Source organism: Eublepharis macularius, chromosome 12 (assembly GCF_028583425.1).
Source record: "Eublepharis macularius isolate TG4126 chromosome 12, MPM_Emac_v1.0, whole genome shotgun sequence".
Lineage (NCBI taxonomy): Eukaryota > Metazoa > Chordata > Lepidosauria > Squamata > Eublepharidae > Eublepharis > Eublepharis macularius.
In genome coordinates, this window is record NC_072801.1 from 31,576,028 (window position 1) to 31,709,228 (window position 133,201).

The window sequence follows — 133,201 nt, forward strand, 5'->3', positions numbered from 1 at the left end:
GGCAACTCTGCCACGTCCCACTCCTGAGGTCCTTGTACTTGCTAGAACAAGACTGGAAGCAAGGGATGTTTTGCCTCACTTCACCCAAAAAAACCCGTTTTGCAAGAGGAAAGATTTAGGAAAGCAACCATGCCTGTTAGCATGGTATATTTCAGTTACAAACATTTAAGGTTCCTTACCTGGGGGAATACAGTACTTGACTAAGGAGTAAAGCATTATTCTTCCCTGCCCTCCTTTGCAGAAGAAGTGGACTGAAGTGTAAACAATGCTTACATGCACCAGCGAGGTTAGCACAGAAAGGTGGGTACGGTGTTTGTCACCTCTAGACAGAGATACGGAGAGCAGGTGAGAAGGGGTTTGATTTTTAAAAGGGACGGTAGTGTGACTATTTCTCCAGCAACTCTTAATAAAAGGACCAAGCAGAAAAGACATGAAAACCAGCTTCTGGACTGCAGGAAAAGTGGCAGAGAGAGGAAGCGATATTATGGAAACACCTTTAAAAATACCACCATCCGTTCCCTGCAAGTGAGCAAGCAGAGAGCGGTTAGCAGCTGCGCTCCAGCTGTGACCTAGAGTAATGCAGCCATCACACCCATGGCATGCCTGCTGACCCCTCTCAAAAGTCCCTTGCTACTACTGTGCTACTACTGGAGGAATACGCCAACTCAGTTCCCATCCACTAGAATAGAAGTTTTTCAGCAAATGCAAATAGATTGTGTCACGCTGGCAGTGTCTGTCTGTACAGTTGTCTTTATTTTTATTCTCTTGTAAAAAAAATCTGGTTGAGAAGATTTTGGATCAAACAGGAGGTTAAGCACAGTTTTGTCTTCTCAAAGTTAGTAAATCTTACTAAAAGCCTCTGTCTGTGATGGATATACAAAGGCCGCATCCAAGCTTAGACCCTCCCCCCTCCTGCTGGCATTCTTCCCACTTTCTCCGAAATCACAGCCATTTGATAGCATTGCCAGTGGGCTGCTCTAAACCAAGAGACCAGTCTGGATATGGGGAAAGAAAAATGCCAGAGGTCCCAGCAAAGATCACAAGAGGAAAAGCAGGCATCCCTTCTCCGTGATCTCGTTGGGCAATATGGAAGCTGGAATTCTTTTAGGACCTAACCAGGGAGGTCCAAAGTCACACAGCAACACCTGCTGCTCATCAGACATTGTGGAAATGGAGGTACAGAACATTACTTTCCAAAGCAGAAGTATCTCTTAATCACCCATGATGGCAAAAGAGAGGGGGGCTAGTCTTTGTGAGCTGCTTTTCTTCACCTCCCTGCGTCCTTGGTCATTCCAACTGTAAACTGATGCTGGCTGGCTGGCTGGGTTAGCTTGGAACTCAGCTGCATGACCTCAGGATCTGCAACCATTCTTGGCACGCCAGGAAGAGGACTCATCGGCGTCTGAATGCCCGTGATATCCTCCAGGCATTGGGCTCCTCGTAGCGGTTGTACAGTGGCTCGAGGCGCTGCTGCTTCTTCTGCTTGCTCAGTTTTGTGGGGTCAGAAACCTTGAAGAATGCTGGGGCAAACTCCACCAGCCACCGGGGATCGATGGTGGTGACCTCCCGCATATATTCTTTGGTAGTGAGCACCAGCTCGTGGTATACAACCCTGGGGGAATGGAGAAGGAAATGGGCTGGTTAGGACAGTGTTCTTTCCTCAGTCTCACTTAACCCTCTCATTCTCTCAGGAATACACACACTCTGAAGCGTCAGAGTAGACAGATACGGTCCATGAATATGCCTTAATGGCCAAATTAACTACTTATGTACGTTATAGATCAATAGCTGAATTTTGGGGGAAATGGAGGGATTTCTTTGATAACTTAGGCCAGAACTAATATTAATTAAGGCAATTTTGCATAAAGATATAAGGATGAAACACAGGGAATAATTCGTAAAATGGTTGGTATTAAAATGGTTGATTACCAGACCCCTTCCCTTCCCACATCTCTAGCCTTAATAATTTGTTCTCCTCTTAGGGTTCTCTACAAACTTAGTGTCAAAGCGAAAGCCTCAGTGCTTTATAGGTGACCCTGTATTCTCTAGTCTCACCCCACCCCTTACCATTCAGGCTGGCGATTGAAGAGGGCACTCGAAGGGTGGATGTAGACCACCTGCTGGTCAATCAAGGTCCGATAGCCTTCCTGGGGATCTTTCTTGGCAGCATTCCGGAAGAAACCACTGCAGATTGCCTTCTGGACTCTCACAGTCGCTTTTCCGCAGGATACAACATCCAACTTGTGCCTGCCAAACAAGATGGGGAGAATTCAGAACACAAAGAAGCAGGTCTCTCAGCCTAGGTTTTAACACCCCCATAAATGCTCCCCCACTGATAGGTTGCATGGACCCTACGACTGCACAGTTCTGCCCAATGCGAAAATTTACTTTTATGTTCTGAACATTAGTAGGCCCAATGAAGACTTCTGCTCCTATAATAGTCAATGAAAAAGGACAAGAGGTCCAGTCTGAGTGGTAGCATATTACTAACCAGCCAAGATTCTGGAAAACTGGGCCGAACTTCACAGCACAGATACAAGCAAAAGGGTTTTTCTTTTCCAGAAAAGTTTCTAGTTCATTCAAGCAGACCAAAGGTACAGATGGGCTGGCTAATATTTATTTAAAACACCTGTATGTTATCTTTCCACCCAACTTTGGGCTCTAAAGTGGCCATCAAAGTATTGATATATATAAGATATTTAAAACAATTAACTGAAACACAGACACAACAGAGAGGAAGAAGTTCATAAAGGAATGCCAAACAAAACGGAAAAGTCTTCACCCACTGGCAGAAGACCATGAAAGATGGAAACAGACACATTTCCCTGAGAGAGTTAGAGAGTTTTGGCACCACAACCAGAAGGTACTTTCTCAGGCAGCCACCCATCTAGCCTCAGATGGTGGCTGTGATGAGAAGAAGAGTCACAGTAAATAAACACAAGAGGTAGATCAAAGCAAAAGCACCATGACGGACTAACTAAGAAAAAATCTATTGCACAGGGCCTCCAAAGATGACCAGAGTGGATGTGTAGGTTGACATACTGCATGTACTTCCAGCTGGTGGCTACAGCATGGCTCATTTAGGACTCAACTTGGCTCAACCAAGCAAAGCAAACTAATGGTGATGAAAAACCAAAATACAGTCAAATACTTTGGTCTTACATAATAATCGACATGGCTGAATCAAATTAAGTTTGCCTCAATTCATCACCAGCCCCTTTTTGTTATTTTTGGAAATACTTTAAGCCAGCAACCCCCTGTTTGTGCTTGCTGGTGTGTTTTGTGATTTCTTGAGTCCTAGGGATAAAATCAAAGTGTTGAATGAGAAAACAAAAAACAGGGAACTTTGGGTCACTGCCTCCCAGCTGGCCAAGCAGCTAGCCCTGAGCTCATCCCAGGCTGGTTGCATCCCCTCAACTTGACCACAGACACAACTCTCATGTCTCTGGACGCAGAAACCACAGATGCAGAGAACTTGGCAAAAACTATATCAATATTCACAAGTAAATTTTTTCAAAATGCTTATTTCCCCCACATTGAACCAAATTTCAGTTGCCTCAAAGATTTATTTACAGGTGAATACTGCAAGCAGTTCTGCATCTGCGCAGTGGCAGCATTTGGCATGGCAACCAGGTAGATAATGATGCTGCATGCTTGATTACTAGACCTCAGGTCCTCGTTGGACGTCTCTTTTAAAAGCAGCTAAGCCAGGCTGTATGTGTAGCTGCTGCTCCTGCGCGCTTCATCCCTGCCCCTTCTCTTCCCTCGCTCTTCACAGCCAGGACCTGTTCCGTTTTTGCTTTATATAAACCTGAAGGCATTGGGTCAATTTCATTTCAGGTTCAAAGGCTTGGCAGTCATCCTGCGCACTGAAGTTGAAACTGACCAAGCCTCAATTCCCCAGTAAACCTTTGTTCATTTCATCCGCTATACACTGAACGTTTTTAGTGCACTAGTTTGGAGGAGCGTAACTGGGAACCTCAAATAAAAGCGATTGCGTCTTGGAGCTGTACACCTTCAGGGAACAGGCTTCCAGCCCTAATCAACCTATCCCTCATAGAGAGGGATTTTTTCCCCCTTTTCAGCAAGGGGACAACCATGGCCAAGCACTGCAAGAAAGCCCATGACTAAATCATTCCTGATCTGGCTACGCTGCCTGCCTTTCCTTGCACTTCCAAAAGGTATTCAATTGCTTTTCAGACTTCAAAACTGAATTCCAAATGCTTTGCACCCAAGTATTGTCATGCCAATTTTCCTTTCCCTTGTCATTATTGCATTAAAATAAATTGTAAAGGTTTCAGTGCTATGGAAGTGGGGAAGGAAGCAGCGTGGCTTGTCTCTTTACTGTAGCCCTGTCCATTATGAGTGCTTCACTCAGTATTTGAGTCTAGATCACAAATCCTCTGCATGTGTGTGTTCTCATACAACTTCGCCATGGCTGTCCTCTCCCCTCAACCATTTGCTCAACGGACCAGACCAAAAAATTTAACTTAAAAACAAGGTGATTCCTTGGCTGTCTTGAGCCTTCTACAGTGGAAGAATGGGGGAAGTTGCTTGGTTTGTACCTGTTAACTTTCCAACCTTGCCCATTTCACCTCCCCCTCTGACTCCCAGAGCCAAGGGGTTTGCACATTCTTGGCGCTGTTGCCTAGGAACTATTACTCTGATCTAGCAAATTCTGATCATGAGCCAGCACAACAAATCAATGTCACCAGCTGTGCTCATACAAAGGCAGTCTAACATACGTGCTTTCACAGTTCTGCCCTGTATGTTTGAAACATGAGCTAGCATGATGACTGCTGCTGGCTACAGGTCACGCATCATTTGAAACAAATTGCACTACTAATTTTGCTCTTTTTGTACAAGAGAGCAAACTTTCTAGCACAGTTTGTTTCAAATGATACATGACCTGCCAGTGACAATCCTAGGACACACACAATCCAAGCAAGCGAATTAACTGTGAACACGTACCAACAGTGGTTGTGTGTGCCACACTGAATGCTGACTTAGCCCAAATGTAAAAGTTACTCAAACTGCTGTTCGTTTTGAACAGAGAACAAGTTCCTCAACTCAGTGTGCACAAGCATTGCAAGAAAGTAAATTCAGTTTTGGAATACCTGACCCTAAACCTCACAAAGCCTCTTTCACCGTTCTCTAGCCATGACCTCACCTGTCCATGATGCCCAGCATTTGTTTGCGAATATCCTGTGCCCGGCGCAGTGAGCGGGCTTGGATGAAGTTCTCGTAGCACCAGGGGTTGGAGAACTTGTTGTTCTTCCAGGAGTTATAGACAGCCAGAAGTGTGAGATGGTCCCCTTCAGTCTGGTGGAACTTGGCTTTCTTCTGGTCAGCAAGAGCTTGCTTGTCCTACACATGACAGGAAGACAACATTCACTGTCCACCATCTTTTCAGGCCTCCTGATGCCTGAGTGCAAGGCAGAGCAACAAAGACTTATAAATGATGACCTCAAAATCTGCCAATATGCTTTGCAAGGTTTAATAAGTATGCTGGTGATCTGTAGAAAGATGAGGCCACAAACAGCTATTTTTTAAAAAATAGAAAATGTGTAGCCTTCTTGGCAGCAGAGTTAAAAACTGAGAACAAGACAGTGGCTCAGTAAAAAAAAAATGCAAATAATAGCAATCCATAACATTCTTTTGCACTTAATTTCTGAGTCAACTTCATCATTTAAATGCTTTGGCATTACTAAGAGGCCTGAGCGAGAGATCTGGAGGGAAAAGAGGGAAAGCTCAGCTTTTACTAACTAAATATCTATGATATGCTAATAAACAGGACATACAAGCCATTCGTACACATGTCCAGCAACCTTTACTGGTTTTCCTATCAAGCTTATCAAATTACCCATGACCCACTGGCTCATGAAACCAAACAGTTACCCATTTTGAAAATTATCCAGTTTTGTATTGCCACTTCATCACCGTGGAAAGGGAAATGCATTCACCAGCTCTCAAGGCACTCTATTTTACAGATACTTTTTAGGGTGGGGCATTTGACTCTCTGAAATGCTTAATTCATTATTCCATCAGCTCCTGATCTAGTATTGAAAGCAATCACAAAGCCTGCCCGCAGCAGCCTTTGACTTATTCGTGTTTTAAATGTGGAGAAATGGGTGGGGAAAGATCCCAGAGCTGCAAAAGGGGCATCTAACCAGGTCCAATCCACTGCCCATGAGCCAGCTTATCCCAGCTCAAAGGGTGCTCCCCTCCTCTCCCCCATTCACCTTAGGCCGGTAGAAGACGTTCTGCACGGAGAGCATGGAAACGATGGTGAGCATCTCCTCGCTGCACCCCAGGTGCACAGACATGATGAGCATCTTGCACAGCATGGGCTCCAGGGGGAACTCGGCCATCTGTTGAAAGAAAGGGAGGCAGCATGTTGGCTGGGCTGAGCTTGGCCTTGATCCACACAGACCCACCCAGGAAACAGAGCTGCAGTAACTGTTGTCCTAACTGAAGCACTGTGCTGGAAGCACATCTGGTGGTCTCTGGATTATCTTCCACAGGGGCAGAGGCCTCCTTCAAGGAGGACTGTCAGGTTTATGTCCAGGCATGGCTGCACCTGATGTACTAGCGCCTGCTGTGGGTCTCTGGGCAGCGCCTTTGACCTCCTTAGGCTGAAGCCTCTCAGCTCCTGCCTTCTCACCATTTGTCAAAGGCTTATGGGCAGCGGCCTGCAGGCCCCAATTGGGCGTTGGGTTTATGGCCGGAGGGGGGGGTATAGATCACCCTCGCTCCCTCTTGTCCGTTCCTCCGCTCTGCCTGCCTCTGGCCGACCCTCCAACTCCCTTCCTGGTCTGTCATACTCCCTCTCCTCCTCCTCTCCTTCACACGCTTATACCAACTCCTTCTCCGTCTCTCCCTCATGCCTAACTCTCCACCCCTGCTTGTGTGTGTGCTTCCCTATATCCCTTCACCCATTCCCGGCTCCACCTGCCAGCCACACCCCCAACACTCTAGCCAGGGCCCAGGCAGCCGCACCTGGGGTTGCTGTGTTGGCTACTCTGGGCAGCCCCACCTATGCCTTCTTTGCTGGATGCAGTGCTTCCTTTGCTGGTTGCCTCAGGCAATTCCACCTGTAGTTGCTTTGCTCCCAGCCTCTCCTAGTCTCTGCTAACCCCTTCTACCCCGCCTGCCAGTTGGGGCATGGCCCGGTGCTGTCTTGGCTGCCTTTCCTCCCCTGCTGGTAAGGTTGCTGGCTGGCTTGCTGCTGGCTGGCTGTCCCTGCCTCTTGAGCCTTCTCCCTCCGGTTGGGCCCCCTCTTGGCTACCCTCTCTCTCTCTGCCTGGGCTCCCAGCCTCCCACTGGAGGGTGGGGCTGGCTGGCCTCCACATGCCCCGTTTGACTCTCTGAGGCTTGGGTGTCTCTTTACCTCCCTCTGTTGCTGACAAATTTGGGACCTGGTCTGTCGGTGTGGCTGAGTAGCTGCATCCCGGCTGTCCCCCGCCTGTACCTCCTGGCAAGTCCAGGGGCTGAGCCTCAGACACTGGACACGGACCAAGCTCAAGATGCTTGCTAATCTCAAAAGACAGATGCAGAGTCACGTACTTCTGTCCATGCCTCAACTGACAATGCCCTGGGCAGTTTGCCGCCAGCTTCAAACAGGGCATGCTATGTTGTACACACCCAGAGCAGTAGGATTCTAGCGTTCATCACAAAATTTGGCATTCTGGGAATCCAAGTTTGCCTTTTTCCTATTTTTTTAAAGCAAGTTTCTAGTGCTTACAGGTGAGGGGATAAGAAAAAACAAATATACTTTATTCTTCCTTCTTCAAGGACCTCAAGGCAGCCATTAAGATTGTCAGTTTTCCACATAGTATCCAATCCAGGGATTGGATCAATCAGAAGAGTGAGGCAATTTCTGCTGACTCCTCCTCCTACTGAAGACACCCCCCCCCCAGTAATAGCATTTCAGGGAGCTATTTAGCTGGGGGAAAGGAGGGTCGGGAGGCTAGAAAGTTGCACTGTGCAGAGAACAATCCTTTCTGCCAATGGTAGATCCAAGCCCCTGTCTCTCCTACTCTGCACTGGTACTGCCTCCTCCCCGCCGCCCAATGCCAACCCAGCCCCAACATCTCTAACCTGACCAATGTTTCTCGAGAGCAGAATTAACTGCACAAAATAACTACATTCATGCAAACACATTGCTTGCTTGTTCCAGCCGCAGAACCTGCTTTTTATCCCCAGCCTTTCCTCAAGGCTCCCCTGCCTGGGCTGCCCTTCAACTACCTAGTCAGAGTAATGAGCATGCAGCAGACTTACCCTGCGCCCCAGGCGGGTGAGCAGTCCCTCATCATCCAGGGCCCCCAGGGTGTACAGCTGCTCCATGGCGGTGATCAGAGTTTCCATTGGGGGGGCATCCATGAAATCGAAAGAGAGCAGGTCATTTATTCCCATCGCCTGTGTGTGAGTGGGAAGCATGGAAGAAAGGTGAGGAGTGCTTCAAACAAAGCTCGGTAACTCAACACTCACGCCCTGCAAACACAAAGCTTACAGCCACTCTTAAAGGACAAAAAAGGATAGGTCTGTCATTCCTTATACTGATCATTTTTTTAAAAAATAAATATACTGCATAAGATGCAAGAAAAGAACTCTGGTTCCTTTACCTTGAGTGACAGAACAGTACTAGCCAAGTTGGTCCTCTGGATCTCTGGTACGTTGGTGGTCAGCATCTCATCGCGGTAGGCACGCTCCGTGTAGAGGCGGTAGCACTTGCCGGGACCCGTTCTTCCAGCTCTTCCTGCTCGCTGCTTGGCCTGGGCCTGTGAGAATTGCGAATATGCAGCAAAAGGGAAGAAGTGAACTATTTCTGCTGCTTCCATGCCATGTCTGATCTACCCCCAGGGACCAAGATACAGTCTGGAGGATGACACAGCCAGAGGTCTTGTAGTCCCAGGTAGACAAGGCAACAAGCGCATCAGGGAGAGGGCATGGGAACAGAGAAGTCAGGATGTGATGGAGGAACGAGACCCTGTCAAGCCTACGAGACCAGGCTAATGCAAGGCCAACCAGGATTCTATGGCCACACTGCCAAAGTCAGCATGTTGGGAACCTCAAGTGTCATTTTATTAAATAAAGGCATTTTTTCTAGTTTTTAAATGAAGACAGATTTGAAAACGTGTGGACACTGCAGAGTGAAACAGGGGTGAAGGGATGCTCAGCAGGAGGAAAATTTTATTTGTTTTGATTTAAATATTGTTGTGGTGAAATGCCTTCCACCCCAGGAGTTTAGTACCAAAGTTTACAGCCCCACAGGGTAATGGTTGAGTGTGTACCCTGTGCAAGCACAGAGGCTATAAGATGCTCCCTGCTCGTTAGTAAGAGGAAAGTTGTATAACAAGTCACCTCTCTAGTGCAGGGCCAATTCAGTGCCATAGGATAATGGTCAGGGTCAGGGCAGCTGACCATGGCCAGAGGAGGACAACAAGCAGCACTGAGTCACACCTAAGACTGACTTCATCACATAGAAGGCGATGCCCAAGTTGATCTGAAGCGCTAAGCGGACCAAAACTTGGGTAGGATTTCTTGGAAAATAACGTGAAAGACTACTTGTTGGAGGAATGGTCTCTGGGGGATCTTCCTTGGCATTCCTGTATACCTTTGAATCCCCAACCAACTGGGTGACACATAGAATCCCTGAAGTAGTAACTGGTGCTTTCCTTAGCTAGTCAATAAGCAACCAGAAGCTTGAGGATCTCTTTGGCAGGCAAGTCTCTAACTAGTCCTGTTCTGAAGACTCCTCTGCCATGATGTATCATGTATGAGGGTGCAAGCTGACCTTTGCCATGACAATGAAAAAAAACAGGGGCCTGCTTCTACACAGTTCACTCTCAAGCCAAAAGCTCAGGAGCAGAGATGAAACCCTGAAGGTGTGAGGGTCTCCTTCCTAACTAGAGAAATTAATCCTTTTGCCTTTCAATCTTGTGCTCTCCTGCCCTGTGATTGAGAAAAGGTAACATACACCCTCCACACACCAGCCCTACTGCTAGCTGCAGCCAAGTGCTCAGTGCAGCCGTGGGCATCCTAGCCAGATGTAACCAGCAGCGCACAGCTCTTCAAAAACTCCAGATGTCTAAAGCCAGCCTTCCACCACTCAAAGGGAAAGGGACACTGTCGAAAGCCAGACCCTGGTATGAGCACTCCCACCCCCCATAATGACTCCCATGTGAAGCAGAAGAGGGCAACACAGGGAAGGAAAGGGGGGAGGGAGAGCACCTAACTCCAGGGGAGGATGGAGGAGCACGCCTGGGCCTGAGCACAAACAGGAACAGACTGGCACTTAAATGGCCAAGAAGCATGCTGAATCTTGCGGCCCTCCCCGCAGCTCTTGCTGGCCCCATCCCCAGCCTTGCAAGGTACAGTTCAGGTCACTCCTGACTGTCAACAGCTCTTCTGGGTAACCAGAACCCTGGGAGCTTTCCTGGTAAGCTAATCTGTGAAGGCCTACTTGTGGAGTCAAGTCTTAAAGCACCACTTACTCCTCACCACATTATGTTGGGGGAGAGGGGTTGGACTAGATGGTCTCTAAGTACACTTCTGACTCTATGATTCTAGAGAGGGGGAGAGAGAGAACTCAAGCAAGGAGGCCCATTCGGGTCTGGGCTATGGATGTAAATACAACTCTCATGGCATCCTCCTTGCCCACAGGGATCCTCTAAGCAGAGCCAAGATTCTAAAGCCTCTTTTCAAAAAGAGCCTGCTTCCACATGGAAGGAGAGGAGATTACCCCACAGCCTGGACCACCACAGGGTGACAAAAATGAAGGCAGGGGACCATGGTTTTTAAAGACGTTTGCTTGGGGCAAAACATGGGAAATGGACGTCTATAGAAGACGAGTGGGGTAAAGAGCTAAACAGACCCGGCCGTTACATCTGCAGGTTTATTATTAGCATCCAGAGCAGAACAGACAGGATAAGGAGTTGCTGCTGACAGTGCTAGGAAAGGACATCCCATGGGGACAGTCTAGTCACAATAGCTGAAAATAGCACAGCAACTGGAAAACTGTTTTCTTGTTCACACTTCACAGGACTGAGCAGGATAAATCCATCTTGCCAACCAAGTTCTGCCGCTTCCTGCCCACTCGGTTGCAGACTTCAAGCAGTGGGACGCCTGGCACAGAGTATCTATTGGACCCATTTATTACATTTTTATCCCATCCTACTCCCAAGGAGCTTAGGCGGGTGTATTTTGGTTTCCCCTCCTGCATTTCTTCTTGCAACAGCCACCTGGTGAGATATGTTTAGGTTGAGAGTTCGTACCTGGGAAATGGGCGTCACTACCAGCTGGTCAATTCCAGTCTTGGAGTTGTACACTTTCTGCTTCACAAATCCAGGGTCCACGACGTAGTAGATGCCATCAATGGTAAGTGAAGTTTCAGCAATGTTTGTGGCAATAACCACCTAAGCAGAAAGGAGGGACGGGGCACAGCACAGGTCAGCAGAGCACACAAAAGCAGGAGAATCCAGGCAGCGTCCGCTAGATTATCATTCAGTCAGAAATAACACACACACAGGTTGTCATGGAAGAGAATGCTGGGCTGAAACCTACATCTGAACATTTTTTGTTCTGGGAAAGCATCTGAAGTACTAAGTCAAATGGAGGTAACAAGTGATCAAGTTCTAGGGCTAATTAACAATTATCAATGTGCCAGGTTCAGATAGCACCAGAGTATCTTTTAGGAGCTCAAATGTTAAATTGGTGATTTAACGAGATGTAACATCGCTAAAATAGGTTTCCTTACTGTAGAATCAAAAGGTACCTAATTAAATCTCTTTTTAAAAAAGCATCCAACTAGAAGCCAGAAAATTACAGACTTGTTATCCTAACATCTGGCCAGTGCTCAGAGCGAGCCGAGCTTTTGCATCAATTTGCTTCTGCCACGAAACTGGTAGAAGACAATGTTAAAAGCGACAATTAAATACATGAAAAGACAAGCCGTGCTGAAATAGAGCCTCCCAAGGGAAACCCCTATCAATTATTTTGTGTACATTGAAAGTCAACAAGAATGCAGATACTGGTGTTCTGGTAAGACATTATATACTTCCCCAAAGCCTTCACTCCGAGTGAATCCAAGTGTCCTGGGCAAGCCACGGGATAAGAGGATGGGCCTTCATGGATTGGTCTGAGCTGAGCAATGAAGTAGCCCAGTTTGCATCCATTAGAACAATGTTCTTATATGCCCAAAAGAAAGGTGTGCATGGGATGGGGGGAGGGTATGTTAAAGACTGAAGGAGGAGTCCAGCGAGGCCAACTCCACCTACCTTAGTTAAAAAAAAAAGAAAAAAATCCTCCCTTCTGCTTAGCACTAATCTACTCCAATTAGGGAACAGAGAGAAGCAGCCTCCTGGCATAACCACCCTGCTACCTCACTGGGAGCAGGACAGAAGCTGGGAACATTTCTCTTCTCTGGAGAGGTTTAAAAAACCCATGCAAGTCCTTCCCCCTGAAGCAGCCAGGACAAGTCACTTAAACAATGTCCCTGCCCCATGCCTCAATCAAGTATAATTAACTTACAGAAGCCACTGCAGCCAGATGCATGAAGATACTGGCTTATACGGCTTTAGAAGAGGATCAGTCAAACTTCTAAGATACTCAGCTATGAGTGCTAATTGAATTTATATTTAATTTATCAATATATTTACTTTATTTACACTCTGTCTTTTTCACCAATAGGGACCCATAACAGCTCACATCACTCTCCTCTCCGCTATTTTGTCCCCCCAACAACCCTGTAAGGTAGGTTCGGCTGAGAGGATGCAACAGGCCCAAGATCACCCAGTGAACTGCCATGGCAAAGCAGGGATTTGAGCCTCGGTCTCCCAAATCCTAGTCCAGTACTCTAACCACTACGCAATGCTGTCTCTCTTAAACTTCCATACTCACAGAGAAGGGCTGATGGAAACAAGACAGACCCTCTTATCAGATTCAGAAGGGCAATTCTTACTTACAAAGTAGGAGGGAGGGGAAAGCATCACCCTTCCAGGAAGCGAGAGGAAAGTTACCTTTCGACTGCCTGGGGGAGCTGGATCAAAAATCCGTGTCTGCATCTCGCTGGGCAGCGCTGAGTAGACAGGCAGGATAATCAGCTCAGGCACATCTGGGCCCAGCGACTTCATCCGTTCATAGAGAATTTCACAGGCAGTGTCAATCTCTTCCTGGCCAGTTAAAAACACCAGGATGTCTCCTACACAAAGGAAAACCAGCACTCACGGTCAGAGTTCTCCACCAGCAGGTCAGCACACAAGCCATGCGCTGCCCCATAACGCGTACACGGCCAGGAACAGACACACAAGCATGAGATCACAGTTACATGTTCCTGTTGTGCTGATAAACTAAAGCTATTGCCATTATGCCGTCACTTTTGAAGCTGAAACAGAACACCCTCTTCATTGTAAAATTAAGCTTGAAATCATGCAGGTAGACTGAGGCAACTTTGACAGATTTACATAATTTATTTTGCTTACAGGTACGGAATTGGGATGGCAAGAGCAGAAAAACCCAGTAACAAAATGGGTTTGAGAATTTTTTAAACCAAAAGGAAAAAGACTTCTGGGCAAAACCCCCAATTGAATTGCCACGGCTTCACATTCAAAAAACCCTGGGAATTGCTGCTTTCTAAGCATACTGGGAATTGTGCAATCTATTGCTGTCTCATAATTATTCTTCCAAGGCTTACAAAGGGGAGGGGGGGGGACATACCAGGGAAAGAGGGAGCCTACACAGTTGAAACAGGGATAGGAAAATTCATTATAGAGGCTTGTCCAATATTTTGGCTTTATATGTTTAGAGGCTGGTATTCAATGATGTCAGGTCATATCCCACAAGAATGAGATCAGCAAGTCTGGCAGATGGATATTCAAGTATTGCAAACAAAATAAAAGTGCTCAGGTGCAGGTAGGATCAAAAACATTCCCTCTGCAAAAAAAAAGGAAAAATAATTTGGCAAAGGGTGAGGGGCTGGGAAGCAGCAGGCGCACAGTTCCACCCAGCAGCTCACCTGGGGGCTCCGTCAAATGAATCTGCATGACAGTGATCAGGCTAGCATCCAGGTAATCCGTTTCTGGCTCCTTGGTGTAGAGAATCTCCACTGGGTACGTCCTGCCTGGGATGGTGAAGATGGGAGCCTCGTAGAAATACTGAGAGAACTTGACTGCATCCAGAGTGGCCGATGTCACGATCAGCTTCATGTCCTGCCTCTTCTGTACAGTCTGCAGCAAAAAAGGGGGGCGGGGAGGGGGCATGTCAAGGTACACAAGCACAGGAAGAAATGCAAGCAGGAAGAACCAGAAGCCACAGCTGTCAGCCAGACTAGCTCACAGACCAGTCCAAAGCTACAGTTGTGAAGGTCGAGGCTTTTAAATGCCATTTCAGCAGAGTTAGCGTGCTGTTTAGTCCGACAAAGGTGGTCTCTTCCCCAACCTTCCACTGACAGACTGAGCCCTAGAGGCCTTCTAAGTGCAGTTTTACATATAAGACATCAGCTTTTATTCACTAACAGGGATAGGAGAAATCAGGAGGTTCAGAAATGCGTCTTAAAACTGTTTGCAATAACACAGCTTTTGCTGGGCTCGACGAGTTATAACGTTTTAGTGTCAATTCCGGGGTGCACAGAACAGTTAACAGCCAAGCTTTTATCCTCGAGGTGAAGACTGTCCTTTCCTCAGCCTCTGGATTCTCACAGTGTAACTCCTCTCAGAAACCACAAAGCCCGTTGCCCACAGAAAATGGGCTCTGAGACAGCTAGTCTCTTCCTAATGCATTCACCCTGCTAATCTGCTTTATTATAAAAGACAATACTGAGACTTCCAATGTTTCCTGATAAAGGATTATCAGCCTCCCCCAAACCCTAACTCCAAACATTCACTGGTTTAGCCTGTTTGCACACAAGGTAGACTCTGAGCTTTATATAGTCTCCTGAGACAGGTTCTCTCCCCCTTAACATTCTGAAGACGCAAACCCTCTCTTGACACATCCACTGGTTTAGCCACTTATGCTCAAGACAAATTCCTGAGACGGGATCCCTCCAGTCGCTCTTTCTACAAAGACTCAGACCCTATCTGAGCTGAGCTGACAGAATGGCAGCTTTTTCCTCTCTCAGTGCCCCCTCCCATCTGGCTTCCTCAGCCATGGGCCTGAAATTGGTTGTTAACAGCTCTGCGCACACACTAAAAAGGCACCCAGGGGATTGGCAACAGATAGAAAGAAGGACTATCCAGCACACCAACTGCTATTTGCTATACATTTTAGAGGTGGCACAGCAGGGACTGAGAAGAGTTATGACCTTTTTTAGGAGACCAAAGAGCACATCAGTATGTATGGTACGCTCATGGGCTTCGTCCAACATGATGATTGCGTACTGTGTCAGGTCCGGGTCGATGAGGCACTCCCGTAGCAACATCCCATCTGTCATGTACTTGATCACTGTCTCGGGGCTTGTGCAGTCCTCAAATCGGATGGTGTAGCCAACCTGCCAGCCGAGGGGGGGGGGGGGGGAACGGGAACAAAAAGCAGCATTGAATGGAGAATTGCTTCTACACCTGCTGCTCTTGCTTTGGACCAACTAGCACAAGCAATAGCTACATAGAAATGTTGACTCTCTGGCCTGTACACCAAACCTACCACCTTCTACCTAGCCCACTTCCCACCTGGTCTCAGGTAATGTCCCCAATCCCCCCCCAGCCTATCCACATTGCTGCCATGTGTGTCAAGCAAAGGACACAAGCTGGACAGCGTGGATTTCATGCAACTGACTGCAGAAAATGGCAGGGATGCATTAAATCAGAAACCTGCATCTCTCCACCAACAATACAAGACTGCAGGTTTCTCGCTTTGCCTCTAAAAGGCTGTGAAGATAGTTGTAAAATGGACAACCTGCAAATGCAGAGGTCAGACTGGTTCAGGTGCCCCTGCCTTGTAGAACTAACAGTACTAAGATACGCTACATATAACCAACCGATAGGCGAATATAATTTACCCAAGATGCAACATTTGTATTACCCTGATGCAAAGCGCTGTTAAAACTATAGTTCCTTGGACACAAGTAATCCTCTGGGCAGAGAACAGATTTGAGGGAAACAGTGGGGTAGAAAGATCAGAGTTCCCCCCCTGCTCCCTACCCAGGATCAGTTAAAGCAGCACAGGCACCAAACTTCAGCCGCCATCAGCGACTCACTGAAGATTGTGACCCTTTCTCACATGCAGATGCTGATGGGAAAGGCAACCTGTTCAAGTGTGAATGAGATTAGCCTAAGAGCATGAGAGGACACCTGGGCATGGCTGGCCTCAGCAAGGAGGATGCATGCTGTTAATTTCTTTGGGTCTGACCACGCCCCCCACCCCCCAGCAGCCTCTCTCAGGTCAGCAACATGCCCACCCACCTTCACAAAGTTCTCTACTCCTTTGGGTTGGGGAAAGCAGTGAGCACAGCTACTGTCTTGGGCTCACGATGCCTGATATTCTCCTTTCTGAGATCTGAGGCCAGTGGCACCTTAGGGACCAAGCTTTCACAAGTCAACATACCTGAAGAAGTGAACTTTGACTATCGAAAGCTCATACCTTGAAAATCTTGTGGGTCTCTAAGGTGCCACTGGACTCAAATCCCTGCTATTCTACTGCAGACCAACTCAGCTAGCTGAAATTACCAACTGAAAAGGTTTACTCCACATGCCCCAGAGACATCTCTTACCTCCTGCCCCAGACAGCACCCAAATTCCTCAGAAACCCTCTTGGCTACAGACATGGCAGCCACTCGGCGTGGCTGGGTGCATCCAATTTTCCCGCGGGAGGTGTAGCCAGCCTCAGCCAGGTACTGGGTGATCTGGGTGGTTTTCCCAGAGCCAGTCTCTCCAATGACTATCAGGATCTGGTTATCATGGACTGCCTGGAAATGGGAAAGGCACTGAAACAGACTGATGCAGGCAAAGATACAGTTCACCTCCCAGTTAATCAGTTATTACACCCAAATGTATTTCTTTCCAACTACTATTTGGTTTATTTTCTTCCATGCACACTATGTCAAAGAAGAAAATGACCTAACAAATGAAACTGTTATGTGCTAGTTTTCGTGCAGCAGAACCGGGTTTGAGATTTTTTTTAAAATCAAGTTGCTAGCACCCCTCACCCACCTTCACTATTTTGCTGTGATGCTCCAATTGCCTTCCTGTCATGGATAAATCATTGTTTCACAACTGTCTCAGATGTTCCTTCAATGAAAGTTTTTAAAACAAATACAATGTACCAGTGTGCATGCAAGCCTACACATGCACACACACAAGAAGCTACCATCTAGCAGGCAACCAGGGTATTCCAACTGCCCTACAAGCAAGCTGATCAGGCTGCCAAGCCTCATTGCAGTTTTATTTTTAGAAGGTATTAATTGCTTCTCTCCTAGAACAGGACTCAGTTGTTACAGTATGCAAGTATAGTCACTGGCTCAGGTGCTATTAAAAGGGCATTAGACAAATTTACAAAGGACAGACCCTTTAACCTAATAGAGCCTGTATGTACAAGAGCAGTATCCTACAAATCAGGGCGGGGGGGGGGATGCTAATGTCATGCACCTAGCATGCTGCTTTTGGGAGCGCAATGCTGGAGTATATGGACTTTTGGCAGACTACATGGATCAAGCAAGGCACCTGGCAGCCCCAAATTTTATGGGTCCTGAAAGGTAATAAAGGCATTTTAGAGAGATGATTAGTTCTACACAATTTGCTGCTGTGTAAGAGCAGATGCTAATACTTGTATTAGATAAGGCTTTTTTCTCTTGACTATGGACTCCTTGCAAATCAGAAAAAAGCTAGGTTGCTCTAGGTAAAGAATGCATGTTGAACTAGGGATTCTTAAGCACAACCTACAGTATTTGATAATCATGAGTTTCACAACCTCATTTAGCCCCAATTTTACAGAACATGCAACACAGAATAGTGTTTGCAGTTAAGCGCAACTGTCTTTGGCAAATCATTTCTCTGGTCCTTAGCATTCTCTCAGGACAAAAAAAATCTGTGTACATTTGCACCCTGTGGCCACTGTGTATGTCTTTGGTCTGTGAAATGGAGCAAGAGAGAGCTGTGTGAAGAGGCTGTTGCTACTGAAGAATTCTCCAACATCAATTCAGTTAGTAGCCTTGGAAGAATCACCTACTGCTATGCTTCAGGGTTCCTGAATTGGGACACAGGCTAATGCTCAGTTCCTTAGTGCAGAGTTTGTATATATGTATGTATGCAACAGATATTAGTATTTAACTTGCCCTGTACGTATTCGATCGCTTGCCATACATATTTTTGTAACTTGGAGATGGACTCTGCATGCATTTTATTAGCACCCACTTTTTATTTAGCACATTTTTAGACTGGGCTGCATTGGCTCCAAACCCTAACCAATGATCCCATGCCAAGCTATACTCCAGGGCTGTTCACTTCTGTCCTTGACTCCAGCTGGGTGGTTTTACAAAGGAATGCTCCTGAGTTGGACAGAATGTGCTAATCCACAAGTCTCTGCACAAGTCTGGGCCTACAAGCCTGTGCACATATAAGGGTATAGGCAGACCACAACATCTGGCCTCTAATTCTTACAACTCCCTCAGAATACAAGCTTAAGTTTTTAATTATGTTTCTAAAAGATTTTATTGTCACTGAGAGAAAAATAACTGAAAGCTCATTAACAAAAACATTCGAACAGTAAGAACCCTGGCTGGAACTTCCCATTATCAGACAGTGGACCAGCTGCTTCAAGCCCAAATGCCTCCTCTGTCTTCCTGCCTCTGTACATCTAACTCTACCCAGGGCGGTTCTTCAAGCTTTTACAAAAGCAAACTGATGATAGGTTGGATCCCATGACTCCCTTTTGCCAAGTCTTCCTCCTACAGAAGAAGCCTTGGAAAGGAGCCCAAGGATTCAACCCATTAAGGCAATCGATTCTTCCAGTTCAAGATGTGGAAACTGCAGGGGACAGAAGTTAAAGCTGGAAATCAGAGGAGCCACGTCTCTCCTGGATTTTGGTCTTCTGCACCAACCAGGCCACCGTAATGAGTAAGATGGGATGCTGGGCTGGACGGCCCCTTGGTCCAGCTGCAAATGGCTGATCTTTTTTGGCCTCACCTGAATGAGCTGATCTTTTAGCCGGAAAATTGGGAGGCTTTCCCGCTGTTCAATGATTGACAGCTGAGTCTTTTTGCCATAAGAGGCTTTGTTGCCTCCAAAAGCATGCTTCTTCCATTCTGGGATGTCATTTGGCATCATTCCAATACCCCGCATATTGGCGGCAATTTGCCTTCCGTCCACTGGGAAAAAAACAGAGAGAGAAAACTAGTATACCCTGCGTCACCACAACCCAATCCATTTGGCAATATAAAGGTTAAAAAAGGAGGATGAGCTAGAAAGAGCACCTAAAGCTCAAGGAGAACAAGAAAAAAAATTCAAATGACTTTACTTCGCCAGATCAGACCCTAAGGTCTGGGGAAGGGCTCTGGTCAGTGGAAGGCCCTTTCCTTTGTATGCAGAAGGTCCAAGGTTCAATCCCTGGCATCTCTAGCTAAAAAGGACCGGGCAGTAAGTGATGAGACTATGGAGAGCTGCTGCAAGACTGAGTAGACAATACGGACCTTGACAGACCAATGGTCTGATTCAGTGTAAGCCAGTTTCATGTGTGTTCATGTTCGTATTCCGGCATTCTGCCTCCCATACTGGCCAATGAATACTGGGATTCCATAAGCAGGAAGTGACAGGCATCTAGTAAGGGGAGGTATATGCACTCTCTGTATGGAAGCCGCATTGTAACAGCTAAGTTAGTGGCCATCGTGTCAACTAGTACCCATGAATTTTACCCAAAGAACAAACCAATTGGGCAATGAATCACATCAGGATAATTCTGCCTTGCCCCAACTCAAACACCTGCACTGCTTGCCACACACTGGCAACTCAGTCAGCAGCTTCTCAGAGTCTGATATGCAGGGGAGGAAGATACTCCAGATCATAATCCCAACTTTGACAAGATGGATTAAGGATAAATAACTGTCTGCAACATTTCATAATCTGACTTATAGGAAAGAAGGTTAGAAATTTTGTTGAGCGCTAAGTAAGAACAATAAATGTTCAAAAAGATTTCTTGTACCATCGGGGAGGGGGTCCACCCAGTGTTTGTTGAGTCCCATGGGGATGGAATCCATCTCCGCTTCCCGCTGGGCCTGCTTCAGTTCTCGCCTTTCTTTCGCAAGTGCACTTTGCATCATGGCTGCTTGAGAGAGGGAGCCATCAGGGTTCTGCAGAAGAAGAAAGGGCACACATCTCCTCTAGCTGCAGAATTGCATTTGCTGCCTGGGCAATCTTTTCCTCACCCTCAATGTTCCAAACGACAGCCCTTAAGGTCATACGCATCTCAAATCATAAGGAGGGCAAAGAGCATTCAACCAGCAGTCAGATCTAGTCACTTTACAGAGAAGACGACCACAAACAGGTTTACCTGAGCACTCAACATGCTTTAGCATGCAAGGTAAAAGGTAAAGGTAGTCCCCTGTGCAAGCACCGAGTCATTACTGACCCATGGGGGGACATCGCATCACGACATTTTCTTGGCAGACTTTTTATGGGGTGGTTTGCCATTGCCTTCCCCAGCATGCAAGAGCAGAGTATAAATTACAGATTAATTTACCCCCAAAATAAACATTCCAGTTACTCCTGCATCACATCGGTCGGAATTACAGATCCCTGGTAACTTTCCCTAGAGAAAGAGGGGCTGATGCTTGAAGCATTTGCCACTTTCCCCCTTCCTCAATGAACACAGACCCTGCCCCTTAGATTGAAAGAGCACAGCACTCGTTTTCCATTCCTCCCCAGGTGAAGCCATTATCGAGGTTCCTTCCTGATTGAGACTCCATCACCTTCACAATCTTGATGGGGCTCATGTCCATGCTTTGCTTCGTGTGTCCTCGCAAGAATGGCGGCTCCTCCTCCACAAGTTCAATTTCTAGGTCCTCATCTAGCAAAGGGAATCAAGCTCTGTTCAGACACATCAGGATTTACAGCCAAAGCTCCTCTCACAACCCTCTCTCTATACCAAACGCTTGAGGTGGGTTATTTATTTATTTTATTTGTTACATTTATATCCCGCTGTCCCTGAGAACCAGGCTCAGAGCAGATCACAGTAAAAAATATAAAACAGGCAGCATAATAACTAAAACGCTTCAGTAAAACATGGCAGCATTCTTATTGTACAATCCCTCCATATACAAGAAACCTACGGGGGTGGGGATCGCAAGCTGTTTGATGTTCAGCAGAACAGGATTGGCCTCTTACAGCCTCCAGGCCAAATCTAGCCCACCCTCCTTGTCCCACTGCCAACCAGTAACCCTCTATCTTCCTTCCCTCGGATAAACACCAGTCCCTGCCTCAGAATTGCTAGAAGAGACAAAAGTACAGTGTGTGAGAGTCTTCCTTCATTAGCACACTGCAGCTGTTTTAGGCAGTGCAGAGAAGAGTGGGGCTCTTTAACGACTGGACTTGCGAGGCAGCTGCTCAGGAGAGTAACAAACTCTTGACCCAGCAGCACTATGGTGCAAGAAGTCTGGAACATCAAAGAACCAAAGCATCCCTTACCTTCCTCATCATCAACTTTCGGCAGGATCCCCGTTTCTTCATCAAAGTCAGGGAACTCCTCCTTGGAGAGGACATTGGCAGCAATCATCTGGAAAGGAAAAGAGGAGGCCACCGGTTAGCATTTGTTCATAAGCACAGGTACCTCGTTTTGAACAAAGGCTTCTGTCATGTCGCCCTTTTTAAAAAAGAGATGAGAACTGTAGTAGAATGAACAGCCCAGAAGGGCACCTTCATAATGGAACAGTCCACTGTAATGATTATTGTAGGTATTACTGGCTCTTACTGCATTGTCCTAGAAACCTTGTACACCATTTTTTATATTTATACCTTCGCCTTGGAATTTGTTGTTCACATTATTCTCTAATTCTGTCATCTAAGCCCTATTACATTGTTCACTGATTGTCTTATATGGTCTGACTGCATTGTTTAAAATATTTTGTAATTTGCCTTACTTCCCAGGAAGAAAGACAATCTATAAAAGCAAAGACAGACAGACAGAACTGGCCAGTGACCTCTTTGCACTCATGGAAAGTTTGCCTCGTACAGACCTAATAAGTGATCTGCAGCTGTGGCCAACTACGGCAAACTTTCCAGAGTTGAGTTCAGTGCAAATCTCTAGATTGTGTGTGAATTAGGTAGTTCATCACACCTGGTACCCCATAAAAACAGGAAATGAATGTCCCAGACCAGAGGAAGTAGGAAGTCCGTCTGCCTCACCCTCCTCCACCTGCCCCACCCCCAGCAAAGTTCCAGAGCCCAGGCTCCTGGATCCTGCTTCTCACCTACACATTTTTACTAGCCCTTAACACTGCTACAGGGAGAATGCCATCTGAACTGGGGTCACTTTGCCTGTTTTTACCCTGGAGGGGTTCCTGAAGCAGACCCTGAATGTCACCACAACCTCATGTTTGCCAGCAATTTCCAAACAGAGGAAGGCTCAGCTGTCAGCTCCTCATTGTCCCTGGTTATAGCAGCCGTTGCCCAGGGGCTTGTCACCTCCCCAGGGGGCACTCTAAGTTAGGATGATGGGTGGAGCTCAGGGTTGGCCCTCCCTGGGAGAACCTTTAAATGGCAATTCTAGTGAAGCTGGGCAGGAACAACCTGGCCACACCCTCACATGCGGAGAGTGGTTAAAAGGCTGGAGAGAGAGAAGGAGCAGAGTGACAGCAGAATCCACCTCCTCTCCCTTTTCTGAGTCCCATCTGCCACCAAGCTGGAAAAGGTGTCCCCGCAGAGGATGGCAGCCCTGGACTCTGAATCAGACCAGGGGGAGTCTGACACTGTCCTTGGCTAGTGACCCTGGCCAGTACCAATAAAAGAGAGGCTCAGCTGTCATGGTGAGCAAAGATGCAGGCTGGCTGTAGTCTCCTGCCTGCTGCCAGCTCAGAGCGAGCAAGCAGAATGGCTTCCAGGCTCTTCTCCATTTGCTAAAGGAACTGCCAACACCTTGGATGGAGTCAAGACAGAAAGGACTGGGAGGGTTTGGACCCGCAGTCGCAGCTCCCAGGTTTTGAAGGAGTATCAACAGTGAGTTATCATAAAAGAAGACATGGTTACCTGCTTGATTTCCCATTTCTCTGGGTCTGAAATGCGGGTGAGGCGCTTCCGCTCCAGCGCATCGTCCTCCACCTCAGGGGCACTGACCAAGGACAGATGAGTGGGCCGGTCCGGGTTCCTCATGGCCGTCTCCTCATTGGCCTCTCCTGCCAGGTTCCGGCGCCTGTTGGGGTTCAAGTCTTCCCCCGTGTCTTGATCCACATCCTAAAGCAAATCACAGATCTGACATCTTCCACACATAAAATATGGATTTTACAAAAAGGAAAACTCAGCTAGCCAAAACTTCAAATTAGCCAGCCACCTACAGCAAGTAGCACTTGCCTAAGTAGGACATGCATCAGGGGGCATGAACCACTTCAGATCTCTCAAGCCCTCAATATTGCTGAAGAAAGTCAGAGGGAAGGGTTCCAAAAGTCAAACAAGCTGCAGAGAAAGGGGCAGCCAAGCATCTACATATATTTTACACATGTATGAACAAAATAAGGCACACTTGTATTGTTACCAATCTCCCTAAGCAAAAGGCTAGAGGAAGGACTTTGAGGAGGGGGAAGGAAGTTCTTCTTGGCGACCTGAAGATCCATGACCTATAACCACAGAGAGAGATAAATGTATCAACAGGAGAAAGGACTGCTCGGAATTAAGATATGCCCTACCTTCATGCTGAGGCTGGTTTTGGAGCCAGTGAACGAGAGCACTTTGACCTTTACCCTCTGGCCTTTGCTGACCACGTCAGCCACATTGGCCACACGCCCTTCACGGCGCAGCTCTGAGATATGGACAAGCCCTTCCCAGCGCTTTCTAAAGGGGATATAGAGGAAGAGAGCAGTGGAGACAGTGAGTAGGTGTTTTAAGTTGCAGCACCCCCCACCCCCCAAGATGATCAAGATAACTGGAAGTGATAATCCCAGCAACAAATGTCTCTAATATCTGAACCTGCAGATTTACAGCTCAAGCAAACCCATGCTTATGGCTAAAATGACAGCCACTGACAGACCTACACACCCTGTCATCACCAAGCTGAAGGCCAGATGGCTTCATTTTGTTCCTACTCAGAACTGCAAGAACAGGAAGGCTTGGCAGCTGCCTGGTCATATGTAGCTTTTCTAAAATAATGAGCCTATATTTAGTTCCTTTAAGGAATTAGGCATGGGATTTTACACCCACACATGGGCTAACCTGTTGAAATCCAAAGCAAACAATATTCAAAATTAACACAACACGGGCCTTCAAAATGGAGAATTTCCTTACTTGTGAATTGTCCTAGTTGTTTGCCTGACAGAGATCCAGACCATGGGGCAAACCCCCCTCTGTCCAGTAGAAGGCAGGTTCCTTTGCACATGTTCTTTTGTAAACGCTCCAGGACTGTCTTACAGCCAACTGAGTGACTTCAAGTGGACAGAAAGGAGCCTGGATCACTGAAGGGCAGCAAGAAGGGAGAACTCTTCTTCAGATATGAATCAATGAAAACAAAAAAACTAGAATACATAATGAAAGGAACTCCAGTCTGGTGCTGACCACAAATTTAGCTGACTCTTTCCACAGGGATGGGTAAATGGCCACTTTCTGGACCTCAGGATGACCCAAGCCTAAAACATGGTTCTTCACATGGAGATTAGGAAAGTTTAAACAGGAATTCTGTGAATTGTCCTGAACCTATCTGGCTTTGCTTGAAGCAGTCCAATCTAATCCAAAAGCTGTCTTTCTTCAGTTTCAACAAAATGTCATATAACAAAAGGTATTGCCTCTCTTTTTGGAACTGCAAAACTAGGCCCCACCTGGGAACAGGTGGCAGCATGTGAACCTGGCACTGGATACCTGAGCCCTTCAAGCTGGACAAAACAACCGAACTGCATGATGCTGGTGACTTTGCCATTGTAGATGTCGCCGATGGAAGGCTCTTCCGGAGGAGGTCGGTCCACATGTTTATCTCTCCATCGCTCACCGCTCTTCTCCACGGGTTTCTCCCGCTCCTTGCGGTCCCTGCTCAGACTTCTGCTTCGGGAACGATGCCTGGATTTACCCTTATTCCGATCTTGTGTCTGGGAGCGAGAGGAGGACTTTCTGTGTCCCTTTCGATCCCGGTCTCTACTGCGGCTACGACTCCGACGCTTTTTCTTGCTCCTAAAAAACAACGATGGGTAATGGTTGGCACAAAGAATTTAGCTTTAAAACCCCAATAGGCAACTGCTTTCCGACACAGGAACAGTAACTGACCACCTCTCTGGAGCTGAGGAGGACCCCAGACTAAAACTTGATAACAAGCTACATGATCAAGACTAACAAACAACATGTGCTCAAGCAGGTATGTTGAGTTATTTCCTTAATGGTCAGCAAGCACAGAAGCCAGTGGCCTTTAAGTGCAGCTTGTTGTGAAGATTAAAATAAGGAGAAGAGAACAAGGCAGGCTGCTTTGGGTCCCCACTGGGGAGAAAGGAAGGGTATAAGTGAAGTAAATACAATAAATAAAATAAAATCAATTGTGGATCTGAAGCATTTTGGAACAGCTATTCTTTTTATCTGGTTTCAGGTAGGTCGCTGTGTTGGTCTGCAGTAGAACAGCATGATTTGAGTCCATGGCGCCTTAGAGACCAACAAGATTTTCAAGGTATAAGCTTTTGGGAGTCAAAGCTCCCTTCTTCAGATACCACAGTGGCAGAGAGGGGGGGACCTCATGGGGCTGGGAACATTATAAAGGCAACCAACAAACAGTAACAAGAGAAAAGTAAGCTTAGGTGACATGTAAAGAATTTGTATGCCACTGAGGGCAGTTGTGGCTTTTCCTTCCTTTCTGAACATTTAGAAGAGGCTGGGCAGTGTTGCCTTTAGTATAGGATGCCCTTCCTGAGGCTGAAGAAGAAGGTCCCAGAGTGTGGGGTGCTTGAATCTTGGTAACTTTCTTTTGAGGGTAGGAAGCCTAAGAGAACCTACTGGTGCTCACTACTCCGATGTTTCTCCTGTCTGCTGGCATTTGGCATTAAAGCTTCGAGCTCCTTCAGAGCATCTGCAGCCACCTTCACATCATCTTCATCCAGCATTGTCTGTGTGGCAAGAACAGAAGTCCCTCAGTAGACAGCAGGAAGATGATTGCCGTATTTCTCCCTTTCCCTCCCTTATGGCCACAGAGCTTCTCCTGCTTGGAGACCAGCCATGGCCAAGAAGTCCTGTCTTGGGAGTGAGTTCCACAACTGGCTCCCAATCCTCCACACCCCTCCCGAGCCTCATTTCCTAGTCCTCACCACTGTTCCTTCCAGTCAACCAACAGTCCTGCACAGCACTGCTGCCTTGCTCCTGACCAGCCAACCCTGCCCACCCAGATTCCTCTGACCTTCACCCGTGGCCTCAGCCTTCTTGTTCTCATGCCACCTGCCTTGGCATAAGCCCCATACCCACTGTCCTCAGCCATGCCCTGCCTTGGTCCAACAATACAGCTGGAAGACACCTGATACAGCAGCCTTGCTGAAGACAAGCAGAGCTGTTTACGATCAGTACCCAAATGGAAGATCCCTGGAGAACTTCACCTGCCTCAGATAAACACCTCTGAGCTCCATGAAAGAAGGGGGATATGTAAAGAAATACATGTTCAAAACTGAGAGCAGGCAGCATGGAAGTACACACCTACCCTGACCGTGGGATTGTCTGGCCTACAGAGGGCTGGAAACAACTCCTTCAGCTTCTCCTTCTCTGTTTTTGGCTTGAGAGCACCTGATCAGATAAAGAAACAAAAGTGCATAAGACAAAGAATAGAGTTTCATGCCATGGCTAGAAACCTCTGATACTATTTGACTCTTAAAGTCATTTCATTATTTAAAAAGTATATTCTTATCCCTCCCTTTCAAAATGCTCAGGTTGGCTCACAATTTTAAAACATCAGTATATCTAATAGTCAACATGGCCCCATCTGCAGATACTTAAATCTGCAGATTGAGGCCACGTAGGGAGAAAGGAGATCTTTTGACAAACCTGAAGGAAGCCACCAGGTTTGCAGAAAAATCTGATAAATTTAAAAACATGACGGGGAGAGGGTTACAATTTTCCAAAACAGAGAAAAGAGTTCTCTGCCTAAGCACAGACAACATAATTTACTGGCTACGGAAGGAGGAGTCAGGTGACCCTGCATGCTCTGATGCAGCCCACCCCCACCTCTCCTCTGCAGAAACTAAGCCAGAAGGAGGAGTGACCCCCCAATTCCCACAAAGCTGGGTGCTGCAGGCAGACAGGAAGGAGCAGGAGCCACGCCTACCAACCCCCTTCAGCTAGGCAGGGATGTTAAGGAGAGAGACCAGGAGCTGCCCCTGCCCACACAAAGAGTTGGGAAGAAGGACACAGGGCACTGCTACCTCTGCCCCCCCCCCCCCCGCCTCCATGTAAGCTGACTGGCAGCCTGACTCACTCACCCTCTCACCAACTCATGGAGGTAAGGGGGCACAATGCAGAAAGGTGAGGAAGCAGCCACTGCTGCCATCACCCCCTCCCCACTTTTCAGGCAGGCTGACAGGTTTGTAGGGGGAACAGGAGCCATAGTTGTCCCTCTCCTCTATTGAGGCAACAAAGTAGCAGTCAGCCAAGTGAGGGAGAGCAGGAGCCAGTGCCATGAATGGACAAGCAGGCAGGGAGAGGACCAGCAGCCACCATGTCTCACCCCCCCCCCCCCCCGCAACATATTGTGTAAGCTGCAGGGTAATGTGGTAATGCACATTAGGAGGGAGAAGCAGCTAACGTTCCACCTCCCCGATCCTTGAGAGCCAGTGAGTGGGTGGGCAGCTAAGGGAGGGGAAGAGGGAGCAGCAGTGGTATCATTGCTGGCAGACAGACTACCTAGCAAATGGCTTGTGCCCAGCAAGCATTTCTCCTCCATGAGGCTCACAGAGCCCCACTTATAAGAATCTAAAAACCCTTTCCTACACAAAGGATGGATGCCAGCCCAAATCAAAAATCTTTCACTTCATCCGATTTCAACGTAAAATATTAACTACATTTTAACTACATATTATTCCACATTTACATTTCTTGTCTGTTTGTGCCTCTGCTGAAATTTTAGGAGAGGTATAATATGCACAGAGCTATCAAGAGAATCACGCAGCTGAATGCAGTGTTGAAAAAGCCACTGAATGCAGTGATCCAAGACAAGGAAAGTATGGCTTTATGGAAACCTGTAGTATGGGCCCCCAAAGCAACACACCCTGCTCACACGGGACTCAGTCACATGACTTTGAATTATCAGCATACCCATGAGGTTTTAATGACAAACACTCACTTTTGCTAGTGGAAGGTCTGGCAGGAGGCCGCATTGTCTGTATGAGACGAAGCAGGTTGCTGACGAGGGAATCCTAAAATATGAGGAGGGCAGAAAGAAACAGAATTTCTCAATACAGCAATTCATTTTTCAGGCAGTTCCCCAGCTAACTCAACCATCCTCGCAGCACCCAGAGCCCACAAACTGACAATTAGTGTTCAGGACTCACTTACCGTGAACTCAGCACCATTCTTCACCAAGGCAGACTTGAACGCATCAAAAGTTGTGTTTCTTTCTGCGAGATTTATCACAAACTCAGCTATGAATAGGGAAGGTTAATGGGAGTATGGTGGGGGAGAGAAAAGGTAAAAGTATTTAGACCCAAAGGGTTTCATCCTCCCTTTATTTTGGAAAAGACAAGAGCCCTGGAACCCAACCAAAGCCATGTTAGGTAGGTAGGAGACAAAGACTGATCTATACACAATCCAGATCAATTTGCTTCTCTGAGAGGATGGCAGGACCAACACAGGAAAGCTGTTTGCACAGCAAATGACACAAGTCATCCAACCCAGGCACATGTCGCAGTGGAAATAAATTTAGATTAACTTAAATCAAGCTTTATTAGGCATCTCTGTGTCCTACATTCTGCCCCTGTTTTGGCAGTTCCTTTCTGCATGCTCAGGATCACTTTACTTAAATGCAGTAATTCTAGGATCTCACACACTTCTATTTCAAGTTAAGCAGCTTACAAATTCACCTATGCACCATAAAGTATGGAAACTGCTTACATGGCATGAAAGGTTTAGCACATTTTACAGTCTTGCATATTAAACATTGCTGTGAATTATCTGAAAGGCAGGTAGTGGATAAAACAGCTATTATCTGCCAATACTTGAATGCTGTAGCAGTAGCTGGCCATTGCCAAGATCTTAATGGAGCTGAGTTTAAGCCCAATCATTTTGGCTTCTTACCCCTAACCAAGGGGGATTGCCCACCTTGGGAGTACAGGGGATGGCAATGGCTTCCTTAAGAAAAAGGGCATCTGCAGCTCCTTTGGAGGAGGCAGACATAAGGTCCCTGAGACCAGAGATGTGGGGTAGAAAATTCAAAATGAATTTTTTTCCAATTCTGTATTTTTGTATGGAAAAATTTCTACCCCACATATGTAAATATATATTTATCTATAGTTGTCAGAGCTGTTGTTCTGCAAAACAGGGCTAAATGATGGATCTGAAGCAAGGACAAACTTTATACATAGTCCAGGCTGTTGTGCGTAGTGTACATGCCTCCTCTTGCTAACACTATTTAAATTTTGTGAACATTATTTAAATATTTCTAATATTTAAATATTTCCAATTCAAATTTTCCTAGAAAACCCACGTTACTGCCTGGGATGCAGACTATTGGAATAACTACCAGCCAGTTGGGGCAAGGTGTGTTGAATGTTCACGTGGCATGGACTGTGTGGGTCTTGTTATTTTTCTCTGTTATAATTATAGGTGGGAGTGCAACCATGGGATTAGGCTCTCTCTATTTTGGCAAGAAGAGGCTACACTTAATAAAACACCACTGTCCTGTACTGGGTAACATGTTAGACTGTGAATCTTAGAGTATTAACACTCACTGCAGTGGCACTCTCTGCCCCATTACCCGGCACACTTAAACAACAGACAGGCCAAAGAATTGATTATGGACTGGCCTGTTTGATCTTTGTAATTCACTGGACATGAGCCACGAGGGAGGGTGACGCAGATTCCACCTTCCTTTGGCGTGCTGAGGGGACCCTCTTTCCTTCTCCCTTGCCCTGGCATTTAACTGATTGTAATCTTGTCTGCTCATATATACCAAGGAAGAGTCCAGAGCTAAACAAAAACAGAACTTTATTTATTCCCCATAGGGAGTAAAGAATGATTTAGGTGTTTACAAATAAATTGTGTATGGCTGTAGCTGTCAATCTATGAGGGTAAAATTTTCCAGCATAGTCAAAGATTTCTGGAGCTTTTACCAAGCAGACTTCAATCTATCCCATTAGCTTCCCTCGTATGTTTGAATGCTTACAGTCACTGTGCGCCCCTCCAGGCCACCCACTCCCCAGCCCATCTGCTTCTTCCTGAAGACATAATACAAGACAGAGTTACTCATAACCTGCCTGTCAGAAAGTCTAGTACGTCCCTGAGGAGAATGACCCTTTAATTGCTCCCTTTCCCCCATCAATTTCCATCCTCTCTCTCTCTGTGGGGTCCAAGAGGCCTGATGAGTTACTTCTCGCTCCTCTGCTGCACCCACAGGGTGAAATGGGAATGGGATGATAAAAGAAAAAATGACTTAGCCCCGTCCTTCACAGCATCCAAGGTGTTGGCTGTGCACCTCCAGGCTCTCTTGGATGAAGCAAATTGTCTCAAGCCATTTTGATCCACACTCTAGCTCAGTTTTAGGACCGAATGGCCTTCCTCCCCTGCCCCATGGATGATCTTCACTAAGAGAGGGTCAAGAGCCTGCACCGCTGCTGCTGCTTCTAGACTCCTGAGTGGCTTTCAATGCCATCAGCCAAGGTATCCTTTGAAAAGCCTGGAAAGGCATCTCCAAATTAGGGTAAGCCTTCCTGTTGAATTCTGGAAGCAGAGCTTCACAGTTTTTATCCAAAAAAAGTTCACTCAGTATTTGTCTATTCACTGTTAAACAGAAGATAGACATGCCCATGCTCCCAAACACAAAAATGAGCAATAGCTTATATGAGAAGAACAGGATGCCCATTAGGTAACACCAAGAAAGAACAGTTTTGTTCCCATAAAAAAGCAGAACCAGTATATCTCCCTTATGTCCAAAAAGAAAAGAAACACAGAAAGTTCAGTGATTCATTCTCTTTGCCGATAGACTATATCCCAAGGCAAGGGTCTCCCACTTGCCGTGGCAGACAGAAAAGTCAGTACTTTGATACAGGTATCCAGGTTTCAAAAGGTGAGACTTAGGGATAATTGGTTGGAGCCGCAGCACTTATGTTTTGGGTCCATCCCATCTACTACACTACTTAAACATGAAACCACTGTGGGAGAACTCAATATTTGGAGTAAAGCATTGTCAGCATGCAGTCTACTTCTCCTTGTCATCAGAATCTGGTGAGTCACTGGATGTTCTCACAGAGTGCTCAGAAATACTAACAGGCTGAATGGGGATCAACAAACTGAAATTCAAACCAGATAAAAGTGAGTTGTGGGGGACCAATCATATTGCTGACCAACATTTAAGGAGTCGGCCTGTTCTTGAAGGGACTGCACTCCCCTCTGAAGGAGCATATTAAGAGCTTGAAGTTACTATTAGATTTGTGACTCTTGGTACAACACAGTACCTTTGGCCAGCTTCTGCTGGTGTACCACTTGCAGACATTCTGCAGAATTTGGACATGGCTACCTGTCTTCTGACCATACTACCATCACCCTGCCAGTCCTTCCTTTACTTTTGCACACCCCCACTCCTTCCCACCCACACGTTAGGTCACTTTCCAATCAAACCTCCCTATCAGCTTCTACTGCTACTGTGTGCTTACTCCACAAGTGGCTATTTTACCTTTTGGAAAACACTTTTGGCTTTATTTGGCCAGAGACATACATATTGCACAACTTGTCTCTATTTCACTTCTCATTGACCAAAATGGGAATTTCAAAACACCACTGGTTTAGAAATACACAATTCCACAAGATCACCAAAAGGCAAGACACCTGGAACACGATTTTTAGGAACAAATATAAGTAGTGGTTTGAAAACAGACCCCGCCCACCTCCAAAGGTAGGAAACAGAGACTCACAAAGCAACAGTGCTCAATGTCATTCTCCATCAGATTCACATGAAACATCACCATACTGCAACATTTACTGAGTACTTAGCATCAAAATCATCTTCACATTAACAGAAAAAAACCCCATGCTGTTATGCTTTATTCAATAAAGGCTCCATTCAAAATCTAAGAATCCATTTATTGAAATCTCCCACAAGAGAACAGCTTAACACCAGATTCCTACATCTTATGCACACTGTCACTTCCTAAATCCTAGCTTACATACACCTCCTCCCACAATTCGCTGAAAGCAACATACCTCACCACAGACACCTTAGCCTTTCTATCAGTTATTTGCTCTTATATAAAGTATTACTTAAACTCTTTTAAAGGATCATGTTGAATTCTCAATCAGAGTAATGAAGAAATTGATTGCTGCCCCTTTTTCACATGAAGCAAGGAAATATGGAACGATGTAATGGTTGCTACCAACACAGAGCATGTATGCGATCTTGTTTGCGGGGCACTTAATGCTCCCGGTGCAACTAAGGAGGACTCAGAACCGAGCAGAGCTTGGCATCTGTAGCGGTAAAGGTCTCCGCCTCCGCTCACGTCCTCCAGGTACCTGCTGGCCGCTTGACAACTTCTCTGGCTCTCACGCAGCCAGGGAAGGGCCTCAGACTGGGCACCAAAGAGGCCAGTGCTCCGGCGTTTGGAGACCCGCAGGACTTCTGTCGGAGCTGGCCGGCAGGAGACTCCCACACAGACCGCACTGAGGGGCTCAGCAGACCGAGCTGCCCCCTCCTCTGCCGCCCTCCTCTGGGAGATCCAGGCGTCCGGGCCGCCCCGGCCTGCCACTCACCAAGGTCTTTGTCGTTGATGCCCAGGTGGTTGTCGAGCTCGGTACAGACTTTCGAAACCAGCGACAAATATTCGAGCTTGGCGAGCTCCTCGGCTGGCTCCGCCATGGCTCCCGCAGTCAGTCCTCTGCCGCTCTAGGAAAAGACACTGCCAGGTCTCTACTGCCTCTTCACCAAGGTGCGTCATTTCCTGACGACTGTCCTCTTCCTAAGGAGGGAACGCAGGCTGGAAAGGGGGCGGGTCCTCGGGGGCGCTTCCGGTTGTGGATAGGGTGGGAGGAGACTGGCCGTCCGCCTCATTTCTCTGTGCCTGGGCTTGGCTGCGAACCGATATTGTCTCTGGCTGGCTCCAAGCCCTCCTTGGAGAACAGCATGAAAAATCGTTCGTTTCCCGCCGCACGTAGCCTTCCTTGGACGCTCTTTCCTGGGACAACAGCGTCTTCCAGACCAGCAGCTGAGCGCCGTCGAGACTAGGGCCTGAGGCCAGTCTGCCTGCTGCTCGTGTTCCGTCCACTAATAGTGCAATCCAAGCTCTTTAACTTCAAGGGACTTGGAAAAGGAGAACTAGTTAGGATCTCACTGCTCACACATATGCAAGCGTAGCAAGCACCACACAGAGGTGGCCTCGGTGCTGGGGTCGGAAAGCACCAGCCGGGGAGGAGCGGGAATTAATCAGCAGCCTAAGCGCTCCCCGACGCGCCCATATCTTGCTCCTCGGGTAATGCTGTATCAGCAAAAATACTGCTTGAATATAAATACTCGCGCTGAACTCTATGGGAATGAAAAGCAAAGTCTACCAGTTTCACTGTTAAACATTATATAAATCCCAGCCAGGATACCCCTATGGCAGGCTATCGGGTATGTAACAGAAGTGTATTTAATCTGGTTGCCTGGGCACATGCAGAACACAAACGGGGGCAGTAGTTCACCACAGTGTTGATGTAATAACATTATTTATAGCACGAATTTCTTGTTAAGCCCCAAGGTGGATTACAGAATTTGAGGACAATGTAATAAAAACTGTGTAATTGTAGTGGCCTAAATTATTGTAGACTACTATAACCCCGCAATACAATTCAGAAGCGCTTAGCAGGGCAACCCTAAGCAGAGTTATGCTTTTCTAAGCTCATTAGCTTCAGTGGGCTTAGAAAGAAGTAACTCTGTTTAGGATTTACTGCCAGGCAATGAAGCCACTAGGTTGATGGCATCAGTGGAAGAAATTGCAGGCGGAGCATGGGGGTTGCTGCTCTTTTTACAGCATACCTGCGGCAGGGATGGAAGTGAAGAAAAGTTACTTCTTTGTTCTCCACTGCCTCCAGAGGAAGTGCTTTGGAATGGTGAAAACCCAAGTCTTGTTGACAATTTGACAACTGCTGTCGTGGCATGTCTGCAAGGAACTTTTCAGGAACTTCTCAGATATTTGACAAAGCGAGCTTTGATTCTCGAAAACTCATACCTTGGAAATCTAGTTGGTCTTTAAGGTGCTGCTACTGCTGTAGGACCCAGATCTTCCTCTTAAGATGCAACCTGACACCAACGGCACAGATGTATATTTGTTCGCCTACCAGCAAGAATGCTGGCAAAAGCAGGCCTTAAAATCAACGTCCTGAAACATTTTCCCGCCCCCGCATCCAAACTCTTTGTTTTTTATTTAATAATACCCAGACCAATGGAAGAGTTTTGACGATCGCGACAGCTGCTAGCGCGCTGTTTTGGCTGGTCCTGAAAAGGTGATACTTGGACTTGACTATATTTCCCAGCGTCCCTCCAAACCGAGGAGCTGGCTCTTCCCGGAAGTGTCCGCCCACAAGGCTGGTTGGCTAGCGCCAGGGTACACGTGATCCCGAAAAGATGGTGGATCCGCCGAACGTCCCTCCGGAGGACCCCTGGGGGGGGAAAGTGAGTGCTCGAACCCGTGGCCCGCTTTGTCGTGCGGGGTGCCCCAGCTTAGGAGCCCGGGGGGCGGGCGGTGGAGGCTGGCCGGAGCCCCGGGCTCGCCAGAAGAGCCCCCCGGCGAATGCAGTGGGTTCTTAGGACCACAGCCTAAGGAAGGGCCAACATTCAATGACCGCCTCATGCTAGCGACGCCTTTGCTGAAAGTTAGTTCAGCGCTGTGGAGATGCTGGGCAGAGCAGAGAAGAACCTTAGACTGCTCACGAAGTAGACAGTGCAAGGGAGAGGCTGATCCGACGAACAGGGAATTGCCCTGGGCCTTGCAGGCAGGGTGGGGGGCGGGGAGCGGAGGAAAAAGATTTGCTGGGGTCGGTGGTGAGTAAAGTAGCCAACCTCCAGGCGGGTCCTGGAGAGCTTTCCGAATTACAGTTGCTCTCTGGTTGACAGATCAGTTTTACTTGAGAAAATAGCTGCTTTGGAGGGTGGACCTATGGCATTATACCCAACTGAGGTCCTTCCCCTCCTCAGGTTCCACCCTCAGATCTCCAGGAATTTCCCAACCTAGAGGTGGTAACCCTAGCGGGCTTGGAGGAAGAGAGCCCCCCCCCACTAATCTAAAAGCTAAAATAGGCCCCCACCACACATGCTTCCAGACACAACAGCCCGATAGAATTCTCTCCCCCAGAGCATTTTGGCAGCCACATTACAACCAACAGAGTGAATGCAGGAAGCTGCTTTATAGCAGCTCAGACCATTTTGTCCTTCTAGCCCAATATGGACTGCTCTGATTGGCAGTGGTTATATGAACCATGGAGGTGAAGGGAAAGGATTATCATCTCACATGCAGAGCTTGCATTTTATGACTGTGAGTGTTGTGACACTTTATTGCTTCCTCTTTTATTCCTTTAGCATAGTACGTGTACAGAGTAGCATAGTGGTTAAGCACTTGGGCTGCATGTCAGCACTCTGTTGGTTCAAATCCCGTTACTGCCATGAGTTCAGCAGGTGGCCTTGGGTAAGCCACTACTCTTAGCTCCAGTTCCCCAGCTTTAATGTGAGGATAATGACGATACTGACTTTATTCACTGCTCTGCATACGTCTAGAAGAGTGGCATATAGTGCAGTTAGTATTAAGTTATATAAGGACTGCAGAGAAAGCTATTCAGGAGCTTCCTCCTTGCTGGGACCTTTATAGAGTGGTTGTTTTTTAATTAGGGAAAGCCAAGGGATGTTGAGTTTCTTTGTGGTGCAAGTCATTTAATCAAAACATTGAAGTGGCCAGCAACTTATACTGAAAATAGTTTATTGTTTAAATGGGAAACAACAGGTTTCTGATTTCCTTATTCAAAATATGTCATGTGAGATCATAGCATACTTGTTGAACATAACTCTTTGTGCACTCAAAAGAGGTATTCCAGTCTTCTTGTAGAAAAGCTTTGAATATTCTGGCCTGTCAGACCCTGACTAAGCCCATTTAGAACTAACCATAGTTCAGGAACCATCGTCACATCCTAAAATCCATTGAAGGGGGAAACTGACTTATTTTCCTATTTTGTGGCATCACAAATCAGGTTGACTCATCCTTTGGTGACAACGGACTGGATCCTGGTAAGTACCTAGTACTAGATGGCTTTCTCTATTCTGTACATGTTTAGCCTTCCCTTCCCTCCAGGAACTCAGAGCAGCAGACAGCATTCCTCACAACAAAGTTGTGACGTGGCCAAGAGTGTACGAGTGGCCCAGGATCACCTAGAGAGTGGGTTTCATGGCACTTTTGAACTCATCTTCCAGGTAGTCCCTTCACCAGTTGCCTCTCCTGGCTTGATTATTTGCACTCAAGTTAAATATTTCCAGCTGTTTTCCTCCTTGTGCTTCAGTAGATGCTAGTTCTCTGCCTGTCAGGTGCGTGAGCAGTCTCCATACCCAGCCAGTATTTGTGGGTGCCACTATTGCTGCCTCTCCCTAGAGTACTCTTGCGTATGTAGAGTGTAGGGTCATTCTTCTGATTCTGTTGAGCTTGGTGGAACTCAGAACCTATTTCAAGTCAGTGATACCCCGTCTCTCCCACCTCCCTCAATTCTGGCAGTGGGAATGGAACAAGGTCTCATCACAGGTTGTCAGTGCCTCCGAAGAGTCACATAAAGCCAGATACCAAAAGGGATGATTATAGAGGGTGGGGTTGTTTGCTGACCAAATTTATGACTCCTTTGTGCTATGTACTCCTGTACATAACAGCAATAACCACATACGCAAAACTGAACACACTCTTGCCCTCTCTGTTGATTTGGTTAGATTGGCTGCGGTCACCTGACTCCATAATTACAATCAGTAAAACCTGAAAGGATTGGGGGTGGGATTGATCTGTTTAGTCACCCTGAATGCCAATACAAAAGACTGGCTGAAGGGCATGAAGAGGTAGCCAATGCATTGATCTGGAGCCAGCACACTTATTCAGATGTTCTCTGGTGTTTCCAGCTCTCTTCGTGGAAAGCAGAAGAAAAGGGAGTATTGTGTCACGAGCTAATAGCATTGGCTCCACCAGTGCCTCTTCTGTACCAAATACAGGTAGGAACCACTGACTCTCTTGCTTTTCCAAATGTGCAGTAGACAAGCGCGCCCATCTTATCTCCTGTCATTTTCTTTTGGGGTAGATGTAAGGAAAGGGGGCATTACTATTAGTATTCCCAGAAAGAAAAATAGCATGGAATAAAAGCAATAGGGGAAGAATATCCTGTGGAAAAACAGGCTTAACATCACACTTGTTTCTGGTAACTAAATGGTAGTCACTCTGGTAAGCTGCACTCTGAGTCAGCTGGTCACTTAATTTACAAGGGGCCAACAGGCTTGAGGCTTGCACCTTTTCCTGTTCATCCTTCCCTCAGAGCCATGGCAACAGTGAGAAAAGGGGGCTCATCCACAGGTGAATCTGTTTTTCCACCTTGGAAAGGAGTCCCAAAGCTGACTGGTGCTCTAACCCTTTGAATGTTGGTCTTTACCAATGCCAAGTGTTTAAGTAACTAGAGCCTCCAGAAATCTTTTTGAGTTGGGAGCAGCTGGAGCCCCCACAAAGATTTCCCTCAGGTCCCTTCCCTCTGCCTTATCCCTTTAGTTGACAAGGACTGTTCTCCTGCTACAGATGATGAAGACTCTGACTACCAGCAGGAGACCTATAAAGAAACATATAAGGACCGCCGCCGTCGTGCTCACACCCAGGCTGAGCAGAAGAGGAGGGATGCTATTAAGGTGAGAATTTGGAATGAGCCCCCCCTCCCTCTGTCCTGCATTCTTTATATGGCAAGTGTGCTTAGAACTTGTGCTGCTCCCATTTTGGAAGAACAAAAGGAAAAAACATACACTGTTGCTGTGATGGGACTGCTTCTGTTCAATCCCTTTACCTGGCCTTGACTTTTAATGATGCTCTGCCTCTCCTCCAGAAAGGTTATGACGACTTGCAAGCGATTGTGCCCACATGCCAGCAGCAGGATTTCTCAATAGGCTCTCAGAAGCTAAGCAAGGCAATTGTGCTACAGAAGAGTGAGTGAAGGAGGGTGGGCTGGAGGGAACGAATGCCCCCTTCCCCAACCCTACCCCACCTCACTTTCTATGTTCCATTAATCTGATTGTTGCCGTGCCCCACCCCCGTGACTGTCTGGAAATTCTCCTTGTCCTTTGCTCCCTGAGGGAGTGAATCTACTGATGATCAGGGCTGGTTGCAGCATGGCATGCTTGTTTGCCTCCTGAGGACAGAGGTGGCAGGGTCAGCATGTTTTGGCTGAGTACCCCATCCCCAGAACTACGTAAGGGCAGCTGGATCTTAAGAGTCTCTAATCTGTTGCCCTGTTGCTCCCCTAGCAATTGACTACATTCAGTTCTTGCACAAGGAAAAGAAGAAGCAGGAAGAAGAGGTCTCCACACTCCGGAAAGACGTGATGGCCTTGAAAATCATGAAAGTGTAAGACGTGTCGTTATTTATGTTTTTATACACCGAGAGACAGACTGCTTCAATACCAACCTTTTCTCAAATATCGGAGAGGTGAACATTAGGCCCCTTCACTTCATTTCTGTCTTAAGAGAGTGAGCCTTTTCTTTTGCAACATGACTCTGATAGGCTATCTCCAGGAACAAGAAGTCTTTCTTTCCCAGTCCAAGTTAGGTCTCACATTTTTCCTCAAGCTGACAACAAACCTTTATGCATTTCAGAAACTATGAACAGATTGTCAAAGCTCACCAAGACAACCCTAATGAGGGGAAGAACCAGGTCTCTGACCAGGTGAAATTCAACGTTTTCCAGGGCATCATGGACTCCCTCTTCCAGTCTTTCAATGCCTCTATCTCAGTGACCAGCTTTCAGGAACTGTCAGCTTGTGTCTTCAGCTGGATCGAGGAGCACTGCAAGCCACAGGTAATGCTACGGTCTGGGAATTCTAGTTGCTTTGGACATCAGGGCCTTCCTACATTCCCCCGCCTGGTGCTCTGTTAGCCCTCTGTTCCCAGCCCCCATCCGCTGGGTGCCCCAGACAAATGCCTGCAAGCCACCACTGCTGGGCACTCGCTGACAGCCGCCGCAGACAGGGCCAGAGACTTCCCCGGCCCCCATCTGCGGCAGATGACAGCGGCGGCAGGAACGCAGGCAAATGCCTGTGAGCCCCCGCCAGGCACTCTGACAGCCACCACAGATGGGGCCGGAGACTTCCCCGGCCCCGTCTGTGGTGGATGACCGTGGTGGCGGGAACACAGGCGAATGCCTGCACCTCAGAGCAAAGGGGGGCTGGGTTTTTAAAGGGCCCTGCCGCTTGGCAGGACAGGGCCCTTTAAACGGGGGGGGGGGGATTCCCCCCTGCTGCCTGCCAGCTGATAGGGAGGGGGGCTAAGTGGGGTGGGGTAGGGTTGCTGGGAGAAATCCCAGCCCCCTGAATCACTTTGGAATGCTCCGAATATTTACAGTGCATTCCTAAGTGATTAAAATACCCTTATCGCCACTTCAGATTTTGGGTATTTCCAAATGTTTTTCCTGCTTTGGGTAAGGAAATCCGAATATTTTCGGCGTGCACACCCCTACTCCCCACCCCACCCATCTCTGCCCAACTAGAAGTGGCCCATTTGTATTTTCATCAAACATTTTACTCTAGAGAGCCTGAGTTTAGCAGATTACATGAACCAGGGCACATAGACAAAGGTTAACTACACACTGCAAGATTTAGGCATTTAGAAGAAATGTGTTTTTAGTGGTGTGAAGGAGAAATACCTCCTAATCACTTGGAAGAACACAGCTCTGTTTATTCAGGAAATCTGTTTAACTTTCTCAAGCATTTCTTTGCCATCATGTATTCTAGAAGATTAAGAACTCGTAAGATTCTCAGGATACTGCCAAATCAGTCTGAGACAAAATTATTCATCACAGCTTAGGGGAACATCATAATAACAACGGTGTTCTTATATACCACCTCTCTAGAGATTAGTGCCTTACTCAGAGCGGGCAACAGTCAGTGTTATTATCCCTACAATACAGCTGGGGATTTGGGCATGATAGGAGTGGCTTACTCAAGGCCAACTACTGAGCTCATGGCAGTAGTGGGATTCGAACCAACAGAGTGTTGATTCGCAACCCAGCCACCTAACCACTATGCTACAGGAGCAGGCCTCCAGCACTTTGACTCTTCCTCCTCCTGTGGTATTAGAAGGGGCATGTTCCCTTCCTGGAGGCTGACTGCTGTCACAGCACAGGAGCCTGCAGGTTTTAATCCCAGCCAGGCCCTCTTACCCTACCACTTCTCTTTGACCCTTCTTGCTCTGGGTTCTCTCTTCCCAGACACTGCGGGATATAGTCATCAGCGTCCTGCAACAACTGAAGAGCCAGCTCTACTAAACACCACGTGCTCTCAGCCTAAGAGGCGGATAGCTCCAAAGTATAATATGAGGACAAGAAGCCCACTGCTGCTTCCTCTTCAAGCTTTTCTTGGGACTACTGACTGCGTTTTACCTCTGAAACATTCTTCACTCTGCACTATCAAACCCCTTCAAGTAAGCTGCAACAATCCACTGAACATTTACAAGAGTCGACATCTGCAGCAGCTCGCTTCTGAGCCTTGTCTGAGAAGTTCATCAAAAGCACACCAGCCCTGGGATTCCACAAAGAGTAGCTCCTTTTTCAAGGGGACGGAAGCACCGGGGCGTGAATTTCTTTGGTCTCCCTCAACTCAATCTGTAGCAGTGCTCTTAAGCTGTTATGAATGAACCTTGGCTTAAGTGGCATTAAATAGGAATGATCAACTTAAAATAAGTTTTTTTTCTACTCTGTGCTACACGCAGAACTTTCAAGCTTGGCAAAAACCAAGTTATGTAACATACTGATTTTGCATAATTTATCCTGATTTTGTTAGTCCTAGCAATACTCAGTAAACTAACGCCCAGTTCTCTGAAAAAGCTTTCCTGTGCAGTTAGTTCTAAGGGCTACTTTTTTCCTTAATTGATTATTTTGCCTATTATCAAATTCTCTATACATATGGTCCTGTTGTAAATTTTAGTGGCCTGTATTTAATACAGCCGCAAGGGCTAATGTGGGGAGAAGCCTTTTCAGCCCCTCTGAGCCCCACCATTTTCTGTAATAAAGCAAGTGAGACCAAGCCAACCCTGCTGCTTTATGTTCTTACATTATGAAGATAAGCCCCTCAAATCATTTATAAGTACCCCTTTCTAGATCAGATGAATGAAGGACTCTGACTTGAGCAGACCTCACTCGTGAAAATTTAAAAATATTTTTATAGTACAACAAGCAGTTCTAATAAACATTGGTAAATGTTTTGAATTATTTGAGTGTCTATGCCTGATGTGTTTTGAATAACCAGAAGGTTGATGCATCCCACCCTTAAATAATCAGAGGCCTGTTCTTACGCAGAACTACTCAACAGGAAATCCTTCCCAAGGCTTCATCGCTGTCTTGTGTAGGCTAGGCAAAGTTGTCATGCTAAACAAACTCCTTCAAGAGATAAATGGGGTACCAGGGCAAAGGAACTGATTGTTCAAGGAGTTTCTCCCATTCTGGGGAATTTCCTAGTTCTGTTGATCTTTTCTGCATTGCCTCCAAAAATCAAAAAGCCATGCAGCTCTGGGCTGAGTTTTGCTGCCATCCATAGTGCACATTTTTAAAAAAACGTGGATGTGGAGCCAAGGGAACAGGATTTGTTTAAGGGCCCTAACAAGTTCCCCACATAATACACAGGTTTGTTACACAAAGAAATAATGATGCAACAGTCAGAGCAATTTAAATATTTATTTTTCTCTCTCACACCCCCTCCCCCAGTTTTCTCCAGTGCTTACCAGAAATCCAGCCCAGTGGGACAAACCGTTTGAAGAACAAAATAGCCCCCAGCCCCACATGCCTGGGGAGGAGGACTGGAACTAGTAGTGCGGTCAGCATGGGTCTATTTTCCTCCATGCCCTGCTCCACTGAATTTTTTTTTTAAATATACAGAAATGGAAGAAGTAGGACTGAAACGAATGCTAAATAGGTGGATGTTGTTTCGTATACCAGAAGAGCCCTTAATTCAGATGGCAGGTAAAGTAACATGGAAATCTTCATCAGTCTCAATGCCAACTTCCTCCTTAACAAAAGACAACATGCATCCCTTCAGATGCAAGGCAGACAAATAGGAGCATCCCATCCCACTCACCCTGCGTTCCTGTTGCTGCTCTGAAGCTTTATAACTCATAACCTAGAACAGCTCATTACTCCACCTTGTGGGGCCATGTCAGGTGAAATAGATGTGTACTCACGAAAAACTGCTTCTTGCTTTTAGGGTAGCCTTCCAAGATTGCATCAAGTAGCTCCGTTGCCTACAAAGATAAGGCATGCATTTTGGTGTCTCCCCGCTACAGCTAAGGCAAGATGCAGCACTGGTCCTTGGGTCTCTTAACAAAATTGTCTTTTTAGTGTACAATACATAAATATATTTAGCCATAAAAGATTCTTTGATTGTTCCAAGGGTGGGTTTAGAAATTGTGGTAGCAAGTCACTCTTCTCCCCCCACCCCAACTTTGACCTCTGGAATAATAAATAACTCATGATATAAATAAAAGGGAAGGCCAGTAAATGGCATTACATAAATAAACATATAATGCAGACAGCAACTGGTAACCCATACTATACGCAATGGTAAAGTTCATAGATCAGTTCTGTTGATCAAAAAATGTTCCTTAACCATTCTGTCATAATATATCCCTATCACATTTATAAAAAATGCCCTCCTGAACAATTCTGTTTTTGCAGTTTGTGGAAGCCAGAAGCATGGGAGAGTTCCTGACCTCCTCAGGCAGGCCATTCCAAATCCTATTCCTTACCCAGACTTAAGATAACAGGAAATTCTCCTTAAAAAAAATACTCTCAAGTTTGTTTTGCAGACAATGACTGTGATCAAGAGGTACAAAATCTAACTCACAATATGAAGGAGAGTAAAGCCAAATGGCTGTGTAAAGCACCGTGTTTGAGGCTGAGCCTCACAGGAACTAATCAATAAGGGGAAAAGCCAGCTAGGCAAGTGATTATTTACAAAAGCCTACAGAGAAAAAGATGGGACACATAAGACACGCAAAACACAGGTGTCTTTCCCCGATGGCACCCACGGTAAAGAAGACTTAATATAATCCCAGGCTTAACAACACAATGCATACCAGAATCTTGAAGGAACTACAGTTTAAAATTTTAAATGGGAGGTGAAAATTCTACTTCTGAATTAAGAGATGATTAGTCCTGGGATGCTGGTAATAAATGTACCTTGCAGCAAAAGCCAGCTGGCAACTTGAGATGAGACAGAATGCCACACACAAGTTGCTATTAGTCCTGTGTGGATGACTTGCTCTCTAACTGGTTTCACAGAAAGCAAAGGAACCAAGATGCATGCAAACCAGATCTCCATTTGCACATTGTAAGCCATTGCCAATGCACTGTTTTTCCCCTTTAACTTGTACAACATCAAGCACAATATTAGGATCCCAATCATGGTATGAAAAGATCACTGTTAGAGACTATGTACATAGTTCCTCCTTCCCATTCCTGTACAGATAAAAAGCTTGCTCACCATTCTCTTCCGGCGTCGCCATTCTTTGCAATACAGTTTCTTCTCATTATACACCTGCAACCAGCAAGAGAGAAGGACCCTTTTATTCCCAACGTAATGGCTTGCAAAGGTAGCTAATGAAGCTGAGAACCAGAGGTGCAATAACACGGGGAACTGAGCCTTCACAGTACATGGAAGGACAGAGAGAAATGCAAAATAGCCATGCCTTTGTAAAGCAGAGACAGTTCAGCAGGTGAACAGGTAGGCAGTGAAATTACTGTGACATGAGCTTAAGCGAGCTGTTTAAGAGGGACCAGGGAATACTGGTCGCCTTGAATTGCCTGATGTAGGCATCTTTCTGCATTTCAAGAATACCTTTATTCTGTGTTTGGATGAAGTTGAGTTGAATTTCAAGGTTGGACACACCCTGAATGCTCTGGATGCTGGTGCTGTTGGTATTAACCAGATGCCATGAAGACACCAAAGCATGTTCTGTCTTTTTCACAAGTTTCAACTCTCACCAAGTCCTTGGTGCATGTGTTAACTTTGAAACATGTGGCTCCACTGGTGTTCCCTAGATGGCAAGCAAGCAACAGAAGGGCACCCAGAAATCATACAGGTCTCTGCTACTGTCCTCTCCCACTGCGGCTGTTACCTTTTCTTTCTCCTCAGGAGTCACATGATTGGTAGCAGATTTAATCCGTTCCAGTTTCTCTGTATAATTAGCACAATCTTTTTTTAATTCTTCAATCTCTTTCACCATCTCGGGGGTTGTCATAGAGCCCTTCAGTTCTTTCAGTTCTAAAATGGAATTACCAGTTAGGTGTGGCACCTGTCAGTGGGAAAGGCTGCAGATATGTTGTACATTTCAGCCCAGATTCACACCCACCAAAAGGCTACATTCCATTTGAGAGTTCAACTGTGCACACCTGCATTCTATAAAAGGCCAGCTTAGCGACTGACAACTTGACCAAACGCACCTGACTCCATAAGGCGGCAGTTCTGTTGGAGGGTCTGCACTTTGCAAGACAGATCTGAAATTTCATTATCCAGGACCTTGAGCTCTGACTCACTTGCACTCCCGAAGTGATCCTGGATAACAAACATGATGGGGAAGGTGTGATGGTTAGCACCTGGCTGTCACCACTTTTGTTCTATATTGTGACCACACAGCTTGTATTACCACTAAACTGATTTGGGCATAGCCCTGATGTGATGGGGAAGGAGAAGAAGGGAGATCTGAGGGGGACAGCTCTGAGGTAAAAGCTCCCTCGACTGAAAGATGTCCTATCACCCCTGCACTCTGGCCCCTCCTGTTTAAACCCAAGCTTTTATTAATTGGATGATAGTGTGTAGCTTTCTGTACCCTAAAGATCCAAAGGAGTTAGCCGTGTTAGTCTGTAGTTGCAAAATAGTAAAGAGTCCAGTAGCACCTTTAAGACTAACCAACTTATTTGTAGCATAAGCTTTCGAGAACCACAGCTCTCTTCGTCAGATGCATGGAAGGTATGAAGAAACTGGCCAGAGATACATAGGTGGTGAGGGGATGGAGGATAGGGTGCACCTATGTATCTCTGGCTAGTTTCTTCATATCCTCCATGCATCTGACGAAGAGAGCTGCGGTTCTCGAAAGCTTATGCTACAAATAATTTGGTTAGTCTTAAAGGTGCTACTAGACTCTTCACCATTTTGTACCTTAAAGGGCTTTTCTTTATGGCCATAACAATGTGGTGCTTGATAGTGAGGAAATTAGAAACCCCCTTTTCCACAGGAGTTTTGACTAGACAGACAGAACATATATGGAATAGAACAACAACCAAAGATTTATTTATAGAAAACAAGTTATAGAAACAGTTAAAAATTTTGGGTGGCATAAATAATAAGAACAAAGATACAACTGGCTTATGCTTTTTCCCCACTGGGAATTAACTTGTTGAACCTGAGCCTCTGAGATGAAAAAATAGATAGTAAGGGAGAAATTACTGTCTTTTCCCTAGATAGGGCCCCTCAGCGTTTAAGGTTCATTTGTAACCTCTTTAAACATGACTGACAGGCTTCTACTCAAGTACTAGGCTGCTTTTTAAAACTTTCAGATAAATTGTCCTCAGTACCAGAAATGGTAGATTTTGGATGGGCCTTTCATAGGGTGCTTGTTTCCTTCCTTGAAACAAGATTCCTACCCTACCCTACCCTGTCCACCAAAATCCCCAAAAGCCCCAAAGAAAAAGCTTAACTTGGCTTATGTGCTTCTCAAAGGCTGCAATATCCCTGTCCAAAGGAAAATATATCACTTCTCCCTCATTAAACTGAGGTGGCTCACTCCTCCCTTCCAGTGGAGCTCCAGGAGCTCTGATTGACTAATCAGTCTCTGGGGCTTGCTTATGGGCAGAATCCCCAGGACTGGTTCAGAACCCTGGAAATAGCCTTCTATGTCAATCAGCCCCAAAATTGTGACAAAGCAGGGCGCAGGAGCTGCTGCTACATCACAGACTGTATTCCACTGGCCAGCAACCTGCTTTGCCAGGAAATGGTGGCTAACCTAGTAAGTAATACTGAGAAGTGTTTCACTGTATTACTAAACAATCTATGTTATGAAGAGGGGGAAGTGTCATCTCTGGTGATTGTTTAGGAAACAAAAACAGTTGAATTATCTCAAAGGGCCATTGGAAGCTGACTTGTAGATGTGCTGATTGCCCAATATGAAAACCAACAAAGACAAATTTATGGTGTTGGGTTTTTATAAGGAAACTTTGAGTTTAAGGCATAAACATGACAGAAATATATTTATTAAATAAATAAATAGTGTATTTTCCTATTAATGCTAATTCATTCCAATCACAACATAGGTTTGATTGTGAAATTTCATGTTAATAAAGAACTTCAAGCAGAAAACAAACCATTGTCTTTAAAAAATTGGAAATATTGTCTTAAAACTATTTCTCATAGATAGTTCACATCAGTAGCTGAAATAAATGTTTCTTACAGAAATTCAAGATCTTTCTTACCTGATCTGGAAAGTAAATTTTTTGCTTCCCGTAAACCTTCTCTTTGATCTTTCCTTGTTGAGCAAGCTGCTCTAGAGCCTTCACTACAGCCTAAAGCAGACAGAAAGTAAAGGAAAAGACTGAAATAAATGAATATTCCTGAGAAATCTGTGCAATGCAAGACAGAGCATCAGTACACACATGTAAGTATCTAGGTCAAAACTGGGAATCAACATTTTGCACACACACACCAGATACTTGTGTGTCAAAGGAGACCTATCAATATGAAGTTTGAGCACAATGGCTTAATATCCACCACTAGTCTGGAAAAATGAGCTCCCTGTGAGGATGGAGAGACCTGTGGAGTCCTGTACCAGAAGCAACACATTTTGCTACTATTGTACCTGCTATGAAGACAGCATTTGCTGAATTTTGAAACATGATCAGAAGTTGCTGCTGTAGAAGGGTTACCAACCTCCAGATGGTGGCCTGAGATCTCCTGGAATTACAACTGATCTCCAGGCTACAGAGATCAGTTCTCCTGGAGAATATGGCTGCTTTGGAGGATGGACTTTATGGCATTATACACCGCTGAGGTCCCTCCCCAGCTCCATTTCCAAATCTCCAGGAATTTCCCAACCCAGAGCTGGCAACCCTAGTAAGAAGTCAGGACTAAATAGAATAATTTCCAGAGAGAAATGACCACCTATCTCAGCTAGCATCCCACACCACTGCAATGCTTATCATTCGGTAAATGCTCCTCACCGCTTAAAAACATCCAGTGGGTGTTGCTGCTGGGGGAGCCTCTCTCATGGGAAATTCTTGGAGATTTGGGGGTGAAGCCTAGGGAGGGAGGAACCTTAGTGGGGTAAAATGGCATCGCTGCCACGCTCCAAAGCAGCCATTTTCTCTAGAGGAACTGATCCCTGTGGCCTGAAGATCAGTTATAATTCCGGGAGATCCCAGCCTACTTGGAGGCTGGTAACCCTAGACCACCTGTCAGGCGTGATTGTCCAACATGCCGTATCTGTGTATCCCTCTCAATGTGCCACATCTTTTAAAGCAGGACCACGGCAAACCAAAAAACACCTCACGCGACGCAGAACCTTTGAAAGGCCCGTCGAACACGCCCCTGCTGTGAAAGGCGGAGGGAGGGCCGCCCGCGTCCAGGGCCCCCGGGGACTACGACGAGCCGTCGGCCTCTCACCGTCTTGCCCAGGCCGTGCTCTCGCTGCAGATTCCCAAAAGCGTCCTGAGCACTGTGGGGGCGGTTCTGCTCCTGAAGATACCGAAGCAGGATTGCGGCTGCGCCTCCTGAGCGAGAGAAGGGGAGAGAAGATCAGGCACGATACCCAAGAGCCAAGCCCACCCTGGGGGGCTTTTTTTTTTTTTTTTGCCGCCCGCGCTTCCAGGCGGGCGCTTGCATGCAGCCGACGGGGAAAGGCCTCACCCGCCGTCCCTTCGCGGGCTTTTCCTGCCCCGCTCATCCCGACAGGACAGAGACGGAGCCCGGAGGCCACCCTTCGGCTGTCAGGCCCCTGCGGAGAGAAGGCGCGCCGGCCCAAAGGAGGAGGTGGCGTCGGTGTGGCTCCCCTACGATGGGTCTGGCAGGTGTCAGTCAGGCAGTCAGTCGTCTGTGGGCAGCCCAAGACGCGGAACCTGCGTAGGGGAGAGGCGGTTGCAGGGACGACTTCGCCCTGAGGGGCCGCTGGCGGGCAATCGGCCAATGGGCTTCAGCGGAAGGGGCGTGGCTCTTCGGAGAACCACTTCCGGCGGGTCTGTTGCGTGCACGTTAAATTGCGTAACCGCCGTGTGAGGGGAGAGGCGAACGGAGGTGGTTTGCATTTGCCCGTAGAGAGAACAGGAGGAACCACAATGGGACCCCACAGATGATGGGGGGGGGGGACGACTAAGCAAAACCATGGATCAAAATCCCAATCCTACCAAGCTCCTTTGAGCACAAGGGGGGTGGGGATAGAAAGCTACTATTATTTTACCCAACTTAAGCCCTGGCACAGAAGCTGGGGAAGAACAAGTATCTGGGTTTACTGGACTATACCTGAGAGACAACAGTGCTGAGTCTCCACAAAATGATTACCAAGATAGCTCAGCCAGATCTAGTCTAGACAACTGGTTTAGGTTGAAGCCAGTAACCAAAGAAAGACCACATAGTTATGAAGAATATTTTATTAGAGTTGTCCATAAAAGATGATATTTGGAATGTGTGTAAGAACAGATAAAGATATAACTAGATGTAAAATACTGTACATATCCTGGCAGTCTTTGCCATTCTTAGCCATGATGGTACTTTGCAGGTGTAACACAGCATTTTTAGAAACAAGTTTCAGAGGCCAACACACAAGCTGTAATTCCAACTAGAGTGCTTCAGAGAGGAACCTCAGAACAAGGCATGGCTAAAGGCAGATGCTTTGAGAAGAAAATCCAAAACTAACTTTTCTGCTATAATGCCAAAGGCCTAGCAACCAGAACTTGGTGACCTATCAATGCTTGGCAGTGACATGTGAGGTAACATGCTGCAGCTTTGTCACCTCATGTTGCCTTGTGATGGGCATGTTTTACTCAGCTCCTGGGAACCGCAGATGGGGTTAGATAAGCTTAATTAGCTGGGTCCGTTAGTCCTTGCCTCCCAAGCCTTGAAAAGACCTTGCTAACAGTGCCTAGGTTGCAAAGCAGGGTCTTGGGAGATGCTCCCGGCATGTGATATCATTTACTCACAATTCTTACAGATTTTTGTCAAGGCAGGCCTACTTTTTTTGACCGAAGGGGTCAGTTTCTTTACATTGCCTGTATTTAAGTAGTGACCTTGGACTTCCTTGGTGGTCTGCCATCTTAAGTGCTAATCAGGGCTAGGCCTGTTTCCAGGATCTGATGAGACTAGGCTAGCCTGGGCCATCTAGGTCAGGGATATAGCATGCTGGGGCATTCCAGGCAAAAGAGGAGCAGAAGTGGTATGCCATTGCCTTCCTCCTTTTTGTAACCCGTCTTCCTTGGTGGTCTTCCCATCCCTGCTTAGCTTCCCAAGCTCCAACAAGCTTGGGTTAAGCTCAACTATCCAGGCTGCTAAAAGGTCGATTATGTCATCAAGTGGCAACAGACTCATGGTGACCCCATGAAGTTCCACCTCATGGGGTTTTCAAGGCAAGAGATGAACAGAGATGATTTTGTGTTTGCCTTCAGTATAGCAGCCCATGTCTTCCTTGGTGGTCTCCTGTCTCACTTAGCTTCTGAGCTCTGATGCTGTTACAAGAAATAAATGACCAACTGAAAAATATTTTGTGTAAATTTAAAAGTTACTGATACATAAATAATAAACCAAAGGAAATTACCATACAGCATTGTATTTTATTTCTCTTTTTATTTACGTTATTTATATTGAGGTTTAATCCTGACAAGACAAAAGTGCCACTGGTGTGCAGAAAGTCTGGGCCAGCATTTAAAGCGTTACCTATGCTGGATGGAGTTGCACTCCCCATAGCAATATTTGCATCCAGTGGCACCGAGACCAACAAGATTTTCTATCAAGAGTCCAAGCTCCCTTCTTCAGACGCATAATAAGCAATGTAATCGGACTAGGATTTCAGAAATCTAAAATAAGGCAGAAACCTGAACAAAGCATGAGCATGTTATGTCAAAAAGGCAGAAAATGGTATTATATGAGTAGAAATACCGTGCAGTGAGAGCAAAATAATACATACAGCAACAGATAATATATACTGCAGTGGTAAAGTCCACAGACCCATTACCTTTGCTGAAACATCTTTCTGAACCATTCTGTTATAATATAGCCCTAGCACCTTTATAAAAATGCCTACTTGAACGATTCTGTTTCACCTATTTTGTGGAATGACAGGAGCATGGGAGGGAGCCTTCCTGACCTCAGACAGGGCATTCCACAAGGTGGTGGCCACTACAAGAGAATGTGTGTGTCTAGGCAGTTGTTGAACTTCCCCTTTTGATGAGTGCCCCTATTCAAATGAGCAAAGTTTTCATGGTGGGGCATAGGAAGAGAAAGATAAGGGGGGGCAGGCCATGAAGGACTCTGTGTGTGATGGCGAACACCTTAAATTGAGTCCAGTAACTGATGGTCAGCCACGGAATGACTGCAAAAGGGAGTCATGTTCATGCTCTGCCTAACTCCTGATGCTAACCAAGCTGTGGTATTCTGAACCAACTGGAGTCTCTAAGTTAACTTTGAGGGAAGACCTATGTAGAGAACATTACAGTAGTCTATTTCTAGATGTTACCATGACATGGAAGTAGGTGGCCAGCTTGGCTGAGTCAAGATATGATCCATCTTCTGGGCTAAACTGAGTTGGAAGAAGGCATTTAACTTCCCTGGAAAACTCACATCACTGGTGTTTAATGATGACCCAGAAAACTGCATACTTGAGATCTTGAAATGAATGTTTTTTCCTCTTATGCAGAGCAATCCTACAATCCAATTTAAAATGGCTGCTGCTCAGCCTGAACTTAATACTGGTGCAATGTCTCAGGCTCCTCTGCCTGCCCAACATCAAAGCCAAAAGACTAATCATAGTAGTAGAAACAAGAACTCACACAGAAATGACATTAACCTTGCCCACAGAGTTCCTAGCTCTTCCTTCTTCCCCCATTAACTCCAACATTGTTCCTGATGCCACCCACACACTGCTGTTCATTAATGGAAAAGATGTAACAAACAGCCATGCCCTGTTATCGTAAAGCAGTGCATTCTTCAATGCCACCACCCCGCGCCATACTACGAATTTTCTGCCTGAAATGTAACACAGAAGCTTGGCTCGTAGAGGTGATAGCTTATACCTGCAATTGTGGGTTCAGCCCCCTAGTAGTCCAAAACAAAGAAAACAGCCTTTTGACATGGAAACAGAAGGATGGGAGTAATGACATATTCCTACTCTACTTCACCAAGCGCCACTCACTCCTTGGAAGATGTTACAGCACCTGTTCGCACGGCAAGATACTGCAGCTCACTGAGTTGAATAGCAAGGCGCTGGCACCTACAGGCAGGAGTTTGAATCCCCATTTAAAAACGACTCTTTGCCCAAGGGAGGAAAACAGATGAAAAGAATTTCAATCACAGAGGAAGAGGTGTGTTAGGCTGTTGCAGCAAAAATAGTCTTGTGGCACCTGAAGGCTAGCATGTTTTTTATTCTACCATAAGTTTTTTGTTCATTTCCTTTAATGAAGTGACCTCTGTTCCACAAAAGCTTGTAGCAGAATAAAAATGTATGTAAGGCACTTCAAGTTTTCTGTATATTATTATCCCATTCACATCAGTGGGGCATGTAGGGGGTAATATCTATGCCCTCCCCACCCCGAACAGGAGAAGAGACCAAATCCCAGTGTGGGCACAATGTCATATGAGGCAAACAAGCTTTCTGTAAAGGGAGGGGAGTGCTGCTCAGACATGCAAGAACAGAAGCTGAAACTGATTCACAACGATGTGAAGAGACAAAGTGTGAGAGGGAACAGGCTAATTTCTCCTGCCTCCCCCCTTTTTCGCCTTAACTGCTTTCAGCAATCTGTCCTCCTGGTCCTTGGGCTGATTTGGGCTTTTTTTTCTTGTGGTTACATAGTCATGCTTTTTTGTATATCTAGGGAATCAGCTGAGTTTGTAAAAACCCTACCTTGTCTGTGGGAGGCCCATCTTTGCTGATTTTGCAATAGGCATTGGGGACAATAACATTATTATTAGAGTAACTGCTTGGCCAGTGGGTGCCCTCCAGAAGTCATGGATTATTGAGGACAGCTTAGTATTACTGAAAGGGGCAAAAGGAAAAAGGTCTGCTCAAACCTCCGAGTTTGAGAAAAGTATATGGGGGATACTAAGGCATACATTCCCCTCCTTCTTTCAGGATGCTATAGATTTCTGGAATAGATTAAACTAGAACTGAAGGAAAGTGCTTGTTCCAATTTATTCATTAATTACATATGCAAACTCTTTAAATTGCAAAGGTAGCAAAGCCCTTAGTAGTTTATCCTGGTAGTGAAAGAATAGGTATTTATGCTATGAGGTGCACATTCCCCAATCTCAATTTTCCACCACCCAAAGGCAGCACTGGAAGGGAGAGGATACAATACCCACTTCTGCATTGGACCACACAGGTTCAGGGCTATGCAAGCAGCTTCCTAATTCCTTAACTCCAAGTCACAGCAATCAGGGTCATAATAGTTGGCTGCTGAAGTTCCAGTATATGAAAGCTACTCAGCAGTGTTGTGCTATTGCACTAGGGGGTCTGAGTGAAAAGAAAAGAAAAAAGGCTTCAGCAGCTACTCCACGTATCAGGAATACTCTCCCAAGCAAGGACGGCTATTCCCCCCTTTCAAGAAAATCTCTTTCTACTTAGCAGCTTTTCTCCATCTGCGGGCAGCTGCTATCTCTGCCTTCCATTCTAACTCCTGTTCAAGCCCTCTTCTTCATAGCAGAGTACAAACATTCAGAGTGCAGCGGTGCCAATTCTTCATTCTGTACAGCAACCAATATACTGTGGTCACTACCTAAATGTTAGTACTGCAGCTTGAGATCAGGACTCCAAAACACCAGTGCCTCCAACTAATAAAACAAGCAAGGTCCACATACTTTATTATGCAGTAAGGGTCAGCACGCAGAGAGGTGCAGCAGCTCTAGCACTAGACTAGGCCCTGGGAGATCCAGCTTCAACTTGCAATGCATCATCAATCTTACTGTGTAACTTCAGGCTACTCATACTCTCAGCCTAACCTACATCACAAGAGTTGTCGTGTGAGTAAAATGGAGGCGAGGGGAACGATGTACGTCACCAAGAGCTTCCTGAATGGAGGATGGAAAAATCATGAAGTAAATTGCATGCTTCTTCAGTGCTCTATTCCTACCCAGCCTGAGGTCAGCACAAGCCAAATTGGATGATGCCACCTAGTGGCAAGAACCCCTGGAAGCACTGTTTCCTTACAGGTCATTTTCTCCAGTTCAAGAACTCCATTTGGGGTCTGAAATACTGTTTAGCTACTGGCATTTATTTCTGGATTTTGCTTTGTTTCAATGCAGCTGAGACCTGTGCCTAGAAATATGATAGGAGCCTTACCCTCATAACTCTGTTGAAAATCCAAGGTATTTATAAGTTAAAGAGTTTTCAAAATCCCATTTGAAGACAGTAATTCAAGTGAAGCACATGCCTCTATGTGAAATAATTAGAAAATTTTCCAGTACCAAAATGGCTGTTTCTTGCTGTATGATATTCTGGAACAGCACACATCTCACTTCTGAGGGTAGATGCAGGATTTTTTTTAAGTAGCAAAAGAACACGACTGAACATCAAAAAAGGCTCTTCAAAATTTGCCTCAAGCCAAAAATATTTTTCAAAGTGCTTTTCAGAACACAATATTTTCCATGTAATTTATTTCTGTGTATTAATGGAGTTTTTGAATATATATATTTACTGTGGTTAGAAGTGCAGGTCTATGAGATGAGGAGGAGGGGCAGGGCTGGATGGGTGAGTGAGATGTGCTGTGATTGGATGGTAGCTATACCCTGGGGGCAGAGTGAACTGCAGTTCTGTCTGAGTGCTGAAGGGAAACTGTGCATCCTGAAAGAGACCATGTGGATGAGGCCAGAGAACTCAGGGGGTGGGGCTGAGCAGGTGGAAAAGCTCAGCCCTAGATGGGATAGCCTCCCTGGTCAGCAGAGAACAGGCAGCTTCAGCAGCAGCAGTCCCCGACAACAGCTCCTTTGAGGCCAGAGCACTCAGGGGACAGGGCTAATTAACTATGCCAACTGCTGATAGCAGTAATGGGAAAATGAGCAATGCAAACTGACTGTTTTACCATAATGTGGGCCAACATAGAAATTTTTCAAAGCAGTCTCAGTATTACACGTGGAGGAACTGAGTTTGTTTCAAATTCTTTATTTTGCACCAAATTAGGGAGGAAAAACACTTGACAAAAATGAAATATCTCACTATCGATACAGTGGAGAATGTGTGGTGTTATTGCATTAGAATTCTGTTTGAATCCACAAACCACAAAATCTGATAAAGTCAATTACCCACCTCAAAGTTAATAGCTTTTTATGTAAAAAAAAAAATTTAAAACCCTGTACTATGACAAATTGACCTATAAACACTCACAATGCTGGCCACTTGTAAACACAAGAAATGGCAGTTAATACCATGATGTCACCACACAAATGCTATCAAATGAAGCAATTTACAAAGCACCACCCAAGATTCTTCTGCAAGGATCTGTTAGGCATATAGCATTTATACCATCACATTACTGCCTAGCCAAGGACTCGATAGACAGTGTATTGCAAAAGTCTGCAAATGCTGTCAAAAGGTTAAACTTCTACTCTGAGCCCAAAAGATGGTGCAAATTAGGATGCAACTAGAGAGTCAAGCTCTCTAGCTCGATAGAAAGTCTTAAAAATGGTTCAGTTCAGCAGATTCACAAATAATTACAGGCTGGTGGATACAAGCTTTAAAATGTACCATAGCATTCACACAAATCTCTTGTAATTACAGAGGGTCTCTAGAATGGCTTTGTACTAAGCAGAATTTTCAGGGGTCCATTCTAATAGTTTTGCATACAAACCTAAAAAAATGTTTATATATGCAATTCTATACAGGAGATGGAGCACCAGAATTGTAAACTTACTAGCAGTAGCATCTCCACAGTGTATACTTTCTCATGGAGGCCTGTCATCTTTTGCAGGTCTAACATGCTGGTTAAGGAAAACAACCCATGCCAATCTTACTGAAACAAGGAGAAACAGGACAACAGTGTTGTGAACAGGATCAGTGCCAAATTGATCTTAAGATTCTGATATCATTTGGAAACAGCTTGATCTTCAGGAATGTGGTACCATCGCCCAGCAATGCAGGCAGTGCAACTAAGAACAGGAATTCCCAAATCACCAATTTTAAATTGGGGTTTTAAATTGTTCTAAGTGGTTAATACAAATCTGCTTGCCATAACATTAGAGATTACCCCAAGAAATAAAGGTGCATCATACTCCAGTTGGTAGTACCAACTTCTTTCTTCTGAGACATCCTTAAGTGCTGAAGGCCCACTTTTCTGTCCTCTTTGGAAAACTGTACGTGTTTTGGGAGAGCAGGAGACATGTAGACAGTAGTTCCTGCACACCTGATTCTATTAGCAGTTGATATTTGTGATTCTCAGCAAGTAGCTTAACTTTCCTACATTATCAGTATGGCTGTCTTGAATAACAAGGAGCCACCCAAGAGTGCTCAAGCTCAGGAGGTTCAAAAACCACAGTTGCTGGATGAGTTCAAATGACCAGTCCCTGCCAAAAGGATAATATGCTCCAGTTGGAGGCTAAGCCCTGCTCAATGAAGAAGCATGTTCATGGCTACCACAGACATACAGACTTTGGCAACTGCTGGAGGAGTAGGAAGAAGACTGAACTGACCTCTGACTACAGGGCCATCTTCTTCCAGCCACTAGCATGTTGCTTCAGCCTCACCTTTCAAGGACTGAAATGGAAAGGGCTATCCCAGCACTTATATCTTCTTTCAAAAATGTATTGTAGGGGGAAAGCCTTGCTAGGGTATTGTAAGGTATGAATTTGGAGTCAAATCAAATATTTTCTAGGGGTAGAGTAACAGTTTCCAGTATCCCAGAGGTGGTATCAAAACTTACACATAGAGTACAAACACATTTGTTTGTTTAAAATGTGCTTTGTACAGTACTCTGCTTTCAAATGACATTAAGTTTTTTCACCTGCCTTCTATTAAGGATATGCTGTTCTATTAAGGATACGCTGAGAAACTTAATGATCTCTTGTAAACCTATTTAAAAAGAACAGCCACAACAGTAAGGGTAAGATTTTGACTTTGAGTAAGTAGCACAACAGACAGCAACCTAAGTGGCACAGAGCACAGCTTGTTCTCTAGCCAACCTCTTCTGAATGTGCCTAGGAGGAGTGTATTCTAAAAATCAGGCTGCCTCTGACATTCACCTAGCCAGGCCACTCCACCATGAGTAGAACACTAGCCTGCTCTTAGGCAGGCCATGTCCTTCTCTGCTCCACAAAACCGAAAAGCCACAAAAAGGAAGAAAAGTCTATTGTTTTACTGCCCACGGGAACTTGCAGGATCCATCTGATTCAGCTCTGACTGATCGAGCAGTTCAAAGTCATCTCCTTCAGCATCTGTGTCCAACTCTGAGCTGGAGGTCCGGAGGAAGGCCATGGCACTGTGCTGTTGTCTGTTGCCACTTGTGGAGCCCAAAGGGGAGCTCCCAGACAAGGCCAGCTGGATCATCCCTCTGGTCATGAAGCCGGCTAAGTCATTTGTTAGGTTGTGCGTGGATGGCACTGCCCCCAGGAGGAACTCTGAGGGCATTTCCTCTTTGTCATAAGAGAGCCGCGGATCTTCCTGGCCCTGTGCACGGAAGGCAAGACTTGGGATGCCGATGCTGGTGTCATCCTCATCATCTATTCCCGTCATCTCAGGGTTGATGGAAGGGAAGTCTGGAAGATCCTGGGCAAAAGATTCCTCAGGGTCGCTATGGCCATCGAGATCTAAACAGAGACAGATAATTTGGCAGTCAGAGCCATGATCTGACATTTTTGCAGTATCAAGTAGATCATTCTTTTAAAGCTACATTGAGTCTCCCAGAAAACTGTGACCTGGGCCAGCATAGAAGAGAGCTGCCCCTCAACATTTATCTTCTCTCAGCCCAGTCTCTGCTTTATTTATCAAAGCCTGCAGAAGACTCTTTAGGGTTGGAACGTGTTCTCTGCTGTGTTGTATGGCAACTAGCTGGTTTTAGATACGAAAGCAGCAATCACATCACTCCCCCCCTGCTCTGCTTACCCCTGTAGTTGCTCCTGGTCTCACCTTCTGACCCCTCAGTCAAAGGGGTCTGGCCTCGCGAGAGATTGAAAGTTCCGTTCTCAGTATAGGACACTTCTGCATCTGAGTGTTCCGAATCGGTGATAGCCAACTCCTTAGCAACCACTGCATCATCCAGCTGGTAAGAGAGAAAGGTGACAAGCAAAGCTCTCAGAAAGTTATTTTGGGCCATCAAATGGAAGCAACACAGTGAAATTTAAGAACAAGATCCCTGCACACTTTTCTAAGTCAGTTACAAGCAAAATCTGACTGAACTAGATTAAAAAAACCTGCTCTTAATCAAATCTAACATCTCTCTGCAAAAAGAGGCAAAATAATGTTTTAATTTTTTAAAAAATGATCAGTACTGCAGCCCTTGAATTAGGAAAGGCTGAGCAGAAGTGATGGGCTGCCTCATCCTCAAATCCAGCAGTGCCCTCACCCACTTTAGCAGCTTTCTTGCCAGGACAAAATACAAATGGAAGTAGGCCTGATCATTCACCTTAGGACAGAAAGCAGCAAGCTCTTCTTCACTGTCGCTTTCATCACCGGCAGTAGGATGCTTCCTCAGCATCTGGTAACGCACTGCAGTGAAATAAGAGGCCAGAGTAGCAATTAAGGAGTGGAAGGAAACAGCTCAGCCTGTCCTCAAGGAAACGAAGCAGAAGAAAGAGGCTGGGGCCAAAGCCAGACTACTGAGAAAGGATTTGGACATTCCAAGCCACAGGCTGCAGAGGGCAAGGAGAGGCAAACTAAGACCTGTAATACTAAAATCTGTTTTGATAATAAATTATTACAGCTTGGGAAAGAATCCACAGAGCTCCCTTCCAATAAACTGAACTAGGAAAGGAGGAGTGTTTGGGGGCAGCCATGAGTTTACTGAACACTTTCACCCAAGCAGACAAGGTGCAAAATCCCTCTGAACACCAGCAAAAAAAGAAAAGAAAAAAGGGGGTGGACTGCCAAGCTCAGTATGCTATCATGCCTCCCCCAACCAAACTGTCAGCAGTTCTGAATACCAGCCCTGCACCAGACTCACACTTCCTCTCCTTCTGCTTGGACATCATATAACCACGAACACTGAAGTCCAACCGCTGTAGTGCTGGCTCCAGTTTGGTGTATAGGCGCTGACCCAGGTGGTGATATACAGCAAGAGGCCACAGGAGGAAGGTAAGCACTGGAGAAGAAAGAGGATACACACACATTAAGATACCTCATGTTAATCAGGTAACTGGGCTATCAAAGTCAGCACTGTCTCTGCTGATAGGAAATAGCTCTCCAGGGTCTCAGGTCTTTTCACCACCTACTCCCTTGTCCTTGTAAGTGGAGATGCCTGGGAGTGAACCTGGGACTCTCTGCATGTAAAGTAGATGCTCATACCACTGAGCCACAGCCCCTCCCCAGCTGACAGATTAGTGGGCTACTACTCAATAAACACTAAAAAAAAGTAAGACACCAAGGGTATTCAGGGATATATTAAGGATGACAATATTGTGCAGTGCAATCCAAGTAAGTTGGTCCTGGTTAAACCCAACTATCAACCCACAGCATCCAAATGCCTTGCCCCGTAGAGCATAGGACACTGTTACCCAATCCTCCTCATAGCCCAGAGATACTCACTTGTTAGATAGGCAAGGCAGACTCCAGGAATGTACTGGCCCAAGACAGCCAAAAACGTGAGGACACTACAGGCTAGTAGGCAGAACTGGAGAAACAAAACTCCAAGTCAGGTTTTATGATACTATGGAAGATAAGCAAAGTAGCTCCTCTGGTCCAGAACTGTACAGATACACTTTGGTTACCCAGAACCAAGACTAAAACAAGGACGTCACTTCTGAAGCCCTGCGTAAGCCTTAGGGAGAACTTAGGAGCTGCGTTTGAACAAAGTCCTGGGTGGGAAAGACAGAATAGGGCAAAACCTCTCACAAGGTAGGTCGGGCGAGAGTCTGCAGAAAATTCCACCAAGAGAGCTGTCATATTCTCCATCTGCTCCTCTATTTAATTCCTTTCTTTCAGTCCTCTAAAGCATCACTACCCCCCGACCCTATCCACAGCTTCAGGAAAGCAAAGGAAAATGTATCTGACATTTACAGAATTAGTATATGTTCCCCTGAAAATACACAAAAAAGTGTGAGTTAAAAGAACTAACAGTCAGGACTTCACTGTGTCTTAACCTTTCCTCTTGCCCATTGTCAGATGAAGCTGTTTTTTGGTTTTTACCTTGCCTGGATTGTGCCTTTTGAAACCCAGCAGGCTCCTCATGAAGCTGTCTGCAGTGATCCAGCCTTCTGCCAAATAGTGACACAGTTCGGGAACACTGAGATGTTGGGGATGGACATAGCCCCAGCTGGAGGAGTGACAAAGATAAGTACCTTACCATCATAGTACAGCAAGGGGCTCCCATAGTAGCTCAAAGTTGTTCTTCTTATTCCTCACATATACACCCAGAGGCAAGTTCATGCTTGCTTTTTAAAGAGGAAGAACGAAGACTTAGACAGACTCACATAGCCCCTAGCACACCTGGAACCTCAGCCCAAAGCTCCACTCCCTGCTCTACACTGGCTACCTTTTGCATGGGTGACATTAGGAGAAAGATACCTTGCAGCCTGTGTCTGCACGTTAAGACTCACACCTGCTTAATCCAAGTAGGTCTACCAGTACAAAGAGCTTATGATTGAACAAGGAGACTTCTGTATGGAAACGTCATGAAAGGAAATGGATCCCCTCCCCTGATTTTCAGTGGGACAAGTAAAAAGTTGCCACTGTCCACTGCACCAGACATTTGAAGAAAGCTGTTTACTACAGTTGAAGATTTTTAAAGTCTGAAGGGGTAAATCATCTGAAGATTTCAGCCAGAGATTAAGCTAAAAAAGGGTTGGATTCCCCAATCCAATAATAATAATAATAATAATAGCAGCAGCAGCAGCAGCAGCAGCAGCAGCAGCAGCACATACACATTGTAGGTCCTTAGGTTTAAGGGGTTTCCAGCCCAATCCTAATAGATATTTTACTTGGGACTTAATTCAGAATAGTTTTACTCCTAAGAATGCGCATAGTATTGCAACTGTTACTAAAAATACGAGGAAAGGACTGTGAGCAACAACATGCGGGATCAAAGAACTTTCCTTCGCTCCAGTCACTCCATGGCTTTTCTGCTAATAACATCTGAACTCACAAAAATTACAATGAAGCAACGTAAGCACAGACAACACAATTCAAAGAAAAGGGGACTGAATGAGTGTCTCATACCTCTCACTGTCTAATTCATCAGGTCTTGCCACTAGAACATTAAAAACACATCAGGATTAGTTGCAAGGAAAATCGCTGGGGAAATGCTTAGCTGCTTAATTACTGTATTTACTCAAATTCAAGATGGGGTTTCTTCCAGATATCCAGTAAGAAAGGGGGAGGGGGGTCATCTTAAATTCACATACAACCTACAGTCATGTCCAATAATAAAAATCTTTTTGTGCATAACATTTTAAGGGGAAATTCATTTTACATTCAGGTCTGGCTTCCTTTCGAGTAAATACAGTAAAATCCAACAGACATTAATCAACCAGTGTGTTAAAGTGGTGGCATCCAAGATCCTGCTCTCCCTTTGCATCCTCTAAACTCAGGTATGTATCCAATTTTGTGCCCTATACTCTTATGTACTCAAGCACAGGTTTTTCCTCCACAATTTTACTTATCAACCCTTTTATTTAGCATCCTAAATCTTGAGGGAGAGAGGAGGACCTGCAACGAATATTGGAGTTGGTGCAAATAATATAAGACAAATGAGTCTAAAAATATGCAATATGCCTTCCCAAGGAGATACAGCCACCATATATCTACTCCAGAATGGTGTGCTCATGTGAATGTTAAGGCTTTCCTCGTCCTTTCAAAGAATGCTTCATAAACATGAGTTTGCTTGTGGGAAGAAATACCATAACACATAAATTGCACACTGCTGAATAACTCCTACAGAGATGCCCCATGCTGCTTGCTAAAGCAGCCAAAAAGAGACTCGTTGGAACATCTGAGATCTTCTAACTCTTTGATTAAAGCTCTTTCATTTCCTTTCAGGAAAAAATATGTAGTTTCTTTTTGGAGGTGGGAGCATATATTAACATCCCTCTCCCAGCACATAAGAGAAAAATTTACTCTTCATCTGGTTGAATGACAATGACATATCCAAGACCACACAGCAAGCTTGTGAGCAAGATAGGAAACCTTGGTTTCTTACCACCAACTCATCACTCTAGTCACAGCATTAACTTGTCTGTCAACTGGGAACGGGTTAGACTCAACAAATATAGCAACATCCAGTCTCAGGCTGCAATATAACCTTTGCTTTTGAACTGAACTCTACATGAGAGAAGATTTTCTTCTTATACATGGATAAATCTTGTGATGCAAGCAATTTTAAAATTGCTGCAACTTTCTATATCCAGTTCACCATGAATATGCCTTCCTGACTGATAAGCTACCACTGTATTTTTTTGGTTTAAATCCTTGTCTATGGCTACCTCAATTTAAAAAAAACTATATTTTAGTTTAGATCATTCAGTCTCATTATGTGCAGACTAATGTAAGATTTACCAAGATACAGTTCATTTCAATTTTCATCCTACAGATCTAATAGATCTTATCTTTTTGGCTGCGAGTGCAAACTGATCTAATAAAACCTGGGCCAAATGTTTCTTCACTGGGTAAGAAAAATTCTCCTGTGACAAAAAAATGTCTGCTGTTAAGGGCTGCCATAGACAGCCCTTCCCTGGAAGCGGGACACCACAACAGAACTTCATACAGCCTAGTTAAATCCCATGGTTATACAAAATTAAACCTGATATGCATACTTAAACACCCAAAGCAATAGCCCATCCATCTCAGAAGAGGTGAAGGAACTGCTAGCCAGACACAGATTCATGCTTTAGAACACCAGTCCTTCCAACAGTGGCACAAAAGGGAGAGGCAACCCTTAAACAGGTACAGGCAACCATGGATACTTATGGGTTAAAGTACTCCAGTTACTGTGGTACATTTTGAGCACAAACATGTCAACACTAGTATTCCATGCTAGTCCATGTACATTGCTTATTACGTGTCTCATCTTATGGCTTGCTTTGACTTACACGGTGCAATCCACCTTGAGTCTCAGTGAGAAAGGTGGACAATAAACACAATAAACAATCATCTGGCACAGTAACTAGAGTAACTGAACGAATACATCCATTCCTCTTTTGAGATTCATCGTCCCTTTTTTTGGTGGTGTTCCTCCATTCCCAAGACTCCTTCAAGCAGGGAAAGAGCCCTACCTATAGGATCCTTGTCTTATCTTTAACTACTGTTTGGATTGAGGAAAATCAGGATCCTTGGTTTTAATTCCAGCCTAATTACAGGAAGAGGAGGGAAAAGGAAGAGAGAAGAAGAGCACTTTGGAGACTTGGGAAGCTGAAATCTTGAGCCTAAGAGACAGTTAGTACTCACCTTTTATTTCAGGCCAGATTTTATTCTTCCACTGATCAAAACACACTATAAGTATCAGGATGAAAGCAACCAAGAATACCAGATGGAGAGACGTCAGAGCAAAAAATCTAAGGGGAAATAAAGCCAGTCAAAACAAGAATGCTTCTTCTGAAAGATTATTAATACGAAAAACAGAAGAACAAAGGCACAGCAGACGTCTAGAATTTTCTAATGAGAGCCATTAGGAGACTACAGAACAAAAAAGCTGGAATGGAAGGCAGTCCAGTAAGACCTCTTGACCCAACATGTCCCCCCTCCCACCTCAATCTAAACCAAAACCTCCAAACAAATGTAGTGATCTCTTAATTTTGTTCTCTTTGAACTGTCTAGATTGCTGGAAAGAGATGGCTGCTTCACAACATTCAGCTTCATACAGCATTTCAAATTGACTAGCGGCCAGGCCAGACTGGCAGCCAGGCCAGACTAGCTGGTCTGGCGGCCAGGCCAGGCCAGGCATTCCCAAATCACCAATTTTAAATTGGGGTTTTAAATTGTTCTAAGTGGTTAATACAAATCTGCTTGCCATAACATCAGAGATTTCCCCAAGAAATAAAGGTGCATCATACTCCAGTTGGTAGTACCAACTTCTTTCTTCTGAGACATCCTTAAGTGCTGAAGGCCCACTTTTCTGTCCTCTTTGGAAAACTGTACGTGTTTTGGGAGAGCAGGAGACATGTAGACAGTAGTTCCTGCACACCTGATTCTATTAGCAGTTGATATTTGTGATTCTCAGCAAGTAGCTTAACTTTCCTACATTATCAGTATGGCTGTCTTGAATAACAAGGAGCCACCCAAGAGTGCTCAAGCTCAGGAGGTTCAAAAACCACAGTTGCTGGATGAGTTCAAATGACCAGTCCCTGCCAAAAGGATAATATGCTCCAGTTGGAGGCTAAGCCCTGCTCAATGAAGAAGCATGTTCATGGCTACCACAGACATACAGACTTTGGCAACTGCTGGAGGAGTAGGAAGAAGACTGAACTGAACAGGCCAGGCCGGACCCTCCACATCAACCTCCTGAAGGGGTGGCGTGAGCCAGGCCCGGAGCCCCAGGGGCAGGGCGGCCCCGACAAGGGGGAACCGCCGCCACCAGCTCCAGACACCCAGGGGCACGCTGGCCCGAATGAGGGGGGACCGCCCCGCTGCCAGCTGGCTGAGGACCCCTTGGAGCTCCCGGGGAGTGAGCTCCCCTGGACCTTAGACACCCCGGAGTCGGAGGACCCCCAGGTCCTCCCCAGGTGGACCCCAGCCTTACCCCCCCGCAAGCGGCTCAGCTGCGGGAGGTCTGGGCACAGGTGCCCGGGGTGTTCTCGTGCCGGCCAGGGTCCACCTGCCTCTTGCAGCATGCCATCCCCACGACGCCGGGCCAGACCGCCCGGGCCACCTGGCTCCCCATCCTCCAGAAGCAGTGGGAGGCCGTCGACCAGGAGACGGACGACATGCTCCAGCTGGGGGTGATAGAACCATCCTGCAGCCCCTGGCGGAGCCCCATAGTCCTGGTACCCAAACCGGAGAGCTCCACTCAGTTCTGCGTGGACTACCGGGAGCTGAACAAGGCCCCGGCATTTGACGCATACCCCATGCCTAGGGCAGACATCCTGGTCGACCACCTCTGGGCGGCCCAGTATTTGTCGGCCCTCAACCTAACCAAAGGTTATAGGCAGGTCCTCGTCCACCCGGAGGACCGGGAGAAGACGGCGTTTGCCACCCCCCGCGGCCTCTTCCAGTTCCGGCAGATGCCTTTTGGGCTGCACGGGGCAGCAGCAACCTTCCAGAGGCTGGTTGACCATGTCCTGGGACACTGCTGGGCCTTCGCTCTCGCCTACATAGATGATATCGTCTTCAGCCCGAACTGGGACTCCCACTTGCAGCACCTGAGGGCAGTCCTGGAGGCCGTGCGGGCCGCCAGGCTGTGGGCCAACCCGACAAAGAGCCGCCTGGGGTTCCGGGAATTACAATACCTGGGCTTCATAGTAGGAGGGGGGGTGGCTACGGCCCCTGCCCAACAAGGTGGCGTCAATCACAGAGGTACCCCAGCCCCACTCCAAGAGACAGTTGCAGCGGTTCCTGGGCCTCCTGGGCTACTACAGCCGGTTCATTCCCCACTACGCATCCCGGGCGGCCCCCCTGACCGACTGCTTAAGGAACGGGGAACCCATCTGGGTGCGGTGGCCGGGAGGCCAGGCCGCCTTCCAGGACCTCAAGGGAGCCCTGTCCACTAGTACAACACTCTGGAACCCCAACTTTGACAGGCCATTCACCCTGGCCACCGATGCATCGGCCACTGGGCTAGGGGCAGTCCTCACCCAGGACCGCAGGGCAGGGGGCGCCCCGGTGCTGTTCCTGAGCTGCAAGCTGCAGCCCCCCGTGCAACAGTATGCCGTGGAGTGCGAGGCCCTCGCCATTAAGTGGGCCATAGGAGCGCTCCAATAATACCTGACGAATAACCTCTTTACCCTGTTGACAGACCATGCCCCCCTCCAGTGGCTGCATAGGATGAAAGACCACAACCCCCGGGTCTTACGCTGGTATCTCTCGCTTCTCCCCTTTAGGTTCTATATTTGGTACAGAGCCGGATCCCGGCACGCGGACTACAATTTCATGTCGCGGATCTTCGAACCGGACCAGCTCACGGACGACCCAACACCAAGGGTGTGTGTGTGTTGGGACGCAGCCGTGCCCGCCCGTCTCGACTCGCCCGCAGGCCCCACCTCGTCCATGACGGGGAAGGAGACTGGCGCGGGACAGACCCGGGACACAAGACGCCACGATGGCCGGGTGAGGGTGGAAGCGGGGGCCCCTCCCTGCACCCACCGCCCCCACCAAAGAGGAGAGGCAGGTGCTGGCAGGGAGGGCAGAGGCGCCAACAGAAGAGGTGCTGTGGCCCAGCAGTGAGACATGCCGCACGTGCCACGAGCAGCACCAATGGCCAGGCCCCGCCAGCCCCTCGCTATGCCCTGGGAGGATGGGCACCGGGCAGGGCCAGGCGAGAATTCCGGCCGCACGCCACACAGAGCAGAGGGAAGAGACGCCCGTCATCAGAGGGGCAGGGGGAAGGAGCGGAGATTGAGAGGGAGGAGTATAAAAGGGAAGACGCCGGGCAGCACGAGGCGGGTGTGGTGTGGATGGAAAAGGGGTGTGGGGAGGACGGAGAACAACAGGGAGAGTGATAAGGGCGAGACAGGGAAGGAGCAATTGCAAGATTAGGGGAAAGGAAGAGGGAGAGTGATAAGGGCGAGCCAGGGAAGGAGCAATTGCGAGATTAGGGGAAAGGAAGAGGGAGAGTGACGAGGGGAGGGAGGAACGGGCTACACGGGCGACAGGGAATTGGGGAGGGAGGGGCAGGGTGATGAGGCAGCGGGGAGGGGCTGAGAGGGAAGACGGACCATTGGGGGGATAGAGAGAGGGAAGCGAGTGTGGTAGACCCCTCCTCCTCTTGAGGACAGCGAGGGGGCCGGACGGGTGGGGGTGAAGCTTAACCCCCTCCCATGTCACACGGAGGCGGCACTAGGCCAAGGTCCCCGTGGCGTCAGCTGGCCGAGGGGACCAAGCTGGCGACAGTGCCCCCTTCAGGCCCAGGCAGCCCCAGAGGCAACACCCACAAAGTGGTGGCCCGTACGGGGACTGAGGCGCGCCCGCTGCCACGGTTACCCACCCCCGCAGGGTGGACTCCGCGCTACCCGAGGCTAGCCCCGGCTAAGTTGCTCCCCCCTGCAGTAGGGACCCCGAGGGGCCCAGAGCCTGCGGTCACGGACCCCACCAGCCCCGCCGGCCCAGAAGCTGGCACTATGAACCTGGCCCAGTTTGGGCAGTAGCTCGCGGAGCGGCAGGAACACCTAATGCGGGACGTGGTCACCCAGCAGCAGGAAGCCCAGGCCTCTATAGCCAGGGACCTCTGCCGGTCATAGGAGGCATCCCAGGCCAGGCCTCTTTCTCCAGAGGTGCAAAGCTATCTAGGAGGAGGGAGGCCAGCAGGTCACAAAATAAATAGCTAAATGAGATCTATGACTTACAGGCTGAAATCTCTTCCCCTTCTCCCTTTAATGTTTCTGAACCAGGCCAGGCCACATCTCAGTGCTTAATGGCAAGACTCTTATGTTGGCACTCACATTTCCACACTAACATCTACAACTCAGCTTTATGGATTTTGCACACAATTACATGCTTATACCTTTAGCAAGCCAAACAAGAGCTGAACATTAGTGAATAGCTGCAATTTATTAAAATTCAACAAAAGATGTTCACTATACAATTTGTATAGAGTTTACCCCAGTCAGTAGGCGTTCTTGCAGCACCAGAAGTCTGGTAACTTGAAAGAGAGCCTAATAATGAGCCACTCCAGGCTTTTCTTAAAAGGTGAATGAGAAGTCAGCAACTTGATTCTCCCGCATGATCTCTCATCCATCTTGGAGGTAAGGATTGCACTATCAAGACATATTCCCAACCAAGATGCCCATCATGTCAGTGAAAAGCAAAACTTGGCCAGAACTGAAACTGAACCACATGTATGCTTTTTGCTTTTATCAGAATATATGAAACTCACCTGCAGACTTAACCTTCAGTAATTAGCCAAATAAAAAGACAAGATAGGTAGCAAGAAAGGACCTTTTGAACTATGGCACCAAAATTATACAAGTCTCTCCCACCCACCCCATGACTCATCTGTTCCCTTCTATCATTCTCTTCCACCAGCAATGAAGACTTTCTTATTTGGTTTGACCCTCCCTCCTGTTGGCTTAATTTTAATGTCTTTTAAAACTCTTTGCTGCCTTGAGAGCCCTAATTGAAAAGGGGAAGAGCTGTGGCTCAGTAGAAGAGGCTCTGCTTTGCAGAAGGTCCCAGGTTCAATCTCTGGTATGTCCAGTTAGAGGACCAGGTGATGTGAAATTCATCCACCTAAGACCCTGGAGAGCTGCTGCTCTAAGTAGACAATACTAACCCTGATGGAGCAATGGCCTGATTCAGTATAAGGCATTTTCATGGGTGTTCAATTAGGCAGGAAGGTGAGGTACAAATAAGACAAATAAAGGTGCTGCACTCAGCACAAGTCACATTCAAGTCAGTGAGAATCCACTAAGCACTCCAAATTGAGGACATTCAGTGGAGTACAAGTAAGAAACAAGCATCAACAAAATGCAGTTTGGGACACTAAGTAATTTTTTACACACTGATGTTGTCACTGATACCATGCAAAAGAAAGGTTCCTATTTTGGTGCCAACAAGCCTCAAGATTCTTTTTCATCACCCAAATAACAGAAAGAAGCCAAAAGCAACATACTTAAAAAAAAAAAAACCTCTCTGTTGCGAAGTCATAGAAGTCATTAAAAAAAACCCCTCTGTTCCAGTTGCAAAATCATAGTCACTTCCACCTATCATCTACCCCTAACCAGTGCTCGCAGCATTAGGCGACCGTGTCCCTGCCTCTCTTCCATTCATTGCTCTGGAATGCTTTATTTAAAGAGACGCTCCGCGATTCCGCCGAGAAGCGCTGCAGCTCAAAACCAAGCTGTGACAAGCCTGGCGCCCCGAAAGAAAGAGACGGCCAGCGGAGGGCCACGAGAGAAACTGGCGGGAGGGGGACCTCCGTGGCGGGATCGGAACCCAGGTGGCTCGCCAGAGGGAACCGCGACCCCGTCCATTACCACCGGCCTGAGGGCGCGTGAACTCTGCCTGGGGGAGCTCAACGTCGCTCCAGACCGGTGCCCGGCCGGGGCTTGGGCGCGCTCCTCTCCCGCGACCCTCCGCTCAGGGCGGTCTCCTTCCCTCAGGTGAGCGGCGTCCCCCGCCCGGCCTTCCGCTCTCCCGCCGCTCCCCCCAGTGACGCACCCGAAGGCCGCGTGGGCTCCCGCCCAGCCGAGGGCGCTGCGGGCCGGCCTCTCCCAGACCAGCACGGCCTGCAGGGCGCTCAGCGGCGGTTCGTAAGGCCCGAGGCGGTTCCTCAGGGCGGCGCTAAGGGCGCGCACCCGCCGCTCCCGCTCGGACACCGGCGCCGGGAGGGGAGCGCTGCCGCCGCTGCTACCGCTGGCGGGCCATTCTGCCGCCGCCGCCGCCGCCGCCGCCTCCATTCTTCGCCCGCCCGGAGTCCCCGGGAGGCCGGCGCCGAGGAGGAGCCTCGTTTTCCGTCACCAACGGCCGCAACGACACCTCCTGCTCGCCGCCCATGGCCGCCCCCCGCGTAACGAGGCCATCTTGCCGTACGGAAAACTTGCCCTAGCTGCGCACGCGCAAGCAGCACCGCCGTTACTTTGGCAGCGCGCATGCGGGTTGCCGCCGGAAGCTAGTTATTTGGCCCCGCCAAGGCGGCGGGAAGAGTAAGCGGAGGTTTGGTCCTCTACGGGTGCCGGGAGAGTGAGGGGACGAAGAGGCGAACGAGCCGCTGCTGCGGGGAAACGGACTGGAGTTGGGCCTGCGGTTACTACCGCCATGCCGAGAGAAATCATCACTCTGCAGCTGGGCCAGTGTGGCAACCAGAGTGAGTAAGGGCGGTGACGGGTTGCCAGCCTCCAGGAGGTGCCTGGACATCTTTCGGAATTACAACTGATCTCCTGGCGATAGTGTTCAATTCCCCTGGAGAAAATGTATGCTTTGGGGGGTGGACTCTTCGGCATTATATCCTCTCGAGGTCCCCCTTCTTCCCATATCCCACTTTCTCCTGGCTCCACTACCAAAATGTCCAGGAATCCCTCTACCCACAGCTGGCAACCCTGCGGGGGCGGGCAAAAGGAAGAGGCCAGACCCCACTAATCAGAATCTTGCAGGGACTGGAGAAGGGGGGCGTATTTTACAATGGCGTCTCACGGGCATTCCCATTGCAGGTCTCAGGTCCCACCTTGATTCCTTGATGCTCCTGTGGAACTGGGTATGAGCTCCTTCATTTCTTCCTTCCAGACTGGTCTGTCTTTCCTTCTTTCTTTCAGTCGGGTTTGAGTTCTGGAAGCAGCTCTGTGCAGAACATGGCATCAGTCCAGAGGGCATTGTGGAAGAATTTGCAACGGAGGGCACTGATCGTAAGGATGTCTTTTTCTACCAGGTAGGGCAGCAGCCTGGATGACCTGTCATCTGGAGTGACCTGTAAAGGGCTGCATGAACAGTGCTTGCAAATTCCTTCCATTGTGGACCCGCGTGGTTGGAATGTGGCAAGGGGCGACTGGTTCAGATCCCTGCTGGAGCTTGGTCCTGGTTGGGTAACCTTAGGCTGGTGCCTCTCTATCTCAGGTACTTAAGGTTTTTTAAATGAAGCACAAGACAACCACGCCTAGCCTCCTGGAGGATGGGCAGGAGGAAAACGTGTGAGAGATACCCTTGCTTTGCCATTATCGGTAGTCCCTACAAATATATTATTTATCAATTTGATGCATTTTCTTCCTGTTCTTCCTTCAAGGAAGTCAGGGTAGTAAACATGTTTTTTTTTCTTCCTTTTTTTTGTCCATACAATAACCCTGTGAAGTACGTAAGGCTGAGAGAGAGTCTAGCCCCAGGTCACCCAGCAAGCTTCTATGACAGAGTGGGGATTGCAGTCTGGGTCTCATGGGCCCTAGCCCAAGAGCACAGAAATCACACATTAAGATGCCAGCTGTCGCTAGCCTGGCAGTTAAAGGCTTTCTGTCACATGTCTACCATTTCCTGTAAGAGGTTAGCCTTGAACACCATTTTCTGTAAGTTGGAGGAAATGCAAAAGCTGGCACCTCTGCTCTATAAATCTTTAGCAGAAAATTGTTGCTTTCTGAAATTAACAAATGAACCTGTCTGGGAACTGAGATTTGTTTCGCAGGGGCTTGTGATGTGTGGTGCATCTTTACAGGAGAGGGGACCTCTTCTGTGGTAGATCCTGGTACTGGAATGCCATTCCAACTCAAAAGAGTTCTAGCTGCTTCTTAGGGGGCAGACTAGTGCATTGTCAAGCTCTTTGGGAGCTTGGTCTTCTGTCTTTCCCCTCTCTCTTAACACAGAAGGGGGAGACAAGATTGCAGTCAGCAGCGAAGCCCATCTGCAGGCCTAGTGGCCAGAGTTGCCTCCTTGTCTTTCACACCCAGTTCTGGGAGAAAGACAGTTCAGTGGAGGCTCTTGGCCCAACTTGTGAAGGCACTTGGACATGGTGACACGAGGTAAGTTCCTCCCTGTTCTCTAATGCTGAGGAAGGCAATTTGGATCCTGCCTGTGTAGTTAAGAGAGGCTGCCTGCCTAAGAGAAGGAGGGTGCAGCGAGATAGTTGCAGCTGAAGCTAGCAGAAGATTGTAGCTGGGCCAGAAGTCAGGAGCGGGTCTGCCAGTCCCCTGAAACAGCCTGCCCTGTAGGACAGGTCACGTACCAGGGCTCCAAGTAAAGGAAGATGCTGCCACTGCAGTTTGGGATGAAGAAGTCTTCTTAAGTAGTCTTCTGAACAACAACTATGGAAAGGCAGTAAGATGCACCAGAGATTATCCAAGGCTCACTCCAGCTACAAGCAGCTCAAGATGAATTATAGGCTGCCACTTTTGATACAGAGGAGATTTGTTCCCTCATAGGATTCTGATGGCCCCAAATGTTTCAGGGAGAAGGTGGTCCTTCTGAAGAAAGGGGAAGACTCCTTTGTCAGGGTCATTTAGGGGCAGAGTACCTCTAAAGGGACTGGGCAGAGCCGGAGAGTTCCCCTCTCCAGTAGAAGCAAACCTTTGGTTGCCTCATGTTTCCCTGCATCTCTTTCCCTATCTGAGGAATAAAGAAGAGTGCTTAGGCATTCGTGTATAACATTTTTTGCCAGGGATTTTTTCCCCCTAGAATGTTAAGGTGGGTCAGAATGAAAGGAGAGGAGACATCATCTTCTCCTCTGAAGGAGGAAGGGCGGGATTACCTCAGGGCCCACCAAAGCCTTGATTGTTCTGCTAGTGAAAAAGAAAGGACCCCCCCCCCCCCAAATCCTATGCTGGGGATAATGGAACATGTATGTACAAAAACCACACTGGATGGGGGCTATAATAAGGAGTGGAACTGTGTGAGATCGAGTAGAAAAGCTGGCTGGGCCCAACCCTCTTAAAGGGGAAGGGGGTTGCCTGACACTGAAGAGATGACTTGTCATTTGGTGAATAAGCATTATTCTCTCATGGAGAGTGTTGTGAGTTTATTATGGTCCCTTCTATGGATGTCTTAGTCACAGCCTTTCCATCCATGGTTTTTGTCCTGACAGAGGGGATGTTACTCTTGTGACAACACAGAAGAGTACTTTTGAGGCAACAGCTGCATTGTGTCAAGGACTATTTCCTGTTGAGATGTTCCTGTTTCAGAGGAAATGGAAGACTGCTGGGGAGCCAGCTCTCCAGACAGCTGGAGCTCAGGACATTTGTGGAGTATTTAGGAATTTTTGTGTCATGTCAGAACACAGGGAATTGAATTTCAGTAGCCAGTTTGGAGAGCTCTGCTGCCCTTCTAGGACAATTGCAGTCAAGAGCAAAGACTGATCAACTTTCCTGTAACAATGAAACAATCCCTGGATTGGCAGGAGCAAATCCTGATTTCCTGTCCTAATAGCCACAGAGGCTGGCCTATGGTCCAGCTGAAAGCCACACTCTTGGACCCTGTAAATTGCTAGGAAAGCTTAAGGAGGGGATAACCTGAGTCAAGTTCACATCTAGAGGGAGCCAAAAGATCTCTCAGGCATTCCCATTGAGGTCTGCAAGTGTTATCTGATCCTTGGTAGGAGAGACAGAGAGCTGCCTCTGCCATAGTCGGGGGAGGCCCAATTTAATAAATGACAGGTTCAGTGTGCACATTAGCTGGCCCTCTAAGGTGAGCTGCCTTGCCCCAATCATGGACTTCTGCTCATGATTTAAGTTGAGAATATTGCCAACAAATGTTCGTATCGATGGGATTCTCCCCCCGTTCCAATTATCACCAAAACAGAAGCATCCCCTCCATTTATTCAGCAGTATGATGATATAGATCAGAAAAAATAAAGCAAAAATGCATAAAATATGCATTCCAGTAGAGAAGCAATTTATTTTGTACACGTTTGTTACCAGATAGGCTGATAGCAAGCTTCTTCAGAAAGTTAATACATTCAAATGTGTGAGGTATGAAAAGTGGAGAATTGAGATTGTGGAAAAGTGTGACAATTGAGACAAGATGCTTTTACATTATGCTTATGAAAAAAGCAAGCTCATTTAGAACCCTTAAATCTGTTTTTCCCCCTTATGCATTCCAGGTGTCACTGGGGATTGGCTTTGAGAGGATGGAAGTTCACCCATCACTACTCTGAAGTGGTGTATTTTCTGCAGGATGACCAGGCTATTTGTTTTCCATTTAACAGGCAGATGATGAGCACTATATCCCACGAGCTGTTCTCCTGGATCTGGAGCCGCGAGTCATTCATTCCATCCTAAACTCCCCATATGCTAACCTGTACAACCCAGAAAACATATATCTGTCTGAGCATGGTGGTGGGGCTGGAAACAACTGGGCCAGTGGCTTTTCACAGGTAAGAGTGAAAAGACTGATCAGGACCTCATTTCTGGATCTTGAGGAAATGGGTGGTACCTCCCTGGAAATATAGCCTGGTACACTTGATGGTTTTTTTAAATTTGCTTAAATGAAAATTGTGAGTTTAAAAATGTCTTTTTTTCTAAGAAACCATCAAATTAAGATGTTTAGAGTTAAATCCACATTGAATATGGGCTACATCTTTCAATATTGGTGGAGTGCCGAACCAGGTTCAAGATTTTGGTATTAACCTATAAAGCCCTATGCGGACTGGGACCGGTGTATCTGCGGGACCACCTCTACCCATATGAACCCCAGAGGACTCTTCGTTCTAGTGATAAACATCTGTTAAAGGTTCCTGGCCCCAGGGAAGCCCACCTGGCATTGACCAGGGCCAGGGCCTTTTCGGTCCTGGCCCCATCCTGGTGGAACACTCTTGTCCAATGAGACCAGGGCCCGGCGGGATTTGTTATCTTTCTGCTGGGCCTGTAAGACGGAGCTGTTCCGCCAGGTGTACGGGCAATGCTAGGCGGAGCCCCCTGGCCGGTAGAGTATAGAACATGCCCTCCCTACCAATGACACCTCCATCTATTAAATATCCCCTGCTACGATGCTCTGGAGTTGGTTAACGGGTGATCGGTTAGATTATTGTGCCACTGTGGATATGTATAAAGATATTTTTAATATCTTTATACAATGTTTTATGTTTAATGAAATGTTTTAAATGTTTTAATGTTGTTATCCGCCCGGAGCCTGCTTGCAGGGAGGGCGGAATATAAATACGATAGATAAATAAATAAATAAATAAATAAAATGTAGATATATGTATGTATTTTTAATTATGTAATTTTGAAATGTTTTATTGGTTTTTAAACTCTACAAACTATTTAATGTAATTTTAAATTATTTGGTTGTAATCCACCCTGAGCCTGCTGGTGTGGGGAGGGCAGAATATAAATTGAATATAAATAAATAAATAAATAAAATGTTTTGTAGGGAGAAAAGATCCATGAAGACATCTTTGACATTATAGACCGAGAAGCTGATGGCAGTGACAGTTTAGAGGTAAGATTTTTCCAGCTCTTTTTTGGCCCAAACCTCTGGCTTTTGTAGACCTGGAAGGCTTTCTCTTGATATTTATTCCAAAATAATACCATAGGCATTTCTGTTGTCAAGTGGGTATGTGCATGTACAATATCACGTGTCTGCTCTTCAAAAGGAGATTCCTCTTCAAATATAAGCCATTAGAAATGTAACTTGGATACTCATTCCACCAAATGACATTTGATCTATTAATTTTTTTAAAGTTTGCCCTTCCTCCAAAGGGCTCAGGGAAGCATATGTGGGTTGGAGAGCTATCTCCTGCTGAAGCTGAGCTCTGTTTAAGCCCCTGCTAGCACTTCATCACCATTTCCACCCCGTCAGTGACCTCTTAAGTTACAGATTTGTGTAGTCCAGTGTGATTCAGGCAATAGTTGTGATTTGTGCATGGAGAAAGTCTGTGGGGTTTTTACAGTGCAGGATGGAAGGTGTTGAGCACAGAATTGTGGCTTTGTCTGTTAGCCTTGCCTTTGGCCTGAATGCTGTGATAGCCATCAAGGGCCTTCCCCAAAGTTTTCTGTCATGCCTTATTCGTCTCCCTCTAGGGTTTTGTGCTGTGCCATTCCATTGCAGGAGGGACTGGATCGGGCTTGGGTTCTTACCTCCTTGAGAGACTGAATGACAGGTAAATGATGGCGTCACACACCACACCCTCTGGCAAGTAGCAGTGGATGAAATGAGATGGGCTGTATAGGGGAGCCGGCAGGCACAAATTCAAGGTGCACAGAAAGGTTGTGGGCAAGCATTGTGCTTGTGGCACTGGAAGCAGAGAAGAAACTGGACTTGTTAGGTCTGCTGCCTCCGATGAGGAAGTTTCTTCAATCACAACTAAGCCAAATTGCTTTTATTTTGGATGCACGTGTGGTGCTCCGCCGGTTTGTTACCAAGGGTTTGGAGGGGGAAACCACTACTTGGTGAAAATGAAAATATTTAAAGCATTTACTTGATCGTCACTATGAAGAGTGGTCATACAATTTGGGTTAAGAAATAATACACCAAAGAAACGCTCCGTGAATGGAATAGTTTCATATTTTCATTGAGAAACTGTTTCAGGGAGTGGAAGCAATCTCAGGGGAAGGCCTTGGCCTCTGGGCCTTTTTGTTGGCCTCTCAGGACAACTGGTTGGCTGCTGTACGATACAGGACGCTGAACTGGGTGGACCCTCATTGGTCTGATCCAGCAGGGCTCTTCTGATGTTCTTAGTTTTCTGTATTTTCCCTAGGAGTTTGGGCTTACCCCAGCCATGACTTGTGGTTGCCGCTAAGCTCCATTGACCTCCAAGTCTGCTGTTTGTGCCTGAAATCTCCAAGGAGTGATTTTGTGCTGCACAGGGCCGGAAGCAAGCCACCCGTTCCGAGGGACTGTCGTTGCACTGAGTTTGGGAGCAGATAGATTAGAATGCTAGACTAGCTGCGAAGGTACTTTCTGCTGAAACAAAGGAGGGGAATCCAGCACTGAGGGACTGTTCCCATCTGCTGGAGGAGATGGAACTTCTGGTAGGGAGAGTCACACCCTCAGCTTTTGTCCTGTCTTCCCCGAGGCCACAAAACCTCACAGTCTTGGCTTAGAGGATTTTTTTTTTTCAGGTTGAGGAGACTTCCGTTCCCCCTTCCTTTTTCTGGTGCAGCTAGGAAAAATTTTTGGAGGCTTTAAAAAATTCTCTCAGAATTCTCTTTCCTTCTGGCACCATGCTTAATACGAAGCACAGACTTGCCTTAGCATCTTCTAACAAGGCCACAGCTTGGCGCTTGAAACTTCCTGCTGGCAATGAACAAGCCCAGCTCCTCTTGGCTTCTTCTACCTCAGATGGGTCCCTCTGGGGTTCAGCACCACTTGGGCCCTTTCTGCTCCCCAGCCTTCTTCTAGTGCAGATGCAGGCACGTTTTGGATGATCTGGCAGTGGCCCACCGGGGGGAGCTGTGTAAGGAAGCTTCCCACTGTTACAAGAATGAAGCTATCTGCTCCCCGTTGCAGGAGAGGATTGCTGAAGTTTGCTCTTGGGAGCCGGCTCAGGCAGTTCCAAGGGAACTGAACAAACTGGGCTCAGTGAGGTTCAGGAAGCCCTGACTTCTCAGACACGTCTTCAGCACCTCACTCTGGACTTACGGAGCCTCCGCAAGGTATTGGGACCCCTGAAAGCCTGCATGAATTGTTTTTCCCTAAGCGAGGTTTAGTTTGATATCCCTCCAGTAACTGCTGCCCTTTTTGAGAAAGAATTTGCGCCCGACCAGCATGTGATGGTATCTGCTGCTCCAGCAGTTCTCTCTCCTTGCTATGGTGGACCTCTTGGTCTCACTTTGCAGTGGGAATCCACATCCTGTACCACAAATGCCCGTCTGTGGAGCCCGTTGTCCATGTTGAACAGGCAGAGAATGTTTTGCAGCTATCACACGCTTTCATTGGGCAGCCCCAGCCTTTTGAGGCCCTCTTGGCAACTAGCGCATTGCAGTTAGCTTGGGAAGTGCAGTGGCCGACTGGGGGATGAGATCTTGCAGCCCCTAGTCAGCAGCTCCCCACATTGGCAGAGCTAGGGTTGCTGCCTTTCCAACTGGTCCCTTTCGTGCCCTGACCTCAGTACCCTGCAAAGCTTCAACTGCCCATTCTCACTTACTAAGGCTCTGTTATAGGACAGGATGTTTTTCTCCAGGCCTGTAAGCAACTCTAGCTAGAACACATCTGGGAATACAAATCTTACCAGCTTTTCCACTCGTGTGAGAGAGGGCAGATGGGCAGTCTTACTCAGCTCATCTCTGCAGCCCCATCAGTCTCCAGCAGCACCTGTTCAGTGGCCAAAAGGAGCCCCTCCTCTTATCTCTTGTGCTAGTGGAAGAGCTGGTAGGCCCAAGAACGGCTTTGTCTACAGGGAGATGGCAGGGCAGGTTGTAAAAAGCATGCCTGCTCTTCCTGCAGGGAATCTGTTGACAGAATTTTTTGACAATTCTAGATGGCCTTGATGCAGTGGTGTTGAAAAGAAGGCGCCTAGGGCTAAAAGCAGCCGCACCTTTGGTTTGGGGCAGGAGGCTTCTCTCTGTGGCTGCAGTTGAACATCTTAAGGAGAGAAGTCTCTGCCTTGTCATGTGTTCTGAACAAGCAGAACGCTCGCCTGGCTAAAGAGCCTCATGCAATGCCATTCTTAGGAGGAGCTTCTCTTCCAAAGCCTCCCCATTACTTCCTTAATTCAGCTAGTCTTTCGACATATCCTCCTTTTCCTGCCCCCCAACATTGTTTTGGAGCTGGGGGCTCTTTGGGGTCAGAAGGGAGCTCTGACTCTTTCATCTGAAATAGCACTGCTCAGTGAACAGATCCTGTAGTTAGTTTTGTTGATTTTTGTCCTCCTCTTATGTTCATCTTAGAGAACAGTAGCACATTTTCAGTGTGTAAAGAGCTCTTAAGGTAGGCTCACACACAAGAGGGCTCTTAGATTCTTTATTTCTTTTAATGGGGCAAGTTTAGGTGAAAAGGTTTTCTGTCCTGCTCTAAATAGGAACGTTAAGGGATGCATTAATGTGGCTTAGCAGTCCCATTCTGCCTGCCATCTGTCATGAGACAGGTAGCGGTTGCAGCTGGACTCTTTATCAGTGTCCTGCTGGTTGGTGTTTTGTTAATCTGGGGCTCTGAGAATGCCTTCTCCTTTTATTGAACATTACAAAACAGGCACCTTTGCCTGCTTCAAATATTGCCAGCACGGTAGGTAATGGAGAAAGCAATCCAACTGCTCCCCACTCCCCCGCCACTTGGCTGACGATCACTGCTGCTGAGCATTCCACCTCTGGATGTTGCCCACTGGCTGGCTGAGAACAGGGGTGTATTTAACGGTGAAGGTTCGTTGTTTTGTGAAGCAGGACAAGGAAACCCATTCTAGCTGGGGTTTGTCCTTTCAACTTCATGGTGGGTTGTTGGGTTTTCTCCTCTTAATTCAAGCTGGAACTGTGTGTGTTTTTTAAAAATACATGCGAGGGGATTCCCCCCCCCCTCTGTTCACCTTCAATCCATGGAAATGCTTATGTTCTGCTTCCACTGGTGGATGGGAGGAGTCATTATCATGACTAGTCACCTCTCATTGAGCAGGGAGAACCTCCATAATAAGCCCAGTGTTGTGTTCTGTCTACTCCCCCCCCTCCTTTTTCCTGGCTTTCACTGCGGGGGACAGGCCCTTCATGACATACTAAGCAGGATCTTTGTCCTTCCTTCAGTTCCCAAATTTTGCCCTTGGAAGGGAGTGACTCGATCGCTCCTTGAGATTCATTACCATTTTCAGTTCAGGCGGGATTTCTGCTTCTGATACAGGGTTGTCAAAACCCAGGCTTCTCCCTGAGAGCCTTGGTGCTCAGCAGCACCCATAGACTCAGCACATCTGAACTCGTAAAACTGTTATATGGCATTCCAGGGCAATCGTGACCACCTCAGGCTGCATACCAGCCTCCAGTGGTGCCGAAAGCGTGGAAGCAAGTCCCTGGAAGGAGCAAAGGAATATGTGATGTGAATCCCTCTTTACTGGATCGCTGATGACAAGGTCCAACCTCCACAGGTACCCGAAGAAACTGGTGCAGACGTACTCGGTCTTCCCCAACCAAGACGAGATGAGCGATGTGGTAGTGCAACCGTACAACTCTCTTTTGACACTCAAACGGCTGACCCAGAATGCTGATTGCGTGGTAAGGGGTGCTGAGTGAGGCATGTGGCTTCCTGCCTCTAGAGTCAAAGTGAAATGGCCTCCACTGCCCAAGCAGAAGGGTGGGAGTGTCTGTCCCTCAGATCGGTGGACAGGCATGCATCCAGACTGCTTCCCCTCTAAGGGAGGGTCGGTTCCCTGGGGCTTCTGAGGCATGTGGCAGCCCCGAGCCCCTTTTTGCAATTTGCTGTTTAATCTTGTCCAGGTTGCAAGAAAATAGAGGCAACAGCAGCTCTCAACCAGGGTGATGAATGGCGCCTGAAGCACTGGGTCGATTCCCCCTTTCCTGTGAATATTTCTTACCCAGAATTTCCTCTTCAACAGGTGGTTCTAGATAACACAGCTCTGAATCGCATTGCCACAGACAGGCTGCACATCCAGAACCCTACATTTTCCCAGATCAACCAGCTGGTAAGTCAGCAGGAACGTGGTGGGCTGAAAACAGGGTAGGAAACTGTGGCCGGCATCTTCCAGGCTACCAGCTGGAGTTTGTGGCCAAAGAGGTGTCCCTCTCTCACCCTGACCCTTGTCCTGCTTCTTTGCTAGGTCTCCACCATCATGTCCGCCAGTACGACCACCTTACGTTACCCGGGCTATATGAATAATGATTTGATTGGACTCATTGCTTCCCTTATCCCCACCCCCAGGTTGCATTTCTTGATCACGGGGTACACACCTCTCACCACGGACCAGGCTGTAAGTGTTTACCCTTCTTTGCCTCTGAGCTGGGCTCTGGGAATGGTAGCCAGCATGGGGTAGGCGTGTCCCACTGGGCAACTGAGAACCAGTCCTTCTCTTGGCTTTTGCTACTCCATGGGGTACTTCTGAGGATAAAAAGTTGAAGAGAGAAGAGCCACATCTCCTGCCTTGAGCTTCTTGTAGGAAGGGCGGGATCAAATGGAGGCAGGGGGGAATCCAGATGCCCATCTTGGGCTCAGTCATCGCCTCTCCTCTCTTCACCCTTCCTGGCACACCCTTCCTGAAGAGAGTCCACAGGAACAATGCCTGAAGTGGTGCACACCTGCCGACCATAGTGCAGTCTCCTACCTGTCGTGACAGAAGCATGCAGAAAGAAAAGCAAAGGTCTTTCTTGAGCCCCTTGGTCCCTCTCCAGCCTATTAAACACCATTGTCTTCTCCCTTTGTTATTCCTCCCTACAAGCAGCGGGACAAGATTCAGAGGGGCAGCTCCCAAAGGCTGACTATCCGGAAGCGGGTATCCTATGCATGCTGTGTGCCATTTGGGTGTGCCCTCTCTGGCTGCCTCTTTAACTTCTTCTTTACCCTATGAATTTGCTATTGCCTCGCCATGCCTGACAGTCTCAGTCACTTTCTCCTAAGCACTCTGCCAGTCCTTCAGGATGGCCCAAATCAAATAGAAAGGGATACAACATGATACCTGGGCAGGGTCATGTTTGTTTAGCCTCTCTAGCAGCTTGGGAGTCTGCCACAGTTTCACTGAAGCCAGGTGTGCTTACTTGGCCTGGCATGCACTAAAACAGCCCTCGGGAGAGGCTTTTCGGAAACAATCTCCCCTGATCCTGTGTGCTATGAGGTATCTCTGTGTCACGGGTAAGTACCCCTGCTGACTTTGTGTTGCTCACAGGTAGCCAGTGTGCGCAAAACCACCGTCCTTGATGTGATGCGGCGCCTTCTGCAGCCCAAGAATGTCATGGTGTCCATGGGGCGTGATCGGCAGACAAACCATTGCTACATTGCCATCCTCAACATAATTCAGGGAGAAGTGGATCCCACCCAGGTTAGCAAAAGGGGTGAAGGTCAGCCAAATCAGGCTGACTACCTGGGAAACTTCCATAAGGAGGTCATGATGAGAGTGGAAAGGTGATACACACACTGTATAGCAACAGCTCAGTATGTGTCCTGTGATACTTACGCAACATTTCAAAGTCATTCTTGGCTTGAGGGAGCCTCTTCTTGGCCCTGCTTCTTAAGAGAAAGTAGCACCGGGAGGGTCTCCAGCTTGAATGGCTCTCTATAATAGTATCCACACGCATGCAAACTGTCTGCCTCTCATCAGGTCCATAAGAGTTTGCAGCGGATCCGGGAAAGGAAGCTGGCCAACTTCATCCCTTGGGGCCCAGCCAGCATTCAAGTGGCACTTTCCAGGAAGTCTCCATACTTGCCTTCAGCTCACAGAGTCAGCGGTCTGATGATGGCTAATCACACCAACATCTCCTCAGTAAGTCTGGGCAAGAATTGGGGAGGGGGGTGCTTTCTATAGTCTCGTGGCTGCAGGTTAGGAATTAGTTTGTTAGCTTTACTTCCCCTTACAGCCTTTAGCTGGAAAATTATTCCTGAAGATCAACTAGAGTCTGGGACTACTGGCTTTAGCAAGTTTCCACCTTACAGGTTAACTATGGACTGAAGCGCTCTGCAGTATCCTAGTTGTTGCAGTGAATAGCATCTCTAACTCTTGCTCATACGCTGCTCCTTTTCTGTACCTCTCCCCTGTACCCAGCTCTTTGAACGCACCTGCCATCAGTATGACAAACTGCGCAAGCGTGAGGCCTTCCTGGAGCAATTCCGCAAGGAAGATATATTCAAAGACAATTTTGATGAACTTGATGACTCGCGCAAGATTGTCCAGGAGCTGATTGATGAATACCATGCTGCGACTCGGCCTGACTACATCTCCTGGGGCACACAAGAGCAGTGAAGAGGCCTTGTTGGTTCTCTGTCTGGAGGCGTTCGTCTCCTGAAAATATCAAGGCTCCCTGTTTCAATGACCTGTGATAAGAGTGAGGGCAGGACACTCACGTGTCCCCAAGTTGAGGGAAATAATTGTATATAAGAAGAGACTTTCTTACTGTAGGTCATATATTTGTCTGTCTTACTAGACTAGGTGGAAACCAGCCCATTTTATGTGGTATCCTCATTTGAACTGGGATTCATTAGGTCCAGTAAGATTTTTCCTGTCTGTTCCCTCAAAAGTGTAGTTCCTTCATTAAATGTTTCCATTCCTGTAATGATATTTAAATAAACATGTTCCTGATTGACTGGGCACCTCTACAAAGAGACACTGGTCTCTTTTTTTAAAAAAGCCTATATCGCTGGGCATTTTGCATTGCTTTATTTCTGTCAACAGTAAATGTTTCAGCTGCCTATTGGCTAGTGATGGCTGAGGAGATCCCAGAACAGAAAGAAAGAACAAGTATAATGGGCAGGGCCATAAGTGGCAGCTGTACATCGGTGATACTCCCTTTGTGGAATCTCAGTAGCTTTTCTGCTTGGGATGGGGGGGGGATCCCTTCTGAACCCAGAGTATGCGTGCATACACACATGTATAGTAGTTGAGAGCTAGGGGCATACAGGAAACTGGGAGGCCAGTAACAGGGATGGAATTTGGAAAGTACCCATTGGAAGGCTTTGGCCTAAAGACACCTGGGACTGTGTTCTATACTTCCCATCATCCTGCTTCCATTGCTTGGGGAAATGTCCAAGCCACGGATGCTTGCTTAACATTAAAATCCCCAGAGTTTCTTTTGCCCTTCCCTATAACCCTTTTAGTTTTCATCCCAAGTTATTTGAAACTCTGTGAGGCTCTCTGCTCATTTGCAACTGTGTGGGGGGGGGGGGGGTCGTCAAGAAAACACAGTTTCCAAAGTTGTGTCACAAATTCTGGGTGTAGTGTGAGTTGGGACAAAGTAAGAACATCAGTAACAGCTGCCTAGAAAAGTGTCTAGTTGAGAAGCAGATGGGATGGGGCTGTTCTCATTAACGCTATCAAGACCAACCGCACAGCAAACACTATCTTTTTCCATCCATGTTTATTTTTTAAAAAAGGTTTTACAAAATACTGTAACAAAAGGGAGGCCACCACATTGTACAGGTTCTCCCAGGCCCTTGTACCACCTCTTGTGCATTGGCTGGGCTATAGGCTGCAGGAACAAAGCTGCCTGCGGCTTTACTAGATAACCAGCACATGGAGAAAGTAATAATAATAAGTGTACAACTATCAATTTTTCACGTTTGGAGATCAGAGAACCTGCTCCGCCCCCCATGAGACAACAGTTCCAGCTCCTTGGGAGCACAACATAGCACAGGGAATCATTCTGCAGGCTTAAGGCACTGGTCTTGGGTTAAAAAAAAGAGGGAGTGACCCCAGGAACAGCCATCAGATGAGTGGGTGCTGGACAGCTCCTGCTAGAGTTTTGGATTGGCTGTGTAGAAGCTGCACGATCTCCTTGGCCTGAAAAGGAAGCAGAAAGCAATCAAGTCTTGGTCAGGCCAGCCCTGAATATTCTATATCCTCACACTGTGTGTGTGGGGGGGGGGGTTAGAACTATGTCGATTCTGCAAAGAATTTGAATGCTTTTGAAATTTCTCAGCTTTCATTGAAAAGTAAATATTTAGCTTTTAAGGCTGTGCCTGGTGAGAAACATAGCAGGGTGAGATCTTGGTAGAGGATGAAGATGGTTAACAGGACTGTCAGAGATCAAGGGCTACTAGAAGCAATGCCTACTTCCACAGAGCATGTGAATGGACTTGAGTAATTGGATTTACACAAGTTGCAGCCGGCTTTTGCAGTGCAAAATATCATAAGGGCAAAGAACAGTCAGCAAAAGCCCACTGTAGCTGCCTCAAAGGACCTCTACTTATCCAGCAGCGGCTGTACCTTTTTATGGAACTGAGTCTCTAGTGAATATGGACGTGTAGTTAGCAAACATTCTTCCACATAATTTTTTTTCTTTCACATTAAAGAAGGCTCATTCTTTTTAGAAGTAAAATTATGTGTTATTTTAATATAGAGACCTGATGGCGCAGGGGCATTCAACCTTTTGAGTTTCACTGCACTGCACCCAAAACTTGACACATACTTCTACACAAAATGCAAGCAAGCTGCTGCTTTGGCTGCTTTATTCCCCCAAGATGATCCAGTTAAATGGCCCCCCACGCCCATGAAAAGAGATCTGTTCCTAGCTATGGGTACTCTGGGAGGACTTGCAGCAGTGCAAGGAAGAGCAGGGGGGCCACGTCCCTTTCTCTGGCCTTAGAGTTTCCTTCTGCTATTCCTCTCCTCCCGCATGACAGGCAGGTTCCAAAGTGTACAAATGCAAAAACAGTAAAAACTAAGATGGACTATACTGATTTCATGTTAAGATTATTCAAATGTGCCCCATGTCCATAGTGTCATTAAAATCAGATCAAGGTTGTGTTTGTTTTTCTTAAATACAAAATTGGGCATACCATTCTATTCACTGAAAACCTCAGCAGCATGTTTGTTTCCCATGAGACATTAAAGATCTCCAAACTTCTTACCTAGAGTGTGAACAGGAGGAATTCCCAGCCAGTGTCAGATGCAGTGTGGCCCTGTTGGCCACAGCACAGGCCATGATGGGCAGCTGTAGCTAAAAGCATCCAGTTGGTCAGCTTCCCCTAACCTGTAGAGGGAGACTGCCTTGGTGCTGACGCAAGCCACAGGAGTGACAGTCCTGGCTGGAGCTGGGGTTGGAGCAGGCAGGGAGTACCAATGTTGCTAAACTCATCTACTACAAGGGCATTTTATTGCTATGCAAAGATCAGGCCACAAAACACCAGAAGCAAGACGCACAGGGCCTTTTATTAAGTGGTCAAAGGAAATTCCTTCCTTGACCACAACAAAACTTCATTAACATGCTCATGTCCCCCAGCACTGTCTCGTCATCACACTCCAATCTTTTAACAGCTCAAAGTCAGGCCTGGAAGTGTAGAAATGCAGGTGGGAGAACTCACCTGATGAGCTGGTACATCAAAGAGGACGGAGCCAACGGCTGATCACTCCCCCAGGTCTATACAGGAAGCCACTGCATGACTTGCAGCAGCTTCCATTTGTCCACAATGGTGCCCCTCACACGGAAAGTCTCCTGCAAGCAGCCCTGCAGATGCTGCTTCTGCTCCACCAGCTGCCACCTAGACAACCTCATTATCCTGTGGAAAAATACTCCAGCAAGAACAGCCCGGGTGGGAGGAAACACTTTGGTACTTGAGGGCAGTCAAGGCGGAAGATTAAAGCAGGAGTGCAGCACACCCAGAGGGAAAAGCTGGTCCACCAAGGAGAAAGGCATGTGGGTGGAAAAGTTGCTATTCAGGCTCTGCAAGCACAAGGCTGCCAGCAGTTGGAGGGTTCCCCCAGATGTTGGCACTCAGCCGCAGAGGACCAGTTTGTGAACCTGCAGAGAAGGGGCACAGAAAAGTGAGGGGGGGCACTTAGAAGGGCTCTTGGCCTCCTACCTGACCCTCGTCTTCTCATACAACGTGCTCCTTACCTGTGCAAACTCCTGACGGCCTTGGGGGATGCTGTCTACATCCAGACATCCGTGATGCTTGAAGCAGTCTTGGCCAGGGGGCTTCCAGCAAGGCTCTTCCCAGCTACACCAGGGTAGGCAACAAAAAAAGGCAGCCCATCAGTGTGAGGATGTCCGCTGCCAATGGAGGGCGAGCAGGCGGAGAATCTCCAACCCACTGAACCCAGTGTCCTCTCCCCCTTCTCCAGAGAGCAGGTGGCACAGGCAGGAGAGCCCCTGCCCCAGGTTGACAGGCAAAGCCATGGTCAGTCTTCAGAGCACCCCATCTTTTAAATAGGTCAAAGCAGCTGGGAGCACAGTTCATCCTTATCCTGCCTTCAAATTTTTTTTTATGTTTAGTGTTCTTTTTCTGTTCTATGTAATCTGCCCTGGAGCTCTTTTCCCCCTTGAGGAGTCAAACAGTGGCATTACCATTCATCCAGCAGGAGGCACTAGCCCAGATGTGGAAGGTGTCCTCCAAATATGGATGAACATGGATTCTCAGTTTGTAAAATGTCCAGGCCAACATCCCTGAGTTCCTATTATCCCATCAAACAAAGTCAACACACAGGCTTTTCTCACCTCACATCTTTAAAATCTGCAAAACTGTCTGGAATAAGCAGAAGGGCACCCTGCGTGCTTAGTACTGACAGCCCCATCGCTGCTGCACCCACACATCCACGGCCCTCTCTAGCACTGAGTATGTTCCATCACTACCAAGACCATCTCTGCAGCCAGAGCCAGAAAATTTGTTTTTCCATTAAAGTCAACGCATTCTCTCCCAGCTTCCAAACACCACCTCCCTGTTCAGTTGCAACAAAGGCCCGAGTTGATTGACAGGACACTGACATTTCAAACCTGGTGAGGACGTCTGCCACCCGTGCACTCTCATGCTGCCTGCTCCCCTCATCCAGGCCTGCATCCCAGTCCCAGGTGTGATCTCTGTTCCTAGGCCACACAGCAAGTGACGGGGGCCCAGCCACGCCCAGCAGGAGGCCCGTCAATGCTAAAAAGGGGACACAGACAGGGTCAGAACATGACAAGGAAAGAATGGAGGAGGAGGCAGGGAGGGGTGGGGTGGGGGTTCAGCCTCAGGGATGCAGCTGGGGCACTGGAAGGGGGAACAGAAGAAGGGAGCCCCGCTCCATGACTTCACTGAAGTGCCCAAGGACAGCCATACAGTACAGTGATTTTTTTAGCTCTCTAGACAAGAACTCCACCTTCTCCCCTTCCCTCCCCCTTTTGCAACCCAGGGCCCAGGCTGATGTTAAACCCACGGACAAACCCTTTGACTTCTGCTCACCTCCTGGGCTGACGTGTGGGAGGCGATGGCCACGTGGCAGGTGGCGATGCCAGGGCAAGGCAAGGTGCAGCCCACTTCTCGGCGTTCCATCAGCCCTGCGATCTCATCCAATGAGGGCACGCACTCCCGCCTCCCCTTGGTCTTCCCCAGAGCCTCCCTGATGAAATGTCCGTATTGGGCCATCTCTGAGCCAGGGAAGCGGCTCTCTGTCCTGCCAGGGCACAGGAAAGACCACTTTTAGACACACGAAGGCCTCTGGCCACAGTTCCACTGTTCTCAGCACTCCAGCTCCAGAAAAACGACTAACTAAAGGAACTCCAAATGGTGCCCGAGAGGCAGGCCAACGCTCCCCCTAGCTCAGCTTCAGGCCTAGCCGCACTGGCTGAGGCAAAGGCCTAAGAGAGTTTCACAAGGAGGGCAGGCGGACAACTGCCTTCCCCTCTCTGTACGTGGTGATGTGGGGAAAGGGAAGCGTGCTCAGGAAGAAGTCCCCAGGCACACTGACGTTTCGGAGCCTACCTTAACCAGGCCCTTGTGGTGCTCAATGGCTTCACCCCCCTTCTGCCCGTTCACATTTGCTCCCTGCTCCCTGCCTCTGGAGCCCCCAACACAGAAAGGAAAAGCCCTCTCCCTGTGACCAGCAGGCATCCTCCTGCCTGGGGTCTCTCACCCTTCTTAGCCTTAGCCTTCCCATGCTTCCCCCCCATCCTCACCGCTGGAGGTGCAACTGCAGGTAGCACTGGACAGACGGGGAGGGCAGAAACGTGCAGCTCATGCAAGCGAGCAGCTGCCAATAGCGCAGGTCTGCAGGGGTTCCCGGTGCAGGCGGCTCTGTGGTTTGCTTCACCAACTGGCAGTAGATCTCGTCCACCAGAGGAGGTAGGTCGTGGCAGGTCTGCAGCACCCCCTGCATGAGGACTGCTGGCTCCCGCACCCCCTCCAGCTGCTGCAGCGAGTGGAACAGCTTGACGGCTTCATCACGAAGTGCTGCGTAGCCACGGCCACTGATGGCTGTAGAACAGGGAGGAGGAAGGAGCCCTTAGCCAAGACTCCCCGTACCTAGACCGGTTCTGTGCTCCCATCTCCAGCCCCATAAGCAGAGCACTGCGTGGTCTATTACAGCGCCAAGAATGCAAGGAGGGTATCAGGAACAGCCGTTCACCTGCATTTTCACCAACTCCATAAGGGAACGGCAACAGGGGCGCATAGATGGGGCCAGCCGTGTAGCGGAGGATGGGGTTATTATGGTAAATCTGATCCAGGATTTCTGGGCTACTGTGGTTCTCCTGGGAGAGAAAAACAAGGAGGGGGGCAAATTGAGAGATACTCCATTCAGCCCCTAGCGGGGCAGTTCAGAATCCCCTCTACACATATACACTGAGCTCCAGCCCCAGTATCTGAGGCAGCCTCTCCCTACAGCAACCAGTTTAGGAAGTCTGTGCACCTCGGGGATGACTCTTCCATCATCTTGAAGGCTTCTTGCTTCTAGAGATAGCTGAGTAAGCAGGTGTAGGCTTAGTCAGACAGGGAGACAAGGCTGCTCCTGCCTCCCTCTACACAAGACTTCTCCATGTAAAACTCTGGCCAGCCTCTAGCCCACTATCGGTGGTCTATCAATGGTAAAGTAGGAAACAAGCCCCAGCTCCCCAAGCCTGCCCCAAACAGAACAGTAATGTTATTTAATTCACTTGCAATTCACCTCTCTCCGTGAAAACCAACCCATTTCTCATGTCATTCAATTAAAAAATCTAACACTGAAAAAACCCAACAATTAAAAAAATCTTAACAGCTCAGTTAGCATTAAATCTAAGTCATGAAGAAAGCAGTGAAGCTAAAACACAAGCCTGAAATAAAAGCCAACATCATCATCTCATGGCTTTTGAAGCTTTAAGACATTCCTCCTCCCCAGTGCAAGTTGCAATCTGATTGTCTCATGTACATCAGCAGTTTCTCAAAAATGGCTCAGCTGCTGAATGCAGAGTCCTGAACTTGGGAAGAATGCGCAGAATGCTTTCCCTTCACAAGTGAGCATCCACAAGCAGCACCTACCCACCTGGGATGATACAGCGGATCTCTGAGGCAGGCGTGAGTTGTGGGGGGGTCTTCTTGTGCACCTATGCATTATGCATTCTTGCAAAACCTCATAACCTCCCAGTGCTCCCCAGTTGAACAGCTGAACAGATGCTGGTGAGCCAAGGAACACGACCACCCCCATGATGTTGTCCCCAGACCCCTCACCTCCAGGTCGGTCATGAACAGCTGCGTGGGGGTCTGCACTGGGGCCTGGCTGAGGATCACCTTCTGTAGAGCACAAACCCAACGGACGGCTTCATTTAAGTGCTCGGTGTACAGCCGGTAGCAGTGCTTCCTGCCGAAAACCGTCACTGCCCAATATCCTGGAGAAGCAGGAGAGGGACATGCAAATATCTGGGAAGAGGCAGCGGGAGCCTTTGATTCCCATCCAACCCAACCCAACCCTACCAGCCATGAGGCAAGAGAGCCTGCACCCCATTCCCTCCTGAGCCTCAAACTGGATGTGATGTGACCAGGACCTCATCTGGCATTTGGGACTAATTGGCAGTCCTCTGCAGCTGCTTTGAAGTGGCACTTAACTCTTTCCTCCTGTCTCATTTCCCCAGTCTTCCCCTCCCCACAGTTGCAAGTAGCTCCACAGAGCAAAAAGACTGTGAACACCTCCTCACCTTGAGCACAGCCCCCCCACATCAAGTCTATCTTTGCTCCACCTGTGCATCTAACAGACACACTGACAAAAAGGGGGCAGGAGCACAATGCAGGCTTCCCATGGCTGGAGATGCCAGAAGTTTAAGACCTCCAAGCCAGACAGCCAGGGATCCCATCTTCCCTCCCACTCCTCCATGAAGCGCCTCTCACCAGTCTCCTTGTAGGTCTGTTTGTCTGGCCACAGCACAGAGCAAAGGCTGGTCAGGACCAAGGAGCCCAGGCGCTGGGCCCCCACCTCACTCCCACTGTAGCAGTCCAGGGAATCCTGAGTCAGCACGAACCAGTACTTGCGGGGACGCCACCAAGGGGCCTTTCTGCCCCGTACCTCCCGCTGCAGCCAGCCTAGGAGAGAAACGAAGATGGTGAAGTGGGACCCAACTCCCACACCCTGCAGGCATCAGGACTAGGGACTTTTCTCCAGTGAGAAATGAAGGATTCTATATTGTGAACTGCATTCCAGGGTGTGACTCAGAGAGGCTGTGTCCTGGTTACTAAAGGAAACACAGAATGTGACCAGCGAACCTTGAGGAACACACTGAGATGCCTCTTTCAGAGACTGCACAAACTATGATTAGGACAGCGTGCTTGCCTTGAATCCTAGCGAAGGCCACACAGCTCAGAACCAAGAATCTCATTTTCCACCCCACACTTAATTAAGCACCCAAGTTGCCACCCCCCCCCCCCCCAGAGTTGCTGGGGGGAAACCTTGGGCAGCATCAGACATGCCAGGCAGAGGTTTCAGCCAGTTGGCTCAGCTCCCACTTTCAGAAGAAGTAAAACCCAGAACTCCTGCCTCTAATGGGGGGGGGGGAGCAGTTTTCTGTCACAGTGCACAAGGACCCACCTTTCACAATGGGATCTGGCTCGTCTTGCACCTGCTGGCACTTTTTCTCCGGGATAAGGCTGCACATTTCTTCAGATATTGTGAAGGACCTGAAGGCAACAGAATGCTTGAGGGAAGGGACATCGGCCAGGCTATTTTTTTTATTCAATCTCTCTCCCCCCGCCACACCTCCACAAAGCCACTCGAGGAGGCTTATGGACTATTAAAACACCAGTATAAAATAAAAATCGTAGATAAACAAATACAATTTTTGCTGGCTGTAGAAACAGCACAGTTGGCACTGTCCAAACATCTGTGGGGAGGATATTCCATGATCAAATCACCACCACAGGAGAAGACCTGTCACCTACCTAATTTCAGATAATGGTGATCCAGGATAAAAGAGGATAACCTACATTGGGCAAAATAGTAAGAGTCCAGTAGCACCTTTAAGACTAACCTACTTTTTCTTTGTCAGATGCATCTGACGAAGAGAGCTATGACACTTGAAAGCTTATGCTACAATAAAGTTGGTTAGTCTTAAAGGTGCTACTGGATTCTTTACTATTTTGCTACTACAGACTAACACGGCTAACTCCTCTGCATTAAGCAAGTTCCTACAGATGCAGGCAGCTCTTTGAACTGAGAAACAAGTCAGTAAATCTGCTTTAGTATATCAGTATATCTCCTTTGGAGCACAGCTGACCTGTGGGCTTTTTACTGCGTAGTAATCTTACTCCTATAGTTTTAACTACTTGAAGCTTCTGGACAGTCTTCAAGGGTGGCATGCAGCATGCATTGCAGTAGTCTAACTTAATCAGTTATTGACTTGCAAGAGCCCTTTTCCCAGAACAGTGATACTCAGTGGCTTGAAGACTACATGTGGTTCTTTGACACACTACCTGTGGCTCTTCTGAAATGTGGCGCCCTTTCTGCGTCCCAGCAAAGCGGGCAAGGTCATTGCTGGGTAGAGTTTGTGGCTGGCAGGTCATTCTCTCCTTAAAACAGCTGCTGCTGGAGGGGTTGGAGGACAGGTAAGCTGTAAGCCTTCCTAAGTTGCAGGCCTTGTGCCAGGGATGGAAGCCAAGGGTCTGCCCTCTCCATCAACCCTCTTTGCAGTCTTCGTATTTCATCCCAACGCTGAGGCAACTGTCTGGAGGAGAGCAAGCTGACTGCAAAGGAGAGAGAGTAAAACCACCACCACACCCACCCACAAGGAGCCACAATGGGGCAGTGGTGGTTTTGTTTCCCTTTCCCCACAGCCAGCTGACTCTTTTCTGAGTGCCTTGGCAAACTCCATCGCTCATGTGAGAGAGCAGGAGGGCAGAGAGGGAAGCTCTTCCCCCTAGTTCAGTACCCAGGGGCTGGCTAAAGTTTAGGGGTATTGGGGAGAGACAATCTTACAAGCTCAGAGAGACCCTGGTAAATATAAAAAGCTATAATTAGACATTTAATATCAATAGTTATATCTTATAGTATTGTTATGTGTTTGTTTAGCGGGGTAGTACACAGAGCATACAGTAGCCACATGGCTTTTGGCTACTGGTAACTGCAAATGCGGCTCTGAGCCACGGAGTGAGCAGAGTCTCCAAGGTGCCTGGCTGGAGAAACCAGGATTCCTTCCATTCCTACCCTGCTTGATCCCATTCTCGCCCAACATAGAATCACAGAGTTGGAAGGGATCTCCAGGGTCATCTAGTCCAATCCCCTGCTCAACGCAGGAAATTCACAACTATTCCGCTCCCCTCATCTCCAGTAACCCATGCTCAGAAGATGGCAAAAGCCCTGCAGGATCCTTTACCAAACTGGCCCAGAGAAAAAACATGCTTGCTCTTGGAGGAAAGACAAGGACACAGACCTCACCCTCCATAGTGGTGGGAACTTGCCTCACTGACCTCTGACTAAAAATGCTGTTTATGTAGAAAGGTTGCCAAGAATTTGGGAAATGAAAGAGCTCTGGAATGGAGGGAGGATGTTGGCTGGACTGTCTAAGAGTAAAGTCCATGTGTTCTGCAATGTGTGTGAGAGACTGTGAGTGTGTGCAGGGCGGGGGCGGGGGGCAGGGAACATGAGACATCCTTTTCTTGTTCCATGCCCTGCCAGAGCTCCTCTGAGGGAGTCCAGCACCACAGAATCTTGCTTCCTAAGGTCCGTCTAAGGGAGATGGGAGACATAGAACCCTCTTGGCCCTTCCCTCCCAGGATTCTCAGCTTTCAGTCATTCTATGCGGAGAGAGAGATGGAGAGATGCATGGGGCAAGCAGGCATTCTCCCATCTGGGAGCTCCCCTCTCATTTATACAATTAATCAAGAAGGGCAATACTATTCCTCCAGGTCTCAACAAGGACTTGAGATTTGTCACTGTTTATTGATGCTAATATCTTAGCACACACACACCCCTTTCAGATTATACTTTTCTAGGCTGCCCATTTGTTTGGGGGCACAATGCTAGTTCTTACCTTTAAAGCCCTAAACAGCTTGGAGCCCCAGGGTCCATGAAGGACCACCTCTTTCTGTACTAACCATCCCACCATCTGCCTCTCAAGCCCTGCTCTTTGTGCCCCCACCTTCAGAGGTAACACAGATGGTGATTAGAGACAGGGTATTTTCTATGGCGGCACCTTGCCTCTAGAATGCCTTCCTCCTTAAGCCTCGCCTGACACTTACATCTCTTTCTTCTAGGTGCCAGGCCAAAACGTTTCTGTTCAATCAGGCTTTTTTTAACCGAGGGGTTGGTTTTTAACAGTATTTTAACCTGGAGACTGTTGTGTCTTTTCATAATCTCTATTTTACGCTGGTCTGGGGCTTTTAAAATGCTGGATTATAATTAATATCTCTAAATGTTTTGTTTTTACTATTTTTATTTTGTAACGTGTCTCAGGTAGGTTCCTGGAGGGGTGGCATAAAAATGTTCTAAATAAATAAATAAACGGACCGGCTTATCACACTTCTCTCTGCACTTTCCTAAACTAGATCCAATTTTACATGAATCCTTCCTTGCCTATCTATCAACAGCTGGGAATGGTCTTCACTTATTCCGAGTGAATGGATTTGCTCTTTTGACAGGGTCTTGTTTTAAACTGGCCTCTCTGTGTAATCTCTTTTGCACTGTTGCCTTTCTGTTGACTGCACTTTTTACTATAAATGGATCTGCCTGATGGATGAACACTTCATGCATCTGATGAAGTCAGCTCTGACTCACAAACGTTTCTGCTGGAATAAACTGTCCTAGCCTTTTAAATGCCCCTGGACTCCTCTTTTATTTTGCTGTGAAAGATTAACAGGACAGCCCATCTGGAATGAGTGCTCTTAGGCATCTCTATGGCCTTTGCTCTCCCTTCTTGTATCCAGCTCACCAGGCCTCATTTCTCCCCCCACCCTTCGCCAAAGTCCTGCCCTAACAGAGATGGCCATGTCCATTTATCCCCCACAGGCAAAACCTCAGAGCTCCAACTGCACAAAGGCAGCTTCCATCCCCGCCTTTCCCAGGCCTCCTCTGGTGACAGACAGAAATGCCAGAGTCACTTCCTCCCAGGCCCCTTAACTGAACCTTGGCCCAGCTGGGTCCCATTAGCTCAGAGACAGGGCGGGAGGTGGTGTGTGGGCTGCCAGACACAGTCCTTCCCATAAACCCTCTCCTCTTTCTTTCTCAGCTGTCTGCTAGCCAAGAAAGGGTCCAAATCTTCAGGAAAGAAAAACGAGAGAAGCATTTCAGCAGATCAGAGCTCAACCCCAGTACCCACAATGCTAGGGCTCAGCCATAGAACACCAGAAGGTATTGTGAAAAACAGAGTTATCCGTACATGTGCAGAGTGCCTCCCAACACCTGCAATTGCCTTCAGATGTCAGGGCTCGCAGGGAACACTTCCATGTGAAAAGGTGCCTTGTAGGAACATGAGTCCTGGCCTGCCTGGCTCCAGAAATTAAGCACCACGTTTGGGCAAGTGTATCCCCCCATCCATGGCAAAAAACAACCCCCCAACCCCTCAGGAGGAAAATCTTTTCCAGGCAAAGCTTGCTCTGAGAGAAAACTGAGCCCTGGGTCCAGCTGTTACTGGCCCTCAATGAACAAGACTACAAGCAGAGTGCTTGCTCTAGTCCTCAACGCCCTGGAGCACCAGGCCAGGACTCTCCATCAGGACAGGACATCCAGGCCTCACTGGCCGCGGCTGGTGGCACTTGCTGGGACTTGCCCAGCGTTCTCTCTGAGGTTTCAGAAACAGCCACTGGAATGCATAAAAGTGGGAGCCCAGCCCAGCATCCAAGGAGTGGGGAAGATGGGTGGGGCACTTTTGGGGCTCCAGAAGGGTTAAGCATCCAAGGGAATCAGAACCTCAAGTGAGCCTGATATTGATAATCTTCTGTTCTCCCACCACATCCCAGAAGTGCCATTTTGCTCTCCAGCCCTCACCTTTCGGAACTGCTGCTGGCACGAGAGGGCTGAGTGAGGTTCACTTGCAAGACTGGTCCCTGGAGAGGGGAGAGAGAAACGTCAGCAGCACACAAAGATGGTTAGCAGAAGAGACATGCCGGGTGTGGGGCGGGGGGGGGGGGCATTCACCCACCCCCACAGCCCCTGGCCTGCAGCATTGTGGTTTCTATATTGAAAAGAGGAGAAACGCACAAGGCTACAGGCAGGCTGCCTCCCTATCCCTTTATCAGCCACACAGGAAAACAAATTATTAATCTGCAACTTTCGCAGGCCACCCAGTATGGTCAGGTGCCCCTCCCAGTCCAGCGCCTGGCTAGCGACCCCATCCCCCACAAGCTGCCGCAGCTGAACAGGTTCCCGTATCCTCAGCTGACCTCGGTGTGGAGTTCCAGACCATGCAGAATTGCACAAGCACAGTGCTGAGTCAGATGCAGGCAAACAAAGTCCTCTTGTGTCTGAGGTTTCCTGCTGCTGCAAGGGGGGGGGGCATGTTAAGAAAGGGGCTGGGCCCCAGCAGATGGCAGAAGATGTCTGCCAAGCCACAAGCACCTTTGGAGATGTGGTTAAGAGGGACTGGTGTAGTCCTCCCCCCAGCAAAGACCACACAGGCCTTGTTTGTGGGGAGGGGGAAAGGAGAGTCTAAATATAAAATCACTGAGTGGGGGAGGGCAGAGGATGTTGCAACAGGTACTGAGTAATGGACAGGCGCCAAATGACCTGTGGCATTAGAACACCTGCTATAAACCCAGCACAAGTTGGCACTGGTTGTCACAATCCTGCCAGGACAGTGGGAGGGAGACTGAAATAATCTTTCCATGTTCTGTCGGTGGCTGCTGCCAGAAACGAAGCTAAGATGGCTCCAAAAGCAGCAACATTTCCTATCCTACTTTGAAAAACTGGAATCTTAGTTCTCTTAATTCATTTTTTTACCTCATTCTGAATCACTGTATTTAGAAAACCAAAATGTGCATACTACTACTTCCTTAAAAGTTTACCAAAAAGGTTTCGAAATTAGTCTTAAAAATTCAAGTTGTAAAATTATTAAGGAATCACAACACGCATTTCAGGCTGCTCAAAATTTCATAGGCACTCAGAATTTTGCTTCAGACTTTAACAGTTGCTGACTTCTTGAAAAAGATGGCCTTCTAAAAGGGAGCTAAGGGTGGGTCTGACTCACATGCTGAACACAAAGGTCTTCTCCAAAAAGTAGAGATTTTTATTTTATTTGCATTATTTATATTCCACCTTTCTCACTTTGGCTCATGGTGGATTACATGCAATAAGTCAGTACGATCAATGGCTGGGACATTCAATAAACAATGCGATATGGTAAGGACAGCAGAAACTGAAAAAAAGCAGAAACCCGATACAGAGCTGAAAATATGAAGATATATTAAAGTCCCGGAAAAAACGGAAACATGAACATATGTGAAGGCCCGGAAGGGAGAAACGGAAACATTGGGGGGGTCCATTTCCCCCCCCCCAAGTACTTGCTTTTTAATTTTTCCAAGAGAAAAATCGGAAAATCTAGGGGAGCGCATGCACGCACACACATGCACACACACAACTCCTATGAAATATTTTCTCTTTTAGAATAAGTTAAATGCTTCGTAAGGCAAGGTTTTTTCATACTTAAAATGTATAGCCTGAAGTCTGCAGACTTTTTTTTCAATTTTTCCAGTGGAAAAACTGGGCAACTTGGGAAAATACTGGAAACAAACTCCTACATTTTCCCTTACACAGCTTTTTGCTTATTCCAGATGTATGGCTTAAGTCTAAAGACCTGATTTTTTCTGATTTTCCAGTGGAAAATTGGGAAATTTGGAGGATCACTGGGAAATAGTCTGGAGACATATACAACATTTGCAAGAGTTATTTTTTTAAATATAATTTTGGCAACAATCATAATTCAAGTGTTCATTAGTTACAATATTATAAAGTTAGTTTAAACATCCATGCATGCTGGTAGTCCTATCTATTGTGACTCTGTCCAGATAATACCATTCAACTTTTATTTGGGTCCTTGGGGGACTCTATTTTGGGTGGAAAGGCGGCATATAAACATTTTAAATAAATAAATAAATATTTTGTCCTACAATTGGCAAAAATTAAAGCTATATGTGCTATAGGGTGCAGCAGTTTGCAACTCCTTCTCAAGTACTTAAGAGTCTAGCAGCACTGTTAAGACTAACCAACTTTATTGTAGCATAAGCTTTTAAGAAACACAGTTCTCTTCATCAGATTCATCTGACGAAGAGAACTGTGTTTCTCAAAAGCTTATGCTACGATAAAGTTGGTTAGTCTTAAAGGTGCTACTGGACTCTTTACTATTTTGCGACTACAGACTAACACAGCTAACTCCTCTGGATCTATTCTCAAGTACTTGCAATTTTTCCCGTCTGGATCCACCTGTTGTCCATCACTCAGTTCAGACCTGATAGGGGAAATCCCAAGACAGCCAGGATTTGTTCCCATAATGCCTCTCCACATTCACCCCAAGGTGGTTCACATCACAAACCATCACAGATTCATAAAACAATGACAATCAAAAATCACCATCAGCCTTCAAAGCTAGTTAAGAGCAAACAATAACAGCAGTAAGAGTAAAGGCCAGACAAGACCAACCACAAAAACACCAACACTGGGGGAGCAAACGATCTACAGCAGAAACTGCCCCTCACTGAAAACTTCTTTATATATATGCTGTCTTTCAACCCAAGGCAGCGAACAACAGATAAGTAAAAGATTAAAGTAACATTTCAAATGCATACATAAATACAATAAAAACATATAGACATATAAACAAGCAAGCAAACACACACAGCAGGGGGAGGACCATTAAGAGTTTACTGGGTAGCATGTCAAACAAAACAAAAGTCTTCACCCAGTGGCAGAGGACAATCACAAAGGGAGCCAGGCGAATCTTCCTGGGGAGGGAATTCCAAAGTTTTGGTGCCAGGACTGAGAAGGCCCTTTCTCAGGTTCCCACATATTAATCTGAGATGGCAGGGGAACCCAAAGACAACTGGAGCTGATGGGTAGGTTCATATGGGAGAGGGAGGATCTTGACATATGCTGGCCCCAAGCCATATAGGGCTTTAAAGGCCAATACTAGCACCTTGAATTGGGCCAGGAAGCAAACTGGGAGACAAGAGTAAATGGAACAAGACTGGAGTGATATGGTCCCTACAACCCACTCCAGTCAACATTCTGGCTGCAGCATTCTATACCAACTATAGCTTCTGGGCAGTCTTCAAGGGCAGCCTGACAGAGCCCACTGCAGTAATCTAATCTGGATGTTACCAAAGCATGCACCAGAGGCAAAATCCTTCCTGCCCAGTAAGAGCCACAGCTGGCAAGAACCCCTGGCCATCGTTAACACTTCTTTATCCAACAGGAGGCCTGGATGCAGCAGAAATCCCAAACTATGAATGAACTTGCTCCTTTAGAGGGAGTGCAGACCCCCCCCCCTCTAGAAACAGAGATAATCCATATCCTGGGTCAGGCCTTCTCTTCACCAGCAGCACTTCCATTCTGTCAGGATTAAGTTTCAGCTTGTTAGCCCTCATCCATCCCAAAACTGCCTCTTGGCACCTGCTCACGGTTTCGACAGCCTCCCTGGGATCTGCTAGCAGTGGAAGACAGCGCTGATTGTCATCTGCATATTGGTGACAACTGTATGCAAATCTCTGGACAACCTCTCCCAGCGATTTTACACAGATGTTGAAAAGGATGAGGGATAAGAAAGGACTTTGTGGAACCCCACAGGCAAGAGGCCACGGGGTGGAGCAGCAGTTCCCCAGCACCACACTCTGAAATCTACCCTTGGAGTAAGTCTGCAGAGCAGAACACTGCCTCCGAGTCTCGACCCTGAAAGGCGGTCCACACTATGATTGATGTTATCAAAAGCCACCGAGAAGTCTAGGAGAATGAACAGGTTTGGACTCTCTCCGTGTCCATCTCCCACTGCGAGTCATCCTCTACTCAGTTTCAGTCCTGTGACCGGGTCCGAAACCAGACTGGAACAGATCCAAACAATGATAGGAGTGGGTGAACGAAAAAAAGAAGGCCATCCAGAATTTGTGCCACCGGAAAGGTTTCCTGCCCTGTACACAGCTGCCAACATCTGCGGGACAAGGCAGTGACACAGTCCTGTCTTAAAAGGCAGCAGTAGCCTATGGGAATGCCCTGGCTCATCACAGTCCTTGCCATGTCGCAAACATGTTCACTTATTTACACACTTATTTTATTTTCATTTCAAGTCTGCCTTTCTTATTAGCACTCAAGGGGGATCACAAGTGCTATGAGGGATCCCCCACTGCGCTCCTCAAACAGCAACCAAGGCTTGGCCTGTTGGGCACATGCCCTCAGAGGCAGCCATTAATCCTTTCAGAATTCCCCCTTCGGGGAGGGGGCTCATAAGGAGACTGCTCACAGGCCTCTCCCGGCATAGAGTCCTACTCCCAAGAGAATGCTGTGCCCAGGGCCCAGCATCTTCACCCTCCCCACCAGAAAGCCCCCCTCTCTGCTGCAGTCTACCCCAGCCAGGAAGGACACTGGGCATCAAGCAAAGACGCAGAGTGGGAAGGGGCACCGCTAGAAATGCAAGCGCTGCCCCTGACTGAGCTGGCTATTCTCTGTCATGGCAGGATGACACCCTCCAGCCGTCCAGAGTAGAGCTTCCAAAACGGTAGGGGAGAAAAGCGGCAACATGCTTTGCCGGAGCTGCGCATCCTGTTGGGAAAGGGACGCTAAGAGTTCCACACTGGAGGGCAGCAGGGCCTTGCGGAGAGCTCCCTTGGCCCGTGGGGCCTACGGAGGCAGCGGCCGCGCGGGAGGAGTGGGCTGAGGCGCACCGGGGCCGAGGTCGAGGCTGGGCGCGACCGCTCGCCCCGGCTTCGGATGCCTCTGGCCGGTTGCGCAGGCCTCAAATATTAGCGCTGCACAGGATTCGCCGTCCGCTGGTGGAATAGGAATCTACCCAAAGCTGGGGGCAAACATCCCTTCCTTCCACTTAGGGTGTGCGGCGGAGCCCTCGGAGCCTGACCCCGCAGCCCCGCGCAAGGCAAGGCAGACTCTCCCCCCGCCCCGAACACAGCCACCGGCAGGGGCCTGCGGGAGCAACGCAAGTCCGCCCCCAGCCCTCCCTCCCCTTTCCCGGGGAGATCCGCGGAGAGCGGAAGGAGCCCCAAGGCAGCCCGCTGCAGCCAGCGGCGATGCGCCCGCCTCGACATGCCCCGTCCCGTCCCTGTGGCCAGGCTGCCCTGCCCGGCTGACTCAGGCCGCCTGGCAAAGCCGCCCCAGCACAAAGACGGGAGCGCTCCGGGTTCCAGGGCGGCCGTCTAGGCTTGGCCCTTTAGCCGCAGCAAGACCCGTCCAGAGCACTCGGCCGGAGAAAGGCCCCAGCCCCATGCGGCACTGCTCTCCGCTTCCCTAGCGTCCAAGCGACGGGGCATGTACAGAGCGCCCTTCCGCCGGCCCGGAGGCGCCGCGACCAGCCCCTCTCCACAGCCAAGGAAGCGGGACCCACGGGGACGGGGGCAAGAGGCGGGCTGCGGGGAAACGGGCCACTCGCCCTCCGATGCCGCCTCGGCGTCGCTTCCCAACGGGAAGAACAGCAGGGCGGGGGTGCCTTCCGCCGGAGCCGGACCCCTGCTCAGCCGCCCGCCCCCCCCCGTCGGACGGCCCGGCTTTCTCACAGCCGCCGCCACCCCCCACCCCCCGCCGTCGTTGAGGCGAACCAGACTTCAGCGCGCCCAGACCCACACGCCAAAGAAAAAGGCCAGGAAGCGGCGGCCAGAGCCTGTCCTGCACAGTTCCCGGCCACTGCCTTCCCAGCACAGCCCGGTGCACTCCGCCGTGGGCGGCAAAGGCTTGGTCCACGCAAAAGCTCGGCTGACCAGCCGGAGACCACCGGGCCTCTGAGCATGTGCCGAGCGCAGGGGCGTTTCCCACCCACTCCCACGCTGCGTGGCGCCGAGCTCTCGCGCGCGCCGGAGAGTGGAGCCCACCTGGCTGCCGTCGCTGCGCAGCTCGAAGGACTCCTCGGCGTCTTCTTCGTCCGCCGCCCCCTGCCCAGCCTCGCCATAGTCGCGCCGCAGCAAGGTGAAGCCTTGCCTGCAGCACAGCAGCCACCACAAGCCGCCGGGGAACGGCATCCGGAGCCTGGAGCCGCGCTGGGAGAGGCGGCCGGAGCGGGGGGGGGGGCACTTTTCGGAGCCCCGATCCGTCGCTCGCCGGCCTGCCCGCCCGCGACTCGGCTCCGCCTCGGTTCTCCCCGCCCTGGAAGGGAGGGCAGGGCGGAGCCGCCTTCTCTGGGGCCGGACGGGGGGAGAGGGAAGGGCTGCCCGGGCCAATCTCGGCGCTTCCTGGCCTTGGAAGGCTTCTACCAAGGCGCGGGAAGCCCCGGAGGAGCTGGGCGAGTTGCGGGAAGAGGCTCCAGGGGGCCGGCGCCTGGGACGCTGGAGGGCGGGCTTGAACAGGGGCGAGCGCACTGCAGCCAGGGGACTTCCAGCGAGGTCGGAACCCTGGCAAGGGGGGGCAGCGGCCAGCGTGCCTCGGCCCGGCCTGTCCCTGCTCCGGCCTCTTTCGTTCCAGAAACAGCGCAGGCTACCTCGATGCTCGCCGTGGAGCTCTGCCCCAGCTGGAGAGCGAGGCCTCGGAGGGGCTCCGGGGAGGATCTGGCCCCTGAGGCAGGCAGGCCGGTGCCCCTTTGCCCGCGCTCCGTGATATCGTGGCCGCCTGTGCGCTGCAGAGGCGGTTCGTGCGGCGGAGCTTGGGCCTGTCTAGTCTGCCTCTTCTAGGGAGCGTGGCAGGCGCAGCTTCCTCGGGGACCCATTCAGATACTGCATCCCATTGCTTCTCTTTGACTGGGTTGCAGAAATGCAGAATTAAAAAAAAAAAATCAAAATGTCAACATGCACCCAAACGTCCATTTTTCAACTTTGTTCTGGAGTGACAAGTTAAGAAGGTTGGGTCTGCCGACCTGAACATAAAACGCATGAGCAGTCAAGGTTGAGTAAATACGCCTTTTCCAATGCTGCTATCTTTTCAAATTTGATTTATTTATTTATAGTCCACCTTTCTTGCAGAGATCCAAAGTGGATTGCACTCTGCAAGTCAATCTGAACAACAGCTAGGGTGTTCAATGAAACAACTACAGTAATGACGCAAAACACTGTGCAAGCTTTTGAGTTCTCCAGGACACTTCCTCAGGCTGGATGTTACAAAATTAAAAGGAGGGGGGAGAAAAGATTTCTCTCAGGCCATGTTGTCGCTTCCCCAACAACACCATGCTCAATGCCGGGGGCAAGTAAATGTGCTTTGGTGCCTTTGGTGGTGGTTAATGAATTTGATTTGTTTTCTTTGCTAACATTCTGAGGCCTTCCCCACTAGCACCAAACACAGGACTTAAAAAAAATGTAACATCCAGCCTGAGGAAGTGTTTTGAAGAACTGGAAAGCTTGGCACAGTGTTTGATGTAATTATGGGTAGTCCTAATATTTTGTGCTTTGTTTTTCTCAAGCCTCTGAGCCTAGCTGCCTGCTCCAGTAATGCTCACCAGGGGTTAAATGAACTTGGCACGGGTGTAGTCAAACAGCATCTCAGAACCGCTGGGTGGGGACAGGCTGCTCTTTGGATGCAGGAAGTGTAGGCGTGCCAAAGGCACACAGACTTGTCTGGCTGTGCTGGGGACTCCCCTCCCCCTCCCCCCCCCCACATCCTCCGATCTTCATAGAGGATCAGCTGGTGGCATGTACCACTTGCAGCTGCAGAGGCATACACAAATGTAATAGGAAACAGCACCAACTAGCTCCCAAGTATGCATCAAATAAAGCATAATGCGACACGTAAACAGTTGCTGAGACTCACATTGTTCCTTGGTACGTGATCGCATACACATCTTTGCTGGCACATGTACCTACTACTCCTGTGCCTCTGTGACAACTCTGCAGAAGTTGCTGACTCACCTGGAATTGCATTTCCTGTTAAGAAAGAGCTGAGGGATCCTAGCCAGTTTTGCCTCAGGAACAAAGAAAATATCTGGCAGAAGGGAGGGAGTTTGGGGCTTGCTATTTACCGTACTTGTCTCTGCTTGTGTGGCCGCTTGCCTCCAGATTCTGTCTCTTCTTTCCTGCCCCCTCTCCTCGCTCCTGCTGCCACTTGTTCCAGGGCAGGTCTGCCATACTCCCTCAGCTCAAAACAAGGGAAGATGGGCCAGCCAACTGCCTTTCCTTTCAGCACGGGTGCAAATCCAGTAAGAGCAGCCCTTTGGAACCTCCTGGCAAGTTAAAGTGAACTGCTGAAATTAAGTTTGTGAGGGTCGTTGGCATTGATGGAGGAAAAATGAGTGCTGCCTTAAAAGGCGAGGATGCAAACTCATTGACAAAAATTTCTGAAGCTGGAAGACTCCCAACTAATGTTGGCTAGTCTGGCGCGGTGGGTTTGAAGTAAACATCAACTTCTAGCCCACCCCACCAGACAAGCCAGCATTAGCTAGGGTTTGCCAGCTTCAGAAATGTTTGTCTCCAAAATATCCTATAATTTATTCACAGCCTTGCTCAGATCTTGCACACTGGAGGATGTGGCTTCCTTTATTGAGTCAAGCCATCTTCCTCTTTTCTTACTACCTTTCACCTTTCCTAGCATTTTTGTATTTTCCAGTGAGTCTTATCTTGTGATGTGGCCAAAGCACAGTGGCCTCAATTTCATCGTTTCAGCTTCTAGGGAGAATTCAGGCTTGATTTGATATTTTGGCCATTCATGGTATAACTAAGACTCCTCCACCACCATATTTCAAAATGACAAATTTTCTTCCTGTTAGCTTTCTTCATTGTCATGCCCATGGATAGTAATGGGGAATTCTATAATATTAATTACGTTGGTACCCAGTGACACTTCCTTATCCCTAAGGATCTTTTCTAGTTCCTTCATGACTGGCTGTCCAAGCCTCCGTCTCCTGATTTCTTGGTTGCAGCCTGCCTTTTGGCTGATGATTGAGTCAAGGAATAGAAAATATTTAACAATTTCAATTTTTCATTGTCAGCCTTAAAATTGTGTACTTCCTCAGTAGTCATTCATTACTTTTGTATTCTTGATGTTCAGCTGTAATCCTGCTTTGGCACTTTCTCCCTTAACCTTCGTCAGTAGTCCTTTCAAGTCTTCACTATTTTCAGCCAGTAATGTGGTGTCATCTGCATATCTCAAATTGTTAATATTTTCACCTTCATCAAAATCTAATCCAGTTTTCCTTATGATATATTCTGCATAGAGGATGAACAGATAAGGAGATAATATACATCCCTGCCTGACACCTTTACCAATTGAAATTCTGTTTCCTAGTCTCTTGTTCAGAGTACAGGTTGCCCATATTTGCTTCTAATGTAATCAAGATTTTTTGGAATTTCAACTTCCTTGAATGTATGTGATATTAATTTACACAAGTAATGAGAGAGTGCAAGGAAAAACATTTGACCTTGAATATTCTGAAATAGCAAATGAATCATCCATATATTCCTTGCTTTAATTGTTTCCAGTGAAGAGATTCTAGGTCATCTAATACAAGAAAGAGACCATGAAGGAGTCAGGAGACAAATTTAAAACAGATTTTAATGCAAGAAATAATAATAATATTTGATTTATATGCCGCCCTTCAGGACAACATCCACTCAAAGCGGTTTGCAAAGTGTGTTGTTGTTAATGGTATGTTATGTATGTCCCTCTTTTCCAAGCGGTGAGAAGTTCCAGGGGTAACATTTATCTAGGTTGGCTTCTTTGTAGGAGAGAAAACAGGAGGTTTGTGGCATTTGCTTTATTGACAAGCATACAGAGGGAGCACAAATGGAGGTCAGAGGCAGCCCTGCAGGGCAGAAGATCCTAGGCCCCAAAAGTGCTTTAGCCAGCTCCTAAGAATGCCTGACTCCTTCCAGCACTGGAAGATGCAGTTTCTCTTCACTCAGACATTCTTCTGCCCTTCTCTCCAGCTAGGAAGATGGCTTACCTCTTCCATGCCCTGACAGACACTTGGCCACTTCCTCTCCTAACACTTAAGGCCCATTGCGGAGACACACACAACTGTTAAGAAACACGACTATTCTTTCATTTCACAGCATAGCACTATAGAAGTCAATCACAACTGGATTGTTTTGTCTGTGCAAGGAAATCCGTATCAAATGACGATAACAGCTTTTATACCTTCTCCAAGGATGTGTGGATGCAGCTGAGGATAGAGTGGTCTACAATAATTCGAATGCAAAGTTGTAATAGTGCTTCTCTGGCAACACAAAAGTAAAAGAAACCCAGAACAAGTTACATGAAATAAAACAACTCACATTTGTAGATTAGGAGTACTGAAATGCTGTTTACAGAAATCAATAAAGGGTAATCAGTATATGTTGTGCCCAGGGCTTTTTTTCCTGGAAAAGAGGTGGTGGAACTCAGTGAGTTGCCCTCGGAAAAAATGGTCACATGGCCGGTGCCCCCTCCCCCTGATCTCCAAACAGAGGGGAGTTTAGATTGCCCTCTGCGCCCGCGAGCAGCACAGAGGGCAATCTCAGCTCCCCTCTGTCTGGAGATCAGGGGGCGGGGCCACTGGCCATGTGACCATTTTCAAGAGGTGCCGGAACTCCATTCCACCACGTTCCTGCTGAAAAAAAGCCCTGGTTGTGCTTCCTTCTTTCTCTCTTCTGAACAATTTCAGCAATTTTGGACAATTCTGCAGCATTCCAAACTGATGAAGGTTCTGGTTCTTATCCTTATTCGGAATTTTTTAAAATGTCAATTTCATCATGCACCATAGTGTACATGTAAATAATATTAAAAAATAAACTAAAGACATTAAAAATGTGTCAAGAAGGCACAGCTTTGTCCTGCAAGGCCTGAGCAGAGGGAAATGTGTTTGCGGATTCTACCTGTTCCATTGCATCAGCAAAAAGTTGTTGGCACCAGCAGCCAGCTGGGGAAGTAGTACCCATGGGAACTCTAGTCTGGTTTACCACACAAAATGAAGCAAGAGAAAAATCCGGGGAGGGGGATGGGAGACTGCTTCCCACAGGCTGGTGGGGGTTTCCTGGAAAGAGGAAATCCATTGCTTAACGGAGCCTGTTTTTGTGTTTTGGGGTGTGTGGTGGTGGGGGCTTGTGCTAGTACTCTGTCCTAGAGCACAGGCCGATGTTGAGTGCCTGCTGTCATGCACACAGTTTCCTTCATCACCAAGTGCTAAGCAGAGTTACACCATTCTAAACCCACTGAAGTAATTGAACTTTGTCTAGGATTGTGCTGCACATATTTTTTATTTATTTCATTTATTTTTACTTCATTTACACCCCACCTTTTCTCTCCAGTGGGCACCCAAAGCAGCTTACCTCATTCTATTCTCTTTTTCCTCACAACACCCCTGTGATCAGCGCTTTTTTTCTGGGAAAAGAGATGGTGGAACTCAGTGGGTTGCCCTTGGTGAAAAATGGTCACATGGAACCACCAATTTTTTAGAAAAGTGGCTTCCCTTCCTTGATTATCTTGAAATTAATAGACCCCATCCAGGCTTAAAACAGTTTTATTTACATACATAAGTGTAAATTACTTTTATGTTTCTTTACTAATGTTAAGTGTTTTTATGCATGTTGGTGTGTATCATAGAATTCATTCGCCTTCTGACACAAGCAATTGTTATAATTTATTACTTTTTATTGTACAGTATTTTAATCTAGGATTTTCTGTAAATGACAAACTACAATCTTTATCTTCTGTATTTGAATTCAATAAAAACTGTTTTTTAAAAAAATGGTCACATGGCTGGTGGCCCCGCCCCCTGATCTCCAGACAGAGGGGAGTTGAGATTGACCAATCTCCCCTCTGTCTGGAGATCAGGGGGCGGGGCCACCAGCCATGTGACCATTTTCAAGAGGTTCTGGAACTCTGTTCCACCACGTTCTAGCTGAAAAAAAGCCCTGCCTGTGATGTAGGTTAGGTTGAGACCAGACTGGCCCCTGGTCACCCAACGAGCTTCCATGGCATAACAGGAAACAAAACCTGGGTCACCGTGATCCTAGCTCAACACTCTAGCCACTACACCATGCTGGTTCTCTGAGACTTGGAAGCAAAGTTCTCAAGCCAGAGGGTCTGGTGCCAATCATCTCTGAGCCCTGGCACATCCCTAATTATGAAACAGTAAAGAGTCCAGTAGAAGATGCATCTGACAAAAAGAGCTGTGGTTCTCAAAAGCTTATGCTACAAATAAGTCGGTTAGTCTTAAAGGTGCCACTGGACTCTACTATTTTACAACTACGGACTAGCACGGCGAACTCCTCTGGCCCTTATTGTGAGTTTCTCCTTGGCATACTAAGCCACATGGCAGCTGGACTTCTCTGTCCCTGCTTTTCTCCTTCAGGACAACATTAACATGGAGGTGGGTGCTTTCCCTTTCCCCTCCAGCCTCAGACACTGGTAACCACCGGCTCTGTTTCTGGGCTCTGTCAGAATTGGATCCTCTGTCCTCAAAACTGTTGTGCTGGTAGGTGGGAGAGAAGTCCGTCCAACCCACGCAGGCTGAGGCAAGACAGCTTCAGGCCTGCTCTGTCTTTGCGTTTTGGGGAGGAGCCCAACTGGTTTAGCAGCTTTGCTGTCACTCTCGGCCTGGGGTGTTCAGCTGGGCAGGAGCTCGAAAGACAAGTCTGTGCTGGATATGTGCAGTGATTCTTCGCCAAGGTTGCTTCCTTCATATTCTTGACTAGAGCTGAATGCTTTCTGCCTAGCAAGCAGAAGTTCAATAGATGCAGCTGCTGTAGCATAGTGGTTAAGTGGTTGGGATGTGAATCAGCACTCTGCTGGTTTGAATCCCATGACTGCTTATGAGCTCAATAGGTGGCCTTGTGTGAGCCACTCATCTCAGTTCCCGTCACCAGCTTTATTGCGGGGATAATAGTAATACTGACTTTGTTCACCACTCTAGGTGGGGCACTAATCTGTATAGAAGAGCAGTATATAAGCACATTTATTATGATGATTCTCAAGTTGCATTGACTTCCAAATGACAGGCAGAAAATGCAAGAGGTGCACTACCCCGTCTTGCTGCTGTCCAAGGCAAAACACTCCTACTGGGGAGTAATAAACTAGGATCTGGGTGAGCCAGGTTCAATTCCTTGTTCTGCCATAGAAGCTTGCTGGGTGATCTTGTGGCAGTTCCAGACTCTCAGCTTAACCTCCCTGACAGGGTTGTTGGGTGGACAAAATGAAGGGGAGGAGAATGATGCAAACCGCTTTGAATCTTCACTGGGGAGAAAGGCAGGGTACAAATGAAGTAAAATAAAATAAATAAATCCCGATAGGAAAAAGAGAAGAGAGAAGCCCCCCACATTAAGACTGCCAAGTTAGGGTTGCCAGTGCAACAGGCATAAGAGTAACATTCTCCTCAGGAGTTTTTTTTGGGGGGGGGCAATGGATGGGAAGGTAAAATTGGAAAAAAAGGGGAGAAGGTGAGGGAGTTATTGAATGGGTGAGGGAAGGGTCTCAAGATCAAAAGGGATGGGATTCTCCCCTCAATTCCCCCAAACCCATTGTGAAATTTTACAAACCTTTAACTACATCAAATTACTAATGGCAAGTGGAATCTTGTAAAATTGTCTGGAAAATTTCCGTCTAATTGGTTAGAAGCAAAGTGCTTGAGAATGATGCAAGGCTTCTCGTCGCAGAGAGATTGTACTGGGATAAAATGACACAGTCATTTTGCGAGAGAATAGAATATCGTGTCCTGATCATGGAAGTGCCCACAGAGAGGCCGCTGCATCTTCTCTTCCAGCTTGCAGCTTGCAGCTTGTAGGAGCCACCGCTGGTGACTGGCTCTGTGCCTATCATTCTTCGGGGGCAAAGCTCTTCTCTGCTAAATTGGGGCATGCTGAGCTGCGCAGGAACCTTCTAAGCTGGACATTCATCCCCAAGTCTTGTTCATTGGGTCATGATGATCTGCATGTCCTGCTTTCCAGACAATCCTCTCCCAAACTGGCTTCCATCAGTCCAGAGAGTGGGGCCCCTGCCCTCAGGCTTCCAAGCCAAAGAAGGGAAGGAGAGGGAGGGGAAATGCAGGGGCTCCAGCTGCCAGTTCCAGCATCTCTGTCCAGTTAGGGCCAAATCCTGGGAGGGAGAGGGAACAACCTCCCTTGGACCTCTGGACAGGATGCCCCTGCACTCCAAGCCACTATTTCAGGGCAGCTGAAAGGAAAGCCAAGGAAAGGGCAAAGCAGGTTCCCTTGGAGGCTTACACTTGAACTAGTACTCTTCCTGAGAGGAAGGGAAAGAGCGGTGCAACCTGCCAGTGTAGAGGTGAAGGCCAATGGCAGAGTGTCCTTCCTTTCACCACTGCAGCTGCCAGTTTGGGGTGTCTTCCTTGTGGATTTATTCAACTGCTCTTTTCCACTGCAGCATGGTCAGTTCCCTTGGGGAGTGGCCAAGTGTGGCAAGACCCTTCCCAGGCAAGCAGCTTGCCAGCAGGCAAGCCCACTGCTGGGCCCATGTGCTTACTTGGTGGAAACACGCTTTTTTTTTCTCCCTCTAGCAATCTCACCCCATCGCTGGCCTTTGGCTCTCATCTCCTCCCCTCCCTCCTTCAGGCATCAGTTATTTGAGGAGCAGCACTGAGCAACGAACACCTCACCATGTATTCTTTCAAGGAGAACAGCAAGCTAGCAATGTTTTGGACAGACAATACTGGCAATAGAAAACAGACTCCCAAAACCTGAATGCTATTGTGAGCCATTTTGCAAAACAGCATGAGAGTCAGCAGATTCAGTGTCTGTCTAGGCCTCCTACACCCATTTTCTCTCAATTTACTCTCCTTGTGAGATATAATGTCATTTCTCTTTCAGAAAAAGTCCAATGTGGGACAAAGCCTCCCCTACCCAGAATTGTGCTTTATCCCTTCTGTGCCTCCATATTTTTCCCCTAGTAGCAGCCATCATTCAACATGGATCCCTGTCTTCTGGAGGAGGGCATGCTGAGGAAGGAGCAGGGCTCAGCCCATATCCTAAGCCCCTCAGACCATGTCCCACTCCTGGCATAACAGTACAGAAGTATAAATAATCCCATTGCAGTCCTAGGAAGTGAAACAACTAGTAGGGCTCCCAGTTGGCCACTGAGCACGGAGGAATGCTCACCCCGCCCGCCATTGCCCTTCAGTGAGCAGTGGGGGGAATGCAACACTACAATGCCATTTCTGGATGTATAACCAGAAGTGCTATCACTGTGTTGTGGGATGCTCTAGGATCCCCCCCCCCAACTCTATAGTTTTTATCATAGTGTTTTGGGAGAATCCTAGAGCATCTATAACACGTTGATGACACTTCCAGCTACACAGCCAGAAATGATGTCATGCTGCCATGAGGTCACATTTAGGTAAATCTCCACCTCTCCCAAGTCCTTCAAGGGTTGTCACTGAGGGCTGGCAACCCTAACAAGTTTTCCACTGCCTCAGAGCCCCTGAGCTGCTCAGGATACCAACTAAATCTACAGCCAAATCCCGTTCTCCTAAGCATGATGTAAACCCTGCCCAACACATCCAGTTCTCAGATGACAGGGTGCCTGGCATGGAGCTTCATCTACCTTTCCTCATGTAATCATGTTGGGCACCCTGAGAACACACATGGCTATGGGGACAAGAGCCCTCTGTTAGAAACAGCTGTTGAAAAAAGATACTTCCCTCCCCTCATGTTAATGAGGCCTAGCTGACTCCAGTGTAACTTCAGTGCCTGTACATGCGTATTCACTGTTGTGGCCCCCACTTTATTGAACGGCCTGCCTGATGACATTAGGAGGAACCCACGCTCCTGGCCTTCTAGAAACTATGCAAATCTGAGTTATTCAGGAGGGCTTTTCTACACAGGTAGGAGGGCTGTACTGGGAAAAAATGGCCCAGAAAGATGCTTTGGTAAATAGATAGGACTGTAGACTGTACTACTGAGTACTCTCTGTTGTTGTGAATACGGTTCTACTGGGTAGCTCTGCATTGTTAATATGTCATGTCTCAAAGAGAGCCATCAGTAAAGGGATAGGGAGGGGCCATAGACTTTACTACTATTGCTGTAAGTATGATGGACGGTGGACCGTAGACTATTACTATTATTATCAGTATGATCCTACTCAGCAGTTTGTATGTTTCTTAACATGTCTCTCTTAGAATTGCTTATACTCTGTTTCAGCATTTTTTCAGCTCTGTATTGGATTTCTACTGTTTTTAAATCTTTTTGCATGTATATAACCTATTCAATATTTATTGAAATGCCTTTGAAATTGACTGTACTGACTCACACTACATAATCCGCCTTGAGTCTCAGTGAGAAAGGCGGGCAATAAATAACATAAATAAATAAAAATGTTTAATTGCTTACGCTTTGTTTCAGCATTGTTTTCAACTCTGTATTGTTTTCAAAATTCTGCGCTCCATATCCTATTGCATTGTTGCATTGCATTATTGACTATCCCAGCCATTGATTGCATTGACTAACACTGTGTAATCCACTCTGAGACTCAGTAAAGCGGATTATAAATAACATAAATTTTTTTATGTGGGGGGGGGATGATGAAATATCCTAGAAATCTAGTTAGTTTATTGTTGAACAGAAACACATTATAGGCTTTATATGTGAGATAGTCAATAATGATTTGATGATTTGTGGATTTACAGACTGAGGAATTTTGGCATTAGAAAAAAGAGAGCCTATATCTTCAACATAGAGTAAGAGAAAATTCAAAAATGATGCTTGTATTTGTTATGGAGAAAATCGGAAGCCTTTTAGTTTATATAGTCCCCCCCCCCCCTTTTTCTTTGTTTTTTCTATTTTGTCTGTATGTTCACTTATTTTTGTCTGTTAGCTGATCTTTTGTTCGGTTAGTTTTTGTGTAACTGCCTTTTTATGCTTTATTATATAAAATTCTTAGTTAAAAAAAAGAAAAAAAAGAAAATCTAGTTGGTCTTTAAGGTGCTTCTGGACCTGAATCTTACTCCAGAACAATTGCTTTGTCGTTACTGCAGAATGCACGTGTGAAATGGGCAGTGGCACAGATTCATGAGAACTTTTTATATTCACGTGGTATCCCTTTACAGTCATTTTGTACTGAAACATGTAGGTAAGAGACTGCCTTCTCAAGTATAAGGTAGATGGAAAACACCCTCCCAACAGCTCCAAGCATGTTATCTGGTTAGCTTCACTAGTTGAGGAGGGAGACAAAAGCTTGTCTCTGCTGCCTCCTACTGGGCCCTTTTGACATAGACTTGTGTGGCTCTACATTTTTAAATTTCTTTTTTAAATCCACCCTTTCTCCTGGAATCACAGGGCAGCATACAGCACAGAATCCAGCTCTACCTTTTTATCCTTACAACAATCCTGGGAGGCAGGTTGCAGGGGTAGGTGGAATAAACACAGGTTGATAAAGTTGTGAATATGGATGGATCTTATTGGTCTAATGATCAGCGTTGGGATGCCTACACCACACTGCCACTGTGTGTATTGGATCCATCAGAAAATTCTTCATAGGAATTTGAAACACTACCTTCTGTTCTTTCTTGATTCCTCTTCTGGTGCACAAACAGACTTGTGTATGTGAAGGCGGACAATTTAGTTGTGCAGGTGTGACTCCCCAATGGCCCAGAGCACTAAGAGAGCAATCCTAAGCAGGTCTACTCAGAATCCTACTCAGGTTTATTGAATGGGGCATACTCACGGGAAAGTGTCATTAGGATGGCCTGTTAGTCTGTAGCCATCAGCACTGGCTGTTCTATCTAATCAGCACAACCTCACTGTTTGGATTGAGACCAAAAATCAGTGTGCGTGCCCAGGGCTTTTTTTCACCTGGAACGCCATGGAACGGAGTTCCAGAACCTCTTGAAAATGGTCACATGGCTGGTGGCCCCACCCCTGATCTCCAGACAGAGGGGAGTTTAGATTGCCCTCTGAGGGCAATCTAAACTCGCCTCTATCTGGAGATCAGGGGGCGGGGCCACCAGCCATGTGACCATTTTCTTCTAGGGCAACCCACTGAGTTCCACCACCTCTTTTCCCAGAAAAAAAGCCCTGTGTGTGCCCATAGATGCTTCTGGATTCCTTGCTGCTATAGACACCATTCTTGATTTGATTTATCCTGACACCTTATAGAGATTTTAGACATCTGGAGTACAGAAAAACTTATCATCTACACTAATGTGTCTTTGGTAGTCCTGTACTATTTGAATGGGGAAGTGAGACCTCCTTAGTCCATGAGTATCTACATCTTTTTGGTATTTATTTAGGACTTGGTCAGGCACCCTATAATATATGGTGTGTATAAAATAAAAACCATTGAGGAAGGCATCACAGCTAAAAAGTGTTTGGTTGCATGTACATAATTATTTGTAACAGTGGTGGTGGTAAAGAGTGCCCTCAAGTCATAGCTGACTTATGGCACTTCTGGTGGGCTTTTCATGGCAAGAGACTAACAGAGGTAGTTTGCCATTGACTGCCTCTGTGACTTTGGTCTTCATTGGAGGTCTCTCATCCAATTATTAACCAAGGCCATCCCTGTTTAGCTTCTGAGATCTGATGAGATCAGGCTCACCTGGACTATCCAAGTGAGGGTACTTGTAACAGTATCTAGCTGTTTTTAAGATGCCTATAAATATATGGTGCCCTGACCTGGATGGCCCAGGTGAGCCTGATCTCATCAGATCCCAGAAGCTAAGCAGGGTCTGCCTTGGTCAGTAATTGGATGGGAGACCTCCAATGAAGACCAGGGTTGCATATGCAGGCAATGGCAAACCACCTCTGTTAGACTCTTGCCATGTTAACCCCACCAGGGGTCTCCATAAGTCAACTCTGACTTGAGGGCACTCTCCACCATCATAAATGTATGGCATCCCCATGGGTATGGGTGCAATTGCTTAAGAATTTCTACACTGGGGGAAGTACTTATTTACGTGGAACTGGAGTAATATCATTTTAATCATGCAGTTTTAATTCTTGGAATTTTATTGAAGATTTTGGTTCTTCTCCTCGTTATTTGCATCTGTCTTGGCACTTGTATGTAAAAGGTTTTTTTCTTTGAAGATTTTTGGTTACCCAGTTCTTTTTGGGTCGAAGTCTCCCACTCACCCCCCCCTTCTTCTTTTTTCTTTGCTAAAAGGTGAGGAGGTTCAGAGCAGCCACTTATTGCTCACTAAAATGCTTTCTTGCCCTTGTGCTCATTTTGGTAAATCATGCTTGGAATCAAATAGAGGAATTAATTCTTGCAGCCAGTCCTTGCTGCCCTAAAGTTATTTTGCTGGTGTTTGCCTAGATTTTCTCAGAGCATTTCTTTGCTGTGGCAATCTGGGCTGGAGGCCAACCTCCAACCTGAGGCGAGATGTAAATGTAATCCAGACCCTGGTTTGTTACAGGGAGAAAGCAGGTGCCCCTACAGGACATGTGGAGGCAAAGATTGCTCACAAAGAGGTCCTCTCTCTCTCTCTCTCTCTCTCTCTGGCACTTCATCCTCCCAAAGACTGGCTTGCAAAAGCTCCTCAGCTCCACAGCTCAGGTTTAATGCCAGCACTGACTTCTAGTGGTAACGAAGTGAAAAGAACAAACAGGTCCAGCATGGCTTTCCAAGCCCAGTGTTAGGGCCGTGGGTAGAGAAAGCTGTTCTTCCAGGGACTGGGAGGCCATTGAATAGCTACAGAGCTGGCCTGGACCAAGCATGCCCAGCCTCCAGGGCCAGCTATGCAGGGAAAGCTGCCACCCTCGAGAACCAGGTTTGGGGCTAGCATTAAAGTGCAACAAATGATCAGTTACACCTCTGTTGTCGGCTTCTTTGGATTACGACCATTTAGGTTTTCTGCCTGAAGCACCAAAGTGCTGGTCCGTCTGCCAGTCTCCCCCCGTAGCCATTGTCCTTTGCTTTTCCGGGCCTGCTTATAGCTACCACTCTCCACACAGATGATGTGATTTTGTTGGGAAAACAAGGTATATGTGGAAGCCTGACAAAAATGAGGCAAGTGCCTTCCTGGAAAACTAGCCTTGACCTCCCACTTCCCCCCTGTCCAGAGGTTGCTTTTCAGGCAGAGGATCTGAAAGAAATCCATTCCCAACAGTCTGAGCAGAGGAGCTGTCCATGAGGCAGCTCATGTCATACCTCTTGGATGCCCTGAATCAGTGGGCTGGAAGAGGGAGGGAGGATTCGTAGCTTCTGCTGCTGTCCTGGTTGGCTGGTGCACAAACAGACCTTCCCCGGATCTATAACTTTGGGGCTTCAACAAGCAGGCTGGGACCCAGCTTAGTGTATGGCTTGGAACTGGGCATGCTCAGGTGTGCATAGGGGTGCCAACTCCAGGTTGGGAAATTCCAGGAGATATGGGGATGGGGCCTGGGGAGGGCAGAGTTTGGGGTAGAAGAGGGAGTTCGGTAGGGATGTGATGCTATAGAATCCACCCTCTGAAGCTGCTTTTTTCTCTAGGAGGATGGATCCCTGTGGTCTGGAGATCCCTTGTAATTCTAGGAGAACTGCGGGCCCAACCTGGAGGTTGGCAACCTTAGGTGTGTGACACCAGTCTGTTCCATAAAGACCTGGAGCCAGGCCTTTCCCCCTCCCTGGTCCACAGAGAAGCATGATCGTCTGCTGGCAGGCAGGCTGCCCATCTGGCTCTGGTGCCCAACCAGCTGTAACCACTAACCTCAGGGGCTTGCAGAATGCAAATAGGGTTTTCAAAGACACCGTTCTTAGCATTATCCTAAACAGAAGCTTTATTATGAAAAAGGTGAACTCTCCTAGAGAGGCAAAGCGCACTGAGAGTCACATAGCTGCATGCATCCCAAAGGGCCATAGGTCTTCTGCAATGACAAGGCCCCCAGCAATTATTCATGTAGCTCCCCACCCTGGTGTCTTCATGGCGCTCCTGATGTTCCTTCCAAACAGGCAGTGGTGAGCGATGATGCCTGTCGGCTGCCTCTCTTCTTGGCCCTTTTGCCACAGCATGCCCCCTGCAGCCGGCAGCCGGCATCCTTGACCAGCAGCTGCATATCCCTCCGGAAGCGCACGCCCAGGAAGGCATGGAAGACGGGGTTCAGGCAGCAGCGAGCCAAAGCCAGGCCACTGGTGATGAGCAGGGCAAGCTCACGCTGGAGGATAGCTGGGCAGCTTGAGGCCTGCTGGCCCACCAGGTCGGCCGTGTCCAGGAGAGTCAGCAGAGCATAGGGCAGCTGCAAGACTAAGAAGAGCAAGACCAAGGCCAAGATCAACTGCAAGGCCTTCTGGGACTGGACACAAGGGGTGGACAGAAGGGTGTGGGCAATGGCTGCATAGCAGACCACCATGAGCACAAAGGGCAGCACAAAGCCCAAACCCACCTGGATCAGACTCACTGCAGCCGTCACAACGGCTACTCTGCAGAGCGCGAAGCCGTCATAATCCTCCACCCGAGCATACAAGAACTGGGGCAGGGCTAGAGCAGCTGAGAGCAGCCACACCAGCCCTGAGCTCAGTCTGGCCCAACGGGCCACTGTGGGACGCAGGCGGTGGGCAGTGGGGGCCTGCACAATAGCCATGTAGCGGTCCACAGTGAGGCCCATGAGGAACAGGAAGCCACTGTAGGAGGTCATGGCATGGAGGCCCTGCAGGGCCTGGCAAGCAGCAGAGCCTAGGTGCCAGCTGCCTACCACCCCAGCCACACCCACAGGGAGAGTCAAGAGGAGCAGCAAATCAGAGGCAGCCAGGTGCAAGAGGAGGATATCGCCAAGAGCCTGGGTGGGGTGGTAGCAGGCACGGATCACCAGCAATATCCCATTGCCCAGGACGCCCAGCAGGCAGAACAGGATGGCCATCACCGGCAGGTAGATCCGTGCCACAGCGCGGATGGTCTCCTTTTCACACAACTCGGGCAGGGCTGGCGTCTTGGCATCATATTCCCATGAGTACCACTCTGTGCTGATGGGTACTTCATCTGTCCAGGGACTCAGCTCCTATGAAATGGGTGTTAGTTATGAAAGGGATCTAGATTGAATGGAGCAGGAAAGGAAGGCAGCCAAAGCAAATGGCGCCTTGACAATGTCTTCCTTCCCAGAGAATTGGTATACTCTGGATTAACTGCGAGTCAGGACCAAGAAGTGGGTCATCATGGCTCTCTTGCAAGTGGGTCACAAGGCCAGGAGGGAGGAGGAGGAACGGGAGGAGCTGGGAGAGGAAGCTCTGAAAGGCTAATCAGGGCTTGCCTCTGAATAATGTGCAAAATGGCCGTGAAGTACAGTCTTGTTGCTCAGTAATGTTAGACATATATAAATATGAAACATGAAAAATAAATTATAAACTTGCTCCGTGTTAAGTGATGTGAGATCCCTGTATTTTATATTGGGGAGGAGGCAAGTAGTGTGGAGTTAGTTTGCAAAGCGGTCCTGAAAACTATAGCAAGTTAGATGTGGATCCCCACTTCAAAGGCATAAGAAGCCCTGATTAGCTGAGGATGCCGACTCCACTACTGGGCCTGGGGATGCCACCTTTAAACAGATTTGTCCTGGGAGCAAAGGAAGAATACCTTGCCTAGCAACAGTTCTTCTTCATTAGAGTGTGGAGCCATTTGGACTCAGAACTTGGATTCTCCTTCCAAGGCCAGGGCTCAGTTCTAGGTAGGGTTGCCAGGTCCAGGTTGGGAAATTCCTGGAGATTTTGGGAGTGGAACCTGGAGGAGGCAGGAGATGGGGAGGGCAGGGTATAATGCCATACAGTCCACCCTCCAAAGCAGCCATTTTCTCCAGGGCAACTGAGCTCTATGGCCTGGAGATCAGTTATAATTCCAGGAGATCTCCAGCTACCACCTAGAGGCTACAAAGCAAGGAACGGAAAACCTCCCGGGAATTACTCAAATACACACAGTCAAAAATTAAAGAGCAACACTCTCTTATAATGAAGCACAGTTACATTAATCCAATCACAAAACAAATTCATATATACATGTGCTCAAATTGGTACAGCAATAGCTTCTAATGACCGTGATACATCAAGAGCAAAACATCCTCTGGCATGAGCCTCACGCAGAGAGACTCCTGGACCCACTCAGGGTAAGTGGGTCAATGGCTATATAACAATACAGTTTTATTTTTCCTTATTATTCCAAAAACAGTTTTTTCTTTTTCCCGGTACTAGAACAAAGAAGTGGAGATCCGAATGCTGTGCCCAAAAGCTGGGGCCGGCAAATTCTCATGCTGATTTTCATCAGGTAGACTTCCTCAGGGGCATACAAACGTAGTTACATACACCAGGGATAGCCTCTTTTTGGTTTGTACCACCTGGAGGCTGGCAACCCTAGTCCTAGGCCAGATGGGGAAGAGAGGAATGCCCACGACCATGTGCAGAGTGCCCTCCCTCCCCCCATTAACCACACCGTACACACACCCATATGCTGCACAGGACTTGCAGATTACATGGTCTTGGGGCAGATTATCTCTGTGCTGCATATTTATCATGCCATGGTCTGGAAGCAAGTACCTTAATAAAAGAATAGGACGTTTCTTCACTAAGCATTGTTGTTGTTGTTTTTAATTTGGGGTTGGATATGAGCACCCTCCCTTCATGGCAGCTAACCACTTGTTCCAAAATAAATCCAGCAGTTCTTTGAGAGCTACAGAGACCCCAAAGAATTTGCTGGAGGATTACTCTAGTCCCATCCTGTGCTCTTCCAAGGCAGACTCTGAAGCATCCCCATCCCACTCTCGACAGCCTACTCAGCCCCACTTACCTGAACTTGAGGTTTTTGTTCATTCATAGCAAATCAAGAAACAGCACGTTTGCTGGGGTTTTATGAGTTGATGGCTGCTCTGCTCAGCTTCATGGGCTGTTGTGGTTGATTTTGAAAGGACACATCCCCTAGATGCTGAGAGAAGCACACCGAGAATAAACCACCTCTTGATCTCAGCGGAAAGTTATTGGTCTAAGCTGTTACCAGAACTGCTTTTTTAAGGGGAAATTAGTAAGCAGTTTGGCTTAAGTTAGTGCGGATCTTTACCAATGTATACCAGAGTCTGATGTCCGGATTGCTCATGCAATAAAGAGGAGGCGACTAATCAATACAAACCGTGTTTACTAAGATGTTGCGTAAGGGCTAAGAAATAAAGGTTAGAAAAATAGAGCCGTTTGCATTAGCAGGTATCCATTTGAGATCAATGGAACAGGGTGATACTTCACCTGATCACAGCAAGAAGCAGAGGCGGTAGCAGCGAAGAGGGGCGATATCTAATGCCTGCACCAGATATGCAGAGTGACGGTCAGGGTCGGTAGAGGACCGCGCCTCATGGCAAGCAGAGCCTGCTTAAGTATCCAAAAATGTACCCTGAGGCGGGGGCCTTCCAGGTAATTCTCAGGAGGGGAAACAAAAGCTTGATGGCTCTATAACTACAGCTAATGGGCCAGTTTAGGGTCTGAATGTATGATTGTGAGGAAGAGGGGACAAAGGAGGGGAGGGAGTGCCGGGCGGGTTGATCAGATCTGTCAGGAAGCTGGAGTTGTCTTGATGGGATCTGCCTGGAATGCGATGGCTGTATTGATAAGCATCCATTAGATGTTCTGGACAGTTGGCACATAGTTCCTGTCTCAGGGCGGCTTCCAGCGATATGCATATCAGGGCGAGGCTGGACTCCATGAACATGACAGGAGCCTGACTTTGGAATGGCGGGCTGAGAGCAAACTGTCCATGGTGACTCTCTGCTGCCTGGGAACATGGCTTCTCCCTTGGCATGCATCGTGGGCTGGCTAGCAGGCTGCCCTGTATCCCCTGCAAAGGCCATTTTCTTCAGTGCACCACTGAAGGGTTTTGAGACCCAGTGGCCGTCCTGTGAGGAGCTCCCTGTGGGGACTGACCAGGGGGTGCCTGGCCAGGCTCGCGGAGGGTCCTCCCAGATGGCACTGTGCTGCTAGTGGCATGGTTCTGGGCCCAGGTGGGGTTTGTGTCCAAGGAGGCAAGAAACAGGTGTTAGTAACACAGTCCATAACAGCAGAGAGGCAGGAGGCAGACATGGGCAACACTGCCCCTAACAGAGTTCTCGGCAGAGTCTTGGAACAGCAAAGCAGGAAGCTGACATAGTCCATAGCAGACTCCATAGCGGGTGTGTGTGTGGGGGTCCACTGACAACAAAGCATGCCTTGTTCAATGCAGGGTGGTGGTGGTGAACCACACGGTGCCAAAGAGTAACGGGTTCCTCATATAGTCTGAGGGATTAAAATGGAGTTCTCCACATATGCAGTGCACGTAATAGACAAGATCTGTGTTAGTGATTCTGCATGCAGAACAATGGGGAGGGGGTGGTTTGTCCAGCTTTTTGAATGCAGAAGACATTATCACACCCAATGGTCTCTGTCTTCCTAGTGGATGTCTGGCACTGATGATGGTGGTGACGCCGTAATCCTGACTCCGACAGCTGTTGATTTTAGGTAGAATGGAGGTTTCAGGCCAGCTCCATAAAACAGATGCCGTCCCTTGCCCCCAATGCACAAATCCCATTAGAATTCAAGAGCGGTGATGGGGCTCAAGATTGTCGGGGTTACACAGGCTGTGCTTGAAATCCTTCTGCCTGATCTAAGATCTAAGGGCACTCTGCACATCCTCAGATGCATGCTCTTTTTAATTATGAACTCCTACATTCCCCGACTAAGCCCTGACTCCAAAACAAATGAATAAACATGGAACAGATGTGAACTCCTCATTCTGGGATTTATGACTTTTCCAAAGCATTGACAAAACATTTCTACAATCTCTTTATCAACAGGCAGATTAAAGAATGGGGCAGGGGGGAGCAGACCCCCAGGCTTTCTTCCTGTCAGTCAAAAAAATCAGTATGGGGATCATAATAGGCTTGGAGGTTTCTATGGTTATAATTCCTGCAGCCCCCACTCCAATTTTCTGCCCCCCAAAGGCCCCCCGTTTGGCCTTTATAATGGAAGGCATGGGCATCTTTTGAACAAAGAGGTTAATGTGTGGGGCAGGAATAATCAATGATCTATTTTTTTTGGTACAGGTTTCTGGAGAGGTGGAATATGAATCTTTTCAATTCCTTGGAGCTTGTACAACATGATTAACATTCCAGTGGGTGGCTGTGTTGTAGCTGCAAAATAAAACAGGAGCCTAGTGGCACCTGAGAGACGAACAGAATTTATTCCAGAAGCTTTTACAATTTACATCTCATTTCATTAGACGCATGAAGTATGCATCCACTAGGATGGTCCATCATACACACAACAGAAATATGGGGCGATATTACAAAAAAGTGGCCAGTTTAAAACAAAACCCATTTTTGCCTGTCTAACAACAGTTAATTGATGACTCTGGGCCAAGCTACAAGTGACGAATGACACTTGAACGGCAAGTGGATTGAGTAGAGGGCAAGTGAACAGGGAGAAATACACTTGCTGTTCAAGTGTCATTCATCACTTGTAGCTTGGCCCTCTGTGAATTGATGAGTCTGGATTGGTTCTTGTTTTAAACAGGCCTCTGTTTGTAACAGTGCCCCCTCACTCTCCTTTCTGTTCGGTATATAAATGGATCACACCAGTGGAGTAACACTTCCTGACTTGAGCTCTGACTCACTAAAGCTTTTGCTGGAATAAATTGTGTTAGGTCGCTTTTATTTGCTCCAGCTTTGCTGCTGATAGGAAGTGGGTTTTTTCCTCCTTCCAGACAGCACCATGGTGCTCTTGTACAGCTTCTGGCTTTTTGTGTCCTAAACTTACTTTACGACGATGATTTAGAAAAAATTGCAAGGAAGTGGGGGGGGGGGGTGGAAAGCTGCCATGTGAATGGGAAGTCTGGCTCACCACTGCTTACCCTGCCCCAGTCTCCATCAGGGTCCAATCCCCCCCTCCATACCATTGGAAAGATTTGGTTAAAAAAAATCAGTGATGAGAAACTGCTATAACAACATTATAAGCCATGTCTCCCCAGTCTACAGAAGCGCCCCCTCCACACGTATGTATGTATGTATGTATGTATGTATGTATGTATGTATGTATGTATGTATGTATGTATGTATGTAGGGCTTTTTTCCAGCTGGAACGCAGTAGAACGGAGTTCTGGAACCTCTTGAAAATGGTCACATGGCTGGTGGCCCCGCCCCCTGATCTCCAGACAGAGGGGAGTTTAGATTGCCCTCTGCGTGGCGCAGAGGGCAATCTAAACTCCCCTCTGTCTGGAGATCAGGGGGCGGAGCCACCAGCCATGTGACCATTTTCTCCTAGGGCGATTTAAACTTTTTAAAACTCCCTTGTTCCAGCTGACCCAAAGTGATGCTAAGGGCCCTGGGAGCATGCACGCCTTTTGTGCGCGCACATATGGTACCAGGGGCACCACCTCCCGCCAAAAGTTGCCCCGTGCTGGCAACCCACTGAGTTCCACCACCTCTTTTCCCAGAAAAAAAGTCATGTATGTATGTATGTATGTATGTATGTATTTTAATCTGTGTATTTAAGATGTTTTATGGTTTTTAATTGTATATACTGTGAAATATGATTTTAAACTTGGTTGTAATCCACCCTGAGCCTGCTGATGTGGGAAGGGTGGAATATAAAAAAAATAAAATTAAAAAATAAATAAAACCTGTCATTGGTCCTTTCTGTTGTGGAGATTTCACTTTCCCCTTATATAATTTATCCACAATGAAAGAGGCTAGAGACTTAATTTGGAATTAAAATGAAAACTGGCAGTTCAGAGGATCAAATAAACAGCTTGTTATAATGTTAAGGGGGTGGAAAGTGCAGTCAAGTCATAGCAGATTCATGGTGACCTCTTATAACGTTGTAGCAATTGCTTTTTTAAAAATCCCTCAAAACCCTTCAGTGGTGCACTGAAGAAAATGGCCTTTGCAGGGGATACAGGCAGAGCAAAGTGGGCTTTCAAAGCACGGGGCGGTCATGTCTTCTACTACGAGGAGGCCCCATTGCTGCTGCACTGAAGCAGCAACTGAAGCAGCCACAAGAAAACCACGGAGTGGCCTTGCTTGCCACTGGACTTCTGTGATGAATGAGGCTAACACTCCCCACTGGTCTAAGAGGATTGGTGGAGGGGAGCACTGACTGGCAATTTTTGTAGGACTGTATTCCCTTTATTTACAAACATAGAGTACAGCTGGTAGCATGTGGAGCTCCTGCAGGACAGCAGAACCATTATGCCCCATCCGATCCCAAGGACGAGGGAGATCTTGTACTGCTGAGACGTTTCGGCCGGATCACAGCTAGCCACCTGCCTTTCCCCCTTCAAACTCAAAAACTGCCATTTTTTTTTTTTACACACACACACTCTTTCCTGCAAGCCCGTGTGCTTTTAGCAATTTTGAGGCAGGCTGAAATTTAGCAGGTGAAGCACAGCGCGCACGTAACCAGCCACAAAGAAAGATTCATTCAAACCAGGCTATTGTTCGTGACATATGTGGGTTTCACTCTCATCTCCCTCCCGCAGATGCACCTGGAACTCTTTGTTCTCATTTTCATCCTCAAGGCCCATCATACCTCCCCTCCACTCACACATGGGGGGAATGCCCCCCCCCCGAGACATGCAAATCCTTCTGAGAGGTGGACAATGAATCACTGAAAAAACCTGCAGGAGCTCACATGCTCCAGAATGTCCATTCTTCTGGCTTGGGCAGACTGGTGTGGCGTGATGGTGATGGTAATCCAGTGGTAAAGAAAACACTCTGAATATGCCCAGAGACCTCCTCTAATACATGTAAGCCCTACCAGTCAGAAGTGGATCTTAGTCAAAGGAAACTCAAGGACCATGAGGGCCCACAGCCAACAGAGTACCTAAGTTTATGTGAGGGATCTCATTGGATTGGACCTCCAAGCTCATGTCTCTTCGCCACCCCCATAACCATGAAGGTTTTTTTCTTAATAGGCAATGAAATATGAGTAATGTAAGAATAACATGAAGCACATGTGCAAATCAAGCATTATCTCTAGAATTTTATTTCCAGAATTAGACATTTCAGAATGATAGAAAAACAAAAACATCTGGACTTCAACTTGCTTTTGTAATAGAACATTTATTTCCTGTGTGAATTAAGAACATCTTCTCAAAAGAAATCTAAGAGTCGCAGGGGTTGGAGGAGACATGGGGGATGGGACCCCTGACAGCTTTATGGAAGATTCCTACGGGCACGGCTTAAATCCCCTGGGTTATGGTCTGAAATCACAAATAGGCTGGGATCTCCCATGTTCCGGGTCTGTAGATGACCTTTCTGCCCAGATGGGGCAGTAGAGATGGAGGGGGAGCTATCTAGGACACTCAACCACCGCTCCCTTCCATTGCCCCCTGGGGCTGAAAACAACAGGATTGCAAAATTGACTCAGTCCTGTGCGGCTTGCACTGTCCTCGCTGAGGATGAAACAGAAACCCTGAAAGTCCCTGGAGGCGTAATCCTTCCGCTGCCTGATCGCAAGCCAGCCGCACATCTGTCACTGCTGGCCAGGCCAGCTCCTGCTCCGTTGCTACCCACCCCACCCCCCAGCCTTTTTGTTCTTGCAGTGCTCAGGCTGGTTTTAATGAAGGTTGCATGCGAGGACCTGGGGAAGTCAGGTCCCATCAGTGCCCGTTGTATTTTCTGCCTTAAAGAGTATGGTCTGCAGAGCACCTGTGAGATGAACCCTGTGCAGGCAGGGGCCATTTTCTCCAGGAGAGATACCCAGCTTCCGAATGACAGACAGCAGCAGCACCTTTGGGGCCTTGTGGTCCAGCTGCTGGGCCACTGGAAACTTCCTCCCAGATGGACAAAACAAAGCCCTGCCCCAGCTCCTCTTTTCAGGCAGCAGGCCGCACCTCCTCTCTTTCTTTTCCCCTCAGGCACCCACACCCTGTAATCACGACAATATATTAAGGGAATCAGGTGACCACGACCCAAAAGCACTTTCAGTTGGTGTGATTCCGTTCAAAACCAGGCAAGCCAGCCCGGCCCCCCTGACCCGTACCTGAAAGTCCCATGGAAGGGCTGCCTCAGTTTTGCACCTGTAAAATGGAAAGAGGACGGCAGGCATGGTATAGCCCAATCTCACTGCTTTATTATTATTATTATTATTATTATTATTATTATTATTATTATTATTATTGTATTTATATTTATAGCCTACCCTCCCTGAACGGGCAAGAAGTCCACCTGCTCTCCATATATAAAAAGGGTGGAGGGCTGGATCAATATCTTATGGCTGCTCATGTGTGGGGGGGCCATGGTCATACAGCTCCCCACCCAGGTAGGAGACCAGCAGGGAGTCTCATTGATGGATTTAATGTTGGCCTCAACCATATGCCTGGTGGAACATTTGTCTTGCAGGCCCGCTGTAAAGATGAAAGATCTTGGCAGGCTCGGGTATCTTCTGACAGAGTTCCACCAGGTCAGGGCCAGGACCGAAAAAGCCCTGGCCCTGGTTGAGCCCAGTTGAGCCTCCCTGGGGCCAGGGACCACCAGCAGGTGTTTACCTGCTGATCTCAGCACCCTCCGGAGCATATACATGGAGAGACAGTCCCTCAGGTATGCTGGTCCCAGTCAATTTAGGGCTTTGTAAGTTAAAACCAACACTTTGAACCTGATCTGGAACTCCACAGGAGCCCGTGCAGCTGCTGCAAGGCTGGAGTTATGTGTGCCCTGTATGGCATACCGACCAGGACACGTGCAGCAGCGTTCTGGACCCGCTGCAATTTCCGGGTCAGTCTCACAGGAAGCCCTGTGTAGAGCGAGTTACAGTCGTCCAATCTGGAGATGACCGTTGCATGGATCTCTGTCATTAGGTCATGGGTTGAAAGATAGGGGGCAAGCTGCCTGGCCTGCAGAAGGTGGGAAAAAAAGCAGACTGGGCAACTGCCGTGACCTGGGCCTCCATTGATAAGGAGGAGTCCCGCGTCACGCCAAGACTCCTGACCAATGGAACGGGCACAAGTGGTGCCCCATCAAAGGCTGGGAGCTGGATCCCCCCATCCGACACCCCATGGCCCAAGTACAGGACCTCCATCTTCATGTGATTCCAGTTCAGTCTACTCTGCTTCACCCATCCAGACATGACCTCCAAAGCTTTAATTAGGGCTTCAGGTGGACAGCCAGGCTGGCTGCCCATCAACAGATACAACTGGGTGTCATCAGCATACTAGGTCGAATCCACATTCACCCATTACCCGCATGTTTATCAGATATCTTCCGTTTGCCTCCAATCCGCGATTTTTTCCTCTTCGTTCACATTTCTGCTTCTAATCTGTCTTTCTTGCGCGTCCCTCCAGTCACACGACCGCTCGAAAACTGCTTTTTTGGACGGGACCTTTTTTTCCCGCCCATTTTTTTTTATTTTTTTGAGCGCACTTTTCCGTTATTTCGATCTTGCCTTATAAAGAAACATCATTGAAGATAATGATGCCTCTCTTTCCCCCACTAACAGCACTGATGGCTCTCTCACGTTTCTTTTTTGGAAATTTGGAAGCATGTTGGAAGCTTTCTTGGGCATTTCCTATGCAGGACAGTTCAGTGCCTGAATTTTACTGAAGTTTCACTTCCTTGGAGTGTCATTATTTCGATATTTCATAATTTCGATATTACAGTGATATAAAATAAAAAAAATAAAAAACAGTTAAAAAGGAAGTTTCGCGAGTCCGTTCTGAGGGTGGATTCACCCCAAAATGATTTTTCAAACTACCAGATTTGATTCAGAAACAGCATAATCCATAAATCCAATGCTGTGAAGTCAAAAACAGTCTTTTGCAGACTACGGAGCACTTGCAAGTTGAATCAGCCAATAGGAACTCTCGGAAGGGCCGGAGAGACAGGAAGGGGGTGGTTTTTAAAAAAACCGCGTAAATTGCACATTGGCCCGTTCACGGCCACCGTGAAACTCCCGTTGAAAACCTGTGACCACATATTCAGGAGAAATGCGAATGAAATGCGTCTGTTTAATGAGGTAATGTGACCGGCACTCGGGATTGCGCGGGGAATGCGGGGAACATGCGACTTAGAATGAGTAATGTGGATTTGACCCTGGTCAGAAGTTAAGCAGACTTATGCTGAAGGTATTTTTGGTTATAGCGGTATTTAGAAATGTGCAGAACATGGGTCAAATTGATTGACTTATGTCGAATGTATATTGTGTTTATAGTTATATTTAGAAATGTGTAGAATATGAGTCAAATTGATTGACTTTATGTTATAAAGATAAGAGATATAAGAGGAAGTAAAGAGTAACATATAGAGTATAAGTTAAATTGGTTGACTTATAAATGTATTCATCACTTATGGGTACTCAAGTTATGTATAGGGGGGGATAAATTGTTTGTCCCATATTGACATTAGAATGAATAAGTTAGAGTACAGGATATTGAGAATATTACCAGTATTATTACTATTGAATAACATGCCAGGAATGTATTAGTTAGTTGATAAGTGAAGGAAAATTGACTTAGCACTGTGTTATAATAGACTAGCTTAGAAGAGTGTGAAAGTATATGTTTAATTGACAAAATAAGTTGAAATGAGTAGGGGAAGAATAGACAAAGGGTTGGAAAACTGTTGGAAGTCAACAAACGGGGGGGGGGAAAGGGAGGGGGTTAGAACTGGAATATTAAAGTAATTTGATTGTTATAAATGACAAAATATTTCTAATTCCAATAAAAAAAAATTTTTTAAAAAAAGAAGAAGTTAAGCAGGGTTGTTACTTGGTTGGGAGACCACCAAGAAAGACTCTGCAGAGGAAATCACTGGCAAACCTCTTCTGCTTCTCTCTTGCTTTGAAAGCCCCTTGCAGGGGTCACCATAAGTCAATTGTGACTTGTTGGCGTCCACCTGCACATACTCACACACAAATGGATAGGAAAGTTGTTCGAGACAGAACAAGGAGAAGGTAACAGGGGTGTACACTTCCCAATTTCGGGGGGGGGGGATGGGGCTGGGCTAGAGGCATTGCTAAATCCAGTCCTTAAAAGAAGGGCTCAGTGACATCATAGGGCGGAGCCAGTGACATCACAGGAAAGGGCTTCCATTGCCAACATCTATGGAAGCAGAGCCATGAAGGATTTAGGGAGGAGCTCCCCACAAATTTAGGGGGACCCGGACACCCATGGGGACCCCCCTAACAATGCCCTTGGGCTGGGCCAAACCTAGGAAAAGGTGGTTGGCCAGTTGTTATAGAGCGATCTCAGCAATCTCCTGCTTTGTCCTGTTTTTGAAATTCACTTTTAGGATAGTCACTTTAAGATCTACATATATACATACCATGTGTATAGGACAAACTAATGGTCACAAATTTAACACTAAGAAAGCCAACACAGAAAAGCCTGTAGGGGAACATTTTTAGAATTTTCCTAGATGTTCATTTACAGGAGTCTTGATTCTGCCTTATTCATAAGGGTGACTTAGTACTGAAATTTACTAAATTATGGCATTGCAGATGCCTTCGTTTGGTAAATTCATAGTTGAAGTCTGAACCAGGGCAGAATACAAAACAGTTGCTATGCACTTGATTTCTGAGCAATGTGCAGAGTTCAGAGTAGTAGCAATTTCCTCATTTCAAACTCATATCCTGTAAGGGAGTACAAGCACATTTTGAGGCAATTCAGAACAGTGCTAGTTACAACCCCAAAGAAAACTCACAGTTATACTACCTAAGATTGTATATACCTTGCTTTCTTAGCACACTGCTTAGAAACTCCACCTCGAAAACGCAGACATTCAGAATACATTATTAACAAAATCACATAATTAAGTGTACACTCCTTGCCGATGTTCTCTCAGGGCTACACAAACGGCAAAAGGAAATTTTTAAAAGGCCTCTGATCTGCATCCCCCTCCAATCTTGTTCATGCAGATGGGCTTTCTCATTGTTTCAGAGAGAGAGCACTCAGGCTGCCATTTTAGGAATTGTCCTTTTCTGCAATAGATACTACTTCTCCATTTAAAAATGGAATGGAAATTGAAAGAGGAGCTTAGGAGTGGCTGAAGAAGCCCCCCCACTACCATGAAAAAACTGTTTTCCCACCCCCAGCCCCCCCCCCCCAAACAGCAAGCAAGCAAACAAATAAAGCTATTTCAACAAGGAAACATAGGGTCTACCCTTTCCCAGTGTTCCATATCCAAAATACAATGTAATGATAAAGTAACTAAAAAGTAAAATAAAATACTCGCTTTTTCCCTATTAAAAGGAACAGAAACTGTTCCTTAACAGAGTAGCATTGATTGCAGAGAAAATGTGATGATGGGTGGTTGGAGCATGATGGCTGGTGTGAGTGTGAAAGAGAAAAAGAAAATAACCATCTTGTTTTAGGTCTTCCTCTTTTCCTACTGCCTTCTACTTTTCCTAGCATTATTGACTTTTCCAGAGAATCTTGTTTTCTCATGATGTGACCAAAGTACAATAGTCTCAGTTTTGTCATTTTAGCTTCCAGGGAGAATTCAGGTTTGATTTGATCCAGTACCCACTTATTTGTCTTTCTGGCTGTTCATGGTCTCCGCAAAACTCTCCTCTAGCATCACATTTCAAATTAATCCATTTTCTTACTGTCAGCTTTCTTCACTCTTCAGCCTTCACATCCATACATAGTAATGGGGAATACCACAGTTTCGATTATCTTGATCTTGTTCCCAGAAAGACATCTTTATCTTTAAGGGTCTTAGCTCCCTCACAGCTGCTCTTCCAAGTCTCCATCTTCTTCTGATTTCTTCACTGCAGTCTCCGTTTTGGTTGATGATCGAGCCAAGGAGTAGAAAATCGTGCACAATTTCAATTGCCTCATTCTCAACTTTAGAATTGCGTAATTCCTAAGTAGTCATTACTTTTGTCTTCTTGATGTTCAGTTGTAATCCAGCTTTGGCGCTTTATCCTTTAACCTTCATCAGAAGTCGTTTCAAGTCTTCACTATTTTCTGCCAGTAACGTGGTGTCATCTGCATATCTCAAATTGTTAATTTTCCTTTCGCCAATTTTCACTTCACCTTCTTCTAGATCTAATCCAGCCTTCCTTATGATATGCTTTGCATAGAGGTTGAACAGGTAGGGAGATAATATGCATCCTTGTTTGACATCCTGCCAATTGGAAACCATTGTTTCCCCATGTTCTATCCTGACAGTAGCCTCTTGGCCAGAGTACAGATGTTGTGGCATCCCCATTTCTTTTAACAGTTTCCATAGCTTTTCATTATTCGCACAGCTGTATTCTATAAAATACAGGCTGATTTTCTTCTGAAATTCCCTAGTATGTTCCATTAGCCATTTGCAATGTTATCTCTGGTGCCTCTTCATTTTCTGAATCCAGCTTGAAATCTGACATTTCTCATTCCATATATGGTAAGAGTCTTTAATTTAGAATTTTGAGTATTACTTTGCTTGCATGGGAAATTAACGTGATAATTCGATAGTTGCTGCACTCTTTGGCATCCTCTTTTTGAGGAATTGTAATATAGACGGAGCGCTTCCAATCTGCGGGCCATTGTTTTGTTTTCCAGATGTAAATTGGAGCCAAGCAATTATGTTGCAATTATGTCCAACAGAGGCCTTGCAATCTGACTACATCTGTTGCTACATTGAAAGTGGGTGCAGCCAACCAGGGTTATGGCCTAAGCTATTTAGTGTTGGCCATAGTCATAGGTATTTTAAGGCAGTGTATACATATTTTATATAAAATTTATTTTTATAAATATAAACAGAACAGAGAAAATAAAATAAAAACGATAGCACACTTATAATTACATCAAAAGAAAAAGAAGAGTAAACATATAATAATATAAATAACTCAGGTTTTTTATATCTAGCACATATCAATCCTTGAATGTGTTTGGTGTCTGTCATGAAAGAAAGTATAGTCTCCAGTCTTCAGATTTTTGATCCTCCAAGCATCTTCCAATTGTAACATTTCCATATAATTAAACACATTTTTGGGAAGTTTGCCTTCTTTGGTTTTTTCTTTTTTTTAGATCCATTACCCCATTAATGTCTCCAAAGATCACTATATTCCTGAAAATTGAAAATGGATTGGAAAACATTTTCATAAAATTTTTTCTCTTGTATTGTTTGGTGCATATATTGTTGCTAGTGTGTAAATCTTGCCTTCTAGGAGCCCGATTTTCAAAATCATGTATCTTCTGTCAGAGTCTCTTAATTCTTCTGTAACGTTTATTTGTAAATTGCTTATATAAACTGCAACTCCTTTTTAAAATTATAAATTCTTAATAAACACAGAAATACTTAAGAGCAAAAAACAGGAATAAAGCCCCAAAGAATCACGGAAATTGTAATATGATACAACAGGAAGGGTGGACAGTCCTGTGTTTCACCTGCCATTATAACTGAGTCCCTCGTGTGAGTTTGTCACTACCTGCCTCCCCAGCCAAATCCAGGCGGGGCGCTTGAGCCCCTCAGCCCCCCCATAGTTTACACCTATGGAACGTAAAACATTGATAAGATAGGGAGATAGTTTTTTGCCTGGAGAGTGTGATGGGAGAGCACCTCGGGACCTTCGCAGAGGGTATTTTCCTCGCCACTGTTTCTGGGTGGAGAGGGTGTCATTTGTAGGTGGGCGAGAACATCGGCGTTGTTGAAACTGAGCGCTGGGGAAGAAGCCTCGCCAACATTTGCAGGGGAGCCTGTTTTCAAGGCCACAGGCCAGCACAGGAATGTGCCAAAGGAAAGAAGAGCATGAATAACTTTCTTAGGGGAGCATGAAAGCCGAGTAGCACCTTAATGACCAACCAGATTTCCCAAGGTCAACGCTCCCTCTGCTAGTCAGGGATTTCTCAGGGATAACCTTAGCAGTGAACTGCAACTGCCCCCCGCCCCAATCATGGGATCAGACAAAAGGGGTTTCTAAGGACAGGGGTGTGGTTTGCTCCCAAGCATTGGTGACCACTCGATCCCGCCTCTTTTAGAAAGTTATCTGAATGAAAATCCCAGTTTTTGGCAGGAGCGCTTCTGAAACAGCCCGGCTGTTTTAACAAGCAAAGTTTCCCAACCTCCAGGGGAGCATCTACACGTCCCCCTAGCCCAGACTGCAGCCCGTCTCTCCTCTTCGTTGGGGAAGGCGGTGCTTTCAGCCGCGCGCCGGGAGCGCTCCTGGAACGGTTGGCCCCTCCCGGCCGGGAAAAGCGTCTAAGCGGGCCCCTGAGCCTGCGCAGAGTGCCCGCGCCTCCTCGAGCCTCTCCTCCGCCGGCCGCCTGAGCTGCGGGGAAGCGGGCGGGGCGGGGCCGGGCTGCGCGTGCCGTCGCCGCCGCCGCCGCCGTGTCGGAGGCGCGCCTGGCTGCTCCGGCCGGCGAGCGCGGGAGCGCACGTGGGGCGATGGCCAGGCGGCTGGGCGGCTGCGGGGCGCACTGAGCCGGCGGGCGGGCGGCGAGCGCTGCGGCTCCAGCATGGGCGGCCGCCTGCTCTGCGCCTTGTCGCTGGTGGCCCTCCTGCGCGCCGGCGACTGCAGCTTCTTCAGGCGTGAGTGTCCCGGGACGCGGCGGCCCCAGCTGCATTGCGGCAGCAGTCGGCACGGCGAGGGCTGGGGGCGCCCCGCGGCGCTCGGGGCCGGCGGCGGACACGGCGGCTGCCCCCTTCCAGGCTGCCGGGGAGCCGGGGCAGGACGCCGGGGCCCCCTCCTCGGTCTTGGGGGGGGGGCGCCTGGGGCAGGGCCGCGCCGTCTCGCGACCGGAGCGGGGCACCCGAGCAGGCCGTGGCGCGACTGCCGCTTTTCCGCGGAAGGGCCTGGCGCGGCGGCGGAGACTTCGCCGGACTTTCCCGCTCGCGGGGTAGCCCGGACGCCTGGGTCCTCCCAGCGGGGGGGGGGGTCTGCCCTCGAGGGCCGCCCTGGGGTGCCGGGAAGGGCCACAGCAGCCTTCGTTCCTTTGCCCGGAGCCTCCCCCCGGGCCGCCCCAGTCTGGTTCTGCCGCCCCACGGCTAGCCTGGGAGGGGCCCCCCTTGCCCGCCAGGGGCAGTCCCGCCTGGCTCTCCGGCAGCGGGCGCAGGCGACGGTCGAGCCCGCAAGGGTGTGTCGGCCACTCCGCAGTGGAAGAAAAAAACGCCCGGCGAGGCGCGAGAGGGGTTCGGTGGCGCGCGCCGCTCGTGGGCAGCCTTCCTGGGGGTGGGCTGGTGGTTCCTCGTGGGAGAAGGCGGGCGAGAC

General features: G+C 47.6%; 7 protein-coding genes across 10 annotated transcripts; 2 read left to right on the forward strand and 5 right to left on the reverse strand.

Moving 5' to 3' along the window:
• Positions 1-730: 730 nt before the first annotated feature.
• On the reverse strand, positions 731-34,308 carry DHX8 (DEAH-box helicase 8). 2 transcript variants are annotated; one of them, XM_054992923.1, is made up of 23 exons: positions 34,291-34,308; positions 28,629-28,714; positions 28,417-28,489; positions 26,782-26,864; positions 26,091-26,200; positions 24,978-25,283; positions 23,816-23,960; positions 23,163-23,366; positions 21,606-21,693; positions 20,891-20,988; positions 20,125-20,272; positions 19,113-19,294; positions 16,703-16,897; positions 15,299-15,484; positions 14,015-14,225; positions 13,020-13,201; positions 11,277-11,417; positions 8,625-8,780; positions 8,281-8,418; positions 6,243-6,371; positions 5,171-5,367; positions 2,068-2,247; positions 731-1,612 (listed from the first exon to the last, which is right to left on the reverse strand). In XM_054992923.1, the coding sequence occupies exons 3-23, from the start codon at positions 28,448-28,450 to the stop codon at positions 1,393-1,395; spliced, it is 3,333 nt and encodes a 1,110-aa protein (XP_054848898.1). In that variant the 5' UTR covers positions 28,451-28,489; positions 28,629-28,714; positions 34,291-34,308; the 3' UTR covers positions 731-1,392. The 2 variants fall into 2 exon arrangements, with proteins under 2 accessions (XP_054848898.1, XP_054848897.1); XM_054992922.1 differs by lacking the exon at positions 34,291-34,308 and adding an exon at positions 33,030-33,150.
• Positions 34,309-34,854: 546 nt separating this feature from the next.
• On the forward strand, positions 34,855-41,728 carry MLX (MAX dimerization protein MLX). 2 transcript variants are annotated; one of them, XM_054995550.1, is made up of 8 exons: positions 34,855-34,926; positions 36,492-36,528; positions 37,396-37,485; positions 38,030-38,163; positions 38,355-38,454; positions 38,773-38,872; positions 39,121-39,322; positions 40,730-41,728. In XM_054995550.1, exons 1-8 carry the CDS (start codon positions 34,879-34,881, stop codon positions 40,784-40,786), a joined length of 768 nt encoding a protein of 255 aa, XP_054851525.1. In that variant the 5' UTR covers positions 34,855-34,878; the 3' UTR covers positions 40,787-41,728. The 2 variants fall into 2 exon arrangements, with proteins under 2 accessions (XP_054851525.1, XP_054851526.1); XM_054995551.1 differs by having other exon boundaries at positions 38,057-38,163.
• A 443-nt stretch (positions 41,729-42,171) lies between these two features.
• PSMC3IP (PSMC3 interacting protein) lies at positions 42,172-48,683 on the reverse strand. Its single transcript, XM_054993387.1, has 8 exons — positions 48,408-48,683; positions 48,165-48,271; positions 46,979-47,068; positions 44,954-45,065; positions 44,629-44,774; positions 43,995-44,048; positions 42,694-42,753; positions 42,172-42,521 (listed from the first exon to the last, which is right to left on the reverse strand). The coding sequence occupies exons 1-8, from the start codon at positions 48,442-48,444 to the stop codon at positions 42,465-42,467; spliced, it is 663 nt and encodes a 220-aa protein (XP_054849362.1). The 5' UTR covers positions 48,445-48,683; the 3' UTR covers positions 42,172-42,464.
• A 6,159-nt stretch (positions 48,684-54,842) lies between these two features.
• RETREG3 (reticulophagy regulator family member 3) lies at positions 54,843-69,521 on the reverse strand. The gene is made up of 9 exons (XM_054992772.1): positions 69,142-69,521; positions 63,280-63,386; positions 61,057-61,087; positions 60,028-60,154; positions 59,428-59,512; positions 58,847-58,984; positions 58,310-58,392; positions 57,814-57,946; positions 54,843-57,494 (listed from the first exon to the last, which is right to left on the reverse strand). Exons 1-9 carry the CDS (start codon positions 69,378-69,380, stop codon positions 57,043-57,045), a joined length of 1,395 nt encoding a protein of 464 aa, XP_054848747.1. The 5' UTR covers positions 69,381-69,521; the 3' UTR covers positions 54,843-57,042.
• A 108-nt stretch (positions 69,522-69,629) lies between these two features.
• TUBG1 (tubulin gamma 1) lies at positions 69,630-82,555 on the forward strand. Its single transcript, XM_054992773.1, has 11 exons — positions 69,630-69,787; positions 70,233-70,345; positions 73,598-73,765; positions 74,764-74,832; positions 75,414-75,493; positions 79,397-79,523; positions 79,865-79,951; positions 80,087-80,236; positions 81,146-81,298; positions 81,578-81,739; positions 82,019-82,555. The coding sequence occupies exons 1-11, from the start codon at positions 69,739-69,741 to the stop codon at positions 82,214-82,216; spliced, it is 1,356 nt and encodes a 451-aa protein (XP_054848748.1). The 5' UTR covers positions 69,630-69,738; the 3' UTR covers positions 82,217-82,555.
• Positions 82,556-83,310: 755 nt separating this feature from the next.
• Positions 83,311-101,416, reverse strand: PLEKHH3 (pleckstrin homology, MyTH4 and FERM domain containing H3). Of its 2 annotated transcripts, XM_054993190.1 has the most exons (12): positions 101,134-101,416; positions 95,102-95,160; positions 90,713-90,801; positions 90,019-90,210; positions 89,365-89,522; positions 88,289-88,412; positions 87,840-88,137; positions 87,127-87,337; positions 86,673-86,829; positions 85,806-85,908; positions 85,273-85,709; positions 83,311-83,749 (listed from the first exon to the last, which is right to left on the reverse strand). In XM_054993190.1, exons 1-9 carry the CDS (start codon positions 101,278-101,280, stop codon positions 86,824-86,826), a joined length of 1,284 nt encoding a protein of 427 aa, XP_054849165.1. In that variant the 5' UTR covers positions 101,281-101,416; the 3' UTR covers positions 83,311-83,749; positions 85,273-85,709; positions 85,806-85,908; positions 86,673-86,823. The 2 variants fall into 2 exon arrangements, with proteins under 2 accessions (XP_054849165.1, XP_054849166.1); XM_054993191.1 differs by lacking the exons at positions 83,311-83,749; positions 85,273-85,709; positions 85,806-85,908; positions 86,673-86,829 and having other exon boundaries at positions 87,146-87,332.
• Positions 101,417-116,000: 14,584 nt separating this feature from the next.
• CCR10 (C-C motif chemokine receptor 10) lies at positions 116,001-118,913 on the reverse strand. Its single transcript, XM_054992424.1, has 2 exons — positions 118,845-118,913; positions 116,001-117,075 (listed from the first exon to the last, which is right to left on the reverse strand). Exons 1-2 carry the CDS (start codon positions 118,869-118,871, stop codon positions 116,002-116,004), a joined length of 1,101 nt encoding a protein of 366 aa, XP_054848399.1. The 5' UTR covers positions 118,872-118,913; the 3' UTR covers position 116,001.
• Positions 118,914-133,201: the final 14,288 nt, after the last annotated feature.

What these genes read in the sequence shown, in the direction of transcription:
- DHX8 (XM_054992922.1), bottom strand. Translation starts at nt 33,135, where the DNA reads ATGGCGGAGCCAGCCGAGGAGCTCGCCAAGCTCGAATATTTGTCGCTG. An exon ending in AGAATGGTGCTGAGTTCACG is followed by an intron (nt 28,490 to 28,628) that starts GTAAGTGAGTCC and finishes CTCATATTTTAG; the next exon opens with GATTCCCTCGTCAGCAACCT. An exon ending in GGTGGACCCCCTCCCCGATG is followed by an intron (nt 19,295 to 20,124) that starts GTACAAGAAATC and finishes TTTTTTTCCCAG; the next exon opens with TGGACGGAAGGCAAATTGCC.
- MLX (XM_054995550.1), top strand. Translation starts at nt 34,879, where the DNA reads ATGGTGGATCCGCCGAACGTCCCTCCGGAGGACCCCTGGGGGGGGAAA. An exon ending in AGGACCCCTGGGGGGGGAAA is followed by an intron (nt 34,927 to 36,491) that starts GTGAGTGCTCGA and finishes ATCACAAATCAG; the next exon opens with GTTGACTCATCCTTTGGTGA. An exon ending in GGCAATTGTGCTACAGAAGA is followed by an intron (nt 38,455 to 38,772) that starts GTGAGTGAAGGA and finishes TTGCTCCCCTAG; the next exon opens with CAATTGACTACATTCAGTTC.
- PSMC3IP (XM_054993387.1), bottom strand. Translation starts at nt 48,444, where the DNA reads ATGAGCGGGGCAGGAAAAGCCCGCGAAGGGACGGCGG. An exon ending in AAATTTACTTTCCAGATCAG is followed by an intron (nt 45,066 to 46,978) that starts GTAAGAAAGATC and finishes TTTGTTATCCAG; the next exon opens with GATCACTTCGGGAGTGCAAG. An exon ending in AAAGCAAGAAGCAGTTTTTC is followed by an intron (nt 42,522 to 42,693) that starts GTGAGTACACAT and finishes TCTTTTGTTAAG; the next exon opens with GAGGAAGTTGGCATTGAGAC.
- RETREG3 (XM_054992772.1), bottom strand. Translation starts at nt 69,380, where the DNA reads ATGGAGGCGGCGGCGGCGGCGGCGGCGGCAGAATGGCCCGCCAGCGGT. An exon ending in GGAGCCCACGCGGCCTTCGG is followed by an intron (nt 63,387 to 69,141) that starts GTGCGTCACTGG and finishes ATTTCCCCTTAG; the next exon opens with ATTTTTTGCTCTGACGTCTC. An exon ending in GATGAATTAGACAGTGAGAG is followed by an intron (nt 60,155 to 61,056) that starts GTATGAGACACT and finishes TCACTCCTCCAG; the next exon opens with CTGGGGCTATGTCCATCCCC.
- TUBG1 (XM_054992773.1), top strand. Translation starts at nt 69,739, where the DNA reads ATGCCGAGAGAAATCATCACTCTGCAGCTGGGCCAGTGTGGCAACCAG. An exon ending in AGGATGTCTTTTTCTACCAG is followed by an intron (nt 70,346 to 73,597) that starts GTAGGGCAGCAG and finishes TCCATTTAACAG; the next exon opens with GCAGATGATGAGCACTATAT. An exon ending in ATCACACCAACATCTCCTCA is followed by an intron (nt 81,740 to 82,018) that starts GTAAGTCTGGGC and finishes CCCTGTACCCAG; the next exon opens with CTCTTTGAACGCACCTGCCA.
- PLEKHH3 (XM_054993190.1), bottom strand. Translation starts at nt 101,280, where the DNA reads ATGCCGTTCCCCGGCGGCTTGTGGTGGCTGCTGTGCTGCAGGCAAGGC. An exon ending in ACAGACCTACAAGGAGACTG is followed by an intron (nt 89,523 to 90,018) that starts GTGAGAGGCGCT and finishes CTGCTTCTCCAG; the next exon opens with GATATTGGGCAGTGACGGTT. An exon ending in TGTTCATGACCGACCTGGAG is followed by an intron (nt 88,413 to 89,364) that starts GTGAGGGGTCTG and finishes TTTCTCTCCCAG; the next exon opens with GAGAACCACAGTAGCCCAGA.
- CCR10 (XM_054992424.1), bottom strand. Translation starts at nt 118,871, where the DNA reads ATGAATGAACAAAAACCTCAAGTTCAG. An exon ending in AACAAAAACCTCAAGTTCAG is followed by an intron (nt 117,076 to 118,844) that starts GTAAGTGGGGCT and finishes CCCATTTCATAG; the next exon opens with GAGCTGAGTCCCTGGACAGA.